The sequence below is a fragment of the Chrysoperla carnea genome, chromosome 2 (assembly GCF_905475395.1).
Source record: "Chrysoperla carnea chromosome 2, inChrCarn1.1, whole genome shotgun sequence".
Taxonomy (NCBI): Eukaryota; Metazoa; Arthropoda; class Insecta; order Neuroptera; family Chrysopidae; genus Chrysoperla; species Chrysoperla carnea.
The window spans coordinates 69,744,081-69,888,259 of record NC_058338.1 but is presented as its reverse complement, the minus strand read 5'-3'; the positions used below and the strand labels follow the sequence as shown (position 1 = coordinate 69,888,259).

The window sequence follows — 144,179 nt, the reverse complement described above, 5'->3', positions numbered from 1 at the left end:
ACTCAAAATTTGTTTGAAGGTAGTCTTTTACTCAAAGAATATGTTGTTAAAATTTCAGCTTAGGTATCCGTGCAAATTTTTAAGAAAAAAGTCATTAAAAATCGATATAAAATACATTGGCTCTTATGGAGGAATCTCAAAAAACGACATATTTTAGAAGTTTTTGATAATTTTCATTTGGAATGAATGAAAACAAATTAAAAAAAACTTTTTAATAGAAAGTAAACATATTAGCAATGAATTAGAAAAGAAAAAAACTAAGTGTCACCGTCCATATAAGGGATGTAAGAGCAGAGTAGATTAAGGGTTGAAATTATTTTTATCTTATTTTCAACTTTGATGATGAATTTTGTTATAACTTCATGAATGTAGACGAAAAATAAGAATAAAATTTTTCGATATGTGTCTTGGTTTTCGAAATATCGAAAGCTAAATAATTAAACAAAATTTTCAATTTTCGATATTTTGAAAATTAAGCCAGATATCGAAAAATTTTATTCTTACTTTTCGTCTTATATCGTCAAGTAATAATATAAATTTATCATCAAAATTGAAAATATATATTTTTAAATTTGTGCCCCCACTACCATGCTCATACATCCTTAAAGAATTGATGGAAAATCATTTTTTGATATTGTTTTGCAAATTATTTAGCTTATGTTAAAAAGATTTCGATAAAGGTGGAAGACCCTCTTCCGAAGATGTTATAATTTTTTTGTCGAAATAATTTGACATTTTTTTGAAAATTGTAAATCCCTGGAATATTATACATATTTAGGATGATTTAAAGTGTTGTAAATGTGACTACAATAGCTACAAACATTTTATATAATTAATGAAAATAAATGATTCAACACGACTTTATGATTTTAGAAAACTTCAACGTCTCACATGACGCCATAAATATATGGCGTCATGTTATCCGTTAATAGCTTTTGAATTATGAACCAATCAATACAATTTTCAGAAAAAGTTTTTTTATTAAGTTGTTTAAACAAGAAACATGTATAAAATTTAAAAATCTACCTACCTCTAAAACAGCAAATTTCTAACTATTGGTAAAATCATTTAGCCATTTACGACAATCGGTGTCTTCAAATAGAATTACGATAATAGGCTTTATTCGACTTGCATAAACATTTAATCAAAATGAACCACAATTTCTAGTTCACGTGATTTTCAAAACTATAATATCATTTACAGTTAATATTAAATAATATAATTTTAATAAAATGTAATCAATATTAATTTAGTTTCAAATTAGTTTTACTATATTAATAAAAATTTGGATCAGGGAGCAGAACATTGGATTCATTCATCACTTGTATGCATTACTTATTCACCCATGTCACCCTAGCCCCCCCACCATCGCAAACCAAATTGGCTCAACCCAAAAAATTTTGTGCTATTTATGTGCTAATTAGTTGCTCTATTCCCGATTTTTGTGCTCCAGCCGTTTGGCAGGAATCGACGATTGAAATTGGGGGGGCTAGGTTGACGTCACGCTAGCCCCCCCAAATCGTAATGACGACACAAATTGAAAAAGTGAATACATGAGAATTTTGTGCTATTTATGTGCTAATTAGTTGCTCTATTCCCGATTTTTGTGCTCCAGCCGTTTGGCAGGAATCGAGGATTGAAATTGGGGGGGCTAGGTTGACGTCACGCTAGCCCCCCCAAATCGTAACGACAGCACAAAACCAAAAAGTGAATAACATATATGGGAATTAGTTGCTATTTATGTGCTTTAAGAAACCGGTAAAACATTTACGAAAATGTCTACCGTTTACAGTGAAACCTATACATGCCCTTCCCCTACTACCACAAAAAAAATTCGTTCTATCCAAAAAATTTAGTGCTATTTATGTGCTAATTAGTTGCTCTATTCCCGATTTTATTGCTCCAGCCGTTTAGCAGGAATCAACGATTAAATGTGGGGAGGCTAGGTTAACGTTACGTTAACTCTGCCAAATCGTAATGAAGGCACAAATTCAAAAAGTGAATATATGAGAATTTTGTGCTATTTATGTGCTAATTAGTTGCTCTATTCCCGAATTTTGTGCTCCAGCCGTTTGGCAGGAATCGACGTGTGAAATTGGGGGGGCTAGGTTGACGTCACGCTAGCCCCCCCAAATCGTAATGGCGACACAAATTGAAAAAGTGAATATATGAGAATTTTGTGCTATTTATGTGCTAATTAGTTGCTCTATTCCCGATTTTGTTGCTCCAGCCGTTTAGCAGGAATCGACGATTGAAATTGGGGGGGGCTAGGTTGACGTCACGCTAGCCCCCCCAAATCGTAACGACAGCACAAAACCAAAAAGTGAATATATGGGAATTAGTTGCTATTTATGTGCTTTAAGAAACCGGTAAAACATTTACGAAAATGTCTACCGTTTACAGTGAAACCTATACATGCCCTTCCCCTACTACCACAAAACAAATTCGTTCTACCCAAAAAATTTAGTGCTATTTATGTGCTAATTAGTTGCTCTATTCCCGATTTTGTTGCTCAAGCCGTTTAGCAGAATACGACCATAACTTAACACGATGGGACCAGGTAAACGTTAAGCTAGCTTCATCACCATGTTAAATACAATACAAATTCAATTAATAAATTTTTGTGATTTTGTTGATTTTTCGTTGCTCCGAGTATCCACTGTAACATTTTCTCAATGGCACTACTTTTTACAGTGAAACATTTACATACCTTAAAACTAACGACACAAACTCTACATAGGTTACTCGTATAATCGAGTTGTATAGAATGAATTTAAATATCTGTCTATCTAAATTAATTATATAGAAAATCCAACAAGTTTAGATAATGTACCCGTGTACTCAAATTAATTTGATTTTTATAATTTGTTTTGAAATCTACCACTAGAAGTGTTGTCATCAAAGGGTATGTGAGCAACGGCTGTGGTTACGCAATTATTCACGAATATCTGTATTGCTGTGATCCGAGTACCCGTAAAATTGATATTATTTTTATTTAAAATTGTATCGATTTGCAATAGAAAAATCCTCTCGAGCTATGTTTCAGCACCCGACACATTTTTAATTTTAACTGGTTCGAAAAATATAAATTTATTCAATAAAACATAAAAATTTTACATATATACATATATTTTTTTATAAAATGTAACAGTTATGAACTTATACCCACAAAATTTGGGAATGTACGAAATTATCGTGCGGATTCAATTTTAAAAGAATAAAGTTATATAGGAACGCGCAAATTGGGTTTGCACGTGGTACATGCAAATGCGGGTCATTAATAAAATGTTATATCGATAACAATGAAAATATAATTACCAAAATAAAATGTAAATTTATTAAAGGTGCAGGGAATCTTTGCGGAAAACGCTACCTTAGAAATCCAGTTAGGGAAGCGGTTGCACAAAAATTAGATGAAATGAGCGTTGCAAAATTAATGGTCGATATGGCAGAAAATTTAATGGAATGCGGTGATAAAATTGAGCCTCCGCATTTGTTTAAATCAAATGTTTTACGAAATGCAAAAAACAAATCAAAGCAACAAAAATATTATCATAAAGATCCGGTTAGTTCAATAGAAATAATGAAAATGGGACCAATGAAAAATGTAATTCATAACATAGGATTAAATCCATTTTTTGTGCATTATTGGTCGAATTTTCAATTAGATGTGTATCGTTCATATGCATCAAATGAAACTGTGTCTATTTACATCGATGCTACAGGAAGCATAATAAAAAAAATTAAAAAGGCTGATAAAACAAAAACAGGCGAAATATTTTTGTACAATTGTGTGGTGAAGAAATGGACTATTTCCTGTCACACAGATGATATCTGAAAGGCATCATACGGGAATGAAGCAACTAATTAGCACATAAATAGCACAAAATTCTCATATATTCACTTTTTGAATTTGTGCCTTCATTACGATTTGGCAGAGTTAACGTAACGTTAACCTAGCCTCCCCACATTTAATCGTTGATTCCTGCCAAACGGCTGGAGCACAAAAATCGGGAATAGAGCAACTAATTAGCACATAAATAGCACAAAATTCTCATATATTCACTTTTTCAATTTGTGTCGCCATTACGATTTGGGGGGGCTAGCGTGACGTCAACCTAGCCCCCCCAATTTCAATCGTCGATTCCTGCTAAACGGCTGGAGCAACAAAATCGGGAATAGAGCAACTAATTAGCACATAAATAGCACAAAATTCTCATATATTCACTTTTTGAATTTGTGCCTTCATTACGATTTGGCAGAGTTAACGTAACGTTAACCTAGCCTCCCCACATTTAATCGTTGATTCCTGCTAAACGGCTGGAGCAATAAAATCGGGAATAGAGCAACTAATTAGCACATAAATAGCACTAAATTTTTTGGACAGAACGAATTTTTTTTGTGGTAGTAGGGGAAGGGCATGTATAGGTTTCACTGTAAACGGTAGACATTTTCGTTCGTAAATGTTTTACCGGTTTCTTAAAGCACATAAATAGCAACTAATTCCCATATATTCACTTTTTGGTTTTGTGCTGTCGTTACGATTTGGGGGGGCTAGCGTGACGTCAACCTAGCCCCCCCACTTTCAATCGTTGATTCCTGCTAAACGGCTGGAGCAACAAAATTGGGAATAGAGCAACTAATTAGCACATAAATAGCACAAAATTCTCATATATTCACTTTTTGAATTTGTGCCTTCATTACGATTTGGGGGGGCTAGCGTGACGTCAACCTAGCCCCCCCAATTTCAATCGTCGATTCCTGCTAAACGGCTGGAGCAACAAAATCGGGAATAGAGCAACTAATTAGCACATAAATAGCACAAAATTCTCATATATTCACTTTTTCAATTTGTGTCTCCATTACGATTTGGGGGGGCTAGCGTGACGTCAACCTAGCCCCCCCAATTTCAATCGTCGATTCCTGCCAAACGGCTGGAGCAACAAAATCGGGAATAGAGCAACTAATTAGCACATAAATAGCACAAAATTCTCATATATTCACTTTTTCAATTTGTGTCTCCATTACGATTTGGGGGGGCTAGCGTGACGTCAACCTAGCCCCCCCAATTTCAATCGTCGATTCCTGCCAAACGGCTGGAGCACAAAAATCGGGAATAGAGCAACTAATTAGCACATAAATAGCACAAAATTTTTTGGGTTGAGCCAATTTGGTTTGCGATGGTGGGGGGGCTAGGGTGACATGGGTTACTTATTCATTGTATCATCAGTACATGTTATAATAAAAGTATAACATATGTCTATTCACATGCTGGCAGAATTATAATTTTTATATATTTATCTCACGTGAATATCTCATCTTTTTATAATTTCAAAAATCAAAATTGATAAAAACAGCTTTTTTTTCGCACTGTATTCACACTGTGATGAATACTACACTAATCACATTTTCTCAAGGTGGTTCGGAATTACTTGGAATCACAGGGTATCAGACAAAGTGGAGCATACGGTATCACACAAGTTTCGTCATCGGACATAGTTTCATCCTTTGCCCTCTTTTTTGTCATCTCTGCATCTTGACACCTTTCTAATCCTTTTTAGAGGCGACCTGTATTCCTATCCCAAAAATGCACTTCGGACATCTGTTAATAATTTCCATCGCTTTTTACCTATTTGGTTGTTATTCCATGTCTAACAACCATAATGGAAAACAGTTTTGACATTTTTTTGACCCGCATTTTGAAGTCGTGCTTATTTAGTTGTATTTCCATGCCTCTTGAATGCACCTTTGACTTCTTTTTTTTCGGGATCTTCTATATTCGTCGTTTTTCCGTCTGTAGTAATCATACTCCCCAAGGAACAGAGCTAGCAAACTAGATCAAACCTTAAATTGTTCCTGTTACTCCTGTGAGAAAATTATTGTCTTTACCTTAAAAGTTTGGCCATCAAGCACAATCAACATCTTCTAGATACATTTTTTTGTAACCATCTTCGATGATATTGTTTTTTTCATGACCAAGGTTAATATAATGAGAAACAAATTAGACACAAAAGCTCCTTTTACTTTGCACTCCTTTATCTAAGGCAAACTGTTCAACTAGCATAGTTCATCGGAAAAGTCAAGGCCTTTTTGGCGATCCTGATAAATTTGATTGCATCTTTGATTGTTCATTATTTTTTTCATAATCAGGAAAAGCTCATTAATAATAAGGACAAGTGGACACGTACAATGATAAATAATTCGCTGGCAGATGAATAGACCGATAAAATAGTCAGCAATATGACTTGTTGTTTAACATATGTAATAATAAAAATCAGATCGGTATAATATTAAAGGGATTGTTTTTGGAGGTGAATGAATATTCAACCCCTAACTCAGCCAGCTCATAATATCACAAACAAGATGTTTTATTAAATTTATTAACTAAGGGGTTCATTATACCCATGAATATTATATTGTTTGAATAGTTTTTGGTGTATTGTTTAGTTTGTGTTTAGGGTGTAAAAAATTTGTATTTATGTTTTTATTCATAAGGGTGGAAAAACTTTATGGTATACAGATAGATATAGATACTGTATTTAATTTTCTGATCGAAATTTAATTTTTTCAACCGAAAAATAGAATTTGAAAATTTTATTAAAATATTATATTTTTTTGAAAAAATTATCGCCAATTTAATGTTAAGATCATATTAATTTATAAATTATAGAAAGAAAATGTAAAGAGACCACACTGAGAATCGAACCACGAACCTTTCACTATCAATATGCCTGCCTTACAATTCCGTGGGAAAATCGATTTTGCTCTTATCAATCTACAATAAATGAAAACTAAATATGAAATAGCTAAAGTTTCTCAATAACTTAAAATAATAAACTCAAAAAATCTGACTACGTTAAAATAATGAAACTGAAAACAAAAAACAAAAAACAAAAAACAAGTCCAGTAGTTTTCATAGTAGTTTCCAAGAATGGGCCCCAATTGTTAAAGTCACGCTCTAAACAACCGAAATTTTTCCTTCCAGTTTTTTAAACGCAGTCGGGTTTTTTTTATACCTATTTTTAATTGTTTATTTTACAGTTTTATTATAAACAACCTATTCAATTTAATTTCTTATTAAATTTAATAACCTTTCCTTGGCTGTCTGGTAAACATATAACTAAAATATATATTTTTGTAATCCCCTATTTCTTTTATTTTGAGGCACTATTGGAAAGATTTGGTTATTTTTTTTTTTAAATTGCGTAGTACTATTTCGCAAACATCTATCTAAGGGCGGGATGTTAAGACGAATGTAACGATATCTTATCAGTTTAATAATAAAAAGTTTTGCAAAAAATTAAAAACTTCGATTCTTCTATTTACAAGCTGACAATTGCATATTATTTTATAAATCATACTCAACGTAAGTCATTGGTTATTGGTAAATTATTGTACCGTATTTCAGTATTAAACATTCCATGAAATAACGTTAAATTCGTGTTGTCCCTTGAATCTAACAAGATAATGTACCAATGATATGTGAATATATGTACACATTAAGAACACTTAAATTCTTTTTATGGTTTTCCAAGCAAAGAGAAGCAAATATAAACAAAAAGCGAATGTAAACAAAAGAATTTCCATCCAACCTCAGTCATTTAAAATGTTGAAGTTGAAGTTGAGTGAACTGTAAGAATTGCAAGTTAAAGAGAAAATCGGTACAATTGGTGATGATTCTAGGTACATTAGAGTGTAAACCATGGTACCTTATTATATTGCATCCAAAGTTATTATCCTGCCCTCTAAAGGTCGACCTCAACATTTACTTGCATTACACTGTTTTTCTCTTCTTTTGTGCTGGGTGATGATGATCATGCCATCCATGCTAGTAGTAAGCTCGCTAAACGTTATAAAAACATCATAACCTAACTTTAATATATGTAAATGTGTTAAATTGTGTATATTATTATATCTATATAATATACGTTTTAAAATAAACCTACTAAGTGGATTAACTTAAATAACAATTTGATTTTCCAATAACGTATTTATATATGTGTACAGTGTACCGATGTACAATGTGATGTTATTATTTAGTTGAGGAAATAACGCATTTGACCCAGGGATCGATTCCTCGATTATTGCTTTTAATGGAAACTGTTGGAAAATGTTTGTCTGAATATTACTTCTATTCAAAATAGTTTTTTACTATTTAAATGTATTTTAGTTGCAATTATTTTTCAAACTTGTACATTTTCGCGTTTTTCATTCTTTTTTTTAACGAAATCGAAAAATTAATTATTTACTTTGTTCTTAATTTCAAGAAAATTGGAACTAACAGTTCTCTTTGGATTTTTGAAAAATTAAAATAAACCAAAGATACTCAACTCAATTTCCTCGATTAATTGTAATGTTCTTCAATAGTTTTGAACTTTATTAAAAATCTTTTTTTTTAATTTTTTACGCCTTAACTGTTTTTATTTTTTTATTCATCCATATCTAGAGTCTGACATTTTAATTATTAAATTATAAAAGTTATGAGATATGAATGAATCTTATGCGTTTATGACGTCACCGGATACGGAAATTGACGCTGACTTCAATATAAAGTGCACTCTCCTATGGAACAGCATTGTAGCTTTATATATATAATGTATTATGTATAAAAAATATTTAAATAAAGAGAATGTGGTGTCCGTTAGTAGGGTACTTCTGTCCCACTATATGGTCGTAAATCGAAAAAGTGCATAAATATGAAAAGCTTCCATGAATATGATTTTGTTGAGTACTCTCGGACAAAAATTTTCCAACTCAACTGACGAGAAGGTGATTCCTGGGTTCGAATGTTTTTTCGGTTTTATTTCCTCGATTAATTGTAATGTTCTTCAATAGTTTTGAACTTTATTAAAAATCTTTTTTTGTAATTTATCACGCCTTACATCTTTATTAATATTATTTAAATTTTTATGACATAAATCAAAAACTGTATGCGTTGGGCAAGGTTGAGCTTAAAGGATTGATTTACCCTACAGTTTTTTTTACTCGAAGATCTGTACAATTATAATAGCCAAATTGTTTCGAGAACACATAGCTTCTTTTATAGTAATTCGATTGGGAAAATTTTAGAGGAAGTGTTTAATTATCTGGTTTTCCTCGTTAAACTGATAAGAGTTATTCTATATTATATGATCTTCCATTTCCTAATCTTGATTAATTTATCTCTATAAATATTATAAGTTTGATTAAAATAGCTATCAATAAGAGTTTAATTAATATCGTAGACTTTCAATACTGAGCTCCTAATACATATATTCATTACGAAATTATTGGTCAGCAAAATGAAAAGGTGAGTGAAGCAAGTTCTCGATCAGTCTGTAACTTCCAATCTCTATCTCACTGACTGCACAGAAGTATTCAGGACAAATTTAAGTTAAGGATCAGCTAAATAATTGTAGTCCACATTATTACAATTTCCTATAATTTGAGTTTTGAACAATTGAGAAATAAATTTTAAACAATTACTCAGTAATTTTTGAAATTATTACTTTTGTAAGAAAATTCAGCCACAGTTATTAATAATCTTCTTACTTCTTCAAACCATACTTTTTCAAATGATTTGAGTTTCCATAAATTCCATAGATTAACGTTTTCGAAATATTGTCAGAATTCAAAAACGCATTATCTCGAAAGAATTTCAAACGAACTGTAGTTGTTGAGTTTCTTTGATTTATTTTAATTTTCCAAAAATCCAGAGAGGACTGTAAGTACCAATTTTCTTGAAATTCAGTACAAAGTAAATAATTTGTTTTTCGATTTCGTTAAAAAAAAAGAATGAAAAAATGTACAAGTTTGAAAAATAATATCCAACTAAAATACAGTTAAATAGTAAAAAACTATTTTGAATTGAAGTAATATTACATCCCAGTTATATTTAAATGTTCATCTTATCGTTTTTAAAACCCATAAATATACAATACAATATGTATATTGGTTTGTGGACGGACACCCAAAACTATTCATATACATTTAGAAAGGTAAGTTTTAGTGTTAGTATTTATTTTTTTGTTAAACACTATCTATTGGAGTGAAATTGACCGTGAGATAGTTGAATCCACCTTTTTTAATATTTAAAGAATAGGATATTTTTATGAGGATTTACGGATATTTACAAATAGGATACCGGAAATATATAGTTTAAAAAAAACTTAATATATACAATTTGTCACATTTAAAAGTTGTATAAGATTTTTAAATAATCTCCCTTTTGTGTGAATAATTTAAGTTATTTGTAAAAACACTTAATTTTAGAGTTTATATAGAAAATTTTATGGTCCAAGAGTTGACCACATGATTATACCAAGAGCCAAACCAGCTAAATTTTGATGACGATCGCAGAATTAATATTGACTGAATATTTTATAATTCTTTATAGGATCTTCTTCCTAGATTCCAGAAGTAGGATTGGAATTTATTTAAAAAAAATATTTCTACACTTCTTAGAATAATGTGACTAATGATATTTTGGAGACACAAACAGTTCGGGAAACAATAAAATTTCTTAAAACAATAATAGTGCAGTCCTTAAAGGCAAACTTGACCAATTCCATGTAAGATAGGTTTTCAATCAAAATAGACAGATTTGGCTCTGGGTATATAAATCCTCTGTAATAATTCAAATAAGTCTGCAGCATTCATAATCTTCACGATAGTCCCTTAAATTATATTTTTTTAAATTTATATCTTTTATGGCTCCATAAAATGGACCAGAACTCTGATCACTTCCAACAAAAAATGTTTGGACAATTCCAGAGAAACGAATAAAATTATTAATCATCGTTTGTGTACATTAATATGAATTTGAACGTCCTGGCAATGGTTTATATTTAGACATCACAAATTTTTAATAATTATGCACATTTAATGAGTCATTCAAATTTTCTCTTTCCACATCAATCGGCCTACTTACAAATATAATTCATTCACCTTGACTTGTATTTTTTTTTATTCGAAGTGTCACATTTAGCTTTCGTTATAAATGAATTTTATATCAACAAAATTTTACTTAATTTATGAATCATAATAATTCAAAAAACAGAAGGGAAGGTTCTTTAAGAGTCCTTTAAGAGTGCTCTAATTTGAGGGGATATGTACAACACAACTGCCATCTTCAAATCTCGAATTGCAGATTAACAAATCAACGATTCTTCGAAGTATTTTTGGATACGGTATACCCTTATAATATAATGTTAATTGTCTGATAATAGTATATTTACATTGGCAGTGGAATAATTATGCCAGAATATAAACAAGCAAAAGTGTTATATTTTGAAGGGTAAGTGGGTGTTAATGGTTGTATTTTTGTTCTAACATTAATATAGTCATTATTAGTATAGTTGTAATGACTTGCATAATATAAAAATAGTTCATACTTACAGTAAAAGTCAAAAATAACGTCTTTGCATGTAATATTTATTTATTATACATATGTTACATGCATTTATTATACATATGGATTCCGCAATATTAGATAGGAAAAAGGCTTTCTGTGCTACTTTTTCTAATCCACTCTTAAATGTTCTTTGGATTCATCAAAATATCTCACGGTCACAAAAATTTTTAACGAGTAATTTTCGAGCGACGGGCTATCATAGCTACGAATATATATTATAGTATTATTATATGACTATGAAAATGGCTTTCTGTAAATCTTTTAAAAACCACTTCCAAAATGTTCTTCAAATTCTCACGGCCACAAAGCTTTTTAACGTTTAGCTTTCGAGCTAATCTGTGAAACTATTTTAAACCGTTCACAAAATGTTCTTCGGATTATTTTGATCAAAAGCTATGACGGCCACGAAATTTTTTAACGGGTAGTTTTTGAGCTACGGACTATGTAATTATAATGTATGTGTAGAAAAAGTTTCAAAGAAAGCCATTTTCCTATCTAACATTACGGGGTCTTTTCGATTTTAAGCGCAATATCCTAGATCAATTTTGTATTGTATAAATGCCGTATTTCGACTACCATGTAGTCATCATCAGTTTGAATTTGCTAATCGTAATTACTCTTACAAATAGTGTATTTTTGTCATTTCTAATTTGGCAATGGTGTAGACCTGATGAATTTATACTGATGCCAACTACGTGGTAGTCGAAATACGTATTTATATAATACAAAAGTGATCTAGAAAATTGGGAAAAAAATCAAAATTAAATTTGATATATCCTAAAGTTCTCATATACTATCTTTGATAAATGGGCATACCTTAACGAATGACAAAATTTTAAAAATATAAACATAGGTTAATACGTAAATAAAGATGTTTTATTTTCCTTAAATATGTATTTTTGGAAAATAAACGACCCAATCTCTTTTATATGAACCAAACATTAATAAAATGAAAGTTTCATATTAGTCGTTTCAGTATATAACAAGTTTTTAGTGTCAAAGTTGAACTTTGAGTTCTATTTGATAAAAAAAGAAGATTTATCGAATTTATAGAATATATTTAGAAAGCCTAAAAGAGCATACTGAAAGGAATATTAACTTCTTAAACTGACTAAAAATATAAGAAAAATATGGTTAAATCGCAGTAAAGATGTTTTACCACTTTTAGAAATTGGTTCATATGGTACCTTTTTTGGAAATATTGTTACATATCTTTGTTTTCCTTTCCTTTTCCTTACTTTTTCATGATATTATTCGCTCATCTTATTCAGATTATGTTCAAAGCATACTTCTGGTTTTATTTTATTTTTTTTCTATTTCTTTTAAAAACGATATATACAACTTTAACTGTTTTTATTTTTTTATTCATCCATATCTAGAGTCTGACATTTTAATTATTATATTATAAAAGTTATGAGATATGAATGAAACTTATGCGTTTATGACGTCACCGGATACGGAAATTGACGCTGACTTCAATATAAAGTGCACTCTCCTATGGAACAGCATTGCAGCTTTATATATAATGTATTATGTATAAAAAATATTTAGCAAAGTTATATAACTTTTAATTGAAACAATAAAGGGGTCGAAAAAATGATGTTTGTTTACATTGGTTTGGTAGGATTTTATCTTGAGGGGTAAATCTAAAATAGCACAGTAGTCTCACGTAGTGTTACTAGCCTTCTTGTTCTAACCGTAGACGCAAAACAATTTCTTTTTAAATTAATCAAAAGTTTTGTTTTGTTAAAGAGAGAATTCGAAAGAGCTAAAAATCGACCATTGCACTTTCAATCAAGTAAAATAGACATTTATATTCTGGCTCGCCACTATTCAACGTAGTATTTTGTGAATGTTCTATTATCGTTAATTTAAAAAAAAAAATGTCGTTTCTTTGCGTATAAAAAGTCTGCAATTCTGTAATAGGATTTAAAGTTGTTTTATAATTTACTTAAAATATTATTAGTTTAAACTGTGATGCAAAAGAAAGACGTTTTTAAAACTGACCTTTTGATTTTACCGCTTAAATAAAAATTAATCTCTCCCATACAAACTTAAGGATTATAAATATTTTAACATCTACATTAAACAGGATTTAAGAATATTACAATTGACATAGGTGTTGGAATTTAACTTTAACAACAGCAAAAGAAGTTTTTTAAACAATTTATTTTAAATTGCAAATCATTTAGGCAAGAAGGATTTAAGAACGATAGTTTTCGATTGAATTTCGATGGTTCTAAAATTCTTTTACCGAAGAAACTAAATGGCAAAAGCACTACAGAGATGCAATTGAGGCAATTCTCTACTCTATAAAGTAAGCAAATACTTAATGTTCTTGGAGAGCTTAAAACTTAAATGAAATATATCATATTTAATGAAGGTTTCGTCTCATTTAACGATCAGATGAGTATTTTTCAGATGAGTTAAAAGTTAAATTATTTTTCAGTCTTGTGTTAAAATTTCTCAATTTCCGATTGGGATAAAAATCCTTTTCTGTAGTAATTTTGACCCAAATAAGCTTCTTTGACGATTAGAGGAGCAGTATTTGAGAAATCGGCCAAAATCTTAGGTGATATATCTCGGATCAATTTCAGTCAATATTTCAGAATGATACCGCAAAATGTACCAGATTTCAAAAATTTTTTCAGGGTCTAGTGTCAGTAGGCCACAAAAAACTAAAAAGTAACAACATGAAGAAAAAAAAAATTATTAATTTTTTTTTTAAATGACCATATTACTCACATTAAAAATTTCTCTAACCATGCTTAAAATGGACCAAAATTATAGTATCCAGAAATATTCTTTTTCAGTGATTTCATACCAGAGCTACCTCACCAGGATCCATAAATGTCAGCTCAGAATTTTGGCTAGAAGGTAAATTATTTCTTGGGATTGAGGCAATAGAAAGTTCAAAATTTCCAATCCGTAAATGTTGTAAAATCTCAATACATTTTATGAAAATCCGTATGTATCTTTGCGGTACACCCTGTAAAACGGCTATCATCTTGTTTAAAAGTAGCTGTTAAATTACTGTCATGCCTTTAAAAATGCACAAGCTACAAGAAACTTTAATCATTGTTAATAATTTATTAGTAAACGATTTTTGGTAATCAAATATTGACAAAGAATAAATAAATTTTTATAATGATTTTTCTTTAAAAATATCCAAAAACGCCTTCTTGAAATGAGTATTGAAAGAATAAAACTGCAGTTACAGATGGTGTTATAAGGCGTTTTTAAAATATTATATAATAGGATTTATATATAAAATTAAAAATTTCTTTACCTGTCACACCATAAAATCAATATTTGCGGTATTCGTTACACTGTTACTATACAGCTGTATATATACCAAATTCATTCATTGAAACGCATTGACATAAAGAAGGAGGAATATACACTCAATTATGATCAATTTTATTTCTTATAATAAAAGAAATTCCATAATTATGTTTAGATGTACAATTGTTATACAATATTGGAGCATGGTTCCTTTTGGTTCTATTTTGACCGCCTACAAAACTAAATCTGACACACGTTTACTAAGAACTCGCGTTTTTTTTTATATAGTGAATTACTATTGTGTTCGTCATGAAAATCGAAATAAATGGATTCACTCATTAGGAAGCGAAATTTCTGTGAGTCACTGCCTTTTGAAGGATTAATAAATAAGATAAACCTTGAAAAATCCCGGGTTTTTTTTTTAAACTTTTCTCTACGATTTTTTTCGAAAAGGTTGCGTTTTCAAATGAGAATGATCTATCGTTTAGAAAAAACGCAGCAGGGAATATATCGGACACTATGACCACTTGATAACATTAATAATTAATAAGCAATAAAATATTTTATCCGCCAAAAATAATGAGCTTGTATTCCACCTCGAACATCCCGTACTCAAGTATTTTCATTTTTGAATATATGCATGGTTCACTTTTGCTGAATTGATTAATAATTATTATTAATGTTATGAAGTGGTTATATTGCCCGAGAAATTCCTTGCTAGGTTTTTTCAAAACGATAACTCAAATAAGACGACATATACTTATTTGAAAACGCAGACTTTTCTCAGAAATTTATTAATTTGTAACTGAATCTATTATATTTGTGTCATTGGTCTGGCCTCTAAAAGTTGACTCCAGCACGGATTTTTTATTATGTTTGTAAATGTTTTCGTATTGAGGGAGTGACAACGGCAGGCGAGTTTTGTTAAAATGTGGCTTAGTATGAAAGGTGGATGTTTTATCAAAAAGTTACACAAGCTTGATAGAAAAAGTGAAAGATAACTGGTTTGAATAATTGCAAATAACGAATAAATGGTTATCATATTAGCTAAATAAAAGACTCTTTCTTTGTGGTACGAAGCATTTGTGAAAGAAGCTGGAAAAAATTACAATTAAAGTTTATTTCTAATCATTATGATTCTTTTTAACTACCTTCTGGAAAATATATTAGTGACGCAAATGGTATAAAAATGGAAAATAGTTATTCAATTTTCATAATTTGTGATGAATTTTTTTATCTGTCTGTCACTACAAACTTTCTACAATCTTCATTTTTGCTATTTTAATCTTTTTGTGTCGCCAATAAATTTCTTCAAAAGACACAGTAGTGAATTTATAAAATAAAATAGCCGCGTAAAACCGCGAAAATCGATAAAGAACTCAAAAAATTTCATTTCAAATTCGAATAACAGTAAAAATTCAATTTTGATTATCTTACTGAACTGCAATATAACCTTCAAAATATTTGGAAATTTGATTCACGATTAAAAAATTTAAAAAAATTAAAGTTGGGATTTTTGGGACTTCCTAGATGCCTTCGGAATTGATTTAAATAAAATTATCATTTCTAAATTTTACAACTGACTGTGCGACTATACCCTGTTCTATTTATTATTCTATGCAAAATGAATAAAAAATAATCCAAGGAATAAAGAAAGACATTCCACTTCGGAAAAATTCGCGGAAAGCTGAATTTTTGCATGAACCTTCTATTTGTGGTTCCTAAAAAAACCCCCAACTCCCCATCGATCCGTATGCCGCTACAAAAGTTACTCGGGGTCACAAAGGTCACGAAATTCGATTTATTGCAAATATTTCGGAAAGATTAAAAAATATTAAAAATAATTATTTCGGAGATTAAAAACTTTCTTACAAAAAACATTTTTTAAGTTTTTTTTTGTCAGACAAACGGCTTTTATGAAAATTCCAATTCAAAAAAATGTAACATACAGTATGCACTCCTTAACGGTGTCGTGTTTAATAAAAAGTGAAGGTGTGGTTTGGTAACGAGCTTGATCCTTTAGACTGGGAGTGGACATTGCCAGATCAAATTTCGTTCTTGAGTTAGTTCAAACTCTTCTTCTCTTTTTAGTTAGTTCAAACTCTTTTTGTAATTATACCGAGGAATGTACTTTTAAATGTAGTTGCAGAAGTTGGGCTATACTGTCGAGCAGTTTGCTATAAATTATCACTATGGAAATACAGGCGACGGAAGAAGAAGGTGTTGAAGAGTTCGACATAGTCATTGAAATAGAGTCAGAAAAAGAACTTAAATAATTCGTCTGTTCAATAGAAACTTAATGATTTAACTTTCTTATAATGATTTTTGATATTTTAGTAAAGGGATTTATGTTTTTTGTAATAAATTTACTTATCTACAACGAAATAATCGCGAAAAATATTATTTTGTGACCTTTGACCCGAGTAACTTTTGTAGCGGCCTACGGATTGATGAGGATTTTGGGTATTGTTTTAGAAGCACAAAGAGAAAGTTCATGTAAAAATCCAACTTTCCGAGAATTTTTCCGAAGTTCGATCTTTATTTATTCTTTATTCCCTGTATTAAAATGTAAAACTGCACAAATATGATTGCATTGCAAGAACTTGTATAAAAAGTTAATTAAACTTATTATTATAAAGTTTTTTTCTTTTTTTTTGTAACATAAAAAAGAACAGTTCTCTAAGCACATTGTTTGTTTTCAATCATAAAGTAATAAAATTTAAACATAATTGTTTGTGGATTATAAAGTGACGTGGTTGTGCTTTGTGCTTCTGTACTTCTGGCTCGTTCGTGCTGAGGCTTTTAAAACAACAACCAAACATATGCAATAATTCCCACATCGACATTCTATATAATTTGATTTACATTCAAGATATCATTTATATGTATAACTTTTTCTTTTAGTTTTCTTTTTTCATTTTTTTTTACTACAAGTCTTGCAATACAACTTGTCTTGTTATTGACTATACACATTGAAGCAGAGATGGACCTAAAGAGAAATTTTACAATAGTTTCTCCACATAAAATGCCTATTCTTTAAGTGAATATTTAAGTGAAAGTAAGAAAAAGACACAAAATTAAAGCGTATTTTAGATTTTAATCGGAAAATTTTAAGAGATAAGTTCATAAAATCCTCAAAATTTTGTTAAATTTAATAAAAACAAGTTAAAACAAATAATTGACTGAGTCAACTGTTGAAATACTCTGTATAGAAAGAGTTGAATGTGAGTGCTTGCATTTTTTTTAATAAATTAGAAAAGTTAAAAAAAACCAACACAGTTATGCCGGACCAAACCGTGACGCTTCCCTTTGCATTAAACAATATAATATTCACGAATTGTAGACTCAGTTTCGTATAACACTGTTAATATGTGTGTACAACAATTCGTATATCTATCTCACTCGCACTCATCATCAACGTTTTGTCCTAATATGCGCCCTCAGAGGCAAACAGTGATGTACGAAATAATGTTTCAAACAAAAGTTGTTTCTTTTTTTATAAGCAACATTATTATTTACATTTTGTTCTATCTCTAACGGTTTACAAAATGAACCCAAGAGCTTGACCTATTTTGCTCGTTTACGAACTTAATCCACTTTTTACGTCCTGAGCACGCTAAAAAATTTTCAGGTTTATATATATATATATATATTTTATTTTTTTTTTTTTGAGTTACGGTGCTCACAGATAAACAGGCAGACAGACAGGCAACAGAAAATGAACTCCTTAGGTAATTTAGTTCGTAGCATCAATATTTTAAGCGTTACAAACTTGGGACTAGGCTTGGTATACCTTGATATATATTACATATTTACAGGGTACAAAAACTTTATTTTTAAATACATAGCAGACAATTCTACAGTAGAAAATTGCAATTTTCAAGACTTTGGAAAATACACATCCTTTTTTATCAAATTTCAGCGTGCCATACAAAAAGATTTGTGCATTTATTATTTATTAGCTTCTTGTTAAGCTACGGCCAACCAACAGCGAAAAAAGGCAAGTAACAAAAACATAAAACATCACAAAGTGAATACAATTCATTTATTATGCGGTGTTATACACCCATTTCATATTTGCCTATTTTCAGTTATATTTCGTGTTTCGTTTTCAGTCTTGGCCTCAGAATTAGAGTGAGAAAAACAGCTTAAATAAAAATCAATTTCAACAAGCCGGGTTCAATGAAATCAAACATCTCAGTAACATAAAGGTGACCAGTATATAATCTTTATCTATTTTCAACTATCGTGTAATTTGGTTTAACTCTTTTTTTTAAGTACAGACCTGGATAAATATGATATAAATATTATTATTATGATATCGATAAAAGCAGCACTTAATATTTACATGGAAAGTAGTTTTTTTTATAATATTTTTGTATTATTGACTAAACAAAAGAGTAATGTCACGCAATCCATATAAATTGTCTTTATAGGTTCTTCTTTACCATAACTTTATTCCAATTTTATTCCATTATCCGTAAAAAGCTTATGTATAGTTAAAAAGGAAATCCATAATAAATGTAAAATGTTGGTTCAACAGTTTTCTTTTCACTCATTTTCTAAGTTTTTAAGATCTTCTTTATATTGGTGGGAGCGCAGATAAATACATTAAACATATCTGTTTGTTACCAAATTTATAGTTCTTAGCGCTTCCACCATATTTTAACATATTAAATTGGGTTTTATACGGTAGTTGCCTGATGTCGAATTTGCCATATTACGCACAAAAATGTAAAACTAGACCTAATACCATGACAAAATTTGAAAGTAAAATTAAAATTGATTAAAAAACAAGAAGTTATAAGCATTTAAAGATTGTTGCCCATCTCCTTTTTATAAAACAAAGTTTTATATGTATTTTGTATGTACTGTATATATCTATCTCTATGGTACATACAAGAGGGCTGTTTAGTTAAGAATTTTAAACGTTCATATTTTGCGTTCTTCTAAAGATTTTCAAATACCTACTTCACTTTTCTGCCCATGCAGTGAGAATTCTAAGAAATCCGTGAACTCATAAGGAAGAGAAATTTAATTGATTCCTTTTTGGTCTGCTTTTTCGAGATTGATAAATCTAAATTTGATAACAAAGAAACTTGAGGTGTTAACTCAATCTCTTTTTCATTTATTGATGATTTTCATTAAACCAGTTTTGCTCTTAGAGGCACGGGAGTGGTATTTCTTACTTATAGAGGTTTAAGACAACATCAATGCTAGCTAGTTCCACGAAATTGAAGAATGGGTCAAAAATAGCATAATTTAATTACGTTTGTCACTTGTAGAGGTACAAGCAACTAGCAGCCTCAGTTATAGAGGTCAACGAAACAAAGAGGAAAACGGTTTTCTCTTATAAAAGTTCCTGTTTCTTACTTTTTGAGGTTCAGGTTTTCCCCACCCAGGTAGGTCTGTGTTTCCCTTATTTCATATAAAATTAATTACATTGCATTTGTAAGTTTGGACACGATTTATGGATTGAAAATTGAATTGCATAATATTATACTTGAATTATATATACACATGTACTTGAAAAATAGAAGATGTTTACATTATAGTTCGTAATCAAGTATGGCGCCAACACTCACTGACCTAATTTCTATCATATAATATGTTATGTTTTCAGGTTTCTTTTTAAAACATCTATATTTCTGACTACAACTTAAAATTAATGATTTTAGAAAATTGTGATTTTTTATGATTTATATGGCTCCCTACAGGTTGCAAAAGTAAATCAAAATTATCGAAGATTTGTTTCGTTAATGGTACTTCGGGTCAAAATACTTCTTTTAATATCCCATATATATGACATACCAAATACCAAAGTATAGTAAATTTAGACCAAAATTAGTAACGCTTAGATGATTGAATATAGACGAGCAAAATTTTAATACAGTTGCTCATAAAATCCCTCAGTCCAAACATACCAGTTATCGAAAATTGTTCGGAAGTTTTGCACTAATTAGCAAACTGAAACTGAAACAAATGGTTATCGACCGCCAAAAATAGGTTGATTTTTTCAACTTTTGGAATTTATTGAAAATAATGCTGACACTGATATTCAGAACTGTGTTTACCAGGTATTTCAACAGTTAACTCAATCAATTGTTTATTTTCACTTGTTTTTTCTTCTTGTAATTGCATTTTTTTGAACGATGTAATGATACAGACTTTTTTATAACAAGTAACAACGAAAAGTACTAGGCTCATTTTGGAAACTTTCTCTAATTGCCCTTTATGCCCTGTTAGACAACTTGTTAGATAGAAAAATTTGAGATAACAGGACGCTTCTGTTCATGTTAAAAAGAAAATTGTATACAGCATCCGTACAAGCAAAGAGAAAGATCATTAATTATGAACTTCCAAAATTATTTCGTCCAATATTTGATAAAACAGGGATTTAATATTATAAATTTAAAAAAATATTTTATAATTTTCGTTTAATTAATATATTCAGTATTATATTATTGTGTTGAATAATTATATTTGTAACGAATTGAAAAATTGAAGTGTGTTGGAATGTGTAACATTCTATTTATCAAGGTGAGTAACAGTTAAAAATAAAATGGGTGCTCTACTTCTACATAAATATTAACTAACTATAAGTAAGCTTTTATTTTACGTAGAGTAAAATGGATTTATGTTCGAAATTATTTTTTGTTTTTAAAAAAATCGTGAAAATATTCTGAAACGAAATAAATTAATAGGATGCTGTGCTCAGTATCGGTTATATTGAACATGCCCCGAATAAATTATTGCAAGATAGCGCTTTAAAAAGTACGCAATTAATTATGAAATGTACCTGAAAAATTTAATTTTTTAACCCCAGAACAAAAAATGGGGGTGTTGAAAGTTTGAACACTATGTATGTCTGTCTGTGGCGCCTAAACGGGTGAACCGATTTAGATTTTTTTGTTTCACTTAAAAGGTAATATTATGGGAAGTGAGCTATGTTTCAAGTGCGAGGTTAGGTTTCCGTACTCGAAGTAACTAAAAAATAAGCGATGATCCTTAAAATCGGTTTAGTTTGGAGAAGGCAATAAGGAATTTTTCCAATTTAATACAAATTCCCTGATAATTCCCGTCTTTCTAATATCTTTCAATTATACGTCATATTTTTAGGAAGTGATTTTTTATATTAATCGGTAAACAAAAAATTTGCACAAAATAATATTACTTATTTTTGGTTTTTAAAGTTTATTCAAGCCTCAAAATTAACGAATTTCCAATTATATGAATGAATTTCCAATTATTTTGGGATTTGGATAATAGATATCTCAGAAACGATGCTTTCAAAAACAAAAAAAATATATTCCCTATTTTTTTGTCAAAATTACATTATTCGAGTCTTGGCGAAATTGAGGATAAAGAATGTTGAATGTTTTACAAAGTAAAAAAATTGTTAATATTTGTTTTACTTACTAAGGATATAATAATACAATTACCATAAAAATTTGAAATCGTCTCACCGTCTCTAGAAGAAGTTGTTTGTTTTTAAACAAGTTTTTTTAATTCTAGAAAAAAACTAATCGAAATTTTAGTTTAAAAAAAAACGAGCAGAACATTGGTGTATTTGTTATGAGTTGAAAATAAAAACTAAAATTATTTACTGTTTGATTGTTGAGATATTAAAACGCTAGTTTATCAATTTTATTCTTGAACAGAAACGATTATAGTTAGAGTATTGTGGTTGAAGAGAGATTACCATGTTATCTGAATTTTAAAGAAATCTTTGTATACTAAATTGTATGATTTATAGTTGAGGGGTATCGTATAGATAAAAATGACACATTATTATATTACAAGCATATATACTTTTACCAGTTCATATGATCCAGACAAGTCTGTAAGGAATATCCTTTTGAACAACACAAAAATTGGATTGATTTCATGAAGGAATCCTTTTGCAAGTGTAAGTGTTAGATTTTGTAATTTTATTCACCTTCATGAATTTAGAAATAATGAAAGATTTGGACGAAGAAAATTTTTATGTTTACAAACTAAATTTTCGACGATTTCCTCTACATATTGTTAGTTAAGCTTATTAATACACACGAACATCTGTAGATACCTCCGCTACAACAGTGACCGAAATATTTTTAATAAAACATATAAATTCTAAACAGTAAATATATGTTTTTTACATCTATTGAAATTTATTTTAATCAAAAAAATTTTTATAACATTTATATAAATTTTAATTTAAAACAAATAGAATTAAATAATATTTGTTACTGTATTTTCTTTGAGACATTATTCAATTAAACAATTTAAATATTTATAAAAAATTTTGATGGTTATTTTTTATTTTATTTATTTGTAATTAACGAACGACGTTTCATAAATTTCTTTACATTATCAAATTATAAAATTTGAAGAAAAATAAAGAAAATGAATAAAAAAATTTTACCTTGTTCATCATTTAGGTAAAATTGTTAAATCTCTAACTCTTTTCTCTATTTATATAATAAATGCGAAAATAATCATGTTTGTTTGTTTGTTTGTTACGCTTTCACGCTAAAACTAGCGAATGGTTTTTAATGAAACTGTACAGCAATATAGCTGATATATCAGAATAACACATGACATAACCATAAATTACAAATTTCTGTAAAAGTAGTCATTTGACATTACCATAAACAGATTTATGTAAAAACAAGTGAAAACAAACAATTGACTGAATTAATTGTTGAAATACCATGCATAGTCAGTGTTGATTTCTTTATCACATAGCACATACATACATGTGACACATACATAACTGATATTCAAGTATGGTACATACTACAAAATTTCCACCCAATTGGCGCCCTCACGGGTAAACAGTGATGTATACGAAAAAATGTTTCAAGCAAAAGTTGTTTATTTTTGCATTTAAACTTTTGTTCTATCTCTAACGGTTTACAAGATGGATCCTACGGGCCCAAGACCCAATTGACCTCGATATCTTTTTTCATTTTTGAGTTATCGTGTCCACAGACGGACGGACAACCGGAAATGGATTTATTAGGTGATTCTATGAACACCTATAGCAAAATTTTGTGCGTGGCATCAATATTTTTAAGCGTTACAAACTTGGGACTAAACTTAGTATACCTTGCATATTACATATATGCATGGTATAATAAAATAGTCAATATAAAATATTTCACGGCTATCTTTTCTGATCTGAATCTTTATTAATCTTTAATTTTAAACCCAGTGAAGCGGGTGGGTATCATTCTAGTAAATAAATAATATCCACTGAAATATTAAAATTTTTGGTCGTGATAAAAGTACAGATATAAACAAAATTAAAAATTGTTTGAATCTATTAAAATAAAAGTTTCAAATTTAAAAAAAATTGTATGATTATTTTATGGAAAATGAAAGGTGGTTTTATACCATTTTGGTACGGAAGTTTTTATGGATACGTATCAAAAATAATGCCATTCAAATATCAACAGTTTCTTCTCTGTTTTACAGATTTTGATTTGGTTTACCCTAAGACACAACTTCTTCATCGCTTCGAGGTCAACTAAAAATGAGTGAATTATAAAGTTATTTTTTTTAATTTCTCTAATCAAGAAATTAAAATATTCATACATCAATTTCCTACTAGAGAAATTGCAAATTTATGATCATTAACGAATTGGAATTCCATTAAAGAAGTGTCAAGAAATCATTATCTGTTACAATTTGAAATCAAATCATTTTATCGTCATTTATCACTTCCCAATAATTTGAAATACAGATACCGGTAAACAGACATACACACAAACACGAATCCTTTTTGAAAAATCCTTTTTTTTTCTTGTCCCTCAAATACATGTAGCAGTTTATCAAATCCAATACCACACTTTTATATTCAAACATTTTCTTACAAGACAGAATTCAATAAATGAAAAATTAGGTATAATTTGGCAAACAGTAGATATAATAACTCACATTTTCAGAACATAATTTATAGTTTAAATAACTGTTGAATGATAACCCTCATGTTTCATTAAGAAAAATCATTAAGGCGTTTAAATAAATGCTCTATATTTTATTTATAAAATTATTTTAGATTAGATAGCCATCAATATTGAATTATTACTTAGACATAACAGTCTTATTGGCATTGGCAGTACATATAATTTGTAAAATATGTCATTTTTCTAGATGTACTGTTTGATATCGATACTGATAAAATTTCCAGAGATCGAGAATACAAAAATTACTCCAAAAAGTTCTCAAATTATAATGAGTTTTTTTAAGTATAGTATGCACCATCAACTATCTCAAGCTCTTTGCTGTAAATTATAGTAGAAAAGCAAGTCTCATATATAACAGAGAGTTTGTAATTTTCAATAAGTACCTAAGTAATTTTAGCAAATTTTTCACTCAAACACTCGACAAAGACTTCTTCCAACTTACAAAAACAGTTAAAGATCCAAGGTTTCCTTGAATTAACCAAGTTTCATTTTCTTTAAGTATATGTTCAATGTTGAGATATATTTCGTCCGAAAATATTATTTAGCAAGAATATTTTCGGACGAATTATTTTCATGGATTCTCCCCACCAGAATTAAATAATGTTTCATATCATTTTTTATTTATAATAAATATTTTTATATAAATATAGGAAAGGGTGAAAAAAATTGATATAATATTTCATTATCAATTAGTTGAAGCCACCATAAACACGTGTCACTTTCCCCCGATAACAAAGGAAGTCGTCAAACACGTGACATATTTACCTGTGGCGTTTGCACATTTATTCTTTTATCAATTATGACTTCCTAAATACAAAAATGCATCAATGTTTTTACCCATATAATTAAAAAAGTTTTTTAAAAAAATTACCCATCGATTCTACCTATTCAAAAATATCATATTTTAAATCTATATGATTGAAATTTGGTATATATTGGTTTTTGGTGTTTATAAGACTTCGAACTGGCCAAATTTGGATTTAAAGAGATGTAGTAGCACAAAATTTGCGATTTATTGATTGGCATAAGTAAAATGAAAATATTTATCATAGGTAAAGTTATAGGAAAAAAAAATTTACGATATGAAATTTATCATCTTATTACTTGACTAATTTTAGAAGTCATTTATTACCGAAAGGAAACCATTGATTTTAGTATCTTGAAAATTAAAAATCGAATTCTTTATAAATTTTCCATAAATCTATCCCAGAACTAATTTTGTATCCCTAGTTTTGATTCTTGGCTGAACTGAACAAAATGGAAACAATTATCAAGTTTTCCCAAGCTAGAATTTTCGATCAAAACTTAACTATTTGGATTCAGATTTATCGAGCATTTAAGGTGGCAATTCACAAACTCATGCTGCGACCGATGCTTAGTTTAATTAACTTTAACACTATTTCACCAAGAAGCTTCCACGAAATAAATTCATTGATATTAAAAAACACATAAGGTTTAATTAAAAATATGTCACCCTTAAGTTCATTTTATTTGAAACTGAGATCATTTGAAAATTTAAGCTTAGAAGATTTTAATCCAACTAAATAAATATTTTAAAATATTTATAAAATATTAAAAAAATACAATTTTTTTCGAACTGTTTATTTTACAACACATTACAAAAAAAAATATACATAAAAAGCTCTATTGTATATTATTTGTTATATCTCCCACAGGACGTTTTTGTAAAGTATAAAGCTCCTGTCTACTTTCTATATTATATATGAAACAAGCTTTCATGCATATTGCTGCTGACATATTCGGATTAGTGTGTTGTGTGGTAATATTACTATAGCATAATACAATTCCCAATTTACTCGTTTACCTACCTTCCTGACTTCTCTGTGTGTGTTCTTCTTCTATGCTTAAAGCTCAAAGCTCCAATATATATGGTACGCTTGTATTATTATTATATAATATATAATACCTTTTAACCGATGTAGAGAATAACAAAAAGTGTAACATCAGATCATATAATACTATCAACCGACTATATGTAGTATTTTTCGGTTCGTTGCCTTGGCAACACTGTTGTTATTGGATAGCGGAAGTGCCGCCCATAGGGTTGAAAGACAGACGTCTTTATAACCTGTGTGCCTCGCCTGTTATAAACCTATTATTCTCTTGGTATGTATACGAGCTACTTACAAGCTCTTTATATTATATGAACAAATCGATTAAGTGTGAACACTTTTCAAGGGTTTTGTAGTTATGCAGTACATTTATCTAGGAGGATTATTCCAGAAAATTTTGCGAATTACTTCGTGGTACGGCCTTCCAAAGAACGCACAAAAAATAAATAACTCCTTTTGCACCAACCGATAAAAGAAGCTCGTATATTCATTCCTTCTAGGTTGGACTATCTTTTCTATATGCAATATCTTCGAAGAGATATTTGACTAACTATTTCAACACTTCCAAAAATCAAGCGAAGCTCTACATACTATTTTACCAAAGATTTACCAGATTCTTTACTGTTGATTGATTAATTTACCATTTAAAAAAAAAAAACTGCTGTGATTCTAAAAGAACCGTGCGAAAAATCATCGTATTGGTCGAAATTCAAGCGAGTTAATACTAACTAAATATATTGAAGGATCGATATAATCACTCTTATAACTTGTGGATTTTAATCGATTTGTCATAATATGAGAATTGGGTGAAAAAACAATTTTTTTTTTTTACAAAAATAGAAAGATCGCATATATTATTTTTACACATTACATTACAAAATTGTTTTTATTTTTTCATTTTCAATAACTTTTTAAAAGAAAAACGAAAACGCCCGAACAAAAATTTTCGTAAAACATCGTTGTGACGAAATAATGTTAATTGAATAGTATACACTGTGTACAATTATTAATTTACATTATGACGTTACACTTTTATAACAAATTTTTTTCTTCGGGCGTTTTTATTTCTCTTTTGAAAAGTTCTTTTCAAACTTTCTGTAACTTTAAAATTATTATGAAAAATAAAAAATATAAACAGTTTTCTTATAAAACTTTTTTCAACAACAAAGCTCCCCATTCATAGCCAAGTTGGCCAGGAAAGCGAAAGGTTATGGGTTTGATGTCTATTTTAGAATTGACGAAAAAAAATACCTATAGATATCTTTGGAATAATTTGTTCCTGGTTGGATTCGAGCTAGACTCGAATAATCAACCCGAAATGTAACAAGAACAAACAAAACTCCGAGTGAGTTTATCTCTTTCACTTTGATTCTTCTGGGAAATTTTTATTAGGAATATCGAAAACTCATACATTTTCTAAAGTCTTAAAATTTTAGTATTTGTTTGTAGTCTTAACTGATGTTACTTGTGTTTTTTTTGTACATTGCTACCCTATCCTAAACTTATCACTCCACATATACTCTTACTACTACTGTACCATAGTAACTTTTTATTAAACAGTTTATTAAGTTATTCTATTGTTTCGTTGCCTTGTTCAAAAGAAGTGGCTATTGACAAAACAAGGATAGCAACACATAAAACTGGTTATGTTTGAAAATGATATGTTGAGAAAAGTACAGGTATACAGATTATTGGAAAAGCAATAATGTTAAATGAGTTCTTCAAATAAAATGTGTGGGTATATCCATCTACCTACCTTATAATAGGTTTAAGGTAGATACACATATACCTACCTATACATAGGTATCTTCTTATCCAAGGTTTTCTTATACTATTTTAAAACGATATACATCTTCTGAAATAATCACATCATTACCGTTAATCGAATAGTTATTAATTTTATTTTGTAGTTACAAACTTGTTAATTAAATTCTCTGAGACTTTTTAACTTAATTGTAATTTAATCTTTATATGAAATCCTTAGGCGATGATGGAAGGACGTCATCAAGAGGGGGGTAGGGAATTGCTGGATTTATCTAAGGACTCGAAAAAATTTATCAAATTTCAGTAATTTATGATCCGATTTATACTTTTTGTCCCAAAGGTCGAATTTATAAGTTTTATCTGTTCATCATCCTGCACCATCTGGTCAACTTGCGGGTGTCGCCCTTGAGATGATGTCACAGTTCACTTCAAAATTTAAATTTAAAGAGTTAAAGTGTTAAGTTCTTTCCTAAGTCTTAAGGGGTATCGATTCACCGAAAAAATTGAGTAAATATAACAAAGTTGTTATTTAATCAGTATATCTGAACATTTAAAACGAAACTGAAAACGAAAGTCAAGAAGAAGAAAAAGAGCAGGCGGAATATAAATTCAATCATTTTTGGGAAAATTCTGTATAGTTATTGAAATAAATACCACGATACTCGAAATGAAATAGTATTTTAAGAAATTCTATTTAAATTACAATTAAAAAACATACAACAGACTTACATGTCGCTAAGTATCGATATTTCGATTGCAACGTAATCATCGTCAGTAGCTAAATTTATTCATATAACACATTACAAACATTTTACACAAGATAAAAAAATTAAAAATAAATATGCAAAATTTAACCAACAATTACAGTAACGATTTACAAAATAAAAATATAAAAATTATCACAAATTTGAAGAACGAATTTCTGCAGACCACCAACCTTTTTGTAAACATTTCACAACAAAATTTTGTTAACGGGAATTAGTGAAGTAACGTCGGTATATTTTAAAAATATTCGATCCATAAAGCTCCTGTAGAAGAAAACATTTGAAGGAAATAATATCCACACCAAACTGACTGCAGAAGAATCACCTGATGGAAGGTAATATTTTTATCCGGATAATTTTTGTAATATAATTTTTTATATCTTGTTATTCCGAAAAATGTAATTTTAAACAATTAAAATATTTATAAAATACTTTTTAAGAGATTAATTCAAGGATTTTTGTAAAATTTCTTGGCAAACAAATATTACTTACAGACAATGTTGAAGATCACGTTTTATGAATTTAATTCACATGAAAAACGTTTATTAGAAAAAAAATCATTACCAGTGTAAATCATAAATTATATTAAATATAACATTGGTAGGAAACATTTAGTTATAATGACATGTAATATCTATTGTAAATACTACGTATTAGCGGAGGATAAACTGGGAGATTTAATATGGCAATGAAAATATTGGCGTCGACCTAATATTACATACAATTGAAAATTTTTGGATTTTATTATTATTGTGAATAGAAAACAAGGATTTAATATCTTAAAACTATTCATAAATATGTGTTTATTCAATTATTTCTTATAATATTATGATCTCCTGTTACGTGAATACAGATAGCTTTTCTTCTATGCCCATCGTGTGAAATACCACTCCACTTAGACTCTATAGTTTTGTGTTCAGAGACAAAATTTTCATTGCAAATCAGAGACAAAAAGATAGCAATTTCTATTAAGAACAAGTGAAAACAAACAATTGAATTGATTGAGTTAATTATTGAAATACCATGTATAGACTGTGTTGATTACTCTGTCACATTAAACATGCATACATGTCATACATATATGTATAACTGATATACCCAAATAATACATACTATACAATTTGCGCATAATTTGCACTCACACGGGTAAACAGTCATGTTTACCAAAAAATGTTTCAAACAAAAGTTGTTTTTTTTTTTAAGAAACATTTTTTACATGTAAACTTTTGTTCTATTTCTAACGCTTTACAAGATAGGTCCAACGGACCCAAGACCCTATTGATCAATGTTACTCATTTACGAACTTGACTTCACCTTTTACGTCCTCAGCACGCTATAAATATTTCAGGCTGATATCTCTTTTCGTTTTTGAGTAATCGTGATGACAGACGAACAGACAGACGACAGACAGACAACCAGAAATGGACTAATTAGGTGATTCTACGAACACCAATGCCAAAATTTTTTTCGTACCATCATAATTTTAGGCGTTACAAACTTGGGACTAAACTTAATATACTATGTATATTTCATATATACATGGTATAAAAACGCAGCAGTTGACTTTCAAATAACTATGAAAATTGAGGCTTCAATAAAAGAAATTTCCAAATAGAAAATCGTAATTTCTTGAAAATCTCGTAATATATATATTTGACGTAATCTCGTGAAATATAGAGATAATGATGTCTAGAAAAATGTGCCGGAAAATTTTTTTATCATTTTTAAAATTGCAAAAGTTATAAACAATTAAAGATTAAAAAATAGCGCCAATATTTCATAAACTATCTATTATATATATGATGTTATGTCACTTATCTCCACTGCCGAAGACTAAGCATAGTATAGGTATTAATGAATTGGAGCTACATATCCGATCTGAGTGATATATAAGAAGTATTTATATGATCTTAGAAATATATAAGAAGTATGTATATAAGAAGGGCTTCACTAAGCCAAAAAATTTTAAACCAATTATTTAAACATTTTTTTTTAAGTTTACAATGAAAATGATAAGTTGGGAAAGTTTTGTACTGTAGACATTCTCCGTTTAGGCGTAACTTTACGCTTCGGTCTAGTCTATATGCGTAGACTACGTAAGATTCATTTCACATGTGACTTGATTAAAACGATCCACCTACAATTAGAGCAACAATTTAATATCCGAAAATCATCCTCTGGTCAACAAATTCGTGAGAGTCACTGTATTTAGTATGTAACCTTAAACGATGGCCCTTTTTTGTTGATATACGCAATAAAGACAATATTGATTGTACTAACTAATAAAAACATAAATTATCCACCAAAAAGGTAAATACACATATGTATACTTACTTACTAAGCAGTAGGTAATGCGTATGTTTGGAAACGTGTGTGCCTACAAACAAAGTGAATCAAACGACGTTGGTCGTCTGACATTTAACACCCCTAAAGGAGCGTGTGATATATATTGGTTACTGTCTCTCGTCACCTTTAGTGATGAACTACTTTCCGGTAATGATTGCTAATTACATGAAAAATATATTAACTGTAAAATTTATTCCCATAGTTTGATGTGCATCGCTTGTTGAACATTACTTACTTTTATTTTACTAATTTGAATTCAATATTTATTTTATACAATTTATGTACTTTGTGACTTTGACTTTCTAATGCTTCGTTACCCTAAATTACTTATCAGAAATTTACGCATCATGTTCTAAGTAAAAATAAACTTTTAATACAATTTTTCCAGAACATCCAGAGGTTTCACATTGTTCCCAGAAATAATTTGTACACGTGAAACTTGTACAAAGCAAAAACAAGTTGTGCTACCTTCGTAATCCATGAAAAACTTCAAAATTTTCGAACTTCTTTCAGTTTTTGCAGTTCAATTCCAAAACTATGAGCTTTTGACATTAGTTGCTACTATCATTTTATAGTATATTAAATTAGAAACAATTGAAGCTTACCCAAAACACTTTTTAAAATATGATACCATAGACACAAACTTCCGTCTTCCTTCTCTATCTTCTCTTGCGAGGCATTTGTCATTCTAGGATGCCTTAAATTAATCGAACAACTCAACATTGAAAATGCAGCCATATTCTCAGACTCAAAATCGGTGATAGAAGCGATGAAAAACTGTAGTTCAACAGACTCTATCATCCAGAACTGTCAATCCAGAATAAAAAATTTAAATAAAACTACTTTAAACTTTAAACTACAAAATTGTAAAAATAGTTTGGGTCCCCTCTCATCAAGGTATAAGAGGAAATGAATTAGCAAACAAAGAAGCTAAAGACGCTACGATCACAGGTACAGATCACCAACGAATGGAACACTCGCAGTTAATCTCACCTCCACAAAAGCAGAAAAAATGTATCTGAATCAAGACCATACACTCAAAGAGGGGAGGACCAGTGCTATTACACAAGACTGAGAATTGGACACACAGCATTCTCTCATGGACATCTTCTGAGTAAGACCCCCCCCCCCTCCCCCAAAACATGCCCAGCATGCAAAGAACCATGAGTCTCCGTAAGCCACATCATCGAGACATGCCCAGGATTCGCTCAACTCAGAAGTCAACACGGAATTCCAAACGAAGTTTCAACTACACTCAACGATGAACGCCATTGTCTCCAAACGATCAAATTGTTAAAATCTAGGAAACTAATCTGCTAATATATAAACAGTAACTTAGATATATCTGTAAAACCAAATGTTCTCGCCTGTAAAGGACCTGGGTTGTCAGAGCGACTTTAAATAAACACAATTAAAAAAAAAATATATATATATATATAAAATAATTTATGAACTATTTTTTAATCAATTCGAACCGAACTAATAATGTTCTGGAATAATTCAATACTTTTAAACAGTTCGCGAACTAAATAAATTTTTTATAGTTTTATTTATTTATTATGATAAGACGACATTTATTAAAATATTAAAATTCATAAAACATGGACACAAACATGAAAATTAATGTAAATAAATATATTTTATATTATGCGAACCATTTTATAGTGTTTTTCATGTAAAATTAACATTTTTCTATAAAAGAAAAAAAAAGATGTATACTTACGTTAAGTAATCTGTAAAAATATAACATCACCATAATAACATTTTCTTTACATAAATAATTATAAATCCTTCAAAAATCCTTTAAAATGTTATAGAAGAAATAGAAATGGACAGAGTCATATTTCAGCTTTGCGAGATGGTGAAAATAATAGTACTCGAACTTTACGGTGATGTTAATAACTTATTATACCCGTAGTAGACTTGGTCATTTCGATGTCTATCTTAAGTACTGTTGAGAAATTAAGATATATTTTCGGGATTAAGGTATATTCTAATAAGAAGTTTACATAGCGACTTTAACAGTCAGGACCCTTTATTGGGAAAGTTTGAGCTGGTCTAGATTTTAATGGACCCCGAAATTAAAAAATCATATCCAACAAAATATAAAATAGAAAGAAGAAAACACGCACTTATGAATCCCGAATAATTATCTTGAAAATTTGCAATCCAAGACTTACATGCATTTCTAAATCCGAACGAATAGATTGAAAGTTTTCGATTACATGTTATAATCTATAACACTCATAAGAACTTGCTTTCATCTTTTCACAATATATTTTTTTATTTATTATTAAGTTTCTTATTCGCTTGGCATACAGACAAAATAATTTTTGAAATAGACTTCAATAATTAATATTCCTTATTGAACAGAAAATATTAATTTAAAAAAAAATAAGTTGTTGTTTATATTTGGAAATGACAATATTTTGATCAAACTCTAGTGTTTTTGGCATTTAGCCATTATAAACATCTGTCAATTTTCTGAACATTTATGCTAAATTCTCATTATTTTTTATGCTGTTCATTGAAAACTAGTAAAATTACACGAATGACGTACACGATCCTAATACTAATGCTAATGTCACATTCCATTAATATTCTAGTGTATTTAAAATATTAAAATCAATTTCTAGAGTGAGAGAATGTTCGTTCGTATGCTCTAAATTTAAGGAAACTGGTTGAATCACAACAAGTGCAATTCCAATTCCTCATTCCGGGAAAAGCTTCTTTGCTCGGTTGCACACCTACACTCTAGCAATGCTTGCTTTTTGTGGCATGTTACCACGAAAGTCGTTTTTCACAGAATTATGAGTATGACTTCTAAAAAACCTATTGTAGTAGTTCACTGAAATATCACAGCCGTTGAAATTTCCTATATTCCTCTAAGACAAAAGCTCGAAGCTTTAAATCATTAATGCAAAAGAAGAACAGCTTATTGATTTCGTTAGGTAAGTGGGCTTACTGTTTGTTGATTAATTGTATCTTCCAAATATGCGCTTTGATGTTTTAAAACTATATACTTTAGAATAAAATGCTCTAGGGTCTCGTTTTCTCTGGCATTACAGATCTTACGTTCTTATTGAGTGTTTCATTTCTAAAATATTCCCATTCCCGGAGTTAAATACAACCGAGAACACTATACTTGTGGCTAAGGGATCAAGAAAAATAGTTTACATCCCAAGGCTAGAATTTTGAATGCCCTGGCGTATGTGATATAGAGCTACGACCTTTATATCACATACGCCTAGCAATTCAATTTTCTTGTGTTATAATATACTATTTAGGTGCCTACTTCACATCGTATTATATGACTACTAGCTGGGAACTACCCGCTTTGCTGGGCAACATCCCCACTTGCACCCCTCCCTCCACATTTCCTTGCGTTGGATAACAGTTTTGTAATGTACACGTCATGCTCTTTTATTTGATACCCCACTTAGGTATATTTGTAAATATTCGATATTTCCTTCCCACTTTCTCGCTACACCTTTCTACCCTCCGAAGGTTAAAAAAATTTCTAAATGTAATTTAAAACATTCTCTAAAAGCCATAATTGAAAAATATGAATTTTTTATTCATGAACACCCCCGCAACCCCCCTTGTGGGTGGAATTTCGTAAAATCCGTTCTTAGCTGACCTCTACTTGGCAAAAGGAATATTCCTGCCAAATTTCGAGTCTCTAGGTCTTATAGTTCCAGGGATATCGTGATGAGTGACTATCTATATCTATAGAAAGTCTCCTATATATTTATAGAAGATAAATCCATGTTTCGAGTTCAGCGGTAAAATAGATATCTTCAGTGATCATCTCCGACTTATCCTCGTTTGTATGCTTCAGGCTCCAGATTTGGCTCTACATTGTAGACTATGATCACCTACTTCCTCCATTACCAACAGTCTTACTGAAAATATTTCTTATATCTTTATGACATCAAACGTTGATCATTGGACCAATATACATTACAATTTTATTAGAAAATAAATCTATTTAATTTTGTTTATAAATATATTTCCTGTTGTAAACATTAAACTTTACTAATACTTATTAAATTATAAACTTTTTAATATTTTATTGAAAAATCATCTGACGCTCATTGAATTATGGGCGGAAATACGTGCAAAGTTTAAGATCTCATTTTTGTTAAAAAGATCGGTTTAATCAAAGTTTTCATTACCTATAGTGTTTTCGAAATTATGTGAATTTATTTTAACGCATACGTGGTATAAACAGTTTTCTCGACCATGCTAGTCTTATCACATGTTGTGATAACGTTAAAAAATACTAATCCAATCAATAAAGATAACGCACCCATATGCCAATTTAAAATATTTTACAAAACGCTCCAACAGATTTACACAAAAGTTTATTTTACATCAAACTAAATGCTTGCTCCCCACTTCATGTTTCTTTCAGTCCTGAAATAAGGATAGCTAATACATTTTATGACCCAGATGTTTGAAATATAAAAACTACAGTTTCTTCGAAAGGAAGAATTTCGAAAAAAGCTAAGAATTACCGAAAAATTTATGTGACATACAATAAGACATATCCTTGCTTATTGCGTTGATGTCTGGAACACACAAATGTTAAAACTATCAATGATAGAAGCGGTATATGAAGAAAAATGGCGAATACTGAAGAGCGAAATCGTACGCTTTTCGAAATATGTTTATTATATAAACAGATTAAGTAGTATACTAAGTTCGAAACTCATCTTAGTTTATCATACCAAATTAATGTTTAAAATAGTAAAATAATATTCTACAATGTTTTTGATGTTTCAAATGGGCCATTTTAGAAATAGGGTAGACTGGGGCTAGTTTAAATGGTTTTGTCATTTACGGTTGCAGCTCCTTAACAGCTAATCATGTTTATTTAATGGATATATCAAGAGTTAGCTCTGTTCCCTAAAAATAAATATTTTAGACCAATTCCGATATCTTCAATTTAAGAGACAACTAGTTTCAAGTGACGAGGGTCGTAGCTGCCCCACTAGTGAGGTAAATTGAGGTGAAGTCTAATTAAAGTCATACGTATGACTTCCAATTCTTTGGCTGCACTCTTTAGTCTTTTATGATTTTCGATTACAACTTTTACAGAATTTTTTAACTGTTGAGCAGTGCTAGTACTCCTATAGTTGTTTTTATCTAGTTGTTTTAAAATCTCACATATAAAATGAAAAATGAACCCCGGCAAAAAATATACGTGTCTTTTTAACGCCTTGTGTCATGTACTTGTTTTCGAAAGACAACGCCTTGTGTCATGTACTTGTCCTCGGCTTTTCCAAATGTATATGGTATTGGGGATTAGGTCATCCGTTCATTATTACCGCTTGAGAGTTGAATTGGTATTATCTATTATTAGTACATTAAAATTATTAACACATTTCAACAGAAAAGGAGCAATGTCTTCGCCACAACCAGATTACAATAGTTTATTTATTATATTTTTTTATACGAAAAAATGTAATAATAGACTAAAAATCCTGCAAAAATTAGTAAGACACACATTGTCTATTCGGTTGACCCGCGCCACGCGTAGACTTCTCGTATGATATTACACAAATTTATAAATACACGCAACGCCAGTACATATAAAATAATGCCTACTCAAAGAATTTCTGTATGATATCATATGTTTAAATTTAAAATGAACATTAAAGTTTCAAATGAATCTTATTCATTCAAAAAAACCAATCTGTAATAATATTTAATTTTAAAATATATTATAATTTTATTTATTTATTCTCAAAGCTTCTTTCAAACATGCGTAATATTACAAATTACATTTTTATCTAAGAGTTTTATTTCTAACGCAAGATCGTGTAGACATTACAGAGATTCAAAATGGAAGATCAATTAGATTTAATCTTAACCGATATATTAGATACAAAAACGGAAATGGAAAATTTAAAGAAATCATTAGATAATCTAAATACAAAAATGAATATATTACAAGATGAAATCATACAAGTGAAAAAACAAAAAAATCATTTTACAAAGATTTTAGCGGAAGAAAAACAAGAATTAACAAAATTATGTGATGAAAAACAAGCTAATAAAATTGTGATAAGTGGTGTAAATTGTGATGAAAATTCAGATGATACAGAAATGATAAAAAATATTATTTTTATATTTAATAATTTATTAAAATTAAATTGTAATGTTAATGATATTGATTATATACGAAAAATAAATAATCAATCAGATGATTGTAAAATAGTTGTTAAATTTTTTGATTTAAATAAACGTAATAATGTTTTTACAAATAAAAAACAATTACGAGGACAAAATATTTTTATTAATAATTATGCAAATAATAATGAGCGTAAAAATACGTTAAAATATAAACCGATTGAAATTGTTAAAGGTAAAATTGCATTTTTACATTTAAATAAAATTTTAATCGATGGTAAATGGTATACAATCGATGAAGTTCAAGCAATTATACGTAAATCGATTAAAAATAATATTAATAATAATTATAATAATAATGAAAATAATTCAAAAATTTATAATAATACTAATAATAAAATGTTCTTTGGAAAACGTAAACGTCGTGTTAAAAAAATTTTAAAACCAATGATTGCTTTATGAGTAAGTGCTAAATACGTCATTTTTATAAATTAAAAGTGGGGATTTATAAGACTGATGAAAATTTGTATTTGTACGCAATGATTGTGCCATAAAAAAATAATGTTTTTAAATATTTTTTTATGATTTAGTGTAGAATTTTATATGTAACACTTAAGAAGGTATATTATACACTTTATATCAGTCTGAAATTTTGATGATTTCGTAAGACAACGCAACGCCTTGTGTCATGTACTTGTCCTCGGCTTTTCAAAATGTATAGTATTGGGGTTATACACGATCCGCACTCAATACATTTTTTAATACATCGGCGGTTAGGTCATCCATTCAATATTACCGCTTGAAAGTTGAATTATCTTTTGATTTTAAGATTAGTCCAAAATTAAATTTGGTCAAGTTAATATTATTCGATTTGCCGTTTAATTTTTACTTAAACATTTTTGATATTGAGTTCCACATGAATTTTAGCGAAGGTAAATTTTTCTCGGATTTATATATTTGCATTACTCTCATGTCAGATGCAATATAGTATACCTACCTACGTTATAATCTCAAAACTAACAGAACGCGGTATAACTTTTTCATTTTTTTCTTTTATCGAGAAACCTTTAATTAAATATTTTGACCTTTTTAGTGACTTATTTAGTGCGGTTTATGTATACAACTATACTATTTTCAATGGAATATAGATTCGACTTTGAAGATATTTGCCAAAAACTTCCTCTATACAGCATTTTTTCTTAATTGTCTCAAACACTAAACTCAAACTTTCCAGATTTAAATTTTAATATATCAAAATTTTTAAGGTCTTATTTTTAAAAGCTATCTGTTTATAATTTAATTATTATTGACAGATATTTGCGAATTAATAAATCTTCGAACCGTCAAAACAACTCAGATTTTCTGGAATATTTTCAATTTGTTAAAAATTTTCTTTGAATATCAAATGACGGGATAGAACAGAAGAAAATAAAAAAAAATTGGAAAGTTTGAGTTTAGCATTTTATACCAAAAATAGTTTGAATGGAGATTCAATTTGATCAATGCATTTAAAAAACCCATTATTTAAAAAAGTAAGGAGTAAGTAGGGCTAAAATTTCAAATTCAACAGTTTCAAAATTATTCCACAGATGAAAAATTCTGGAACAATAAGAAAACTTATTCTTTATAAAAGTCACAAAATCGTATGCATTGTAGATTTGGTTCAACAACTTTGCAATGTAAATTTGGTATCTTGTTTCCAAAATAAAATGCTAAATCGTAAATATTGTGAAAATAGACTCATTCTTTTAGATTAATTTTCCCAGATTCAACACCATCTTTTAGCTAACGATATTCTGACATTTTGTGCCTATATTTACTAAATGATGTTTTTAATCAAAAATTTGTATAAACTTATTTAAATGATGACAGTTTGGATGTTTTTTTAACACCAAACATATGGTGTCATGGTATAGTTACTTAATTAAGACGTAATAAATCATACAGGCCATGTGACTTTGTTCCACTTTTACTTTTGAAAGAAGACAAAATAAACTAAAAAATTAATTTATAATCTGCTCAACACAAAACACAAACAACATGCACATACTTTGAGATTCATATAAATTTTATGGCAAATAAAATCTGTCCAATTTTTTTGTAATTGATTGTAAATTTTGTGTCATACATTGTAATGAAATTGTTATTTTATACACTGTAACGAAATAATTTTGATGGAAGAGTTTTGTATTTTATGGAAAAATATTTTGTGATATAAATTATTGAATACATTTTTAAGATTTTTTTTTTAAACCTTTTTTCCCAGATTCAATTTTAGCCAATCGACTCAAAAAGGATACTATAAAGTGGTAGGTTTATTTTTGGGGATAAAATAGCTTAGCTCCTGCTCTAGGAATGGTTAATTATCTCTCTATTGAATTATTTTTTCTCAATTCAGGCTGTATTTGACAAATTTTCTCTCGCTTCAATTCGATGACCAAACCACAAGTATCGGAGAAATCAAGGAGCATAACTTTTCCAATAGCTTTTCTCACCTCTTTGTGTCTTACATTTTATAGCACTTCTACTCTATTTTTAGTGATTTGACAAACAAAACTCCGTCTAGCAAGGGAACATCGAGGTGCTCGTCGGAATTGTACCTATTCGAATATTTTCTATTTTGTAGTACAACTTGGACATTGAAACGCCTTTCTCCATCGCCTTTTGATATTGACATTAATTAATGACATTGGCGGCTCTCAAATCTACTGAATGGGTATTTTGTGACTGGCAGCATAAAACTGCGTAAATTAGTTTCCACACTTTTTACTATCTTAATAAATACTATCTTAAGGATGTATGAGCGCTAGGACAATTTTGGATAAAAGATTTGATTTTTTTTATATGAAGTTTGACTAAGTCTAAATCAAGTCTGAATATTTCAGGGTGGTTGCCTGATTATCGAAATAAATAAATGACTCCAAAAGTATGCATATTTAATATTGGTCTCATGGGAAAACATTAGATGGATGATATGTTTTCAAAGAGATCTCCAAAACTAGTCGGTGAGAATTAAAAGAAAAAACTATTTAAATTATTAAGTTAAAACCTTAATAAATTATTAAAAATAAAATAAAAACCATTGTGCCTGACTAATTAAGGATGTATGAGCACGTTAATGGGGACACAAATTTAAAAATATATTCTTTCCATTTGGATGGTGAATTATGTTATAAATTGACAATATAAGACGAAAAGTAAGAATAAAATTTTTCGATATCTGGAGTAATTTTCAAATAACGAAAATTAAAAATTGTATTCTTATTTTTCGTCTACATTCATGAAGTTATAACAAAATTCATCATAAAAGTTGAAAATATGGTACAAATAATTTCGACCACACTTCTAAACTTGCCTTGGAGCTCGTACTACCGTAATAGGTACACTATCTTAATACATCCCCTAATTAGGTTGCTCTCTGGTTTGCTTCAATCTAGCTCTGGGTTTAGAAGAAAATGGCAAACATACATACATAATGCCTAAAGAAATATGACAACGCAATCAAACGATTTTTGGAAAATCGTATCTTAATTAAGTGATTATATTTTTCTCTAAAAATATTTTAGTATTGACATTTTGTTCTTGAAGCAAGAAAACGTTAACGAAAAGATAACGTAATTTAAAAATATTAACGAAACACCTGATATTCAGACTGAGGCAGTACAAAGTGGTAGGCCGTTGATATTATCTAGTACAGTAGGTTATGACATATTTTAGTTTTAAAATAAATTATGTATAAAAATATAAAATCAGAAAAAATGGAAATAACTTTTTAAAATACTCACTTTACATTCATGTAAGATGGAACTTTTTGAAGTATAACATGATTAAAGTAAGATAAAGATATTCTTCTAAAATACTTGTTACAAGGCAATACAGAATAAACAAAGAGAAAATATGTTCTGATTGTTATGAATTTTCTGTTTCTGACTGTGGTGTTTGGAATTCTTCAATTCCAAAAGCTTTGGCGACCTTCTATCAACGGTTTACTGACGTAAATTTTGAAATTGTGTGAGTCATTCAAGTGCTTTCTCGACTATTCATTATCTCTAAATATGGAAAATTGTAATCAGAAGTAATCAAAGCTCAGAATCACTTAGTGAATAATTAACTGTAATTATTATTACATAGGTGTTTTTTTTCAATTGAAAAAAGTTATAGATTCCTAGGTTACGATGTTATATCTGTAGCTATATACATAGCTTCTGGATAACGCGAAACCATAAAATTTTTCCCTGCCAAATATTTTTTATTATACATATATTACACATCGTATAACGCGTCTATAGAAGTTTTCACTTCAAAAATTATTTGATGTGTACAAGATAAAACTTTTAAGTTTTATTTAACTCTCTACAAAATGGAGTTCGGACTGGCGGATATTGGAATATGGTGGAATAAACGTGTAGAAGACTGCGGATAAGTTTATTTTCGCATCATAAGGAACTAATTTAAGGAAAAAATACATTTTAAAGGCGAGAATTTAATTAATATAACGAGTTGTAAGCAAATTAATTCACTTTAAAGGGAGCAAGTTTCTAGCACACAATTTCTTTCACTGTAAGATTCATTTATGTGTTTCTTAAAATTTACTTTTTAGTCCAATGTGTAAAATAGAAGCTTGTTTTTTTTAAATATTTTTAAATAAATTTTAACAGGTTGCATTTTACAAAGCAAGTTTATTTATCAAGGGAAACAATTCTTGAAGTTTTTTTTTTTTAAATAAAATTAGAAAGACACTATATTTTTAACAAAATTAAAACAATAAAAATTTTTTTTTTCAATTTTCAAGGTTTACAGGTCATCTAAAATAAAATAAAAATATATTAACCGTTTCTATTATGATAATACCACCTATAATTACAAAATACCTATTTTTAAATATGTTTCTAATGACTGCCAACATTATTATTATAAAAATACACCAACGTTTCCATCATACCACTATAAAGATGACTGAAAAAATACTTTTTTAAATAGTTTTTTACTATTATTATAATACATATCCGTTAAGCTTACAAAGATTGGAATGGCTATATTTAAAATTTATACGATAAAAGAATCCTTGGAGTTGGAAAAAAACAGCAACTGATATTTTTTCTGAAAACCTGCAAAAAAGTTTAAAACAGTCTTCTATTCACACAGCCCTATACGAAATAATAGATCACAAAGGGTAACTTTAAGAATAACGCTATTTAACCAGTTCAGTAGTTCAGTTGTTTAGAAACGTCTTGTATCTACCAAATATTATTGGTCACACTATCCTAACCTATTGCAACCTTTGTACTCCGATTTTGTATTGTGGCCAGATTTCAATCTAATTTTTGGGAAATCGTACCCATGGAAAGTTTTTGGACATCGTGCTTTTTATTTTATGACCAATTATATTTCAAAGACAGAAATATTTCTTGAGCCAATTGCTCATTAAAACGAAAAATTAATTCGCAAAGCTACCCTTGCGATGTAATAATCTCGTGTAAAGTAAATAGTATCTTACCTTTCTATTTTGCAACACAGAAAGTTGGGGGAATTTAATTGCAGCAGGTAGCTAGGCAAACGGTAGCTTCTGCATTTGATTTTTCTAACCCGAATTTCAATTGTTTTAAGGGTTTAAAGAAGAAGCTTTTAATATCTTGGAGAGAACTTTTCTTTCCAAAAAGTTATATTAGAGTCTATTTTGTTTTATTATCATGTTACGAATAATAATGTAGATATTTATTTGAAACCATGTATAAAATATTTAGATCTAAAATACGGGAATCGTCCATAAGAAATAAACTCCGATAGTGAATTTAGCACTGCAAGAGAGAATATTTGCATCCTATAGAATAATTCTAAGAATCGGAGATGATTTACTGGGAATCTGGATCATCTTCTATGCTTATTATTAAAAATATAACTCTTCATTGCTAACTTGCTAACTAAGATAGACTAATTAAGTATTATCTTATGATAGTAATTATCAAAATAATACAAAAATAATAGCCAAAATCTATATTTAATTATATAAATATTAAACGATGAAATATTGATAATATTTGGCTATGCTTTGTATTTTCAATCATTCAATCAAATATTTAATTTGTTATTGGAATAAAACAGTGTTAACAATATAGACCAAGCGATTTTAACAGAAATAATGGAATGGCACTCTTACAGATTGCTATTTTCAAAATACAGATAGTTATCGAATCCGAAATTTTATGTAAAAGTATCGTCGTATTTTAAAAATGTTTTTCCACAATAAATAAAAATATTTAAAATGCCACCGTAAATTTTTAGTTTATCGAAAATAATTGATATTTTAGTTACCTTTAATACAAATAAATAATTTTATAATTAGAGAGAGTAAAAACCCCGTGAACCGCGGTGTTTGCAGCTAATAAAGAATAGCTTTCCTTAAATTTGTATCTTTTTCCTACCAGTAAATCAATAAAAGCTAAATTACGAACATAGCATGTTTTTTCGTCCTCTTCCCTGTGTTGTGTAACAACTATATCCCCGTCAAACTTCGTATTCCTCAATAACCAAAAGTAACTCTATATATTTGGAATATTGAAAAGAGCAGAATGTTTTCTGCTCTTATAATTTTTCTGTTAAAATCGATCGGTCTATTCTAGTAATGAAAGTATTCGATATTATTCTATGTATAAACTGTTATTGCCAAGCAATCTTTGTCATTTTCAATTGTTTACAATCATATGAAAATTATGCATAACATTTTAAGATAGTTGTCTTTCTATGGGCATAATGTCAGAATTTGTATACTTAATAAGAATATTATAATACAACTACCACCAAAATTTGAAGTCGATTTACCTTCTCTAATTCAAGATAAACTTAATTAAAGTTCGGATCATTAACACGGAGAGCATTGGAGAGGTTGTATTTTTAACTTAATTCTAGAAAAAAAAAACTAATTCAGACAAAAATTATTGCTCATTTCACTACAAGTTCATCTATTCTTACGGCGCATATAATCCATAATTTGTTGACAATATTATGGCAAGACTACTACCTTAAAATATTCATGTCGTTTTAGAATAAAAAATAACACCTGCTTAATTAATTTAATTGGGATCACATCTACGACATAAATATTGACACGAGAATTTGAATGTGCATGTAACTTTCCTAATACGAAGTTGTATTTCTTATTGACTTTGATACATTGAATCCAAATATGACCTTAGAATAAAAGTAATAGACCTAAAATTCATTCTATACTTTAATTTTAGATACGAATTTAATTTAAAAATAAAATTGAATGTATTTCGTTATACGTGGGACTGTTTTGCCTCATTATTATTTCGAATTTTTTTTCTACACAGTAGATAAAATCCAGTCGATATTTAAAAAAAATAGGGGGAATAGCTGGAAAGTATTCCGAACTTAATAAAATTTTTACAGGCTATTTGGGGTTACTCTAGGTTGTATATCATAAGCTTTCGACCTCGAAGACCATGTGCTAAGTTGAGTAGGAGGGAGGGGGAAAAGTTTTTAATATACTCCCTTTCTTTGTCAATCAAGTTTACCATCACGTAATTAAACAATTGACTGACTCAAAATGTAGTAGGTCTGAGGTCATAGTTTTACTAAACTGTTGATATTGATGTGCAATTAACATAATTAACATGGAAATGATGGTAATAAATAGTTATAGGGCCAAAGCTTACATTTTGCGGCTACTTCTTTACATTTCGAGGAACTTTCTAGAAATTCGTTTTACCTATACCAAATTTTAACAAATTTAATGTTCTACAGTTTTTTAATGAACTATAGGGTACAAAATGTGCTTAAGTAACGAGATATAAGCGAATTACTGAAAAAAGTCCGAAAATTTTGGGGTTTTTGGCCCCCCCCCCTCAAGTTTGCTCAGGGTCCTTGGAGCCGAAAACTTAGCCAGCAAAAATTGCATTAAAAATCTACTTGATTATTACCATTGCAAACCAATTTTTACCAGTTCTTTTTAATGTTTTGTGGTGGAAAATACATATGAATATATAAACTCTTTCACCAGCTCTGAATCAAAAGTAGAAAGAAAACTTTGACCTGATATTTAACTATGGTTTTGTTTATTCTTTTAACCAAAATGTAATAAATTGAACGAGAATTTATGAAATTTAAACAAAGTGTTAATTTTTTACCATAAGTCGTTCAAATTTCCAATTTATTGTCCCATATTGATAATTTACTTGAATACAGAGCCTTGTTTACTTTATTTAAAAACTTACTTAAATAAAAAGCCTTAGCCTTTATCTTAAATTTTTGATATAATTATGATAATTATCATTGTAATTGCGAGGAAAAAAGTTTTGTATAAAATTCAAAGCACTAGAGGATTCATAAACAACAAAGCATGTTAAAAAAAAGCATAAAGTTTAAACATGAAGATTCAATTTTTTTGCAAAGAAAACATTTTAATAATATATGGTAATATAGATTTTTTCACTATGGAATCTTATGCTCTGTGTATCTCTGAATTTAATTTTAGAATTTATACGTCAAGGTTCGTTTCGTTTACAGTTTAATATTACATGAAAATTTTTATTTTTATAACACTGTGGTTGAAGAAAATATCGGTTGTCATTCCAGATTTTAGAATAACATAGAAAATTGCTTTTAATAAATTTTATTTTTATATTTAATTTTATATAATGTTAAGGTGAATCGGACATTAAGCATACGTACCTATAAAGTTATTTTTAGAAAAAAATCTGACATGAAGGGTTTTTATGTAAATAATCATAGCAAATTGGAATTTGAAGATGTTGTGAATAGCAAGAGTTGAATTGATGCATAGAATTTCGATAATGTTCTATACATTAAAAAGTAAAAAACTTTTATAAATTAAAACTACTTTTATAAATTTCATTATCGTACATAAATATCTTAATTAAAAAACTTATCTGTAAAAACCAAGTTTTTATTATACTCCCTGTTTAAATTTTTTTAACGAAGGGTTAAAAATCAATCCAAAGTTTTTTCGGCAGACAATCAGACCAGCAGATGGGCAGACGCTACGATTTAAAAGAAAGAGAGTAAAAAGATAAAAAAATTCACATCAGCCAGGACAGACAGAACCAAAAAACGATTGTTTATTATTTTTAGGAATTTATTAAATCTAGAGTGTAGTACTCTCCGATCAACCTTAAAAGTATGTATCTCTATATTTCTTACCTGTTGTGACTTGCCATAAATTGGCTTTGAAATGATCCTGGAAATCAAAATAAAATTTACAGTCACCAAATGATATCATTCTCCGAATCGCATGCAACTGCAACAACAGGTACATAACTTGTTTCTAGATAATACTTTCTAGATAAAAAGTTATTTCCGTGGTTATTGGGAAAATCACTGATAATATCAAGCATTCGATATGGCAGCCACAAAGCAGACTAATATATTAGAAAATCAACAACTAACTATAGAATGGAAAAATAGGTGTTTTATGAATGACTAAGTTCATTCGTATAATTGAACAGTTTTGTTGCAAATTACCAAGATTTCTTAATATCCATCTATTTATACAACGTTTGCTGAACTCCAATTTATTCGATTATCGGATGGCAAAACGATTTACCCATTAACAAATTCTTCGATAACAAGAAGTTGTAGCGCTACTAAGCCTACGTTACTTTTTTAGCTTCATTATCAGTATTTTTGTCTATAATGTACTAGCTCCCGCGAGAACGAAGCGATTTAAATAGGTTTCTTTTATTTGAAAGCTAGTTTAATCATGCTCACTCATATTTAGCCATATTTAATGAAAATCTGTTCCACTATTTAAAGATGCTCGACACTTTTGCAAGAGAAAAAGTCAAAAATTGATATTATACGCGATATTCATATCAAAAATGCAAATCCTCGTACTTAAGGGCCACCCTATATTTATAAAATAGAATTTAGTTCAAAGAAATATAATAATCATAATTATTATAAAAATGTAAATGAAAAATACTTTTATTAAAAATACAAAGTACAAATAAAATATATAATTTTTTAATGTGGATTAATGTTACTGACAACAGAAAACAAAAAATATATGGATTTTATATTTAGATTGGTCACTTTTTTTATGTCATAATTAATGTATTTAGTTAATGGATTTGAAATAAATATTATGTGTTTTATTATTATTAATTAGAATTCTCTAATTCACGGTTCTAGAGCGTGATATTCCTACAACTCTCTTCGCTACGATTCAGACCATAATAAAAGTGACTTAGTGAAATTTTTATATTTGCTTGGCTTTCTGAAAATCTAATATTTAAAGACACATTTCATATATAAATTTTGATAACTTATCTTTTTCTTTCAACGAAATAATCTGGTTTTTTAGAAATATATATGTTTGGATTAACGATAATAAGGGATAGGACTTTTTTTCACACTTTAGATAAAGAATTCTCACTTCACGAATAGAAAAGTGAAGTTGGTTTTTTAAAATCTTTACTAGTATGCAAGATATGAATGTTTAAAATTCCTAATTAAACAAAAAGGAAGACACCCACGTGGGTATCGCCATAGGTATTATACATATGAAACTTTATTTTGCTAAAAGGAGTTGGGCAACCTTTGAATGTAATCTTTGATTGATTATAACTTCTTCGTATTTTAATCAATTTTAATTTCACTGTAAAATTTTGTCATACTATCAAGTCTAGTTTTATATTTTTATGGGTAATATGGGCAATTCGGCATCATTGTCCCTTATTGTTATAAAAACTCTGGTTGTTTCTCTGCAAAACACCAACTAACATTATTTCTGCCAACTTCCCAAGAAAAAAAAGCAATTAGTCCAAAATTCTGGTAACGAAACCATCAAAAAGATTCCATAAAATCGGTTTAAAATTGTGATAAGCATAAGACAAAGTATAAGCAAAGGTAAGTAAGCGTTTGAATCATAATGTCACTTATCAAAATGCTAAATTATAAACTGAATACTTAAAAAATTAGCCAAATAGTAACATTTCGTTTGATTTGTTAAACCTCGAGATATAACTCTATGCTTACCTCGAGGTATAAAGCATAATCGATTATTTTTTGTATACCGTAGTATTACATAAACAAAAAATAAATTAATTCGATGACACCAATGACATTCAAAAACTTATTTTCAGATATTTATTGTTTTATTAAAAACTTATTATTTGTATATATGAATGAAAATTCAATGTAGAAAATATAATTTTCTTACACATCAAATGCGTCATAGAAATGTGTGGTATAATGTGGGTGCAGTTCTAGACGTAATAAGACTTTTCAATTGCATAAACAAATAATATTATTTATTATGAAAAACATATTTTCAATTTAAATAAAAGTTTATCAGTTTATATTTTATTTTACAAGATTAAATAATTTTCAGTTTTTATTTAGCGCAAATTTTTATTATCCATCAATATTCTTCAATGGAAATGGAAACGTACGAAAGATAAGTCACATACGAAATCATAGTATTGATTGTTTTTCGTTAATTTTTCGTCGAATCAAAAAGCTTTTACTTAGAATAAAGTATAAAGTATAGTTCTAGGATACGTTATCAAACAGTAAATAACGCACCGAAGCATTATCTATATGATCTGAATAGAAATGGTTTCCTAAAAATTTTCATCATTTGCATAATTTCCATCATAACTTTTACAAACAAATAACCGCTTTATATAACATTTTTTTTATGGCTAGAACAATTTTTAAACAACTAATTTCATATATGTCATGTATAATTAATTCCAAGTAAGATCGATTACCGTCTTTCGAATCAGTTCTTACAATCAACTAGGCGATTCCATTTAGTTAATTAAATCCTTTCAAACCGTACATTTTCGTACAATATGATCAAATTTTTGTAAATAATATATATCGGACACCGTTTTTTTTTAATATTCACTTGTATAGTATAATCACCTTAATAGATACATAGTGTAGTTTAATCATAGAGGCTATATTACATAGAGGCTTAAAAGCATATGAAACTTTGTCTCTCAGCCTAATAAAGCGCGAATATTAATATTTTAAATTATTGTATAAACACATGCATGGCTGTGTATATCATAGCGGTAATCTAAGAAAAACGAAGACAGCCATGCGCTTACTTTTTTTAGGTCTCTCTCAGATGATCAACCGTTTGGGTGGCCACATTACGGTTCTATGTTATTACTTCTATGAGTTTAATACACTACATATTTTTCCTATCTCACTGAAGCCCATATGAGTATCTTTGTCTGCTAAATATGATATTATACTTAGTATTTAATTAAATAATCTCATTCTTATATCTTTAAAAGAACTTACTATGATAATGATTATACCATGTTAGTGCTTTGGATTTATTTGCGCTCCCACCATATTTACCATCATCATTTCTTTAAAAAAAAGAGACAATTATTCAGCAATTTAGAAATGCTTTCTATTTCAACTAAAATACTAATTTCAAGCAACAAATATTCTAACACAATCTTAGTAAGATAATAATAATATTGTCAGCCACAATTCCAACATTGTTTTAAATTGGCACGCATAAAAAAAATAAAAGACGCTTTCAATTTCATATGAGAGGTGATTAATTATAAAAATTTATCATTCATAAATTACAATTTTTATCATCAAAACATAAAATAAAGATTCAGTGTTGTTTTATTTTGTAAACATTTATATATTAAAAATCACATATAAGAATGTTTGTTGTGTTTTTACTCTTTACATCGACCCAAATTAAGAATGGGAACACTTCAATCTATAAATAAATTTAAAAAACTGATTCCATTATATATGTTTTATAATCAAGATTTTTATTATTTCTTTAAGTACAAATGCACAATTTTTTTACCAATAAAATATAGAATTTGGTATATTTTAATTATAAACTGTGTCAATATCCATCGAATTTCCAGAAAATGTATGTTACATTATAAAAAATAAATAAAAAGTTCAAATATAAAAGTCTTTTTAAAAAAAAAAACTTTTTCAGTATATACCGTTTCAGTTTATTTTCTGTCCATCGTATGGTGACTGCCTTGTTTCAAAAATTTACTTTCTTGACACAACTGCCAAAATTATTTTTACATTTTGGCAGCAAAAATTTTGATTTACAGTCGTGGCAGCAACATTTTTGTTTATCCATAGTAAAAATGTTCGAAATCAAGATTTCAAGTTTATATGGGATATATTGAAATATAATAATTTTATCCTTTTCCACTTTATCTTCTACCAATATTCTTTAAAGACTCTAAGACTTAGAGGTGTGATTACATAATACAGCTAAGCTGAATTGTTTTAAACTTTCTAATCTCTGCACATTAATGATGTAACGCAAAATTAGTCTTGGTTTTAGTCTCACAACAACTTCAAGAGCAAGACTTCACCCATGATAGCAAAACCAAAACCAGACTACGTTATTATGTATTCCGAATCCGTATCGCAGTATCACATGCATGAACTTTTCTTCAACTTTGATTGGATTTTTTATTGCTCTTTGACTCTACAATACCTCTGAATATTTGTATTGGCCGATAAATCGACCCAGCTCTGACCTACAAATTGATGCCAAATATCCGGGTTATTGAAGAGGTAGGCTCGAATGGACAGGAATAGGAAGTGGAAAAATAAAGATCTGTGCCAAATTTTTCAAAGCGAAGGATTAAGATGGGCCAAAAGGATTAAGATAGGCAAAAAAAGATGCAGTACTTTAAAGTTAGACCTACCTGTGGACATAGCTGACCAAGCTATTCAACTTAATCTTACCCATTTACTTCCTATTACTATCGTCCTGCAATGGGAATGTTGACAATGGGAAATGTTGAATTTTTTTATCATTTCAGATGAAGAATTCTCACTTCACGAATAGAAAAGTGAAGTTGGTTTTTGAAAATCTTTAGATATACGCAAAATAAGAACGTTTAAAACTCCCAATTAAACTAAAAGGAAAATATCGACTAGTGCGACATTGCACGGTATCGTTATAGATATTACATATAAAACTGTGTTTTTTAAACAAAAAAAGACACTAAACAATCTTTGAATGTTTAGGTATAACTTCTTCATTTTTTGATCAATTTTAATTTAACTTTCCAATTTTATTATGGTATCAAGTCTACTTTTACAATTTTATGGGTAATTTTGCAAATTTGACATCAGGAAACTACCCTATTATAGTAGTTGACCCTACTCTATGATGTCGAAATTTAAATTGAGAACCAAAACAAATAAATAGTGGAATTTTAATGAAAATTAAAATGAAAATCTTTTAAACTGAATTTTCATTGTAAGCTAAGAAGCATAAAAAAAGACACAATATTAACATCGCATGGCTCAATTTGTTATTTGAAATTTGTGTGCCTCTTTCCATAATATATTAGCATGTTCTTTTTGTACAATGGTGTGTACACTATTTACACTAAAAATAAGTAGAAAAAGAAATCTTATAATACTGTAATATGATTTTTCTACTTAAACGTAATGCACTACACCGAGTCAAAAAAAGAACAAACAAGCACACTGTTTGTCTTAATGTCCATCTATCATAAATATTATTATATACATAGACACTACTATACTACTTGAGTCTATATTTGCACAGCATGGTCGAGGTGGTGGTAGCCCGGTGGTTTCCTAGGGCGGTAATGATTCGCGGTCCCCGCAGTCAGTGCCGCATCCGAATACAGAAAGGAGTAGCCTAATATAACAGTGCTACACACTTTGTAATATATCATTATATATACGTATTTTTCAATAGGTAGGATACGATCTCAAATCTCTCATATATTTTTTTTTCGTAACAATTAGTGAGCTTTTAACAATACAAAAAATTTTATTATTATTATTATTTTTAATTTAAACATTTCATTTGCAATTATATTTTATGTGTGCTTTTTAATTTTGTGAAATGCTGTAAATATTTTTATAAAATTTAAATATTGTGAATTATTGATTATTATTGGTGATATTTTTCTGGAAAAGTGTTTTCTTGGTAATATTCGTCAAAAAAAATTGTGTTATCCACATCGGGGAACAGAAATTCTTTTTATATTATTGGATTTGTGAATTACGCAATACAAATAAAAGATATACAGTGAAAATCGTTTAGTACGATATAGAATGAATCGTGATGTAATCGCACTTTTTTATAAAATGGATTAAAAAGAATCTAGTATCAGCATTTACTAAGAAATTAGTTTCAGTAATGAAACCAATAAATTAACGGATTAATGAAATTAATAATATATTTTAAATTTTCGGGATTGTAAATACAAAAGTAGATTAAAATATTTCACTCCTAGAGCGAAATCCGTTAAAGGAAGACTATCATATTGTTTCAAATTATTTCAATAGAACTTGTTACCAGACAAAGTCTTTCCTAAAAAGATGGCAAACTTAGTGATTTAGTTTTAATAGATCTTTATTGGAAGCCAATAGGGGATCGGAGTAAATTTTTTTTATCACTTCAGATGAAGAATTCTCACTTCACAATTAGAAATTGAAGTTGGTTTTTAAAAATCTTTACTATAATGCAAGATATGAACGTTTAAAATTCTTAACTAAACAAAGAGGAAGATACCTACAAGTGACGTCATACGTGGCTATCGCGATAGAGCTTACATATAAAACTTTGTTTTGCTAAAAAAAGGTGGGAAACCTTTAACGGCAACCAAAATTTTGTAATGGTAATCAAGTCTAGTTTAACATTTTTATGGGTTATATGATCAATGCGACATCAGGGTTATCCCCTTTTATGCGGGGGGATACTTTAGCAATAAGTGAAAGAGCAACAGCCATGATTGATTTGAGGGTCACATCGGTTATTGTTGACATGGTAACTCCACGAGAGCTTTTATCTTATAGAACCTTGATTAAAGCTACCATATTGCTAGACAAAGTGCATTGAAGCGCTCTTGCCTCTAAGTATTCGAATTTGCAGACTCTAATTCATCCAATTATAATTTTCAATAAACGATGCGAGCTCGTATTTTTGTCACTAAAAATATAACCAAAGAATGCCTTCTTAAATAACGCACCGTAGTTAGTTTAAAATATCCAGTCCTACGGTCTAATCTGAGAAAATTCATTCGTCTGAGAAAAGCCAGAAAGAACAAATGGAAGCTAAAGAACTTCAGTACAACTGATCATTAACGAATCTTGTTTTTTTTATATTGTTCTTATTGAAATTTACACTTCTTGCTTCTTATATATAAAATGGTTTTTATTCGATAAAAGCAATAAATAGCCTAAATGCTAATGACCTGTAGGAGTATTTGCATTTTTGATCCTTTTAAATCAGGATTTCCATATTTTATAGTTTCAAACGATTTTTATTGTATATCATAAACCATTAATTAACTAACATTATGTAAAACAATGACATGGGTGACCTTTGTAACTTTGTAAGATCTAATTATAAATCAAAAATTATTTTTGCTCCGTGTATTTCCTAAAGAATTTCAATAAGGAAATTAGTTTTCGATTGCAAATGATTCAGTAAATAATTATTTAATCTACAACGAACGATCTACGTGTATATACGTTTTAATTTTATTTTTAATGATTATATGAGCTAATTTTAAGCTATTAGCGCGCGCAAACGATACTCTTAATGTTCGCACGTATACTTTTATATCGCACACACACTGTGTTTGGACGTGCAGATAGATGATGTGATGACGTTGAACGATGTTTGCGTTTTAAATGACTATTTTTAGAATGAACCTCGCGAATTTTCCCGGATCCCACTGTCGAATCAGAAATACTAAACTGACTGACTAAAGTTTGTATGAAGTACGTTTTTTTAATGAGTTATTTTTATCAAAAATTATATAAATATATTTTTTGTAATGTATATTTTGTAATCATTTATTTTTGAATATAGTATTTCGACGACGTTCATTTTAGAAAGCGTTTTTAATTTTTATTTCTCAAAAATGAAATTTGTGTATTGAAAAATTAGTTTTTTGACATTTAAGTCAGATTTGGATTTATCATTAGGATCATGGTCAAATTCTTCACTGCTTTGTTTTTTTAGGACATTAGACAATAAACTTAAATAAAAAATATTTACTAAACTAAAACGTTTCAGCTATTTACTCTTATCTTAAAAAAGTTTTGGAAAAACAAGTAACATAGTAGAGATTTAGTTAATTAAATAATTCAAATTTTTAAACAAATGATAGATATTAAAGTTTTAATTATGACCGGTGAATCCATCCAATTTGATTACAAATAAATTTAATCACTTCACTCTACTGCACTCCTGGTCTTACGATCTTCGCTGAAATGAATCGACATTATTAAACTAGCTCTCAAAATAACTCGATCTAGCCGTTTCAGAGCTACGGAGATATGTACAGACACCAATAAGCAAAAGGCTCAAACCTCCTTTTTTCCGAAGATTAAAAATAGTATAGAAATGATTATCTCAAAGTCAAAAATAAGGATATTATCAAAATCTTCTTGTTTTTATCGTACTTTAACGAGATACAATGTAAAAATGTTGCACTTTCCTCACAAGAATATGCATCACCTAGGCTCAGTTCAGTGATGAATTTACGGGTGAGACAATTATCAAAAGTTATTTTATATAGTTTATTTTCAAAACAAATGGTTAAAAAACTCAAAAATCTAAAAAAGAAAGAGGAAAGTGATAAAATGACCCCCTCCCTCTGGACGAAATCCTAGATCCGCCACTGCTACAGTTGTTCGTTAGTTGTACCTTGGAAACGGAATAAAAATTTCTTAATGTAGATAATTAAATATTAATTCTTATTCATTATTTTTCATCAAATAACATCAAAATTTCCAATTTGATAATATTAGAGAATATACTTCTGAAAACAAATGTTAACAAATTTTCCTTCCTTCTGAAAATATACACATTGTAAGATTTTTTTCTTGCCAGGTGAAACACAGAAACAAACATTTTTTTATACCAGAATAAAAATTGAATAATTTAATTTTTAAAAAGACTCGTGAACATTATATCATATGAAATTTTGGACGAAAGTTGTAACAAAAATTTAATATAAACAATTTGGGTGCCAACTACATTTATTATTTTTGAAACTTGTGAAAAACAGCAATACAATACCTGTGAACGGTGTCGCTATACGTGCATACGTAACATAACTATAACGATACAAGAAATATCAAGTTTACAATTTTTGTGTATATTTATAAATAGATTTGTTGATAATAACCAGAGGCCAGGCTAACGATTGAGAATACATTTAATTTTAATTGAAAATTTTAAGTAACAGATATTAAAATTAATTATATAAGTTCATATTTAAAATATTGATATTTAATTTAGTTAGAATATAAATATTATTATTAAAATACAATTATTTTATTGATTGATTTTATGCTACAAAACAGCCAAATGTTTTTATTGATAGTAATTTGGAATATGCAATTAAATTTATATCTAAATAATAATGGAACATTAAAGAACAAACTTATACATTAAATAATTAGCAAGTTCATGAAAACAATTTTGCTTTATCCGTCCATAACAATGATACATTTATAACATATGAACTGTGAATTTCAGGAAAATAATTTTTTGTCCACCCATAACAGAGATATAGTTATAATATATGAACTGCTAAATGCCAAAATTTTAGAAGAATAAAGATTTTTAGAAAAAGTTAGAAAAAAAAATTTAATTTAATGCAAGAAATATGTAACTTGTCCTATAGCTCAATTGGTTAGGGTTTAATCAATTCCGTCCGCGGTATGCTTAGGGTAGCGGGCTCGATTCCCGTCGTCGCAACAAAATTAATTTAATTAATAGTGCATTCAGCCTCTGAAATTGAGGAGTTGATAAATGAAATTATCAGCGGAAAGGTGGTAAAACACATATATGGTATTACAATGGCTCTATAGGCTCTATAGCCTAATATGCGCTCTGTGTCCTTCGTGAACAGTCAATATAACCTAACCTATAGCCGTACAGGTAGCGTATATTTTTTTGAAATTACTAGAAAATTTAGCAGCAAGCTAGTTTATAAACGTATATGTTTCAGTAATATCTTTTTGAAGCTTGTTAATCACTTTGAATTGTTTAGTAGCATGAATGTAGGTTTAAAATTGTATAAGATTTTTCGAACCATTTGTTATACCATGCATATATGAAATATGCAAGGTATACTAAGTTTAGTCTCAAGTTTGTAACGCTTAAAAATATTGATGCTACCAACAAAATTTTGGTATAGGTGTTCATAAAATCACCTAATTAGTCCATTTCCGGTTGTCAGTCCGTCCGTCCGTCCGTCTGTGGACACGATAACTCAAAAACGAAAAAAGATATCAAGCTGAAATTTTTACAGCGTACTTAGGACGTAAAAAGTGAGCACGAGATTTCGTAAATGAGCAACATAGGTCAATTGGGTCTTGACCTATAGGTCCGTAGGACCTATCTTGTAAACCGTTAGAGATAGAACAAAAGTTTAAACGTAAAATATGTTCCTTATCAAAAAATAAACAACTTTTGTTTCAAATATTTTTTCATAAACATCACTGTTTACCCGTGAGGGCGCAAATTAGGCGTAAATTGTATAGTATGTATTATATAAATTGTATATGTATGTGCAATGTAATAGAGTAATCAACACTATTTATGCATGGTATTTCAACAATTAACTCAGTCAATTGTTTGTTTTCACTTGTTTTTAATTTCTTCTCTGCGCCAACACCAAAAAACACAAAATTTATCAGGAATTTTTTTCAAGCATTAATATGTACATATACAGACCAAAGAAAAGCATTTGAATCTATTTTCGAAAAAGAATCATACACATTGATTACTAGGAAATCAAATCAGATAAGTGAATGAACAAATAAAGAAAAAAACTATTCATGAAGTGAAAGTTTCTCCAAGAATTGAGAGCTTTTACGTTCCTCACAAACTATACAAATCATTTTTATGATTTTAAAAGATGTCATTCAATTGTAGTGTACATTTTAAAATTTTCGTCAAATCAAAGCAAAAACTGGCTTATTAATTAGGAAAAATTAAAAATTAGCCAAAAATTTTAATATCTACCAGCTTCTCGATCATTTAAAAATTTAATTCAAAAACAAATAGAAATATCGATAAAATTGAATATTAAATATCTATGTAAAAAACTCAAAATCAGAAATAAAATGTTCTAAAATCATTCGGAATGATCCGATCAGAGAGAGATTTCTAAGTATTTCAAAGTTTTAATCTAAAAAGTGGTTAGTTTCAGAAACAAAAATGTTGAAAGCAAAAAATATCTTAACGTGATTTTTGTGTTGTGTTATGCTATAACCGAATAACGGACTGTTTATCATCGTTCTTTAGTTTTAACGATTTGTGTTCGAAACCTTAACGTACCGATAATCAAAAATTCTTATCTTATTGAAATCGACTAAAATAATTGATTGGAAATATATTTTTTAAGTTTGTAAGTTTGTAATTTTTAACTTCCAAATTAATTAATTCTTAAATAAAAGTTTAATATTAAACTTGATAATATTCACACAGGAAATTTTTTTTTTCGTGTGCAAATATTACATACTCCAACGCGTACAATTAAATACAAATATAAAATTAGTGGGTGTTTTAAAATATTGAATATTAAAAGTTAAATTATTATCCACACGACAATGTAATATCAAAAAATTCCGAAATTTTCAATATAACTTTAAACGAAAAATTGAGAAACTTTTTAACGTAGGTGTTAAGTCCATAAAAAATCCCCCTCTCTTGCATATAAAGAAAAGCCAATATAGAAAATGATGACGATAAAGAAACGTACATAGGACTAAAAAATTTATATTTTCATATAAACAGAATTGCAGCAATTTTCATACAACCATATCTGTATGTGTCGCGCATTAAAATCAAACTGTTCGGTGTAAAGCTACGCGTGTGGAATAAAACACAAAATCCATACTTTTACAAAAAAATTTTTATTATTATTATTTAATACATATAGTGCAAAAATAAAATATTTATAAAAATAGAATTAAATTTTGGCACAAAAACTGAAATTTTTTTTAAAAATATTGGTGTGTGTATTATTTTTTTAAAATTATTTCTAAGAAAAACAAAACGAATACGTAGAGGAATTTATGGGTGGTGATATGACGTGGGTGGGTTCACATCAGTGTGGAATTTTAAAAAGTTTTCAAACGAATACACAATTAATATTTGTTGTGTCTTTTTATTTTCTTGGTATTGTAATTACTGTATTCTATTTGTTAATGATTATTTAAATTTTTAATTAATCTGAAGTGAATTTTAATTGGAATAGTTTTCATAAGAAGTATGTAAAAAACGGTTTCAAATATTGAGTTATGCTTTGATGTTTAACGCACACTAATTTAATGCACATTTACTTTGATAGCGCCACTGAAATTAATCTTAATCAATATAAATCAAAAGAAAACCTAATGTTAAGCTAACATCGAAAGAAATGATTAATCTAGTAATATTGACTTTTTTTCAAATCTTTATTTGACAAATTTACTTTTCAAATTTTTGTAAAAATACATAACATAGTTTTTTTTTATAATTTTATGATATTGGATACAGATATTTGCGCCAAAGATAGCAAATTACAAATAGTAATACATAACAGATAGAAAATACTTGATTTATTTCTTGTGAGATATAATAAAAATATATTATAACTATTGGTAAAAAGTTTTGCAATCATTATTTAAATAACAAACTTGTAATTAATCAAAAAAGAAGTGAATATCCAAAAAGACTAATAATTTCGCACGATATTAATTTAACTATACTTATATGAACTGTTTAAAGAACAATTTAATAACCATTTATAATAAAATGATTGATATAATGAAATTTTTCAATTTGCTTATACCAGCTAATACTTGAAATCAACGTCAATCGTTTGATAATAATGTTTTTCCGAAATTTAGTTTTTGCTTTTGAAATGTGGACATTTTTAATTTCGTTGTGTATTTCGGAGTTATGTAAGAATAGTTTCCAAAAACAATATTCTAATACATTTTGTGTATTTCGCAAACTTCAAACTTCCCAAGAAAACTTTTCATAAATATTCAACTAAATTAATCCAATCGATTTGAAATTCCTTAGTGGTTTTCTACGAGATAATTTGGTAGAAACAAGATTTGTTGTAATCGGCTAAGAATTTCGCCCTATAGAGCGTAATCACACGTTCCACGTGTAATTGCACGTTACACGACGCCAACAAAATTAAGGTAGTACGAGCGCCAAGGCAAGTGTGGTTGAAATGATTTGTATACCTACCTAATTTTTAACTTTGATCATGAATTCTGGTATAACTTCATGAATGTAGAAGAAAAAGAAAATTTTCGATATCTGCCTTGGTTTTTGAAATATCGAAATATGTAATTAAACAAAATTTTCAATTTTCAATATTTTGAAAATTACTCCAGATATTGAAAAATTATATTCATACTTTTCGTCTTATACTGCCAAGTTATAACATAATCCACCATAAAAATTGAAAATATCCTTTTTTTTAATTTTTTCCCCTCTAAAGTGTTCACACATACTTAATTTAGTCGGACACAACCGGTTTTTTTTTTTTTTTTCAATAATTTATTAAGGTTTTAACTTTTATTTAAATAGTTTTTTTCAATTTCTATAAACTAGTTTTTCAGTAATCTATGAAAACATATCATCCATCTACTGTTTTCCCATAAGACCAATCTTAAATTTACCTACTTTTAAAGTCATTTATTTATTTAAATAATCGGGCCACCCCCTCCCCCCTTAAATTTTCAAAAATTTTTTAGACTAAGTCAAACTTCATATAATAAAAATCCAAGCCTTTTATCGCAATAACGGCTTCCTTAAATTAAAGCTTATTATCATAAAGCACATAAGAGGATGATTTTGTAATAATGTATTGGTAAAATTATTAAAAATTTCTATCTTTCACTATACAATTGGGACTTATGAAAGTTATACTTCAAACTGGATATAAAAACAAGTGAAAACTAACAATTGACTGAGTTAATTGTTGAAATACCATGCATAGTCAGTGTTGATTTCTTTATCACATTACACATACATAACTGATAATCAAGTATAGTACATATTATAAAATTTCCGCCTAATTAGGGCCCTCACGGGTAAACAGTGATGTTTACGAAAAAAATTTTCAAACAAAAGTTGTTTAATTTTTGATAAGGAACATTTTTTACATTTAAACTTTTGTTCTATCTCTAACAGTTTACCAGATGGGTCCTACGGACCCAAGACCCAATTGACCTATGATGCTCATTTACGAACCTGGCCTCACTTTTTACGTCCTGAGTACGCTGTAAAAATTTCAGCTCGATATCTTTTTTCGTTTTTGAGTTATCGTGTCCACAGACGGACGGATGGACGGACGGACAACCGGAAATGGACTAATTAGGTGATTTTATGAACACCTATGACAAAATTTTTATACTAACATCATTATTTTTAAGCGTTACAAACTTGGGACTAATATTTCATATATACATGGTATAAAAACATAATCAACTGTAACAAATTATTAACAATAATTCACAATTTTAAAATTTAATTGTATAAAAGTTTATGCCAAACATAATATTTGCTACCAGTCAAGGGCAGAATTACATAAAGCTGCATGCATGTATATTACATCAACACTTTAAAAATACATTTATTATATATATACACAATATAACAGAATAAATAATTATATTACATTTTACATCTAATGAAATGTACACTGTAATTAAAGTTAATGGCATTTTGGCATACCAAAATAGTCGAATACACCTGTGATCCTACAAATAATTCAATAAATTTAATTTTACATCATTTTCAACTTTGAATTTGTTCTCATTTTATTAATTACATTACAAAACACAAGACTGAACTTATACTCACGTTATAGATACTGACATCAAATTTGTAAAATGTAAATAATCATGTCGTAATTGACATTTTTGTTATGTTTGAAATGTTTTTCACGATTTCACCTTGGCATCAATTATACTTTTTATGTTTTTTTCCTAACTTTTAATTATACTATTTCTAATTTAAACTCTACTTGGAAAATTATCATAAAGAAAATTTAAAGCTGATACAAAAACTAATCTTAAATCTAATCCGGAAAATAAAACCTTATCAGTTTCTTGAATTATTTCGTTAATTATTTTTTTAAAGAACAATTTTTAATTTTTAAAATATGCATCGCTTACTTACCAATATTCTAAGTATAAACACGGGGATAATTTTTTAAGAATTATTTACAATATGTCAAAAATTTGTGTTAAAATTATCTGTTCCAGATAAGTTAATATTTTTGACCCTGGATAAAAAAAAGAGTATTAGAAGGCTTGAAGCCTATGTGATTGTCTAGAGCTTCGAAGCTCACCCAAAGGGTTAATTTATATTTTGTGGGAACGAGCTCTATAAAAATATAAAACGTACCATACTTAATTGAGAACGATAATTTTTTCTATGAAAATATAGATTTCTACAAATTCTTAGATTGAATACTTCCCGAAGGTTTCTGAAAGTATAATAAATCAAATGTAACGAAAACAGTTTTCTTAACAAATACAGATCTCAAACCACATTTAGATTACGGCGTAATTCTTTCCGGTGAACTGGTAGACCTGCGGATGAAACTGTATTGATATTTTTTCTTACCTGGCATTAAAATTTATTTTTTAGTTCAGAATAACATTATAAAAATGATAGAATCTTGAGTGTAGATATTTTAAATTACTTCTCTGCGCCTCCACCATTTAATTAAATACTCAAAGTTAATTTCTTTTTTTACAGCGAACGAGCGAAAATAAAAATCAGCCAAAATGTTTAAAAGTCATTTAGATATGATAGGCAGGAACGAGCCTGTCTCCAAAAAAGCAAAATTCTGGCAGTCCTATGTCCGATCTTTAAAAGGTATTTAAAAAAAATGTAAACTTTTACCGAAACACCTTTCTATTAAACAACCATTTGAAAAATTTAGGATCTGACGATATTCGGGCACCAGAAAGCGCTCGTACACCACGTAGCATTTTCCGGCCATTGTCTGAATTCCCTGAATTACACTCAACAACATGGCCCTATGGAAAATCCATTTACGATGATCCAATTCACGCTGCTGAACGCATCAACGTCCCTGGTTACCGTTATTTGCCAATTCATCGTGAAACTTATGGCTACTCCCCACGGGCTATTTACCCACATCAATATAGCTCATCATACCGACCAAGTAAGTATACCAAGTACTAAACCAGAGTAATGCGCATGTCTGTATGATGCGGCACTGATGCCCTAGTACAATTCTATAACAGATTGTTACTAGAGAAAAGAAACACATCAATGCAGTTCGGACCTAAATTAAATTCATTATTCGAAAACGGATATTTGAAATAATTTAGGTCCAATTTTAATGTACTATTGAAAAATTAATTTTATGTTTTTTTTTTAAATTTTGGAACTTGAAGCTAATTTTGAGCTAAAACTGATGAACTCGAAAAAAAAAACATAGAATTATTTTAAATGGAATGTAACTTGTTATGTAATTTCTATATTTTGTTTGCAAATTATTAGCTGGGCACTTATAAAAGTAGGATAAAAAGATATGTCAAGATAATTTATTTTTGAGTTTATAATAATTTGATTTTGAAATGCTCCACTCATGCGGTTCACTTTAAAAAAACGCTTAGTACGGATTGTTTGTAAATTATATCATATTATTTTTCAACTCAAAATATTGAGTGAAGTATTACAAACAAAAGTTTTGTAATTGTGAGTATATTGTTATGAGGATGCCAATTTCTCCGTTACGGAACTCCCCTGTCAAATTCAATAAATTCAATAATAAATTATCTTCACAAAAAACTTAAAAATCAAAACAACAAAAAATGTACACGCTTTTCGATTTGGGTATGGATAATAATTCATTGATACACACAGAATGTAATGGTATGTGATATTGGTAGGGCTTAATTCGAAAGAACATGCCTCTCCAACATCAAATGGTGTTACACTCAGTAGATTGCTTAGTATTTGAATGTGGTAAAAGGCTCATGTTTCAAATAACTGTTGTTTTTAGATTGCGTATAAGCATGATGATTTTTAGGTAGAGCGCCCTAATCGGAAATGCTGTGATTTGATTGAGAATGTCCTGGATTTAACAGCACCAGGAGACGTGTTATTACCCTGGGACATGTGTTGTTTCACAATTAACCAATTATTATTATATTTATCTATATATTTATTAGAATTTAATATGTTTTTCGTAACTAATTTACAATTTTATTTATTAATGTTTCAGCGTAATAACACTTTACGAAATCTAAAGATCTAAAAAAAATTTGTCAACATTTTTTTTGTAAACCAAAAAAAAGTGAATCAATCAAATTTTTAATTTTTTTTTATTATTTAAAATACGTAAAATTTCTGCACTTAAAATTTCGACTTATTTTACAAACATAATATTGTTTAAAATTTATTTTTAATAAAGTGTAAAATAGGTGAATTTAGTAAATTATTTGAGTGCCGCTTTCAAATATTTATTATATATATATATATATCTCAGCAGCTTACTTCCCAAATCGATTTTTAAAAAAATATTATTTTATTGAAATATTTAATTTTAATTAATGTTTTGTTTAGTAATTATTTAAAAAAAAATCAATTTTATTTTAATTTTAATTTATATAATTTGAATGTATTGCCATCATAATATGTTAAATTTAATGTACATCAAAAAAAGTATACCAAGGAAAAAAATAACATCCAGAAAATAAACACATGGGACGTGATATATATACTTGTTATCCACTCCCTGAAAGCAAACGCTCGAAGGCGAACCACTAAGAAATTGTTTTTCTTTGACAATTATTAATAATATTCATATACATACTAATTTCACTTTAATTAATTTTCAATTAGATCTAGGGTCAAATGAAAATGGCTTATCTTCATCAAGAATCGAGTAGATCCCATAATTTTGGATATGTTTTAACTGGAAGAAAATTACCATTAAACGTTCTATGCGGTACCAGGTGGTATAAAAAAAATCTTCGTCTTATAGCCAAACCTGAAAGAATTCGTATTATCGTTTTCATTCTCTATTTTTTTTCTGTTGAATAATTTTATATCTAAGCAATTTTCTGAACTCAGGAAGGAATTATTACTTCTCGCCTAGCTCTTACCTCGCTTAGTTTCTTTATGCCATTCTTAGTATGTATTACATTCACGCGACGCGAGTTATGATTTATTTTTAAAAATAAATATTTTTTTATGGATGAGTGTGCAAATATTAGCCGAACGGGAATGGAAGTACCCAGCTTCTTATTCAATATATGGCAAATTAGAAATTTTTACAGATTCTCTTTGTTTACAGAGCATTCAGGAAATTTCAAGCTCAAACTATTTTTCGTTTAAGCTAGTACGCATTTCTTATAATCTGAACTAATTTTGGAAATTTTCATTAAAACCTTTAAACATATTCAAAATTCAGAGCCACTCGATTTTTTTGTAAGGTACAATGCCTTTATAACTGATCTATTGTGTTTACTCGATCCTTTATTTTCATTTCAAGTATGGTTAATGTCATTTGTATCAGGTATTGAGTTATGGAGACATACACTAAATGATTCGCTCAAATTTTATGTTTTTCATTTGTTTATGTTCAAAATTTTTCTCATTTTCTCATCTGGTTGAGTTTTTTCTACTACATTCATTTCCAGCTTTTAACATCTAAATGATTGTGCAAAACGGAATATGTCAGTAATTAGTAATTTAATATGCGGAAATCTCAAACTTCCGTAACTTGTGCTATTTACATGTTTTTGCAGAAATTTCTTACGCTTCCCAAACCTAATAATTACTATTTTTATGGATTTTGAGGGTGGAAAAAATTATATAAATTAGTTTTAAACACCATCGAAAATTTGCAAGGAATTTGGAGCAATCATCTCAAATTATTCAATATTCCAAAAGATTCAAAATACATCCCCAGAAATTAATTTATTAATTATATTAATTACTTTGATAATAATTACTCATAAACTACGCCAAAACCCCAAAACCGATTGGTGAACTCTCATAACTTATCGATGAACTTATTCGATTCTAAGGTAATCAATCGATTTTAAGGTAAGAATTCATTGCAATATAAATTACAAAGCACAATATTTCAAAACAAAAATATTAATAAATATTCTAAAGGCTTTTAAATGTAATACAATGCTTTCATTTACCTAAAGCTATCTATTAAAAAATGGCAATCATATTTACTTATGAAAAACTCACCAATTATTTTCATTTTCTTCATAATATAATTCTTATTTTGAGAATTTCATTTCAATTTAACTTCGACATTATAGTATAAATAAAAAAATTACAAAATTTCATTTAAATTTCAAAACATTTTACTACTTTTCTCAAAAAAATTGAGAGAAAAATAGTCCAATGTGCCAACAAATAGGATGAATTGAATTTCATTATGAAAATTGGATTATATTTATTAGAATTTTGTAAAGTAGAAAAACTTAAAATGTTTTAAAGATTAACAGTGATAAAAAAGATAGATAATTCAAAGTTAGAAAACAAGAAAATTAATTAATTTGAAATTTCCTTTCCTCTGAAAGAACTTTCTGCTAATGACAAGTCGAAAGCAAAAGCCTAATTCTTTTTGTAAGGCTTGCGTTTATCAAATACATTATTTGACTTTTATTCGAAAAATTCATCATTTTTCTGTTAATCTTTTTATATATCTTTAAGAACTTTACGAATATTTTGTAAATTTTAATATGATCCAAATTTGTATATATCAGAAAATGAGAAAAATACTAAATTGCATGTGTTCATTTTCATGCAATAAGTTAATTTGATCTCTATACAGCAATGATACCTCATTTGTCAAATAAATCAAATTCAAAAAAGAAGTAAAAAAAAACTATTTAATCTCCATGACTGAATATCATTGTTGTGAATTACTATAATAAAATATCTAACGAGCCTGTCTTGCGCGCCTGCAGCCTCTAAATAATCAAGCATTTTATCGCATTCAAGCATTTGCCAGGGAATGGATGGTTTTTATTCATAAAACCCCTTATTCATCAAATCCAAATCCATAATTTATCAGACTCTCTTTTTCATCCTTTCATGAAATAAAAAAGAATACTTTTTTTTTCTTACAATTTTTGAGTCAATATTTTTTTCCGGCGTTAATAATTTTTTGAAAACGTCGTATTTTTTTTATAGATTTTTTTTATACAATATTTTTATTGTAGTTTTTTTTAGACTATTTTTTGTAGCATAATTTTTTTAGGTAGCCGATTCTTATTTTTTTGAATGGATAATGTAATATGTATCAGAGGTAGGTAAAACAACATTTCATAATATTTTGAACATCTTCATTCCCTGGATTTTTTGGATGATAGTAGCTTGTAGCTTTTACATGAAATGTGATAAAAAGAATTATTCATTTTCAGAAATACGCATGAATGAAAATCAATGGTTGGTAATTTTAACAAGGTCAATGTTCTAACAAAACATGTCACTTAAAACTAAAAATTTATTGTAAATATCCAATCTTCATTGGCTTATGTGATGTTATTAAATTTATAATCTAGCCATACACGAATATTCTTTTTTGCGAGTAAGAATGTGGCGAAATCGATCAACAGGAAACCTTGAAGGCGTTTGGCATCATTACATGAAAAAATTTGTAACGAGAATGAATATAGCGTACCAAACCTTCTGGGAAGCGTTTTGGTAAAACATGCACAAGATACTAAGATCAATGTTTACAATTGCGCCTCGCGAAACTGGATTATGCAGTACTCCCCACATTAGTCGCCAAATGCATGGCTTTTAATCTTATACAAGATCACATTCACTTTTTGTCATTCTTTCTTGTAGATAAGATTATTTGTTAATGGCTAGCAAAGGCCGGAGTCACTAACGTCAAAATGATGGATGTTAATTTTAACAACGCCCGTTTTAGCAATCTAAGTCATTTTGAACGCTCATTTTCTTACCTATTCTAATAACTAGGCGTCTAATTTCCATTAGGAATTTTAGGGATCCCTGAGTATAAAAATATCGACTACAAACAGCGTCCGTTAAAATCATTTATTATTTTTTTAAATTACTTTTTATTATTGTGAAAGGTTTATTAGTAAAGAACCGTTCTAAATCGATAAAACCTTGCATCGCTAAAGTGGTGCCCCACTTTTTGTTGTTTCATATTGTAATACCAATTCTTTACTGCTAACAATCGTAAATTTGATTTAATAGCAAATGCAATTATTGATCAAGAATTTCTTCATCTTAACTCTCTAAAGAAAACAGATTTAAAAACTATAGGCTCAATTTAGTCAGGCTAGAATATTCCTACTGAAAATTTTGCGTTTTTGTTCATTTATCATCGTCAAATTTAAATTTGAAAAAAATTTGAATACAATATACAATAGCATGAAATTAAATTTTCACCGAACAATGAAAATACTCACAATCATACTCGTAAATCATGCCGTTAGGCAAATGGCATCTCAAATATGTAATACAAGTGGTCTAACTTACAAAATGTTTAACAAAGAATTAAATCAAAAAAATAAAGTATTCAATTTATATTTTTAATAAAAGAATTTTTTTAATTTTTCATGAAATGCAATATTATGAGGAAGAGTAGCACCTCTGTAGTCTGGCGATTTTTAAATTATATGTTTAGAGAATTTTATTGAAATTAAAAAAGTGAAAGGAATTCGAATAATTTTTTAACTATATCACTATTACCGAAACTTCTTTTCACATAAGTTTGTCGTTGGTAAAAAAAATTGGTTTTGTTTTCAAAAACCAAGTGATTTCAGTTAAAAGCTTATAAACGATCTACAAAAGTGTTACTCTTTAGGTTTATATTTGTTCAAATATCTAACGAAAATTTTTTGCAGTCTATCGTGTTCCACTACGTAACCGTTCACCTTTCGAATCCGAGAAGGCATGGCAAGAACATTTGGATCGTATAAGTTTGAACCATTACTATCCAAGCCGTTATCCATTATACTTAGTATACCGTTCCCCACATCCCGTTTCCAGCGCCTTAAGCGGCAATTCATACGATCCAAATCGTGCATGGCAAGATCATCTTGATAGACTTGCAGAAATTGACAAGTTATATCCATCACACGAACCCCTTTCATGGAGACACCGTTCACCAACACCAATTAAACCAAGTACTTTACTTCCACGAGCCAGTGAAATTGCTTACAACTATGCCGGTAAGCAAAATTTAATTTTGTTCTCAGACATTTTCTTGGGTAGTTTAGCAGAAGATTTGATACCAATTTTTTTAATCCATTGAATTTTGAGGTGCGTTCCCCGAATTTAAATAATATTTCTTGATTTTTATGTTTTTCAAATTTTTGCAATAAAAAAGAGGACACGAATAAATTAAAGGCAAAATTCGGAAACGGATCCATCTAAAAAAATTGTAAATTCTTCAAACTTCAGCAAAACTGCACAAGCAAAATTAACAAAGTATTGACGTTAATTTAAACAATTTTCCAGGTTTGCCAATCTATTCACGTGGTGGATTACCAACAAAATTATGGGATCTATTAAACCCATCACCACATCTACCAAAATCAGCTATTACACGTGATCCATGGTGGTGGGATTTACCAAGCTTAAAACCATTTGACCCTACATACGATAGTTGGGGTAAATCACCTTCCTTTTTGCGTGATTCATACTTGTCCCCAGTGAAGCGCACTTACTTATGGGATAAACATCCCATCCGACCCTTTGGTATGTATCCTATACTAACATAACATTCTCTTTATTATAATTTTCAAACAAGACTGAATAATTATTATTGAATTCTACCCCAAAAAACTAGAGTTAGCCAAAAGCACAGTGTGGCTTTTTACCTTAAAGCGCTAGGTTAACGATTAGTTTTTAATTATCAAGTTTATTTTTTAATAAAAGATCAAATTTCAGACGAGCCAAAAATTCACGGCTGTGAATATGTTAGACTAGGACGTTAAACCGTTTAACTAGTCAACTAAAACACATTCTTGTGCAACAATTAGGTAATTTATCAGCGGCATTGTTGCAACCAATGCATGCAACAAACAACAAAACAAGTAGAAGAATTACAATCTTGAATGGGTGATATCTAAAAAAACCTGTAGCTTCTTTTAGTTATTGTTGACACTAAAAAAACCAAAACTATCTCATTTCCAAAAACTCCTTATGTTTTAACTATTTATTTAGTATATGTATATTTTTTCGTATATGCTATAGAAATATTTTCCCGCAGAATTTAATGACTTTATATTTTTCAAATTAAAAACGGTTTTTGATTCATCAATGATGTGCCAATGTAAAAATCGCAGATGGTTAGAATTGGGTAAATTTTTTCTTTTTTTTTTTACAAAAATGGACAGATTGCATATAAGTTTTATAACAAAACTGTTTTTATTTTTTCATGATAATTTTAAAACAATTGACTGAGTTAATTGTTGAAATACCATGTATAGGCAGTGTTGATTACTCTATCACATTTCGCATATACCTATACATGTCACACATACATAACTGATAATCCCATATTAATACATACTATAAAATTTGCATCTAATGTGTGCCCTCGTGAGTAAACAGTGCTATTTACAAAAAAATGTTTCAAACAAAAGTTGTTTATTTTTTTATAAGAAACATTTTTTACATTTAAACTTTTGTTCTATCTCTAACGGTTTACAAGATGGGTCCTACAGACCCAAGACCCAATTGACTTATGTTGCTCATTTACGAACCCGACCTCACTATTTACGTCCTGAGTGCGCTGTAAAAGTTTCAGCTTCATATATTTTTTCGTTTTGGAGTTATCAAGATGACAGACGGACGGACGGAAAACCGAAAATGGACTAATAAGATGATTCTATGAACACCTATTCCAAAATTTTGTTCGTAGCATCAATATTTTTAAGCGTTACAAACTTGGGACTAAACTTAATATACTATGTATATTTTATATATACATGGTATAATTACAGACGGTTTTAAAAAAACTAGACAAAAGTGTTATTGTAAAACAATGTCTTTTTTTCTTAAATCCAAAATCAAGAGCTCTTCATAATTTCAAACTGGGATCAAATGTGATCGATTTTTGATCAAATTAGATCAAACAGTATAAATTTTTATGTACAAAAACCGATTTTGATATATAGCATTGATTCTAAAACAAAAATATTTCTATAACGTATACAATTAAAAATGCTAAATAGAATAATTTTTAATACTTGTAATATATGCTTAGCGCTAAAATTTAATAGAAAAGGGCCATTCTAAGTTTTTCCATTCCAAATAACTAACTACGTTTGGAAAATAATTTCTAATTGCGGCTCTCTAAAAACAAGTAGTAAAGTTTAACAGTTTTTAGTAACTTTAATTCAACTAAAAATCACTAACTTCCATTTTCAGCCGATTTTTCACAATAAATTTAAATTTTATTTGAGAAACCAGGCATTGGTATTACAAATATAATAAGTAAGAATATTCAGAAAAAATAAATAGTTGTTTTCATTAATTCAACTTTTCAACGTTTCGTTTATTTTATTTTCACTTCCTCAGGAGTTTACAGAATGTATAGAATATATCGTAGATGTATGAAGAAGTCAAAACAAAAAACGAAACGTAACAATATTGAATAAATAAAAAACTAATTTATTTTTTGGTCTGAATAATCACTTAATCACTTAAATCACTTTTGGTTAGAATATATATTTGTAAGAAAAAATGGACATTAATAATTAATTCTATTTAGTATTTTTTTAAATTAATGTTTAGAAAATATTAGTTGTAATATATGTGTTTTTCGTACCAATCAAATTTTTGTTTTTTGTATAATTTTTTTTTTTTTTGTATGTATAATTATTCCCTTAATTTTATGCCCTAATCATTTTTTTCTAAAATTTTTTATTTTTCTTTATAGTATAAAAAAATCTATAATTTTAACGGTAGAAATAATTTTCTATTTTTTCCACAGCTTTTTATATTTTTTAATAGAAATATTTTTTTATTTTTGTATAAAAAAGAACCAATTGTATTTTTCTTTTTTGTAGAATTTTTTAATTGCTTAAATTAATTTTGACTAAGCAATTATTTTATTCATTCATTTTGCGTATCGTAAGTCCGATAGCCAAACGGAAGTATTTCATTATTCAGTTTCTTTATTTTTTATAACTTTGATTCGAAAAATAACTTTGTATCTTTACGAAATACGAAAAAACAGGCTTTTCTCGGTAATTAAATAAATTTTTTATTCGATTACTCGGTTCATTTTTATTAAATATTAAAATCTCAATTTACTGTACTTCCCATTAAACCATCAGCAAAATTCTGTAAATTCATTAAAGTTTCGGTGAATTTAAATGATAGGGATCAGAGAACAGGGTGGAAATAATTTCTGCCAAAATTGTAGCTATTCAGCGAAACAAAAAAATTAAGACATCACACAAAAACAATTGAAAATATTGAGATACAAGTCTGTATAAATTTGTTTTGTAGCAAATGCCTTGATATTTTGAACTAAATTTTTGAAGACTAAGAGAGCCTGATTTTTTAAATTCAATATTAATTCAATGATAATTTTAATATGTATTTAATGGATGCATGACCAAGGGACGAAAGACGAAATAAAAACACTTTGTGTCCAAAAGATCCAGAGGGTTCAGTTTCTCAAAAGGGACAATATTTACTCGATATTTCTAGATTCCATAAATCATGGAAAAACTGAATAAATCAAAAAAAGGTTCCCTAGTGGCTGTCGGACTAAATTTTCTTTTTTTCTTTTTTCTTCAAATATTAATTGATATATTTTTCTGTTTTAGCACACACTGTCTAATTTAAACGACGAAAATAATCGAAAAAATAAAAACATAATTTACACATACAAATATCACATTAAAATTCAAAATTACAAATTCACACCGTTTGGAAACAAAAGAAATTATTTGAAAATGGATTGAAATTAAATTATATCACCATTCACATTATTTATTTTCATAATTTATTTAAAAATTTCAACAAAACAAAAATATTATTTAAAAAAATTTTTTTTTAATATATCAAAAAAAATTATTTATTTTGTTGTTTTTGACTGATTTTGTAAATGATATTTGCTAAATTTATTTTTATATTGTTATTTACATAAAAACGAAAACGTGTCTCGTGGTTCGATCTCAACGCATTCATTTAGGCTGTAAATATTAATGTCACTATTACATAATAGCAAATTATTTATAATCAGTCAAAAGTTTTTTGAAAAAATTAGAGACCATTGTATTTTATTTTAAAATAAATTAAAAAATGTACCAAAAAAATTAATAAAAACAGCTTAAAAAACGAATATATATATTTTATTATTTAATACTATACAAACATCACTTACTTATAGATTTGATATTGAAAATGGAATTCATACCATCCATCTTCTGTGTAGTCTATCTCGTAAGCCGATCGATCGATTTCATCTTTTTTATCACGGATGGAGAGTGAATTTGATGCCCTTTCAAAAATAGTATCACAAGGTAGGAGGTGCAATTTGAAATTTCAAAGTTGGGGTGGTTGGAGAAAAAGGAATTCGCAAGGTACCATTTTTGAACTACCCCGTCGATATCTAAATCGACGTGTTTTCCGAATATAACTTACCTACGCCCTCTTCACAGACGTGCAAACTCCACCGCAGCCGCAGCGACATTAAATAGAATTGCTTATACCCAAAGACGTCAACTACCGCAGCTGTTTATTTTTTTGTTATTAGGGTTTTAAAAACCTTCTAATATTAGAGACCCGACAATAATGACGCCGGGTAAAGATGGCTTGTACTGAAATGGTCCAAACGCATGTGTACAACGATAAACAGCTTAATAATTTCAATAAAAATCGCTGCATACTTTCATTGTAATATGACTTAAACAAAGTAGAATTCCTAGAAATAAACGAACTAGCACAATAGAATTTGTCACCAAAATTTCATTTTGATCTCAGAATAAGTGTCTACTTAAAATAGAAATTGAGTCTGAAAAAATAAGAAAGATCCTGAAACTTCAGATGAAGCACTTTGTATCAATGTTTAAAATGTTTTGTTGAAGTACCATGTCAATTCATACTAGGTCTGCCAAGTGTAGTTTCAGTGAGTCATTTCAGAAAGACTGAAAATCTTCTGCCAAATTCGTAGAAACATGTACATTCTGAAATCAGTTTCCTGATGAAGAACAATCGACGTGTGGACGGGTAATAGACATGTTTCTACGTAAATTGGGTACTAAACGAATACAAATCCAAGCTTTCTGGATTGAGTCTTACAAGCGGAATAAGACTTACAATTGAGAACGCAGTGCTAGCTAACGCCTTTGAAATTTTCAGCCTGTCTAAAATGACTCACTAACTCTACGCTTGGCCGCAGATCTCCATTAAGTTTCAAAATATCACAAAAATGATTTTCTGTGTATTGAAAATTTATAAACGTCTATTTCTATCATAACTCCAGTCCTTTCGTAATTTTCCAACAAATTCTTCATTTAAGGAGGAATTATAAAAAAGTTAAAAAAATGGATCATTTAAATAATTTTAATTTATTAATTAAGTGTGAGCCAAGTAATGAGTAAATAAAATATTAAATAAAATTATATACACACACTTGGTGTTTATCCCCTTTTTTGGGAACTTAAACGGCTGTAATTCAGTCAAATGATTTGATATCTCAAGGAATATTATGTGTTGTAAAATAGGGAAAACTGAAACAAGTTATTAATTCTTGTGAAAAATCTAGCAGGTTTAAATGCAATAGAATAATAATACTAAACGTTAAAAGGGCACAAGGTTTTAGAGAAGCAAACATTTATTTTTAATCGAATGAGCGATTCACATAGAAAATACTTCTAAGTAAAAAAGCACCTATTAAATATTTTTTTTTAATATTTACCTTACCCAAATTTTCCTGCTAAAGCATAGTTTTATAAAGCAAATATTTCCTTACTTTTATTTCACCATAAGTATTTTCACAAATAAATCCCAAATAAATTAAGATTGAGTTTATAGTACAGTAAAAGATGTAACTTACTTTTAACAAAAAGTAAGCGATTTATTTAGTTTTCCTTAATCTGTTACATCTTTGACTGGACTATTTAATAAATGATAACAATGCGTATAATGTATGAATTTTTTTTATTAATTAATGACAATGAAAGTAATATTTTAAAGTTGTCCCACTTTCTGTGACTCACCAGTAGCAACAGAAATTGAATGTTGTACAAATTGATAAAAACCTGTGTGTATATAATTTTACTATTTTAGTAACATAAAATTTAAAAAATAATTAATAATTGTAAATTTTAATTGTAATTTAAGTATTCATAATAATTATTTACAAAAATATAATTTCAAATAATAATATTCTCCTCTAAATCAAGAAGAATTAAAATAGAAAATGAATATAGTAATAACAATAAATAATAATATCGATTATAAATAAGTTAATTGAACAAATGATATTTTTTTAATTAATTATAATAATCATTCTAATTGAAAAATGAAAACATTTGTATGTATTTTTTTTACAACACTCTTTAATATTTATAGTATCTCTAATGTCTATATAATACATTTAATTTTAAAATCATTTCACTGATTCATTTTTATAGAATTTATCATCGCAGTCATATGAGACGCAGTTTGTGTTAATATCCAAACGTTTTGGGTACAAATACACCTTCATGAACTTAAATAGGGAGGCTAAGCTAATGTAAAAAATAAACGATCACAATAACGTCAAGTAAACTAATTGTACTTTTATAACATTTCTTGTAAATATTGGGCGCATTCAAATGAAATTCTTCACTTGAAGTGAAAAAAAATGTAGCCAATGAGTGATCAAATAATAAATCGTACACCAATCTTATGTTATTGTTTATAAATAGTGATAATATTTCGATTTTAAAGATTGGATTGTCTTTAACACAAAAAAAAGTCTCATATAGTAAATTCTATTAAAATAACGAATTGTATATTCCTATTTATATATATTCATAAAATATAATTCACTAGAAACCAAAAAAGAATTGTCTTATTTTTACCAAAATAATTTTTTTTAAATTTATTTTATACACAGATTGGTAATTAAAAAAACAAAATCATGAATTATATTATTAATTCTTTTTTTTTATAAACAGAGAATTTGTTATCAAATTTTATTTCATTTTTGTACATGTTTGAAATATGAATAAAAACGTTTTTAAACGTATTCGAAAATAATTTGTTATTTAACTAATGAAGATATTGTTATTAGTTTGCCTACAAATAGCATTTTCTTGGAAGCGGTTTTCAAAAATGTTAAGAAAAATATTCCGATTAAAATAAAATTCATGCAAAGTTTGTGTGGTCTCACGATTGTGTACTCAACTGTGCAAAGATGTAAATACATAAATCAGCAGTGATCACATATTATAAAAATATAAACGCACATTACTTATTATATACTTGTTTCTTAAAATTTGTTAATTATTTCTAATTCTTACAGTGGATAATTTTAAAATTAGTTCTTATGCATGGTTCGCATCAAACTATTACGGTTTTAATTATTTTAAAGATAATCGAAACGCTCGAAGTCGATTCTAAAGATAACTTTATCGAAACTTTAAAATTTAAATATTTATATCTTAAATTATGAAATTATGGATCTTATTTTTAGGGAGCTACAGATGAGATACTAAACTACGAATATACGCAACGAGTGACAGTGATTCACGCTACGCCAGTCGCTTCCATAAAATAAATTAAAGAAAATCTTGTTTAGTGATTTATCAACTACGTTTTACTAGCATTACTTAGACACCGTAGCAGGATATTTATAACTAGAGCGCGGTCCACGTTTGGCCTTCCACATTTCAACATAAGAAAACAAGGTAATTATTTTTCTTTAAATAATTATAATGAATTTGCTTTTCGTAAATATTCCTTGTAATTTCCAAATTTAAAAATGGTATAGATAAAAATAAGCTCCGTATAAAATTGATGACGTGGTTTAACCCGGAGTCATTATTGCCGGGTATCTAATACCCGACGATTTTTAAAACTCTAATAACGTTAAAACAAAATATGCGCGTTAGTTGCCGCTCACAGTAGTTATGGTCGTTGACCTTTTGAGCGTATAAGCTATTGTATTTAGTGTCGCTGCGGCTACGGTAGAGTGTGTACGTATGAGAAAAGCACGCGGGTAAGTTATACTCGGCCACAATGTCCACGTAACATTTATATATACAATTTAGATTTTTGAATTTTTGATGATGTTATGCTCATTTATTTAAATGTCTAACTTAAGTCAAAATAAATGCAAACTTAAACCATTCTGTGTTATTACTATAGCATTACATGTGATTCACATATAATTTTATAGTTATTTAAGATTGATTTGATGTCAAATAATGTATATTGCGGACTCGCGAAAAAATGCGACTAAGCTGTATATCAGATATATTTGGTAGCATTAAAACAAAACACATATTAATTAATATGTATTTTTCAACCACCAAATATTTCTGATATACAGCTTTGTCGCATTTTTAAAGTACGCAAATATATATAGGTAAAATACCCGATCGCAACGGGTATGTTCTATTTGGTCGCCACAATGACACCGGATTAAGAAACAAAACTGACGAGTACATACATTTATTGAAAAGAAGGAATACGGATGAAAAACCAAACATGCTACAGAAACTAGATATGCAATATTGCCATAGAAGCTTTTTAAATAACATATAAGCTGAATATGCAACATATAACCATGGAAGTTATTGAGTTAAATAAAATTGTTGTGTAGAAAAAGTATGTGTTTTTCATTAATGTGGAAGCAAAATTGGATCACCTTTAGAAATAAATCTAAGTATTTTGACAACCTTTACTTTTCTAACTACAACGAACCTTGATATAAATATTTCATAAAAATATATTTTGGTTCTTTAATTATACATATTAAACAAATTCTCTGTATATTAAAATAATTTTTCGATTATAAAAATTCAAGAACAAAATAAGATTAGCATTGATAAATATTTTTGAAACGAGGATGAAACAAAATTTTTAATAATAAATAAACTTTTTTAAATTGACTAGAAAACACAACACAACAAAAGTTAGTACCATATAAAAAAATTGATTTTTTTAAAATAAATTAAATGAAGAAAGAGGATGAAATGATTAATTGATAATGATCGATTAATTTTTTGTAACTTTGCAACGTGTATGGTCTAGCTAGTCAAAAACACAACATTTAAAACAAATCAAACAAACGTAACGAAAATTTAAACAAATTTATTAAATGTCATTAAATTAAAATAAACAATTCACGAGCCCAGGTTAATAAAAGCCAACTTTCCATCGTTTTAGGTTTAATTTTCTTATATTATGTATGGAAGGTGGAACTAAATTCACTCTATCGTAGGCTAGCTCGGAAAAGTTTATGGGCGTTGAAATATTATGAAAATTACTAAGACCTAAAAATGTCACTGCAAGTTGTTTGAAAATTTCGATATAATTGTTTATTTTAGTAAAATGTCAAATAAAAGGAATCTGCACAAAACAAATGAATAAGGAATTTTAATTAAAGCGATAAATATTTTATATTGTTTTAAATTCAACTGGTCATATAAAAAGGCTGTATTAAGGAATTTGAGAGTTTCGGTCAATGAAGACAATAAATAATTCAGATCAGATTTCATAACCGCTTTCTAAATACAAGAGTTGGTACTACCCATAAACTCCAAAATACCTCAACAAGGAATTACAAAAAAATCAATCAAGTATTTTAGTAATTCTCTTACAAAAGCAGAGGAGTTAAGCCGTTATTGAACACATCTACTTTTGTACAATATATACCAAAAAATATATGAATTTGGCTTAAATAACATTCATTTGTTCTATGCAGATTCCAGCTTTTAGTTTTTAGATTCACGATATAAAAAATATTTTGGAAAAAACCGCATTAAAAAAATTTATTTACTATTTTGATTTAAAATGATTAAAAATATATATTTTTTTGACCATTTTATTTTTAAATTTATCTATTTATTTTAATAAACGTTTTTTATTTTATTTCTTTTTATTTTTAGGAAAATAGTCTTTATGAAAAATATGATACATTTCTAGTCAAAGATTTATCAATAAATGCAAGTATTGCGTCTGCGCGTCCACGTTCGCATCGTTAATGTACGTAGTAATTAGTTTATCATTCATTTTTTTTTTTTAAATTAAATTAATTTGTTGAAATTATTGGCCATGAACAACTAATTATCAAGACACAAAACATTTAATAAATACACATTTTCTCTAATTATATTAATTAATTATTATTAAAAATACAATTTAAATTTTTTTTAATTTTCTTTTTCTTTTTAATTTTAATATTTTTTTTTAATGAGTGATTAGATTCAATCAAAAAGCAAGTCAAATAAATTTACCGACCGCATTCAGAAACCAAGTATACGATCGTTCATTGCGTACATATTCGAAACTCTAAGCCTCGATCTACACTTCAAACTCAATCCCGATACATTTTAAAAAATAATTTATATTTTCGTTTTAATTCATGCATGTATGTATGTTTATAGCACAGTTTAATTTAGTCGATGTGTGACAAAGAATTCCTTAAAATCTGAGTGTGATTGATACATATTCATGGTATATTAAACGATCAGCGTATCTGAATGCGAACGTTTACTGTTCGGTCTTTTCATTTTTAAGTTTTCATAAAATAAAAACTACCCACATTTTATATTACTTAATAGTCATAAACTTAGGCTCTGCTGTTAAGTAAATTTTCAGTCTTTTCATTATATTTGTAAGATTTGAAAATAATAATAACCACATTAAATGGAGAATGGTATAAAACGGCGGTAACGTATAACTTCATATTACGCAGCAATGTAAGAATTCAAAGGCTTGCTACAGTAAGATTTTAGTAACTAAGCACAATAGTAAAACATTCCTGAGCTCTCTTAACGAAAGTAATCGACTTAGCCTATACAATTCCATAAAATCTTGTATTAATTAAGTGGCAGGTTTCAGTTTTTGGCAACTCAATCATGCTTACCTACTTGAGTGAAAATATGTTAACTAATTACTTCTGTGGCTGAGATGCCAGAAATTCATACCATCGCAATTTGGATAGAAAACAGCCGTTGTTCAAAATAAACCTCTCAATTGAACTAATTTCTTTTATTCAAACTGAAAGATATATTTTAGGATGCAATTAGTTAAAATTTAATAACTTGTGGATAGTTATACCGCGAATATCATTAATAAAAATTATATCTTTGGTTACATTCGACTTAAAAATAAAAAAATCGATAATTAAACATTAAAATTGAATTAACAAAATTAAATTAATTATTTTCAATTAATAATTAAATCACTTTTGTTTTAATACTGAAAATGGCGAAAAATATTAAATTTTAAACTGTATTTTCATAGCTAATTTTTTTTTCTTAGTTTACAAGTTTCATTCAATTGGTGTTACGATTAGTTTATGTTTGTGTTTGTGTAATATGAGGATGATATTCCAGATGTTAACGAAAAGGACACATCTGAAAGAGTTATTTCTTCTTAGGAGGATTACGTTGAGGTGTGGACGGACGACCAGAATTCATTCCACTATACTGGTATTTAGCTTTCTTTTCCGAAGGTTTTAAAATCTAAAATTAGAAATTGTATTTAATATAGATGTTAAACTTATTCTTGGCCACATTTTGCTCTTCTATATAGTTTGTCTAGTACATACCTGAAAAGAACACATTAATGTTTCATCGACTGACATCATACCACCAGCATTATCAAATTCCCCACAATAATTAGGTGCTGAAAACAATGTAACTAACTGCCGCTTTGCAAAGAATTCGTAACCATCTTCCACGACTTGATGAGCACGACAAATTAAATCCAAATCATGTCGATTAAGAAACTTTCCAACAACGTCAGCACCAAATGTAAATGAGACACCACGATCATTTTCACCCCATCCTTGAACATCTTTGTCAGGATCAGACCATAATAAATCACATAGCAATCCTAAAATGGCAATGTTCATAAAATTAAGTCATTGAATTATTATAATTTTCGTGTTTGTACGAATCGCCTTTAATATTAATTTACATTCAAATCGAAAACAAAATTTTTGTAATTTTTAATTGTGTTTTGATTTTTGTGTTTTAAAAAAAAATTGTGTTTAGATTTTCTAAAGTAATTATGGCCCAAAAGTCACGAAATCCAGTTTATTTAACTATTAGTCAAAAATCGATTCGACAAGTTGATCTTATAAGGGATTATGGATATTTATCAGAAACTATGCATCCTATCATCAAATGAACACTATTTTTGTATTTTTTAGGTTAATATTACGTCATGTACTGGATTTTATCGAAATACGAGTATTAGGCAAAAATTGTTTCTCGAGTTTTAGAAATTTTCTTAAGAGTGAAATAAAACTCGGATAAAAATAGAGTAATTTTGATCCAAAAAAATACAAAAGTAAGGCTCATATGATAATTACTCATGTATTTTCAAAAGTATCGCCTGAAGTTCTATCTGGACTCATTTTTTTTTTTTTTTTCAAATGATTTTTGACGGTATCTCGAGGACTATTCGACTGGTCTTCAATTACCTAGCTCCTTATCATCTAATATCAAAGTTAGCGAATCTATGTGGAAAAAAAAATAAGCCCAACCTGTATCAGGTACATCTGTTGGTCTCATAATTCGACGTATTTGTTCCATTCCTTGTAGATCAGGACTCAATCCACCATGACAACAGAATATTTTTTCATCAATAATTGCTGCAATTGGTAAGCAATTGAAGCAGTCTGTGAACGTTTTCCATAACTTAATATTGTATCGTCGTTTACCTTTAACCAAAGATTAAATATCAGTTAATAATCACTTTCGAACTTTCTAGACGATTGATGAAACATTTACTTACATTCATCGTAAAATCCGTATATTCTATTTATAGAAGCACATTCGTGATTACCACGTAGCAAAAAGAAATTTTCTGGATATTTTATTTTATATGCCAATAGTAAACAGATTGTCTCTAGCGATTGTTTTCCACGGTCGACATAGTCACCCAAAAATAAATAGTTAGCTTCTGGAGGAAATCCACCATATTCAAATAGACGAAGTAGATCAGTATATTGACCATGTATATCACCTAAAAAAAAACAAATTTGTATTGTAACGATCTTTTTTAAATATTATGGAACAAGACTCTCGCTCGAATTACCTGAACTTCTAATTTCTCAAGAGGCAGTTTAAGGACACAAAATTAAAACTACAAAGGGCACAAAGCTCTAATATGACTATTTTAGTATTCTGTTTCTTAGTTTTCTGTTTCTGATAACTTCAAATTTTATTCTGAAATTCGGAATATTTTTTCATGAAGTATGAGGAAACGCATTTTGAATTTAACGTTAAGAGAATATTTTGAAGAAATTTTAAGATAATTAAAAGTACGACTTTACCCAAAAACAAATTTCAATTACAAATGAGATTCGACCAGTAAATTAAAAGGAATGATTAAAGTTTAGGCAGTGAAAAAATTGAACCTTAGTCTGTGAAATGAAAAAGATTTTAGTTCGAAGAAAAAGTTTCATAATTGGCCATGTATTTCAGATCGAATTATTTATCCCTAACTCGATTATACAAAAAATAAAATAAATACATTACCGCAAATTTTAAGTGGTGCTTCAAGTTCCAATAGTATAGGTTGTTGCAGAAATATTTCTCGTGACTTTAAACAAAGTCCACGAACTTCTGCTTCAGTCATTTGCACAGATTTTCCAGGCCGACATCCCCTAACTAATTAAATAGAAATAATATTAGATTTAGTACTCTAAACAGTAATTTAGAAAAGTCTATCGTATCGATTTCTCTTATTCGTGATAAAATGAATACATATTCAATTCAATAGATCATTCGTAATTTTCCGTCTGCAATTATTTATTGAAAATCGATACCACAGCCTTTATAATAATTATATAATAATTAGAAATAAACAAAAAAATCAATTATGTGGAAAAAATTATGGTGAAGAAATCTCTCCAAAACTTTTTTTAGTGATATAATATTTTGTCGATGAAATTATGATATATCTTTATTATTTTAGAATCTGCGATTATCACTAAATCATCGAGAAAAGAAGCCGAGAAAATAAAACTTCACTTATCTTCGAAGTTAGAATTAGAGGCAATGTCGAAAAAATGAAGATATTACAGAATTAAGATAATTGAATCATAGATTGAAAAGAGACTGTCAATTGTACTGATAATTCTATTTGATGGACCAATGGACCAACGGAAGATAATGACAGTCTGTCGAGCTATACGACTGTCAAATTGTAATATATCACGAAATCAAGACGATTTTCTCTACAATAATCATACACTTGTGAATTGTGTATTGCCTATAATCGATTTACATTAAATATAGATCAATTTTCTCGACCTCGTAAAAAATGTATTTTGACTTTCGATACAATACAGTAAAATATTTATCATACTAATAAAGAAAGATTTCTTCTCCAAGATTTTTGACAAAGATAAATCCTAAAGAAATTTAAGGATTATTAATAAAAAGTAAATTTTTTAAATGTTAAATTTTAATTTTTTTTTTTTTTTTTTTTAAACGTAAATTTTTAATTTTTTTTTAAGCTGCCTAGTCATTTTTTAATAAAATTGATATTTTTATTTCAAGTTCATTTGAAACATTATCGCATTGTTTCTTAATGTAGCCACTAATTACTTTTAATGTTTTTAAAATTATTTTATATTTAAATTTCTTTAAAAGATTAGAAAATTTATTTTTATAATAATCGCGTATTCAATATTTTCAAGTGTCTGTTTATAATATTATTATTTATTATTTCTGTTTTTTGAAGATAGTCATTTGGTGTTCTCGTGGAAATTTACCAAGAATTTTAAAAATTCTTTGAACAAATAAACCAAACTAAATCCCATTGAATGAAGGAAGGTAAATAATCCCAAAAAATTTAGTACCCCCAAAATCACGCTTGTCTACCAAACAGTTTCATTCTGTACATCAAAACTTAGCTAAGGTACTACTTTTTTGGAACTTCGAAACATTAAACTTCACTTGAGTCGGATTTTCGAATTATTTAACACCACCTTGACACTGAATTTCCTAGCTCTCCGCCGTGTTTAGAATACATTCGAATGATTCTCTATAAATACGATTTCAAAAACAACTAGGTCTAACGCCAAGCATAATATTTGGCTGTAGTTTCGGAACGCCTGGAAACGCGAGGTCGTACTCAACCAAGGTCATGTCTAACAACTTTTTTCTACTACGAAATTTGTATAGCCAGAGATTTTGTTTCTGGTGGCCTAAAAAATTGTTAATTGCACGATGAATTAAAACTGATGAATTCATTGAGAACGTTATTCAAGAAAATAATTCAGTTAAAAATGTAAAAATCATTTTTTTAGTACTCATGTCTTCCTTTTGTTTGGCGGACATAATTATTTAAATTTTACAATTTTTATTCAATTATTTTGTCACACGTTAAGGGTAGGGTCAACGAAATGTTGTATTGTGTGTTATTGAGCAAGGGTAAAGCTTTTATGACGTCACATGTCAAAGTCTAAAATATTACAAACTGGATGTATTTTAAAAAGGTTTATGTAAGTTTAAGTCAAAAATAAAAAAAGTTAAATGAAAATTTAAAAAAATTTTAAAATTACTGTTTTAATTTAATTATTTCTAAACATAAAGAGAAATTATTGCACGGGGATTTCACAAATGTGACAACCTGTGACAAAGATGGGAGGAGTGGGTTAAAAAATCGTATTAAAAATTGTATAGGGTCTAAAAAAAGAAGTTTTCGGCTATACATTAATTTTCGCAGAGGAAAAGGTTATTAAGCACAATTGAAGTTTTGTTAAATCCCGCATTTCGATAGCTTTTACTAGTTTAAATAGATTATTTCATTTGATATTTATGTCTCAAAAGACGGTGGGTCTAAAAGAATTCAAATTTTTGTTGTTTTTCTTAATCCCTTTCTGCCACAATAATATGCGTTTCATTCCAGTTTTTTATACAACTTGCACCTAATATATTCTAAATAATCTAAGTTCGTGTAAAAAACTGTGCTAGAATTAAGTCTAATTTACTAGATTCTATATTTTTTAATATTTAATTTTTTGTTTTAATATTTTCTATGAATATATTAATAAAAATGTTTATTACAATTTTAACACACATAAATGTAATATTTTAGTATATTTATTTATATTAATATTAATAGTTAATTTTAAAGCAAATAAGAATATATAATAAAAAGCCATGCTTATCATATAAAAAGCCGATTGAAAAATGTATATAAAAAGCGTAAAATTATATATATTGTGTAAAAAAATGTGTATTTTTATGTTCATGCAATTATGGTTTTGATTTAGATGCCATTTTTGATATAAATAATTCTGGTTCAATTATGCTGAATTGAGAAAATTATTTTTAAATTTTTATCTACGCTCGAGATATATAAGAACTACTTTTCTCACTCATTTTGCGTGCGAAAAATAGTCAATTACCGCACTCATTTTCATTACCACACTCATTTTAAACCAATCAAACAAGCTTAAGAAGTAGTTACATCATTTTCAACTAATCAAATTAGCCAAATTACTGTCAAAATGTAAATTAATAGTGCAATCAATCAAAGGGCTGCAATATGGCGGCAATTTTTGACCAGAACCACAAAAAAAATCATTATTTTTGTCAATAACGAATTTTTGACACGGACCAAACCCCGTACATTTTGTCCAAACGAGCATATATTGAAAACGGTGAGATTTAGTAAAAACTGAAAAGAGCCAAAATATGCTTAGAATTGGCTTTAATGGCTTTCAAATTAAGTTTTTAATCGTAACCACAAAATAATATTTATTTTCGTCAATAACGAGTTTTCGGTGAAAATCCGAATTTTTTTCGAATGCTTATCCCTCGAAAAAGGTAAGTTAGGTGAAAAATATCAAAGAGCAAAATATGCTTAAAATCGTCCAAAATATTAAATAGATTTTTTTAATTTCCTATATATTATAAATGTGAAAGTAAGGATGTTTGTTTGTTTGTTTGTTTGTTACGCTTTCACGCAAAAACTAAAGAATGGATTTGAATGAAACTGAACAATAATGTAGCTCATACATCAGAATAACACATGAGCTGTAAATAAATAATAAATTAAAGATTTCTGCAAAAATTTAAAAGAGTAAATGCCAAACAATTCATGGCCATCTTTTCTGATTTACTTAATAAATTAAAATTAAACTGCATATATTTTAGCTGTGTAAAACAATCCCTTTGAGTGTTATGGGGGGTAAGTGAGATCAAGAGAGGTGGAGGCTATAAAGCGGTGGGTTTTACTTTTAAGCCCAGTAAAGCAGGCGGGTATCAAGCTAGTGTTTAATAAAGAGAATTTGGTGCCTGGAAGTATTTCAATTTTGTCCCACTTAATAGGCATAAATAAAAAAAGCACTCATGAATGTGATTTTGTTGAGTGCACTCAAACTCTCATAAAAACTAACTGGCGAGGAGTCGATTCCTGAAAACTATTCTCCATATATAGATCAATTATTATGTTTGCGACCACCGGTTGAATCAAATTGTGAGTTTTGAGCCATCAAAAAATTATTCAACGAATCCAAAAACATAGAGGATGAATATTTCTTTTTTTTTTAATATTTAAAAGTGTGCATAGCCCCTGCAGTAAAAGGGTGAATTTAAGTACTTAAAATGTTTTCTTATTTAGTACATCGTCCTTTCTATTTTTAATTATGAATATATTATTAAGATAATAAAATAATTATAAAATGTGTCTAGACACTTAGACAGAACAAAATAATTAAACATAAACAAAATTACTAATAAATAATTTTAATCGTTGTCAATAATATTAAATCTCAAAATTGAGACTTTGTGTATAAAATTTTTTTTAATTGAAGAAAATCATGCATTTTATTAAAACGGACAAAGTTCGGCACCTTCCTATTGATAAATGTCAATAAACAGAAAAAATGAAAATTTCAAAATACAGAGTCCGGTATTATAAATGTATATAAGGTGTTAAATGAAATATGGGCTAGAGATTATTCAGAAAGATCTCACAATTTTAAAATACCTGAAAAATTGATTAGTCTATTCTTATATATTATTTCTAAAATCGTAGATCATTTTTTCAGCAAAAATAAACAAAATGTAGTATTTTAGGAAAAAATAAACAAAGTAGTTTTATAAAAACCGCGAGTCTTTAATTGAGCTCGTTCCAGAAAATCAAGCAGCCAATAAAAAATACTAACCACATTCGAGAATTGGAATGAGTTAATCTATCAGAATAGCTAGAATGAAATATGTGACTGATAAAGAATTTGCCACTTTACTAGACTTGACAACATAACAAAATTTATTCAAAGATTTAAAATATTCAAAGTTTTTTTTCCCGTCTCTTTCTTGCAAAACAGAGTTTTATATGTAATCTATATGGTGATACTGAGCACTTCTAGAAATTTTAAATGACCAATTTCACTTTTCTGTTCGTGCAGTAAGAATTCTTCATCTGAAGTGATAAAAAAATTTTACTCATCATCCCCATTGTTAAGACTAGAAACGCGACAGCTAACTTCTATCAATCACCGTATTCACACCGTATTATCCCTTGTACCTACTCAAAATTTCAGAAAATCCGGAGGTTATTGGTTTTTTTATACCATGTATATGAAATATACATAGTATATTAAGTTTAGTCCCAAGTTTGTAATGCCTAAAAATATTGATGCTACGAAAAAAATTTTTGTTTGGGTGTTCATAGAATCACCTAATTAGTCCATTTCCGTATGTCTGTCTGTCTGTCGTCTGTCATCACGATTACTCAAAAACGAAAACAGATATCAAGCTGAAATTTTTATAGTGTGCTTAAGTCGTAAAAAGTGAGGTCGAGTTCGTAAATGAGCAACATAGGTCAATTGGGTCTTGGGTCCGTAGGATCCATCTTGTAAGCCGTTAGAGATAGAACAAATGTTTAAATGAAAATATGTCCTTATAAAAAAATAAACAACTTTTGTTTGAAACATTTTCTTGTTAACATCACTGTTTACCCACGAGGGCGTTAATTAGGTGAAAATTTTGTAGTATGGATTAATATGGGAATATTAGTTATGTGTGTGTGGCTATTTAAGAGTGGAAATCTTTCTTTATTTACGTGACGTCAAAAAACAAACGATTGCGTGATCAACACAGTCAATACATGGTATTTCAACAATTAACTCAGTCAATTGATTGTTTTCACTTGTTTAACTTAAATACCTGAATCTTTTTGTCGTATCAAATTTGTAAATTTGATTAAATTGCGGTGGTAAATCATAAATATACTAACATTTAAATAATAAATTTATAATTATTGGCTTGACACTTAAACATAATACATTTTGGCTACCGGTAGAATAAATATTACTAATTCCACCAATTTTTGTTTATGTTTACTGATCAGACTAAATTGTGATATAAAATATCAGTAGATATAGCGCAAACGCAAACTGTTTTAGAATAACATGAGTATCCATGTAATGGTGTGGATATTATAAATATTTATTTTTATTTATAAAGAATTTTATAAAAAAGAAAAAAATCCGGAAATTATTCTCCAAATAACATGGGCAGGACACAATTCGAAAACCGTAGACTCCGGTTCAAAACCGAAGAGTTTGGTAGCCCTAATTTGAGTCAAACGAGCCTATAAAATAAAATTCATTAATGCTTCATTCTACATTAGAAAGCAGCTGTAAAAAGTTGAATAAACCGTTGGGTGTTATATCAAATGAAATCAATCTTGAATTTCGAAATATATATAATATTCGAAAAGACAGGGTAACAGCAAGTTAATGAAAAAACATTTTTACTAAACATTAAACGATTTTTCAGTAGCATCCTGTAGAAATATTTTAATAAATTTATCAGTAGAACTAGTTAAAAATACTATTAATTATAATCACATGTGAGAGTAGTGTGAAAATATAGTATCATAAAACAAATATCTACGAATATTTAATTTAAATTAATGTGAAAACTTGCCAATAAATAAAATATTAAGTCATTAAAATTACAGAATGCCCTACAAGAGCGGAAAATGTAAATTTTAAACAAAAATTTAATGGTTGTGGATGAATTTCATTAATAGAACGTTTTATCCACTTTTTCAAAATCTAAGTGATCATGGGTTCATTAACATAAGCTTACAGCTTTACAAATTTTCAGAGGATGACATAGACATTATAATATGTTAAATTTTTGAAGATAAAATCCAAGTCGTACGACAATTATCGTTTTATATTTTGTGCTGAACGAGACATCAGTTTTTCCCACTAATGTCTACGAAGAAAAATCTTAAATCGTTACCGAGTAATTAATTTAAGGTTATCAAATGTTAACTTCACTTCATTGGCTTCAATTTTCGAAGAATAATAGTTAAGGTAGCATAACAGTATCTGAATCACGGTCTATACTATTTTTTTTAAAAATTTATTCAAAAGATCATATTTTCCTTAAGTTAAGAGAAAAAAATCATATTGTTTTTACATGGACTCAATGAGTGTCTCTGTTCAATTGGCACAGTTTATCTCAAAAAAAAGAGGTTTTATTTTATTTATAATCAAAATAATATATAACTTAAAATCACGTAGCCTTTTGTAAAAAAACAAAGAGGGAAATTTCAGGTTATGTTTATGAATTTAAACAACAGAGCTGATCATTGATTTTGATAGTTAAATAGTCAACTATTGTGTTATTTTAATTTATTATAAATTTTTTTGTTTCGTTAGTTGCAAATATACAATCTTATATAAAAATATTACCTAGAATATAAATATGTTATTGTATCTAATGCCGTTGCAGAGTTGCTAGTATAGTATCCTCAAGTGGCGAAAAAACGATAAGGTGGTATGGACTTTTTAGGAAAGGCTCGAATATAAAAAAAATTGTTTGTTCTATTCGCACCGTGCGCGTGCGTGAGTTTTAAAGGAGGCGTTTCCATGGTAACGGTACACTACTTTAATTATAGAATTGTATGGATGCATATATAATTGTATGGATTACATTTAAGACTTACATTGAAAATTTAATATTATCGTCTCACAAATTTAAATAAATAATTATGATAATTTACATTTGAAAAATAATATTTGTGCAATTTGACTTCTTATTTTCACAATTTTTAATGCATTAAGTTTAATTAACAAGTGTTTTTCAATAATTTTAATTTGATATTTTCTATAAGATTAACATGTAAAGAACTGCAAATTAGCATAACAGCCTCCTTTATCTCCAAAATTTTCACTGGAAGCGCTAGCATCGATTTTATTGTCCCTACCATGACTACGCACACAACGAATACTCAAATATGTTTATTTTTTAGTAAAAAAAATGAATTCTTGGTATAGTACTGGCTTAACTGGAGGGTTTTGAGTTTAAATACTCGGAATGGACAAAATTCAAATCCTGTTGCTGTGTAGTATATGAAGTATTCATTTTCAATTGCTAGGTTAAGGACTTTCTCTCTTGTTAGGCACCCAATATCAATGACATTTAACTTTAAAAAAATTATTAAAACCTTATTTTAAAAAAAAGAGTAATATTTGCAATTTAATAAAATATTTATAATGAAGGTAAACTGTACAAGGTGTTCAGAAATCGTACAGAACAACGCAATAAATATTTATTGTACTAAAAATATAATGTATTTAGCTGTTCACATTATGGTCATTTAGAGAGTTATAACCAAAAATTCTAGGTAGATTTTTCTGTAATGCAAAACGACCTTAAAACGTTAAAATTCTACGAGCAAAAACTGAACAACGAAAACAACTCTGAATTATAGAGTATATAGAGATAAAAAGTTTGAAAACATTAATCTTATTTTGTCAACCTGACTAATAAATACAGTTCATTTGTTTACTTGGAAAATTTGATAAATTTTGCACGTTTTGTACAACATGTGCTGAATGGAATATTTCGACATTTAAAAAAACACTTCAATATGTTTTAAAATTTATTTAATGTAGAATGTCCGTGAGCCCATTATTTTACAAATAAAATTTTGAGTAAATGTTAATAATAATCGTCCTCTTATGAGTTGCTAAATAAAAATTTTTTTGCCCGACAATTATATTAGTTATTCGGTGTCATAGTTTGAACTTTTTGCATGAGTTAACTGTACCAGTTGACTAAAACTGACACATTTTAAATTATATCTTAAAAATTTTTCTACAGATCTTATTCAAAAACAACTTCTTAATACCTTATTTTATGGCGAATTTTTTTGGTATCTAGAAAATGGTTTTTGACTGTCTTGTTAAAAAGATATATACAAAAATTTATAAATATAAATATGCAGTTGTGTGTGTACTGAACTTGACTAAATCGAACACTATACCTTAAATTTAATCAACTAAAATATGTATCGTCGCATTCGCCTGGTGCGTGCAAACAGGGAATTTTTAAGGAGCAAGCTCTAAAAAAATTTTTATTTTTCTAAAAATTTATCATGTTTTAAGAGAATTTATAATTAAAATTTATTTTATCTCACAATTGATTATTTATGGAGGAATATTTCTGAACTCAAGTTGAAGAAAATTGTTTCATCATAGAATGGTTAAGTTTGGCCGATGAGGGCACTATTAAGCACAATGGCATTCCCTCAGTAAAGTATTATTTTATGTTTCCAGAGCTAATAAACGCGTCTTGGCCAATTAATTACTGCCAAAAGCGCTTCTATTGCCAAAAGATAGTCAATATTTACAACATTCACACAAAGCAGTGTATACAAATTTCCAGCCTATATCCAGTTTGTTTCAATGTTAAATGTCTAAATAGTTGGATTAATTTGTTTTTATGATTCATCAGAAATATTTGTAAGTAAACACACAAATTATAATTTGTAACTTTACATATAAATTATTTTATTTTGTAAATAATTAAAATTCAAAACATCAAATATTATTACATTTGACGGATGTTTTGATATTTATAAATCATAACAAACTATTGCAAAAACTCGAATTGCACAGGTTTTAACTCTGCAAACGTTATTTTTGAAAATCTACTTACACAAAGTGCCCCAAAATTTCTTTCTTTGCAATTTTTCTCAAAGTTGATATTCAAAAATAGATACACGAAAAAAAAATCGAGCAGAGTACGCTTTTTATATGAGTTTCCGTAGGGACATGTTGGATACGTATCTTAATCACAAATCCGCTAGTCAAAAGAGCAAAAGGAATGAATTTGGAAGTGCAATGAAATACAGATATAAACAGCTGACCTTTAAAATTAAATATGTTGGCAAAAATTGTCATACGGGTGCGGGAAATTATTCGGTTACAAATCTCATTGCTTGGCATAGTAAACCTTTTCAAGAGGGGGAGTCTTTGAAAGAAACCTGGTTAGTATACACACCCTAACTCTTTGATAAATTTGATAATAACGGTAAGAAAATTAAACGAATCAGAGATACTTCTTTGTCTAGAGACATAATAAAAGAAAGAATCTTAAAACTGGCCATAAATATAATAAATCAACAAAAAAATTGATATTAATTCCACTGCTTTTATATCGCTATGTCTTGAAGAATGCACTGAAGTCGATTAAATCTGCACGTTAGCTGTTTTTGCTCGAAGTCAAAATAATTTGACGGCACGCCAATACCTCATTGAACATTTTGATAGAAAAATTGGGACGTTCATACATAAAGGTTTGCCACCCCTGTTATAGAGAATTAAGACAAATTGATATTTTTTTTAAATCGATTTTGAGGGTCTCATTGTTTCAATGTTTTAGTGATTTTCATTCTTTTTACTTAAATAAACGCACACGACCCCAAACACTCTCATGTCATCCATCCATCCACACATAATAGTGTTAAAATAACTATTCGATGAACATTATATCAAAATTGGCATCGATAGCTGTTTTTATTTTATTTTTTTTAATTAAAAAAAAACGAAATGAATTGCATCTAAATAAATTTGCAAATTAATAAGTTTTAGATTAATAAATTTGAAAAAAATATTATTGATTTGCTTCGCTTTAATTTTGTTCTTATCAAATTCAATTTTGATTGAATAGTGTAGTATTTGGTACTGGTTGATCTTTAGTTCTATTTTATTGTATGGGTTTGCTAAAACAGTTTAAAAATACTAAAACAAATTGACAAAATTTAAAAGTAAAATTATAGATATTACAACTGATAAATTTAAATGCCCTGTAAATACCATCGATTAAATAAATGAAACGAAGTTTCAAAGTAAAATTGTTTGTTTTTACAAAAGAAATATTTTTTGTTTTTACTTCGGACGGTTTTAAAGGGAAGACTTTAGTGTCTAAATTTAATACAGTTAAAGCTTCGACACAATACCTATGTGTATAAAAAATTAATTATTTTGTGTTAATCCTTCAAAATAAGGGGTAACAAGCACGGCTTTATACTTATAATACTAATTTTGTGTCCTATTTATCTTGGATAATTTTTGATGGTTTTTGAGATTTTTTTGCCTTTACAGACATCGAAAACTTTTGACTTTATTACTCTTTTATTACTCAATATGTTTTAAATTAAAATAATTTAACAGAAAATAACACAATGCAATAATAATTTATAAATAAAAATTATGTCACGGGCTCGTCCGGGAATTGAACCCGGGACCTCTCGCACCCGAAGCGAGAATCATACCCCTAGACCAACGAGCCACGATATTCAAATTGTTTTTCGAAAATATTATTGAAATCTAAAAAAAAAAAAAAAGAAGATAAATTTTTTTGCATTTGTATTTTATTTAAAAAGTCAAAAAATATCCATAATTTGTTAAAATAAAAAAAAAAAATAAATCTCTCATAATCTCACAGCTAATTGTACACCGGTAGTTGTGATCAAGTTATGTAAGTAAACTACCATCAAGTTAATCAAAAGGCATCCCAAAAAAACATATCGAGGCTGAACTGTGGTTTTTCTTATACAGGCTAATATTGTTAAGCCCGATGTTCTTCAATGACAAAATTACTAAAATCTTCTATGTATAATATATTAAGGGATGATTTAATCTATTAAAAGTTTTCCTTTTTCTCTTCAGAAATAAATATAATAGCGTTTTCGATATCTGTTAAATCCTTGGTTCTGTTAAGACCGATTTTATTTTTCTGGGTGTCTTTTTTAATTTAACATATACGTGAAACTCGAAAAAAAAATTTAATCGAGAAAAATTCTTCACGAAAAATAGTAGTTTCATATGCACACATGTTATACCGGCATTGAATTCGATCTGAGTTTTAGGGCTCAATTAAACTCACTCTGATTCGTAACTGACAAACATTAGACGAACGATTTAAATTAAAAAGTTGTTCTTTATAAAAACGCAAACATTTTTTTGCAAAGCGAATAGTTTAGACAGTAATTTATAATAAAAATCTAGCTTTTTGTGCGTATGTTCGTTCAATTTGAACAAAAAAGGCCTTTATAGAAAACCAAACCACTTTACTGGATCAATTGGAAATTTTTTTTTCGAAGAGTGTCTAGATTCCGCAGAAAAAATTTAACCAAATAATAATTTTGATACGAAAAAACAATTTTGAGTACTTTTCAATCCATTTTTGCCTAAACTATACGGTTTTTGGAAAAGTGTTTCGAACAAAAAATGTTACTTTTTTAATCAATAACAACTTTCTAATTTAAAGTGTTCACCTATCGATTACCAGTTATGGAATAGAGTGAGCTTTTCATTAAGCTTGAAAATCTAGGTCAAGTTTAATGTCTGCGTAAGATGTGCGCCTATACATACAACATTTTTCGCTTGAAGCATTTTTATCGATAAAATTAATTTTTCGAGTTTCAAGCATATGTCAACTTAAAAAAACACCCTGTATAAACACGATGCAAAACATCGTGTTTTTTGCACACGATGTGTTAGATCACTTGTCCTCACACCTAGTGCAAAAATCTCATATATTTTGCAACTAGTTATATAGGGTGTCTCGTGATTAGACGTCCATAGTTTAAGAGCGTATTTTTTTGACAATTTCAAGTCGAAAGTATCTTATGTACTTTTGTTCAAAACCATTGAGTTAAGGAGCTATGGGCACTATTAAATTTAATCAATAAAGTAAAGACTATGTTGAGTAAAATAGTTTAACACATTATTGCTCTTTTAATAATTGAAGACTATCTAAAGAGTATCTGGGTCGTCTCGTATGGATTCAACTGCAATCATAGCATTTTGAATTAGCTCATCTCCGATGTAATATTACTACAGCTGCACCGATAAGAAATGACCCAGGCGACTTTTAGACCCAAAACTTTAATTACATTTCTGTTAGCAATACAAAAATGTTCCTATTAAAAACTAAACAACTTTTGTCTACCCGTGTGGGCGCAAATTGTATAGTATGTATTATATGGAAATATCAGTTATGTATGTGTGACATGTATGTATGTGAAATGTGACAGTATAATCAACACTGTCTATACATGGTATTTCAACAATTAACTCAGTCAATTGTTTATTTTACTTGCTTCATATATTTTTGAAATAATCATGAGTATTCCAGAACACTCTTGCTACCGGAAAGTATTTAGCACAAACCGAACACGCCAACGTTCCAATTTAAATCGAGGACTAGCTAATTTTTGTCGTAAAATTTGTATCCATCGTTTTTCTTTAACTTTATTGTAGATTTAAAGGACACAGCCTTTTCTTCATCTCTGCGCACCCATGGAACACTTTCATATACAATTCCTCCTTAATTTTTTCTAGCCTGTTGTTCACGTGGGGTTTCCTCCCCTAGCTACAAGCGTAAATAAATTGCCAACGACAATTTGAATAAAACTAAAAGATCAACCAGCGTATACACAGATTCTCAAAATCAAATATAGTTTTACCCTAAAATGCTAAAAATATTATTAAAATTTAGTAACAATTAAAGTTTGTTTGTCAATGATTAGAATATTTTTTAAAAAATACACAAATAAAATAATTTTTATAATAATAAAATAAAAAATAATGATGATTCGATAAATAAGAATACCCATAAAATCAGATGAGAAGTAATCTTTGAATTTAGTTTTTTTCTTTACTTCCTCCTTCTGCAAAGTGTATACTTTACCCATTCCCATCAATGCACAATCAAAAGCAGCATTAACAAACCAAATACAATATTTCAAACAATGTCAAATAACATCTAAGAATTTTCTATGTATTTTTTGTCAAACAGTATGATTTCGATTTCTTTTTTTATTCCACTAATTCGATAGTTTACAATTACGCGAAATTAATTCGATTACAAAGGTGATACATTTTTTTATAGCAAAAATAATTTGTAAATAAATCCAAATATAATAAATAAATTCTATTAATAATAAAGTAAGAAAAATCTCTTTCAAAATTCGCGCTAAAATACCAAGTCACATGATATGATGTCACTGCAACGATTTCAATGTAGGATAATCCAATTGAATCTGTGAGCTGGTATTACTTCATTACGGTTGAAACGCTTTAAATTTTATAGTATTGGATCGTTCTCAATTTCATAGCATAATTTGTCATATTTTGCCCTGATTTTTAAAAACCCATGTAGGGTTGCAGAATTTCAGATAGGGTTGGCACCTCTCCTGTTTTGGACCGGAAACTCCGATTATTAAAATTTTTCTCCGTTCTAAAATTTTTTTAAATAAAATTTTCGGTATTTTAAAATCGATTTACATTTGCTTATTTAGAATTTCTAGGTAACACTTGTGTCTTTTATTAAATTATTATATAGGTACATTTATATAAATCTAAAAAATAGCGCGCATGCGCAATTTATATTAGTTAAGTATGTATTCATATTTTTAATACCCTAAAAGGATACAACTGGTACTACCATCATATAGAGGTTATTATTTATCATTTTAAATAAAAATTTCTTTGCATTTAACTTTCATTTTAATATAATGGAAATGTATAAATTGTAGTCTCCGGTTTAAAAATTTTAAAAGTCGGAGATTTGCTTAATCTCCAATTTTGTAATTTTTCAAGGGTGGCAACCCTATTTTCAGGTGATATCTCGTTAACAGTCAAATGATAGTGTTTTTTCAGCACTACTTACTTTTAATCAGCAATAATAACTTTTCAAAAGACGAATGAAAACCGATATTTTATTGGGAAAAATACACAAAAAATATTTAAGTTTTTTTGGTAATTCCATAGATTTGTTGTTGTTTTAATTATGTGCAGTTATATTATTTTTGGAGAAAAGTTGATAAGTTAATTCATTCAACGAATAAGAATAATCATTCGATCATTTTATTCACCATTCACGAATAATTTGGTTATTCTTATACTTTATTTGAATAAATTTTTCCCATCTTTGCTCTTAATATTGATTTTTATCCAACCCGAAAAAATTTTTGTGTTATTTACGATTTTATTGCACCCAGTTATTTTGTAATTAGTTTCTCAATTTTTGCTACGAATTTTTATGGGACTTTTAACTATAGCTCAGAAATTATGCATTTAATCATCAAATGAATCCGATTTTTGTATTTTTTGGGTCGAAATTACCTCAATTACTAAGTTTTATCGAAACTAAAGTAAAAAAAATTTCGATTTTTTGTAATTTTTTAAGACGTATTATTTGTAATTTTCTTAAGGCGTATTTTCTTTTTAAAAAATCGTTTATTCTCGTATTAGATAAAACTCAGTATATATATGACAACTTTATTCAAAAAAATACAAAAGTCGTTTATATTTGTCGATGATTTTATATTTTATGGGTTAAAATTACCGATATCTAAATGAAAATTATATTTTACAAATACTTAAACAATATTAATTCGAGTGTTGTGGTATTTGGTTTGTTATTTGAAAAACTAATGTATCAACTCAAACTTAACAAAAATTCATTTTAATATGTATTTCAAATTCGTATTTGTTTAGTTTTGAAAAGGGAAGCAAAAAAATTTGCTCGCAATCGACGCAAAACTGGTGTTCATAAAAGCTATAAGAAACTAACATTTCGGTCCAATTTTGCATCTGCAGAGAAACATTTCGACCACCATTTATACATAGAATGCAAAATATTTGAGAAAGAGAAGTATATAAACTTCCCCGAATTATTTCTTAACTTTCCCGTTACCGTTTTTATTTACTAATAAAAGAGTCTATTCTTTGACTAGCCTCTGCTTTCTTCGGCCAGCTGAAAGTCTATACGATTCTCAGACGTTTCTTTCTCGAGCCAACCTTGTCTTTTGACATTACAGGGGAATATAACATCGAAGATATTTGCTTTGGTGAAATAAAATACCGCTACTATGAAGGCTAAGCCCGATTTGCTAGTCCATACACCCGGTCAATTGTCAAATTGTGGGGCCATGGAAACAATGATCTCACGTTCACCTCAATCAAATATCGCTACCAGTTACGGCAAATCACCACCTGTGTGACCCAACCTCATAAATTAAAAGTCGTTTTTTCTACAAACTAAGTACATAACTATTTAACATCTTGTCTACGCTTATAATAAAAATTAAAAAAAAAAACACTTTCAAAATTAATGACAACTATACTATTGACTATTTTCAAACACATAATATACCAAAAACAAAACTAAATCATCTAGAATTGTCATTGATGATTGATAAAAACTTAAATTTTTTAGAATTTTCCTTATTTAGAAATTTAACTAAAATAATTATATTATGAACTCAATAAAAATTATGTGAAGGATACTCCCATTTTCGTAAAATAAAAAACATCACCTTTGACACATCACATAGAAAAACTTTTAATCGAATACAAAAAGTGACACATTAATCACAATACATGAGGAAAATTGAAAATTTATCGACCTTGTAAGTATCACGTAACACGTATTGTACTCACTTAAGAATATAACAATAACACATTTTATATAATAATTTTGTTGGAAAAATGAGAAACATATAAATCAATAAGATACAAAATTTGTCCTCATTTCGGAAAAAAATACTACCCATCAAATTATTGGAATAAAAAAAAAATGGTTAATCATACTGCCTTAAATACACTAATTATAAAAGCAATTAATAAAATATTAATTGTATTGTGTTTTGATTACATAAAAATAAGAAGTAGAAATGAAAAAATGGTTTTTACATACAAAAATTCATGCAGATTTTGTTGTTCGAAAAGTTTTATAAGTAACATTGATTTTGTAACTAATAGTTTTGATTATGATATTTTTTTAAATGCACTAGATGTGGTACTATTATTATGATTACCTTCTAATAATCTTTGTATCAGATTATCGACGTTTAATTCAAAATCTGCCATATTTTTAATAACAAATGAACAAATTCAAATTATTAACTACAAATACAAATTACACGATCACCAGCTACCATTCCATAATATTATGTCAAGATCTACTACGGTACATTTATTTACGAACACTTCAAAACCGAAATATCTCTACTTGTATGAATCACTAACAGTAACGAGTATACTAATACATAGTCTTTGACTAATACTAACTGTCTTGTATTGTATACGGTTCTACTGTACGGGGTACTTCACTTTTTAACACTTGGTGGGGTTTATTCACCATTCAATTCTATTTATATCCACAGGGAGTACTTATCACAGAACAATGTTTTTTTTTCTTTCATAGAAAACAGTATTTTTTTTTATATCAGGGAAATTTTTCTAAGTCGCAAGAAATTCAAACTGAAATAGGAAGGCCCCTGAATTTTTCTTATAGAAATTGACTTTCAGAAATAAGGGTGCATTTTTTTAATAGAAAAATCAATGCCAGTATATCAATTTTTACAAGCATAGAGTCCTAGAAATTCGAGTTTTAGAGATGTTAAAATTTCAAATATAAGCAATAATTCTGGCTTTTGAGAGCTTATATATCTGGTGTGATTCGCTTGAAGAAATATCAAAAGACCCAATATTTTATAGAAAATGACTTTCGGGTGGCTTTCCTTCTCGCATGAAGAAAAAATTGGATTTTTGTTTAAAGGTCTACCCGAAAATACCGCAAACAATGGGGAAAGTGGAAAGATTCATATTTCAGTTTTATTCATAAGAGGATTATATACGGAAAATTTTTAAATTTCATGCTCTAATTTATACTTTTAAAAGCAAAGGGTTTTCCAGTATTTTTGAAAAAGTACTTCAAAATGTTGATTTTGTTAATAAAAAACCACCAAAAATTTATTTCGAAAAATACACACGCTTTCTTGCCAAAAACTTAAATTAAATTTTAAACCTTTTTTAAATTGTCAAAAACGCGGGCATCCAATTTGATGGCGTAATATGGGTATCACTATACGAAATAACACAAATAAAGACAGATATGTTCATAGACATGTGGTTATATTAATATAAATACGTAATATCTATGTATATATTATAAAGCTCTCTACAGTGAACTAACTGATGGTCTATGATTCATACCGCTATGATATCACAGCAAGGCTTACCCGCGTTTTAGATCACGTGATATACAGTTTAAAAATTACGATTTTTACTTTTAATATTTTAAAAGAAAAATGTGTGGTTAAGACTCGTAATCAGAATATTTAAGTATATTTTGACATAAATTTCAACTTTTTTCAAATTTCATGATTTATTTTTGACAATAATACCCAAATGTTCACGTTTTTTTATTTGTGAGGCCACCCTGCATACACGATTTTTTACCATAGACTAGATGAAACTAGAATATTATGTAAATGCATCACTTTTGTAGCTGTTAAAAGTTTAATTTATGTTTAAAAATACACAATTTTTAATAAATTTAAAAGCTATTTTTAGCATTACGCCTGGAGTTTCAGTATGACCCTCAATCTACTCATGTTTTCATCAAACATAAATATTTGTGTTGCACAAATTTTTTTCTCTTCCTTAATAGCTAATATATTTTACGTATATAAAAACTATCTAAAATGATAAAATTTTATTGGGTGTCTCAATAATTGCTTTTTAATTTTATGTTTCCATAGAAGTTACTTACAGTCTTAATAATGAAAGAAAAAATTACTAATGGGTTTTTGTATCACTTACCTATAATATTAATATCATCTGTTATATCATTTGTAGAAAGTATAAAGCTTTAAATTAAGCTAAAAATATAGTCTTATACAAAAAATTAAGCTTAAAAAATAGCTTTAAATTAAAATGGTATTGTTTTACAAACATATATCTATAGTTCAATGCAGATCATATCCTCCGCTACTCGAGTCAAACAGCCGAGTCAGTTGAGATTATGAGACTTTCTTACCTCTTCAATCCATAATAGCAAGTTTTAATTTTAAAGTCGTAGTGAAACTAGAGACAATAATTCGAGTTTGATCAATTCGAGGTAGCAAATTGTGATAACAAAAATTAATAAATATCATACACAAAAGCTCTAGTTACATTTCGTATTTCTTTTTAATTCTTTCCTAACAATTTGTGAAAAATAATGACTAATTCTAAAAAAATTATCACAAAATATTTGTAATTAATCCTTTATCCCTACCAATAGCTTGTTATTCCTCATCAAAAATACTGAGGGTCCCCATTTGTTGACAGCCTATAACATGTGTGGAACATTTTCTTGTCATAGCAGTGTCGGCCCATATTAATATGTAATAAAAATTCATCTTTGATTTTTGTTAAAATTTTCATTCCAATTTCAAAATAAATTTTATACACTGAAGCGCTGAGAAAAAGCATAGCATAAGGTAGTGGGAACATTATTGGATAATTAAAGTATTTTTCAGTTTTAAATTTTAAAAAAAATTGTAATCTTTTACATCATTTTATATACGAAACGTATTTTAAAATTGTTTATACAATGTACACACCAGAGAAGATTAAGTAGATAATTGGTGACAAGCGAATCACTTAGTGGGTCACCCAAGAAAACGAGTATAAAAAGTCACCACACTGCCACCTTGCACAGCAGTGTGTTCAGTGTGGAACAAACTTTAGTCATCTTAATTAAGAGCCATTCAATTAACCATATTACAGCTTCAAGTAACTAAGTAAACCGATTGTCTCTAAGTATCTAACTAAGCTCCTACGATGTGGGCTTAGCTTAATTTTTTCACAGTACTATCTTATCTTATCATTTACGATTGCAAAGCTTGCTTTTCAATTTTGCCAGCTTCTAAATTTTGTAATTGTTCGAATGTAAGTAATGATACTCCCAATTGATCTTCACGTGGAAACGGTTGTGCCATTTGACGTAACCATTTTTTAGCAATCTATTAAAAGAAAAAAAGTTTTAATTTTATTATTACTTAAGAAAAAAAGTTACATACTTGAACAGCTTCTTCCGTGGAAAGATTACAAAATGAGTCTTTCAATTGTTCTTGAATCCATTTTGGGAGTTTTGATCGTTTATCTGATCTTGAAAATCTTTTATCAGCAAAAATCATAATACCATAATCAGTTTTTCCCCGAATAGCTCTGCCAACACATTGAGCTGCATGTCGCATTGCATCAAACGTTAAAAAGTCACTTTCCTTTATCTATAAAAATATAATTTTCTATTATTTTAACAATTATAAGTTCTGGAAAAATTTTTTCACGATGTTTGTCTTACTTATAAAAAGGCTAAATTCTTTACAAATTAACTGACCTGAAATTGATCTCGTAAATATTCAAGTCTAGCCCTTAAAATTCTGGATTGTGTATACACATAAGGTATACCAAACATAAGTACTGCTCTACCTAAATGATGATCAAAGTCAACACCTTCTGAAACTTTACCTCTGGCTACTGATAACAACAATCCACCACGACCTAAATCACAAGCCTAAAATCAAATTAAGTATTTAGATTTTCGCGAATTTTAGCAATCGATGAAAGATTTAAGCGATACCTTTTTGTAATACGTTAAAACTAAACTAGTTTCAGCTGCATCTTGAGTTTCAATAAAAAGTAATTTATACCGTTGTAAATTATCAATAATTCCCATATCATACCAACTAGCTACAACTGATTCTAAATACAAGTACGATGTGAAAAAACATACAACACCATCTGGTACACATTTTACAATCTAAAACAAATATAATCACTGATTAAGTTTGAAATTAATTAATAAAATCACAAATGTATTAAAAAATAGACTGATACCTACACCGTTATGAGCTATTATTATATCGGGGACCGTAGTTATTACGAAAACTTTTTCAATTAAGTAACAAGGGCTCTGGAAGTTAGACGGCCATAAAACATTTAACAGTTATAGATTTATTCGAAAGATTATACTTAAATTTATCCTTAGAAAATAAATCAGATTTTTTTTACCGCATAGTTCACGAGATATAACAATCGAGATATAAGGGAAATCGTAGATTTCTAAACAATCGGCAAACTTGAGGTTTCAAATAAACTTTATAATAGATAGAACGCAGTCTCAAACGTATATTTAAAAAAAATTCAAAACGACTTATCGTATCCTTTCTGTTTAATTAATTTTTTATATTACTATCTTACTATCCAGCTTCTATCTCTGTTGTTTATCGGAAACATTAAAACGCAATGTACACGCAAATTTGAATTGTAAAAATTCCTTAGGTTATATATATAATGCGTTTATAAATAATTATATGCCAACAAGTATTAATAATATATAACAAAAGTTTTATTTTATTTATAATACGTTGCCTTTTGTAAAAAAAGGGAAATTATGTTTATGAATTTAAACAACAGCTGATAATTGAATTTGACTGTTAATTTTAGTAAACTCTGTTAATTTTAGTCAAAATTGTTTTTACGATTTTTAATTGTTGTTAATACGTATTAAAGTTGATCAACACAATATATTATATTGTGTTATTTTATTAGTTTTTTTTTGTATCATTAGTTTTAGATAGCAATTCAAAAATGATTTCTAATTTGGTTAAAATGTTTCCCGCCACGACACTACTAAACTCCCTTTTAAATTATTTAAAATTAAAAATCTCGGTGATTCGTCGTTATTCATCAAAATAATATGGATAATAGTTTTAATGTCAGTTTTCGTAAAAATAAATTTGAAAAAAGACACTTACCTCTAGTAAGAGTTGACCGTAATTTCTTATGACAGAAATGTCTTCTCTGGTTTCGAATCTGGAAGATATAGCAACTTGATCATTTCCTTTGGATACAATCTTTAAAAAAAAAATAAATTTTAATTGAATGGAATTTAATATTGCATTTTAACTCATTGCATTGCATTGCATTTAACTGCATTTATTGTGAGGATAACGCTTTGTGATCAGAATTTCATATATACTTCGAATACGAATTTATATAACTTACCATTGGTAGAAGACACGGTCTGGCTAGAGTCATTGTAAACGATGTCATAACAACTGGTTGAAAATTCAATATTTTTGGATACATATCTAACGGTGATAATGTACCTGATGTAATTACAACTGTTTGGAAACGTTCGAATATTGGTTTCATGGCAATGGATGAATCTAAACAACTTCATAAAAAAACACAATTGGATTTTGAAATTAAAATTTGGCAAGAATTCCATCGAAAAAAAAAACGTTAACTCACCTAAAATGTAGAATCGGGTTTGAAACTGTCGGTGTTTTTTCATCAAACGGTTCAACAATAATCGTAAAGCCTTTCGTATACGTCGATACTAACGTAGCTAAATGTGTGATCAATATTAAAGCACTAAAATCAGTCATATCGGCGATTTCTAATGTTCGTAATAAAGATGCTAAACGTTGAGCACAAAACCGCAATGGTTTACGTTCTATACAAATTTTCGATTGTATATCTCGTAAAAAACCAACTGGCGTCTCTTGTACAACATGCTGAACACGTAAACGTGTTTTTATATATTCAATAAATCGTTTTAAAAATCCTACAAAATGTTCAGCATTACGTATATTTCCAGGTACAGCTTCTGCAAATTAAATAAAACTAGTTATAGTCTAAGAACCAGTGGTCGGCAGACTTAGGACATTTTCATAAACTCTATATTATTGATTTAGATCAAAACCATTTTCCATGGAAGTATTGAATGGTAATTTAGAACGATTGGAATAGAATTTTTCGAGATATTGCCTTATGCCACTTTTCGATATACTCTTTCTATGGAATTTTACGTAATATTTCAGAAAGTAATTCTTTAATCGGCAAATATATGCGATTTTTGTATTCTCTGGGGAAAAATAACCTAAACAATAAAATTCATCAACATCGAGGAATTTATGAGTATGATTTTTCCAATTTTTCTATAAATCCCTTAAAAAACATACATAGTTATATAATTTTGACCCATAAAATAAAAAAATTGAGTTCATTTAACGATTGGGTGGGTAGTTTTCGAAATATTGCCTCATGCCCTACCGCGATATCAACTCAATTTTTGTATTTTTTGGGTAAAAATTACCTTATACTTAAGAAAAGTCTTAAGAAAACTGCTAAAAATCGAATAACATTTTTAGAGTAATTTTAATCAAACCTTGTAAGACTTCATCGGGTAAGATAGGATTTGCTAAAACGACATCAGTTTCTCTCTGTATACTAGCGTCTCTTAACCCATCAACTAATCTTTGATATTCATCTCTTAATCTTGAATTATCGTCTTCACGCATTCTAAAACAAGCGACAAAAATTTAATAATCGGATAAACTGCAAATCGAAAACATTTTTTTGTTTAATAAACCCACTTACTGTGCAATAGTTTTTTCTAACGAGTTAGCAGCATTCGATGCTTTATCAACTGTTTTTCGTGTAATTTTAACACTCATTGAATCGATGCAAACATTATCGATATTGTGAGCCTCATCAAAGACAACAACCGCCTCACGATTTAATTCTTTTGAAACTACTTCAGCTATTTTTGGGTCTAATAAATAATGATAACTGTATACTATTATATTTGCATTTATAATCTAAAACACAAAATTTAATAAATATTAGAAATATAGGATTAACAAAGTAAACAAAGGAACATAGTAAAAAATTCAATGAGTTGAAAAAATTGCACTCTGTGTCTAGAACTCAAATAGCCTCGCTTGACATGAATCCAAGTAGTCCGGGTTCGAGTGTATTTTTTTCAATTCTCTTTAATTAAGATTACTAGACAAGATATTTGTCAATATTTAGTTTACGCCTGTATGTATCATATTAAAAACATCAATTATAATCGAGAGACCATGATGTAAATAAATATCGTATGCATGATTAAAAGCAAACAAAAACAAAAAGTAATAATATAAGATTATGTTAAGGTGTAAAATTAGTAATACAAAATTTAGACCTGTCCAACGATATACTACACAATAGTTTGTGTGAAAGTTGCATTCCTCACTTTTATTCACAGAAATTGACTTTCTATCCATAAACAATAATAGATCTGATTTATACTCACAGCAAATCTTGCTAAAAAGTACGGACACCAATTTCTGTCACGACCATATTGTTTTAAGTCATCAATACTATATACTCCATAGGGTATTGTTGATTCACGTCCTTCCAAATCAAAACCTTCGTAATATTGACAAATAGGAGTGTTTTCATCGGCACGATAACGTTCTCTCACATAGCTGGCAGTTAATGAATGGCACTTTCCATCCACAAATCTACCTTCTTTTAACGATGTTACCTTAAGAAAAAGAAAGTATCAGAACATGTAGTATAGCAAGCTGACAGTTGGTTTAATGATGAACCTTTGTTTAACTTTTAATAGTGAATGAATTGTTCAAATTTTTTAACTGTTTTTGACATAAATTGTTCAAAGGTATTTCATAGGTTTTTACACTTACATCTGGATGTATACACATGTTTTTTCTTGAGGATAAAACCAAGCCTGTTAATTTTGGTTTTTCAAAATTATGCTTTTCAATATAATCAAATATTCTGCGCAATTCTTCAATAACTTTCTCAATTTCAGGTACTGTACGAGAACAGTATATAAATTTTCTTACATCGAATGGATTTTCTAACATATAGGCAACAATAAGCGAAAGTAATGTTACTGTCTTGCCGGTACCTGAAGGCATTTCCAGCAAACAATGTCCCTAACAAAATAAGGATAAAATATTAGAAAAATATGATTAATTTTTGTATGCTTAATCTTTTTGTGACATACTTTGGCATCCAATACTCTTTTAAGTTCGCACATATATGCATATTGTTCTGGATATATGTACTCATAAGGGAAATAAACTAACAAACCGTCCACAGAAATCCTAAAATTAAATTTTTAAATTAGTCTCTAAATAAAAAGGATAGTTATGTTATAAAATTATACTTCATATTTAAAATAATGTGTTCAATTTTAATACATAAAAAGCATATTTTTTTAATAGCTTTTAAAATACATAAAACTTGAGACAAAATTTATTAGCGCTTTCAGCAATTGAAATTAATTGTGGTTATGTATAATTCTCGTAGATTTAAAATCTGCGTAAATCCATAGATGTATTGATGTAAACATACTTAAGCTCATTTCCATCATTTCTGACATAAATCAAATCATAGATGTTATAGACCTCATAGATCATAGGAATCATAGCACACTATAAAAATTGAGGTTTAATAAAAAAACAAAAAGATACAAGAGGACATTATCGTGTGTTTAGCATGAGTCCCACGTTAAGATAATTTGGAGTAGTTAATTAGCGTGGCCAGTATATTAACTAAGTTTTTTGAAGAAAAATTAATATTTTTTAGGAATGCCACCTCCAATTAGTTCCGGGAAGTCGGAAGATAGGGAAATTAATATAATTATACCACCGAATTATTCAGTAAGTTATAATACGATGTTTTTGATGTTTTGCGATATCTGCATAGTTATATTTCCATAATTAAATATTTAAATAAATATTCTTCAAGTAATTTAAAATAAAAGCTGCTCAAAATTGTCAAATTTACCTGAATATAAAACAAATAATCAAAAAATGGCTTTTTTTACTGAATTCAGGAGAATTATTATGTTGATATACATCGTGGGAGTCGGGAGAGACTACACGATTTCGAGAGTCTCTCAATCAAGTCCTGAAAGGTGGCAACCCTAATAGTTTTTCCTGCGATTGCGTTCATTTACTGATCCTCAGAACATCCGAGAAAAGATTAACCTAATGATTTTTCAAATTGGGACAAAAATGCTATGTTTGTGATCTGCATTGATCACTATAAATTTGAAAATTTGGAGTGATTCAATATTCGGAAATCCAGCCAAAAATTCTCGGTTTATATTAAACTTATATTATAAGCAAACTTAAAAATTTAACTTCAAATATTTAACTATAACTTTTTTTGTAATGTTATCATTTTAATCTGTATCTTTTCGTAATACCTCAATGGAATTTAATTATAAACAAGAAGTAGCTACTGCCATCTAGTGATCGGTTATTTAGTTTTTCATAAAAATATTAAACATCCATTAAAAGCAATGTCAAGCTATTAAAATCAAGAATTAAAAGTGAATTTAACAACAAAATTTCCAAATTTTGATATTTAAAAAACATCTGATAAATTTCAAACTTGTCTAAATTGAATGGTTACACGAAATGGAATTTCATTATGATGGTCCGGTTGAGACTTTGGATAATTCTGCCGAAATGTTGTCTAGTAAGTTCAATTATAAATAATATGAAATTCATAATAAATCCAATAATATTTAATATTTCCTTCATTTAGTTTACAGACAAATAGATCCCAATGCTGAATATTTGGAAACTCAATGCATATTGGCAGACGGGGGAGATAGATTTGGGGTTGCAGCTGTAACATTTGATCCACATGAAGAATTACTATGGATGGGAAATCAAGGAGTAATTATTTGTTTACTTATATAATTTGTATTGGAAATAATAAATTTTTTTTTTGTATAATTTAAAGGGTCACGTAACTTCTTATTATGGTTCGGGCATGCAAAAGTATACATCCTTCCAAGTTCATGCTACACAAGATATCAGGCATTTAACAATGATCGATGAAGGTATTCTAGCGTTGACCGCAACATCTTTGCGATATCAAATGAGAAGAGGAATTCCAATTTTTACGTATAGGTAAATAACAATTAAAGTAGAAGTAGTGATCTTGTTTCATTAAATGTGTCAGGATAAAGGCTTACAGATTTTGGGTGATAAAGTGACTGTCCCATCAGTTTTTGCATAAGCTAACAGCCTACACTTTTAATACAGCTTTTTAATTTCCTGTATCATCACATTTAATGATCGATTGAAATACTATTAAAACTGGTATTAAAAAAATTATATTTGTATGTAATTTTAAAGTTCTAGTAATTTGGTGGAAATGCAATGTATGTTACAACTTTCACCAACAAGATTATTGATGGCAGGCCATCAAGATAAAATGATTGATTTTAATTTAACAATTGGCAAAGAGACCGAATTGGTAAGAATTAATTTATTATTAGTTCTTTTAGAGCATTAATTTAATGGGATTTCACGAATCCTAAAACGGAATCGTTTACGGAAATCAGTGAGAATAGTAATTTGAACCCATTTTATATACTAGTAATAGAAATACAAAAAAACACTTAGCGAAGCCTTTTTTCGTTACTTACATATCGGATCAAATTTGACTACAAAAATAATTTTTTTGTTCTGACGTCATCAAAATTCAAAAAAGTACTTTATGCTCTATCTCCTATAAATAACAAAATTTTCAGGGGTGGATCGTAAATTTGTGGGGCAATGGCCTAATACTATTTAGAGGCCTGCCTAATTACTCCATTAATTGACATTTTGTCAAAAACTGTTTTCTTTAGTGGTATAGGTATACGGTATAGGAAAAAAATAGAACAATAAAATATTTAAATAATATGACTCATTAAAAACAGCAACAAATGCCTTTATTTGCTCATAATATTTTATATGGAGGGTAAAGGTAAGGAGAACCATCTTAGTGTATTGAAAAGTGTTCATCGAATAGCAGCAAATAAGGATGGCGCTGTTGTCGCTGAAGTGTGTGTTTTAAAAGAAGTGCTCAAAGTAATAAGAGTAGGATAGAGATCTAAACAAGTTATTAGAGTGGGAAACAGTAAGTTTACATCAATCACCTTTATGCTACGCAAGCACCATCCTCCATAACATTTTAACCCCTTTGTAAATTGGAGTTCGACATTGTTATCCTATATTTGATTTCTATATACGACAGGAAAAGGAGGGGAAAAAGAGAAAGAGCGCCTCGCTTCACAGTTAGTGATTGACAACATCTTTCATAATGACAAAACGAGGCGACGAGTATAGGAATGCGATTTATTTCAGGTTTTCCAACCAGATTGATCATAGATTTGCCAACTTTAAAAGGTTTTTTTTATCTACAGATTCGTGGGCTGCAGCCCCAAAAGCCCTTAAGTAGATTCGCTTTTTGCAATTTTAGCCAACCAAGTATGCAATTTTACTAAATTTGAGTAATAAGCCTCGGCCTATGGGCCTAATACTTTGTTATTCTAACAAGAAGATCATAGAATAACAAATAGAAAAATTATTTTATCCGACATTCAATAAAACGCAAATATCTGTTGACCGACACTTAGAAAATTGCAATTTAAAAAAGTGCTGTAAGGTCTTCGTGAAATTTCTTTATATGACGTCTTCTAAACTACTAGTAATTTTAATTAACTATTTCTAATATTTAAATTTTCATTTGAAATAGATACCTGCTGGTGAATCTGGTTGCGCCTTACTACGTATGCATAATCGTTTCGTATGTGCTGGTGATCCATTAGGTCGTATTACACTGCGTGATCCAAATTCATTATCAATTGAGCATTCATTGGAAACACATTCCGGATCATTAAGTGATTTTGATGTACAAGGCAATCTATTAATCACATGTGGTTTTAGTAGTCGACAAGGTGGTGTCACATGTGACCGTTTCTTAATGGTCTACGATCTACGTATGTTACGTGTTATATCACCCATACAAGTTGTCGTTGATCCATTATATTTACGATTTTTACCATCGGTCACATCACGATTAGCTGTTATTACAGCTTTAGGGCAGATACAACTTGTCGATACAGTATCGCTATCAGAACCACGTATGTGCTTGTATCAAATGAATAATACGGGTGCTATGTGTATGGCATTTGATGTGGCATCAACAAGTCAAGCAATGGTTTTGGGTGATTCGGCTGGCAACATACACTTGTTTACCGCTGCAAATACAAGCTCACATGATGTTGTATTCAATACATATTCTAGACCCACGGAACATGCAGATCCGGTTGATATGTCTATGCCAACAATTGCCTATGATGATTTCCGCACACCATTGTCGGTGGTACCTTTGCCTGTCATATCGAATGGGACACCATTAGCCTCTGATTGGCCATCACAGTTTATGAAACGAGTATACAGGTATGTTCAAGTTGTATAAATTTTTGCCTTATCTTTAGTATCTACCACAACTACAAACAGAAGACGGTTGCAATGGAAGAATCTGAGATATAAACAAGTGAAAACAAACAATTGACTGAGTTAATTGTTGAAATACCATGCATAGTCAGTGTTGATTTCTTGATCACATTACACATACAAACATGTGACACATACATAACTGATAATCAACTATAGTACATATTATAAAATTTCCGCCTAATTGGCGCCCTCGCGGGTAAACAGTGATGTTTACGAAAAAATGTTTCAAACAAAAGTTGTTTATTTTTTGATAAGGAACATTTTTTACATTTAAATTTTTGTTCTATCTCTAACGGTTTACAAGATGGGTCCTACAGACCCAAGACCCAATTGACCTATGATGCTCATTTACGAACTTGACCTCACTTTTTACGGCCTGAGTACGCTGTAAAAATTTCAGCTCGATATCTTTTTTCGTTTTTGAGTTATCGTGTCCACAGACGGACGGACGGACGGACAGCCGGAAATGGACTAATTACGTGATTTTATGAACACCTATGACAAAATTTTTTTCCTAGCAACATTATTTTTAGGCATTACAAACTTTGGACTAAACTTAAGGTAGTTCCTCCGCGACCGTCCAGTCAAAAAGTTTTGGACTAATACTATCATTCAGTGCATTAACTGTGCTATGACTATTATACATATACCATATATTATTTTCACAAGACTGTAGTTCCTCACTAACAAATCTTCTATACGTATACACACACATACTATGATATATAACTTTACCATTAGTTATTATATCCTCTCCATAAAAAAATATCGCTAAAACGAGTTATTTATTTAAGTTTTTTATCGAAACTATATGGTAAATAATTTTTATTTTTATTTATATATTTTCTAAATATAGTATTCTACATTATATTAGTTTTTCATAGAGATGGTGGACGTCATTCATTGGTAAATAAATATAATATTTGTAAATTTGTGTATTTTTATACACTTCTCCCATGTACACGTACAAATTGCGTCACTTTTAATTGCTAATATCTCATGTATGGCATGGTAAATCATCTTCTAATTTTAACAGCAAGTGTATTATGAATTAAATATTTTATATTCTGAGTTTTGAGAAATTCTTGGAATATCACTTTCGTGTAGGTACTACCTTAATATACTATGTATATTTCATATATACATGGTATAAAAATCACTTGTGAAGAATGTTTGGGAACGTACATCGGATAGACTGCGAGGTCTTTTAAGATTCGTAAAGAAGAGTATATCAAATTCTATAAACGCCGAAAAACGGACTCACCCTTTACGAAACATTTAATAGAACTTGACCATAAACTGAACTTCAAAGATTTACCCCACACAACACAAAGGGGGAAAATGGCACTTTTAAAATCGTCAGAGGTTCACAAACATAAAAATGGTTAAAATTGATTTAAAATGCAATTTCACAAAATATAGCTCGACACGAATCAATTTCATCAAATACACCGGCTGTTCTTTCCAAAGTTCTTAGTTAAAAATTCGCATATTCATGCTCTATTTTATAAGAGTATGCTCTATTCCATATCCAACATTCGACTGAAATTGTAAAATAAACTTTAAACGAATGTGACGTCAACACACTGGTTCAAAAAAGCGACAAACTCGTAATGTTTTTGTAATTTCGATTCTATTCTCAATTAAAATCAAAGTGGTTGAAATCTAGTTTATGAAAAATACTTTTAATAACTGTTTCTTTCTAAAATTGGAATTTCTATGAGATCATAGAAACTGTAGTTGCGCGATCAGAGTCACACTAGTCGTTTTGTTCACTTATTAGCGATTTTTGGTTTAAGCAGAACAAATATTTAAAACATTATGCAGAAATAAACAAAAACAATCCCAAATGCGCGACTGACAAGGCTAGATTGTACGCAGGAAATTAAGATTTCATTCTTTTACTTTAAAGAAGTTGACATTTTTAGAGGCTCATTTGCATATGAAAACTTTATCGAAATAATATAAGACGAATAAAAATATTTTTTTAATTTTTACAGACGTCCACCGGGCATTGATCCAGAAATATTACGTACAATGAAAATGCAAGGACCAATTGGATATGCGCCAAATCCAAAATCAACTCGCAGAAATCAAGTGAGAAATAATAATTTGCCTTCTACTATATATTACATTTAGGCTTATCTTTAACGCAATAATGTTTTTTTTAAAACAAACTTGTTGCTCTGACATTAACAGATATATAATAAGCCTTTCTAGAAAATAATAAACTTATTTACCTAGTCATTACATAAATAATCTTACATAATTATTACATAAGTGTATATTTGTTAACTGACATGAAAAACTGTGATGCGAAAAGTTTTTAGATTTAGTTTAGGTTTTGACCCATCGATAATTTTTACTTTCAAAACAATTTAATTGTTAATATGTAAATTTTTAATTTGCATAATGGAATTGAATTTCTCTCGACTAGAATAAATAAGTTTCGAGTCTAGTGACTATTTTAGGAGAGAAACGGGGAAGTACACCTACGCTGGCTTTGTTTATTACATAATTTTATTCAATATATTTGAAAAAAATATCAATATAGTTTTGGATGGGAGTAATTGAATTAAGTAGCTTATTCAACATTGCAAAGCCCTCGGCATGATTTTTCCCAAATCTGGTTTTGCATCTACCTGATAGTTGTATTACGATTTTATTGCTTTAAGTTTTTTGAAACTAAAAAATCTCTATTCGATGTAAAATGCAATCACATATATAAAACCTCTGTATTGCTAGTTTTGCGTTTTCTCCTGTATTTGACGCCGGAGTTAACATTTAATACAGGTGATATATCAGGCGCGAACTCTGTCGATTCAGAGCATCCACCAGTTTTGCCCGCCACAACATACACATGAAAATGAAATGTTTCCGAAGTGGTAATGTGACAATAAAGGTGTAAGTAAATCGGGGTGAAACAAGAGGACAAGAAATCGATTTTTTTTTCATTCAGAAGTTTAGCTTCAAAGTGACGGAAACCGGAATTGATCTCACTCATAGAGTTTTTAGGCTTTTCTAGGTTTGACTGTATTATATTTTTGCTTGCAATGTTGTATAAGCTACCGTTTTTATACATAAAAATCCTCTACTCAGCCTTTTATCAAACCGCATACCATTTTACTGGTCAGTTATATTGTGGAAATTTTTTTAAACTATAATTGCACTCACTTGATACTTATCGTAAGATTTTAAGGAGTTTGTCTTTTCCATTTGGAGACATAAAATATCACAGTTTTATATTTACAAAACGATAAAATTATTGCCATAATTATTTATTTTATAAGAATTAAGACATATTTACGCTTATGCAGTTAAATCAGTCATGCATAATTTGTTGACTATTCGTAATAATAACTAGTTTTGATAAATTTACCAGTGATGAATTCTCAGTTAAATGTTGTGTGTGAGTGAATTTTCTTTTTTTCTCTTTTTTTTTTCCATTTTGAATTATGATGGTTTTCACCATAAAAGTATTTATTATTGATAGTTTATTCAATGCATATCAATGTCAAATTTTCTAAAATAATATTCAGTCTTTCTCTAACTGCATGAGATCTTGTGATCTTGATGTCTGCGTGGAGATCTTAATACCAGTAGACAGTCGTGTCTTCCGTTTTTCACTAGAACTCGATCTGATAATCTCAATCACGCGGGAAATGTAAAGTTGCATACCAAAACATAAACAAATAGGTAGTGGTGTACCAATCACCCGCTTTGGACCAAATTTCGCCCATCTACGTTCATAAAATCCATGTTTTTTGGAAAAACTTTGAGGATATATATCTCTCCTCTGATTGGTAGGTGGCCAAAATTTGGTGCAAAGTGGGAGGTAGATAGAGCTATCTCTATCTATACGTGTTTCACAATGGATTCATGCCGAGGAATAGTTTCAATTTTGGAGGTTATTTCTCTATAGATAGGACGACATCTTTGAGTGATATTAAAATTTTCACGCAGTCATGTCACACGGATTTTTCCCGTGCATTTCCCGGACCGTTGTTGGCCAAATTTGTTCATCCTCCTGCACTAAGTTGAAAGGAATCAGTAACCGTGTTAAGCTGAAACTCTTCGGTTTGCGTTTATCTACTGGCGAAAGCAGATGGTTCCGAAAAAATGACGCTAAAAATAACATTAGTATTTGACATTCAATAACAAATGAATTTCTTGTACGGAGATCACCTTAAGGTGTACAATTTGCGCATGATATGCATTGCTTTAGCTAAGCCAATATTTATATTTAATTTTCCCAATATGTGATTATAAATACTAGTATTTGTCATTATCCTTAACTGATACAGTATGATATTATTTAATGACTTGATTTAGGGGCTAATATTATCAAAGACTGAGCCAATTTTTGTATTAGTTTATCAGATAATAGTTAGCCTTTAATATAAACATATGCCAAATGTATTTATTAGCCCTTATTATTTAATATTTTAATTAATATTTTATTTTGAAATTGTAATGAAATGAAATGTTGTATAAATTATTTAATCTAAGATCGATTTTATGCTTTGTGCGTTACGTAGAAATTGTAGAAATTCGTAATTTTTGCTCATGTACGAACTTATTTTTTCAATTTTTCACACAATTATTTTAGTATTTTTAACGCAGGCTTAAATGAGAGTTAGGTATACAAAAATTAATTGCATACTATCGTGTAAAACTGTAAATGACTAAGTTATTGACTACATAAAGAAAGCCTTTTAGGTTCCTAAGTTTTCATTTGTTTCTTATTTTCACTTACAAAATAATAGAAGCATTAAGAAATGTATTTTGAAGCTTGGAAACACTTCAAAACTAAGATTTAAAACTTTGCTTGTGAGGTAAGACTGTAGATCTTAGACTTTCGCGTTTAACTACCATGAAGTCAATGCAGTTTAGTCTACTAAGATGGATGGGGAAAATTTTACAACATTCAAAAAGCAAAAATACGTCTGGCTGGTTTATCATACTTTTATTTTTGCTTTGGACAATCAATGGACTTCTGTACAATTGTGCATGGATATAGTAAGACCCTAAATAATACATTTCGCAATTAAAAACCTTGCACTTAAAAATAAAAAACGTCCATAAATACTAAATTAGAGTTTTTTTTTTTTTGAATCGGAATTATTATTATTTTATTTATTTATTTATTTTTTTTTTATGATAACATACAAGCTTCGTACATTTACCAATTATAAAATTCTCATTTTATCGCTCTACAGTAATGTACTCCGATTAACTTAAGCATACCGTTACGGATTGAATACCACTGTTTCAAAGACCGAGTATAGTTCAACTAAATAATTTGAACTCAATATTTTAAAATCATAGTTAATTAAATCATAATAACATAACAATAATGTTCACGATTTCGATCTTAGGTTGAGTACATTTATACATAGAAAATCGGATGTATAAAATAATGAGCAATTAGTCAAAAAAATGAGTTTAATTCTGTGATAATCTAATTTATATGAAATGTTAATTCAAATGTACTTTTTTGGTATGTTATTTATTATAACAAATAAATTTTAAAAAAAACATCCATTTGTGTTTCATTTCATTCATTCGAAATTGTTTTTAGTCCCCCTTTTTTGGCCACTATTCAGTTTTTAAACCATCAAATTATTTATTCATTTAAGTATTCGATGTTTCTTTCCGTCTTTCGTCAGTATTTAACTTTCTTAGCCGTCGGCAGAATTGTCTTTATACAACAATTTTAAGTCGGTAGATCTAGATTTCAAGTCAAATTATTTTCACTCTGCCCTCAGTCTAATGACCCTTTATGGCCTTATACACTGTTAAAATATTTTTGACAGATGACCTTTGCGCCATTTCGTGTTTTATTTTTTGTAGACAGTGGTTTAGCAGAAATAGTAGGAAAGCAAAGCATCTTGCAGCGTTAAAATCCCTCGTAAATAGCCTGGCTTGTTTATTTTCTTCATTTTTCAATATTTAAGTTTACCTTTTACAAAATTTCAAGTTGCCTCAAAGATATTTTTTGCAAAAAAATTTTTTATATGCTTAATAATATAGGGGTTCTGAAGATACCGCTATCCTCCAGCCAGATCTGCATTTTTGTATTAGGATATTATGAGAGAGGTATTTGTCGAATTTCCAGAATGTTTCAAACTTTCAAACATTTACCAAAAAATGTCTACCAGCTCTCGGACTAAAACGTTTTTTTACAAATGAATTTAATTAGTGATTTAATATTCAATATAATGAGTAAAAAACGATCGAATCGAAAGAGTTGTAGTGTTAATTGTGAAAACACACCCAGTAATAATCCAGAATTGCAATTTTACCGTTTTCCTGGATATTCTTATAAATTAGAGAGAAACTAAACCACTGTTTACAAAATAAAACACGAGATGGCGTTCTACTTTACTAGCGTTCTGCTGTAGATATCTGAGGGTTTATAAAAGCATCACGAAACGTTGCTTAATTAAATGAATAAATTGTTTGAATGAAGACTTTTTCTATGTAAAGTTCATAAGTTGGTCTATCATCAACGCCGTATAGTTTTTTTCTTTTTAAATATATAAACAAATAAACACTCTGTTCGTCATATGTACGGTTTGTAAAACAAAAAATATCACTAAGTTCAAATACCTAGTTCTGTATCGTAAACAAGATATACGTTAAATACATTGAGATTAAATTCTGCCAGAGTAAATTATAAATTCCCAAAGATTGTGGTGGCTAAAATGCCAAAAAAAAAATAATACAGGCAGACACTAAACTCCGTCTCTAGACGGCTATTGAAATCATATTTTTCTAGCAACTCTTTCCTGTATTAAACATACCTGATTTAATAACAAATATATTATTGCCTTAGGTTGTCTATCCCTTGGATAAATATGGTAGTCGTGCTCAATCTAAATTATTTCCATCAGATTTACGAAACAACAAAAATGGAACAAATGAAGAATCAGGTTTTATTGCCATACCAAAACGATACAGGAAAATTGATGTTAAATATAGTAAGCTGGGCATTGAAGATTTTGAACAATTTAATAAAACTGGTTTACCTGGCTTGGAAGCAACATTACCCAATTCTTATTGTAATCCAATGATTCAGGTAAACATTATGGAAGTTGATTAACCTAACTTATCAAACTGACCAAAATTCTGCATCATGCAATGATCTTCAATGTTATCTTTAAATATTATATCATTTTGTAAGTAGATTTTGCTTTAAGGTTTTATATTACATTGAACCAGTTCGAGTTGCATTATTAACGCATACGTGTAATAAAGAATTTTGTTTATCCTGCGAATTGGGATTTTTATTTCATATGCTTGATACGTCAGCTGGTACTCCGTGTCAACCAGGAAACTTTCTACGAGCATTTCGTACAGTTCCTGAAGCATCTGCATTGGGTTTAATACTTAGTGATATGCATCCAGAAGCAAAATTAAAAACCGATTTAGTACGATTAATTCAGGTAATTATGAAAAATTTTGTGTTGAAATTGAAGGATGATGAATCAGTAAATTCAGACATTATTTTATTATTAGAGTTGGAATCGTTTTATACTGCATCAAATGCATTATGAATTATTAGAAACACGAAAACGTAAAATAGAAGAACAACAAAGACTTGCAGCGCGTGAAACAAAACCATTTGTTTATAAAGAAACTGATTTTCCTAGTATATTGGGTGTACAAACTTCACGACGATTACGTAATCATGGTCATGCTAGTGCAAAAACAAATGAGGATGATGGTAAATATATGTGGATCACCAGAGGCAAAGGTAACGATGCATGTGTTTTGTGAAAACATAATGCACGTAACCCGCCTGTGTTTTTTTATTTTTTAGTTTTAGATTTTTAGTCTCAGAGCACATGGTAAGTTTACTTTCTTCTAAGTTATATCACATTGGCGCTAGTAAAGTAAGTGAATTGTGACTAAAAATTTTATATAAATTAATAGTTAAACAATCTAAAAAATATAATTCGTTGATCACTTGAAATAATATTAGGGTATTAATTAATATTTGGACACTCCCAAATAGCTAGTCAATGAAAAGATTGTGAATATACGAGCTTCTCTAAAGCTTGGAGGGTATTAATAGAAGTAAACTTTCCACAGGCCTTAAAAGTTTTTGTATCAATGTTTAAACAATAATTATAATTGTAAATTTCGAATCATAAACTTAGAACGTAGATGAGCGCCAATTCGTATTTGAGCCTTTGTAATCGCACCACGTTTCTTTGCTGAATGGCTTGATAGATTATGTTCTATTTAAAAATTTATGGAATGATTGTGCTATGTGGTATCTCTTTCCAAAATACAATTAGTAGGAGTCAATTTTTTTAATTTTGTCTGAAATGAATATAAATAGAACGATTCGCTAGACATTCATCATTTTGTTTTCAGTTGTATAATTCATTTTGATTTTAGTTACAAATATTCCATCATTTTACAAAAAAAAAAAAAAAAAAATTATGAAGTATTTAAATTTTTGTTTTGTATTATAACGTATGTTTTTTTTTTTATTGTTTTGTAGTAAAATCGTTGCGTGTGCTTTGTATGATACGAGTATATATGATATGTGTATAATGATTGTTAATCGCATTCCCCTTTGAGTTGATATGGCATGATCAATAATATTTCGAATTGTTTTTGTATTGCATACTTTTTGTAGTACAGGAGACGGTATAAGATCGTCCCTCACCCATCTGATGACCAGATGAGACATATTTTTGATGAAATTTTATTGATTGATACACACCTATGATGATAGCTTGTTTATCAAAAAGTGCTTTTGCTAATTTTAATTAAATTAATTTTATTCAATTTTTTTCAGTACAGTGTTTTATAAGCAAGTCTAAACCATTAATTTCGTAAATAAATTATTTTTTCTTCGGATACCAAGTTCGATTGGTTACCAAACCGATTTAGTTACCCTACATTGACTTATCTATTAATTTGATATGAACAGATCATTATCAAAATGTTAACCAATCGAAATTGTTATCAAAAGAATAGTATATTATACATCTAGAGAGCAAAAGTAAAGAATGTCTCAGATCTCATGGTCAAACATGAGATCTGAGACTTTTTTACTTGCACCCGTGGTGTGTATACTATCCCTGACGGAGGCAGAAAGCCGCACAGAGGTGAAAAAAGATAATTTAATAACGAAAATAAAACTGTTATAAAAAAATTGATTAAGATTAATTTAATCAAAAAATTGCCATGAACACTTTTCGATAGACAAGCTATCATAGACGTGCTTCAATCAATAAAATTTCATAAAAAAAAGGTCTCATTTAGTTATCAAAAGTGTGAAGGTTGACCTTATACTGTATTTTAGACTATTAAATTTATTAATTATTTTAATTTCCAGTTTTAACAAAGTTTTATTTTCCTCTAAAATTTATCGTTTTCCCTTTCTTATAATGTGGAAGCTATAAATTTATCACCCATTATATGTTGACAATATCTTAAAATTGACAATTTTTGAAAACAAAAGTGAAACGTATTTTCCCTGCAATACGAATAATGTTTTTATAATTTAATATAATTTTATAGATACAGCAGATGATTCAAAAGACTCGGATAATTGTTCAGGTAGTAAACGTGATGAAGAAACAGCAATCAGCCAATTATTTGGCACAAAACAATTACATATAAACCGTTGCTTAAAATGTGATCACGAGCTAACCAAAGAATCAATATTACTTGTATGTAATTTAATATATCCGATAGCATCTGAAATTAATGAAAATAACGCATCATTCATCGATCTGCTATCACGTTCATTGACACCAGAACAAACTACCCCAGCATGGTGTGATAAATGTGCACGATTCACACCAACAAATCAATCGCGTCATTTACAAAGTCTACCTCAAGTGTTGTCATTGAATTGTGGATTAGAGAATCCATCGGATAAACAATTTTGGCAACAACAAATTGACCAAGTTGTTGCAAAATCAGTGACAACAACAAATAATAAAACAACAAATTCGACTTTAGTTAATCCGAAACCTTGTCGATATGGTATACATTGTGCGCGACCTGGTTGTCGATTTAAACATTCAAGTGATACTAATAAAGCGGTAATTATTACTTTTTTTGTATTTCTATATATTTGGGAGGTTTTATTTTTAGCATTGGTATCAACTAATAATTTGTTGATCTTGCATATATATTATAATTTTCCCAGCTGAATATTTATTCAGCAAAGCGTTTTTAGAAAAAACTTTTGCAGTGAGTTCTCTCTGCGACTTTTTTCTGCATTTTCAAGTGAGCATGATAACATCATATATAGGCTATTGGTCTGAAAAAACTCTCTCTATGTTCACTTGATAACATTAATAATTATTAAACAATTCAGAAAAAGTCAACCTTGTATGTATTGAAAAACAAACATACTTAAGTGCGGCATGTTCGAGGAAGTAGACAAGCTCATCGGTGCAGTATTTTTGTTGGACAAAATATTTTATTGTTTAATCTTGTATATTAAACCAGATTAAACGATTAAAAGAGCAATTCTTGTTTATATGTATATTTATATATATCAGCAATTTCGGAAATGGTTCCAACATGGAAATTACTCTACAGAGGCTTTTTGGAGCGAAAATCGATCTAGCTAGGTTTCATTTTTAGAAAACGTCTTTTCATCGGTTTTTTCAGGGAAAACTGAAACATTGACTCAAAATATGACTCTTCCTGACATCTATTGGCGACAAAATAAAGTACATCACCGGGACATTCAAATTGGTATTTGTGTGGAGACATTTTAAATGGTGCTTATATTAGTGATAAAATTTGTGCCTTTTTAACTCAAAAAATACCGAGGAAAGCTCGGCCATCCATGTACTAATTATTAATGTTATCAAGTGGTCATAGTGTCCGACAAATGAAAGTCGTAGAGAGAAAGTTTTTTAGACTCGCCAAAAGGAAGGCACTTACAAAGCTTCAAGTATATATTAATCATTTAACAAAAAGGGCCCTGTCCCGCAGATTAAGCAGGACACCTTGGCTTTCAGGATTGTTGATAATTCATGAAGCTTGTAAATATGTTTTTCTAAAAACGGCATCTGGATGCGCCAAGAGTAAATGTTTCTGAGGCCAGTGAAGGAACACGGTTTTTTTTAGAAAAGCTTTAAGATGAGAATTTTTACTATCTAGTTATTGTATTTTTAATTAGCTTCCTGAATGATTTAGGATTAACTTTTTGATTTTGATAAATCTTTTTCGATATAGACACTAACATCTCCATCAGTAAATCATTTATATTATTCGAATTCATGGTTACCCCATCAAATAGAAATCAAAATAAGTGAACGTAAAGAATTAGAAATTCGTAAAATCAATCCTGAATCTGATTTAGAGGAGAATAAAGAGAATAAAATAATGGATGATGACGATGAATCTAAAAGTGAAGGAACTTTAGAATCGAATTCACACTTACAAGTTGTTCGATATACACTCAGTTCCGTTGTTTGTTATATACACGACGAGAAACGTAATCTGGTATCGTTGCTACGAATCCCACGCAGTCACCGCACAGGGCATGAAGGTGGTGACACCAGCCAATGGTACTTATTTAATGACTTTAGTGTGACTGCAGTACCTGCACAAGAAGCTGTTTGGTTCAGTTTAGATTGGAAAGTACCATGTGTTTTATATTATGTGGCGAATGATCTCGATATGACTAAAACTGATGTCTCAAATCCATTGACACAAGATGTTTTTGGTCAAGATAAATGTTTGGCGAGAAGTGATAATAGTAAGAGTATTACATTTACACCGTTATCTGCTGCCGAAATGCCTCAACCAGGTAAGCTTCTTTTCAGTCCTGTTTACGTGATGTGTGGATAGCTTTGAAGGTTGATTCTAAGTAGTTCAAAGTTTTGACAGAGAATGAATTTTTTTTAGGTGAACTAATAGCTATGGATGCAGAGTTTGTAACATTAAATCAAGAAGAAGCTGAATTACGTAGTGATGGAAAGCTATCAACTATTAAACCATCCCATATGTCTGTAGCTCGCATTACATGCATTCGAGGGTATGTAATACATTAAAGAGTAAAGCTTTGTTCCCACGTGGGAGGTTCGGTAAGCTATGAATAAGGCTCGTTATCCATTTAGAGTCTTTTCGAGTTCATACAAAACTGTAAGGGACTTATTGAGCCACGCACTGTGGGAAACAAGAAGCCGTGAGATTTACAAATTGTTATGAATGAACTGCTTATTATTTTTAGGCAAGGTCCTTTGGAGGGTACACCATTTATTGATGATTATATTTCCACACAAGAGCAAGTTGTTGATTATTTAACAAAATTTTCTGGTATACAACCAGGCGATTTAGATGCAAATTTCAGTTCGAAACATTTGACAACATTAAAAGCAACATATCAAAAGTTACGATTTCTTCTTGATAAAGGTGTTGTCTTTGTGGGTCATGGCTTACAAAATGATTTCAGGTAATGAATTATGTTAAAAATTTAAAAGCTATCCTTGTCAAGTGACGTTCCTTTAACTTTTAAAAGTCTATAAAACAATGAAGATTAGAGAGGCTTCCAAAAGCAAAAATATGCTCTCAATTTTTTGTAGTTTTGCGCCCAATTTTTTAATTTTCTGCGTCAAAATTACGTAATATATAAATTTTAATCCAAACAGGTAAGAAATATTTTGAAATTCGATCGTTTCGATTTGTTCTTACCTTTTCTACTCAATTATACCGACTCATTCTATGTATGACATAATAATCGATTTTTTTTTCAGGGTAATAAATTTAGTAGTTCCACCAGAACAAGTTGTAGATACCGTTGAATTATTTCACTTACCTCATCAGCGTATGGTTTCGCTACGATTTTTAGCTTGGCACTTTTTAGGAACAAAAATACAATCAGTTACACATGATTCAGCTGAAGATGCTCGAACCGCTCTACAATTATATCAAAAGTATAATGAACTTCAAGCTGAGAATAAATTTTCACAAGCTTTAGCACATTTATATGAGGTTGGAAAACAACTTCAATGGCGTGTACCGGACGACTAAAAACCGTATTTTATTTATTAAAAAATCTTTTAAAAGTTCTATTAAAAAATTTAAATATTTTCTGATGAAAAAAATACAAAAATATTTTCATAAAAAAAATTACAATTTTCATCAATAAATATTGAAATTTTTTGAGAATAATATTTTTGAAATTCTTTTTTTTGCAATCTCAAAGTTTCATTTTTTGGTTTTTTCAAATTTTATTTATTTGGCAACATTTTTTTAGGATGTCAATAATTTAAATTGCATTTACAACGCACACACAAGCACACAATTAATTATGTATTTTTTAATTTAATTTATTTTTTCTTTTAATTATATTTAATCAATGAGATAAATTAATTACAAAATTTTTTTTACATGTTTGTACAACTGGATTCATTTATGATTGTTGAATATATTTTTTAAATAAATTGTTTGTAATAAAAATTTTTAAAATGAAAAAAGTAAAATTGAAAATTATGTAACATTCCACATTCTTTGCTCATAAAAATGTAGATAAAATTTTGTAAAAAAAATTATAAAATAAAAAACGATTATTTTAATTTATATAATTAGTTTTTTAATTAACCCGTAACTCTTTCTTTTTGACGGTTAAAGCCAAAAAAATTGAAGGTTTTTGATAAAAACTCCCCAAAAATGCCCCTAAAGTATTTTGAAAAAAGCCTTTGGGGGCATATATCATTCATTCTTCCGCTTGAATGTAGGTAGGAACGAAATTTGGAGCAAAGTGATGGAGAGGCCTGGAGTTTTTTAAACTTAAGAGGTTTTTATCTCCTCTGATTGGGTTTATGTTGTCATATCTTAATGCAAAATGGCAGATTGGTGTTAAAATATCTTTCAACAAGAACAGTTTGGAAAGCTTTGATGATTCAAAAGAATTTAACAATCTTACACAAATTTAATTAAAATTCTTTATTAATAGAATATAAAAGATTAACAAATCACTAGAATTTGGGAAATATGTAAACTAAACATATGTTTACAACAAAATATTTGATCTTAACAAAAGACCACAACAATAAACAAACTCTGCTTAAAAAAATACTTATTATACAATAAAAAGGAAAATTCACCCAAAATGCTATTTGCTCCATGTAGATTGATAAAAACCTGTTGTAATTTTTAAAGTATTTTTTAAACAAACAACTCTTAATATTGAGTTATGTAGAGTTTTACATTGTGGACTCTCTTGTATTAACAATCAATTACGTCTAAATCAGAACTAGAGATGAAAAGTCTTTCAGACATATTTTGTGAGTATTTACTGACTATCAGGATAAATCGTTAATTCTCTCACTAAGAGTTCGAATAAGGGTATTATATAGAAAATATAGGTCATCGTGAATCCTTGAAAATATTTATAAATAATGTTAAGTTGGACAAAAAGAGCGCGCATATGGTGAAAAGTCGAAAGTGATAATTCATTAGTCATGTCTTAATAAGCAGCTTATTGTAAGCAGCATATTGACATTGATCGATCATCATTTTGCTCTTAGGGGTTCTTTTTGACCAAACACACACATATTATTTATGGGATAATCATATTATTAAAGAGGGGTCAACCGAACCGGATGAGTAATTTTTGTACTAGAAGTAGTAATAAATCTAAACTTGAATAATCACAGCCAAAATAAGGTATTTTTAAACTAAAAGAGTTGGTGGAATTAATGTAGACATAATATCGCTTTTTGCAAAGCTGAGTATTAAAACTTATAGCAAATTTTCTTTATATACTTTTTTTGCAGTTGCAAAGGATTCTTAAGGTCTTTCAGTAAAAATTTGATATAGAAGAATTTTTAAATGTTTTTATAAATTTTTATAAAAATTATATGGAATTATTATTTATAATTTAATTTAAATATCTCAATTTGTGAATATAAGTTACTTATATTAAAAAATCTAATTTCGACATTTACTACCTAGATATACCTTAGTGTTCGTTAGTTTCTTTATCCATTGATTTCAGACGCAGTCTCTCTGATTTTTAAGGAAAAATCCTGGCAATGAAAATTATCAAAACGCAATGTGTTTTAAGCATAGAATAGTTAATAATGCGTTATCACACGCATATCGTACAAAACTTTATCTACGACTCTAAAATATGAAAATAAACGGTAATTATTATTTAAAATTTGTCATGGCTTACTGAGGAAAATAGAAAATAAAAAAAGTTACTATAGTAACTGAATTCATTGCCGCCTTAGTGTGGGAATGAATTCATTATCACACTAGGGCGGTAATGCACTATTTTTCCCACGCATACTGAGTGAAAAAATTACTTCTTTTCTCAGGATGGTAGATAAAGAAATATATTATCTTAATGTTTGAGATTCAATTCTATATAATTATTGTTGGGCTAAAATCTTTTCTATTTTATCAAATAAACAATTTAGTACAATGATCTCCCACGGAGCATGTCTAGATGTAAACGTCGATATCTAACACAATACAAACTGTATTAAAATTTGAAATTTGCAAAACTTGAAAATTCGTTAGGCAATTATATAAATATCATAAAATTTGTATTAAATTTAAGAACATTGAATAATTTATACATTATTATTGATTTAGAATCTTCTAATTAATCGAATTCGTCTATGGAGACGATCTGGTGAAGCTGATAACTCTTCTTCACTATCGCCAATATTACCAAATGCTTCTTTTTGTATAGCGATCATAATATCACTTGTACTTCCACTTGGAGATGAACTTCGTTGCCAAATTGAGTCTCTTCGTCCTTTTTTTTAGCAAAAGAAAATGTCTTTATATAGTTAGAACTTGAATTTATTTAGTCACATTAATTATTTTAGAGATGGGTGACTTTGTTTTTCATTTAAGACTTTTATAATTAAATATCACCCCCCCCCCCCCAATATTATGTGATTGTCCAAAATAAAGTTAGATTTCAAAACTGGACTGCTTTTTTTGCTTACATTTTTTATTGTCAGAAAGTGTTACGCATATCGAATCCCATGGGCATACAAGATTTCTCAAGGTTCTTGTAGGAAAGGATCTCAATGTATAACCAGCCTAGCTTATTTATTTTCGAAGTCACTCATCTCTATTTGATAATTATAACTAAAAAAAACGTTTATTCTGTGAATAAATGTGCTTAAAAATTTGTGAGCAAAAATAAAAGTAATATCTACAAAGCATAAAATTATTAAAAGGACAAAAAAACAAAGTTATTGCAATAGTTCTTCCTCTTTAGTAATAAGTTATGATTTAAGCTGACTCTTTCAACGTCATAAGAAAATAAAATCTAAAAAATAATAATCCAAAAATTTTAGGGGGTTATTAATACTCAGTTTTAAATATTTTACATTAATGTTTTGTTTATTTGCATATTTAATTGTCTTTTACAAATTTTAAATCCAATATTTTTGATACATTTAGGTGGGTATTCATGAAATTTTGGTCATATAACGAATTGTTAAAATATTCTTGCAGCCAATTGATGGATTTTCACACACTTCCCTGTTCTACAAGAGAATGGTATAATCAATTTAAACGTCGATATTATAATCTTAGACATTCATGGATTAAAAGATCCAAATCATCGCCAATGAAGATTTAACGTTGCTTTATCTTAAAACACTCAACGTGTTTTTGTTCCACTCTTTATAGCTTGCAGACATGAACATAAACATCTAGGAGATATTTTAGGTCCAAGAACGATGGTTAGTAAAGGTGTAACTGAACTTGTCCTGAAGTAGTGAAATGCAATTTATCTGAAGAATGCCTTTCTGCGGGGTTTGCCATTGCCTTTAAACATATTACGAATAAGTGATTATTTTTTGGACGAAGATTTAGATCAAAATTATTTAAGAAAATAATAGTGAAGAAGTGAAAAAATTACACAATCCCCGGGAATCGAACGCCGGATTTTTGAGACGATCAGCGTCTTTACAACTAGATCACGGTAGTTTATGTGACTTAATGTGCAATTTAGTCAGTTGATCACTTCATACTGTACAAATTCAGTTGTTTATATATACAATTCATCAGAAATGACTTGATTAAAAATCCGAAATCGCACAAGGATCAATTTCTATGTACATACATATGACTGATTTCTCGAATTTTAAAAACTGATTACATTTGATGGGAACGATTACAAAAACGCCACTTTAAACCAAATCACACTCACAAAACATCACTTTTTGCAATCAAAGTTAAAATATTAGAAAACCTTGCATGCAGTACAACTATGTACATGATATCAGAGACTGGTTATGAGATTTATTTTCTTCGTCTCAATCTAAGACAATCTTCTTCGTCTCAATCTAAGACAAACCTTCTTCGGTCTCAATAATGTTAACACGGGATGTTTCTATAAAAAAATTTTTAGGCACTCGAGAGAACTGTTTGTCAAATTTTTGTTTGGGTGTTTACTGTACATTGGGTACTGTTGTGGCGGAAATTTTTAATGTTTGATTTTTAGCTATTACCTAAGCATTATAGTTGATAAAAAAAACTTTTATTTTGATTGGTAAACATTTTGTCTATTTTAGCTTCACTAAAACACGCCAAGTTGTCTGTGCTTACTTGAAAAAGAAGAAATTGTCTCTGGAAAAATTGAAAATTACCGGTAAAAAATCGAAATTGGTGAAAATCATATTTAAAATATAAATAAACGGGCAATGTGTACAGCCTTTTTTTGAAATACTAGCACTTATTTTAACGAGTGCTCAGTAAGTTAACTAAGCGCTCATAAATACACTGAAACCTGGTTAAGTGAGACATCAAGGGACTTGCAAATTTGTCTCCCTTATATTCCTCTAACATACTATCTCAGACATCCAGATATAAATAAATATCGGTCTCATTTACAGAGGGTTTCATTAATAGAGGTCGGAATACAGGTTATTCCGTATTTCAGTTATATGTTAGAGGTGCAATTATTAAATAAAATAAATTCAATTCATTGGCTATATTTGTTAACATCAACAGCTTTACTTTTTTAACAAATGGTTTTGAAAACTATATAGCATTTCTTTTTTTAAACCTTTCTGCCAACCATTACTGGCTGGCTTACCGGAACGTTTTTGTTACGAAATTGCTTGATCCATGTTAGCAAACACTGTTCAAGTTTAAGATATTCTGATATACTTACATTTTTCAATTTTCCCTGCCCTTCAGAACATTGTGATTGAATTTTTCTTTATTCTGAATTATCCTACAAAGAGTAGATTTTGGTACATTAAATTCGACACAGACTTTATCGCGTGTCGCCTTTTCATAAACGGATATTAACTTCAGTTTTTCACGTACTGATAACGATTTGAACCTTCGTTTCGACATTTTTCAAAAAAACATCCGTAGGATAGTAAAGCAAAACTACAACTAAAATTCACTCGCTCTTCTCTCTCAGTTATAGAGGTAACTATGACGATAAAATCGAAAGAAAATTATTTCGTCCGACTATCAGAGTTAATTTAGCGCCAAACTGTTGGGACCTCAGCAGGAGTTCCAGTTATGGAGGTTTCTCACTTATCCAGGTCCCACTTAACCAAGTTCCACTGTATAATATATATAAAAGCAATGTTCTCTAATTATGTGTAATAACTGTAGATTCCAATTTTTTTTGGGGAAATCCAAATGCTTCTCCGTATAGGTCGCAATTCTTCCGATTTCTATGAGTTCTATCGATTCAAATGACCTAAATAGATTTGCACCTTCAAGATTTGCACGGCTACTGTTTAATTTTTTCTTGTGGGTCTTATTGTGTTGGCACAGGGCAGTACCTAAACAAAATTTGTTCAATTGCTTCATTTAAAATTTAAACTATTTTTAATTTTTGACATTAATTTTTCGTGATTTTCAATTTGAATAGTAGTGTTTTATATTGTTTTAAACTAATTTTATTAAGATTTCAAGTTTGGTATAGTTGGTCGGTGTATTATTTTATCGTATCCTGCCTTGATATAAGAGTCATGAAATACATTTAAAAAAATAAACGAAATAGTGTTATGTACATATTAGAAACATGCATTAATGCGGGTGCGTTTTTAATGCTGAAATAAAACTTGCAAAAAGTATTGCCATATTTTTAAATTCTTTTCTTTGTAAAAACTCACCTTATTATGCATAAAAATCTTTAAAAAACTGTTTTAAAAATGTAAAAAAATAAAATTTTGGTTTGATTGTTTTTTTTGTTTAAATTAAAATAGATATAAAACACAGGCTGTAAAATGTATGGAGAAGAATTATATAAAAAACATGAAGTATACATTTAATTACATTAATCGAATTTCGCTCGGAGCATAGGCATACCGGCAGCCTGCTGTTGTGCGGCCGTTGTTGTCTTTGGTGATGATTCCGCAATGCTGGATGGTCGTTTCGTTCCATATAGTTGACGCCGTGTATGTCGTGAAACAGTCAATGATGCCAAAGAACAACGCCTTGGAGCTGCTCCTGGTTTGCCAGCAATATCAAAACTGTTCGCCTGTCGAAAATTAGTTAAAATGAATATAATCATAAAAAAATTGTTTTATTTACTAGCATTATTTGCGACTTTTCGTGCTGTTGTAAAGACAAATCATGGAATTTTTTTCAGAAAATAATAATGTATAACCATTTTCAATATCTAACAAAAGCTTTTATGTTCGAAAAGGAAAAAGATGTTTAAATATGAACTAAATTATAATATTCAATTTGACTACCCAGAAATTTATTAAGTTTTAAAATTGAATTTGGATTTTGGAATATTTTTAAATGACGTTATTAAAAGTTATTTTGTGAAGCGATATAGGCAACTGTCATAGCATTTAAAAAAAAATGTTTGCTTGTTTTAAATTACATTCAACAAAACTATTTACAGCCGTTTAGGGAAACTTGATAGAATAGAAAAGTTATATGTTTTGAGTTTCAGTTTGCGTCTCAGTTTTTTAGGAATTCTTGTTATTATTTTTAAATCTACGTTTTGAACAAAAAGCAATATTTTTCTTTGCTGAATTTTACATGAAGTTTCTTGAGTAGGTATGAAAACTATTTGTTTTGGGTAAATATTCATTTTGAAAGAAATGTTTTGTCTTTTGATGTCGAATTCCATTGGCGTCAAAGTTCAAAAGAAAATTATAAATATATTTATTTGCATTATTTTTAATATCAAAGCCTAATAGGTAGGTTATTCCTAGTTATTATAGGGGAAAATCTTCCACCAGATATTTTAATTTTAATAGATTATCAGAATAAATTGAAATTCTATTTTGCTCAATCTACCTACATTTTCCACTATAGCAACTTCTGACCAGCAAACCATTTTTTTTTTCAGGTGCCCTTAAAATTTTCGAATCCAATTTTTATTATTCTAATAAGAAGAGAAGTGTGCAAAAATGTAAAAATTATTTTGTTCGACACCCGAAAAACGTTTTGGAGCATTTAAATGACAATATTTTTGCGTTGATTATTCATTTATTTTCTACTGAAAATAAACAATAAATTTAAGCCTTCTATTAAACGGAAAATTTTTCTGGGTCATTATAAAAGAACGCTTTTCTTAAAAGATTTTCTTAGAGGAAAAAGTTAGCCGACTAAGTAATAATAGTTACCAGTTTGATGTTTTATGTCGGTTTTTTTTTAATTTTATATGAACTGAGATCTAAAAATTTACTTTTCCAAAAATAATATGAAATATTTTTTTTGAAAAACACACATATAGACCGTGGGACACCACAATTTTTTTTAAAATGATAAATACATACCGTAACTTCGTAGGAGGCTTCCTTTTGACGAGTCTACGACGATGTTTATTCGAAAAGGTTGAGTTTTCATATGAGTTATCGTTCTGAAAAAACGCAGCAGGAAATTTGTGTGACACTATGACCACTTGATTACATTAATAATTATTAAACAATAAAATATTTCGTCCGGCAAAAATACTGCACCGATGAGCTAGCTGTATATCACCTCGAACATGCCGTACTTAAGTATTTTTGTTTTTAAATACGTACATGGTTCACTTTTGGTGAATTTGTTCAATAATTATTAATATTATTAAGTGGTTAAAGTGTCCAACAAATTCCCTGCTGAGTTTTTTCAAAACGATAGCTCAAATATGACGTCATCATACTCATTTGAAAACGCAGCCTTTTCGAAAAAAAATTGTAGAGGAAAGTTTGGTAGACTCTTCAAAAGGAAACCACTCACAAAGTTTCAATTATGTATTCATCATTTAAAAAAACTGTGATCTCGCGAACTAAGCAGGACACCTTCACTTTCAGGAATGTTTAAAATTTGTGTAGCTTGTAAATATATTTTTACTGAAAACGATCTAATACCACTTTTGATTATTTTAGCGTGGCTTTTTAGCAAGGCAAAGATATAAAACCAGTACTAATATTACTAAGAAAACACTAAAAAAGTAAAAACCTTTCTAAATCCTGGTTTTTTCGCATTAAACACATCAATAATGGATGCAATCATGGATACAATTAATAATCCCACAACACACCAAACAACACCTGTACCACGTGATTCATTTTCCAAAATAAAATCATTTTCTTTTAATTTTTGTTGTTGCTTAAAATTAACATCAAATTTATACTTTTCCGAAGCAGCTTTAGCTAACCATAATTTTTCATAATATAATTTTTGTTGAAATGTACATTGCGTTTGTTTCAATTGAATTTCATCCAAAATTTCAATAATTTTTTGTTGTTCGTGTTCATATTTTGTACAAACAGGTTGTGGTGGTAGAATATGAAGAATTGGTCGTTTTCGAATTATTTTTTGAGTATTATTCAGAATTGTTGTTGAGTTATTTTCAGTAATATCTGTTTCAGTGGTTATTACTTCATTTTCAGATGATAATATACAAAATTGTACGATGTAAAAAATTAAAAATGTTGAAAATATTATTCCAAAAGTGATTAAGATTTTATTTATATTTATAGTATCAGTCATAATTTTTTGATTTTGGTACAGAAATACGTTAAGATTTTTTGTTTGTTTTGAGAAAGGCACAACAAGTTTTTAAGAAAATTTTGGATTTTATAATTAATTGAATATTAAAAACACTATAAATAAATATTATTTTATTGGACACAGTAAAATGAGTTTAATTACGTTTAATGTTTGTATTATTTTCAAATTTTAAATATTTCGATATATTTATGTTTAATGAGCGTCATAACTAAATGTATAATAACGTCGCGACGGTTTTAGTTTCGCCTACATCATCGCACATCGGATCAGTACGGTAGGTTTAACAGTGAAAACTTTTATGTAATAGATGGATGCGGTGATGTATTTGATGAGTTGGTTTGGTTTTCCAAATCGAACGACTATCTTTACATGTTTGTTTGTTTACGTTTATGTTAGAAACAATAATGAAATGGAAAAATTAAACATGGCCCCTGGAAATCGAGATTCAGGTCTTTCATAGCTAGTGCCTTAAAAATAGTCCAAGGCAGAGAGTTGTGTTTGGTTTTTAAGTAATCTGTTAATAACGCTCTTTTACATTTTCACGAACCCAAATACTACTAACTATAATAACTTCAATATCTAATTTGTATTATATAAAGTTTTAGAGGTCTAGAAGCCTCGGATTCTGACTTATTTTTGCAAAAATGGATATATTTGATTTAAAAAAATGTTCTTTCCGTGTTTGTATTATTTATGCTTATTTTAAAAATAATACCAAAATAAAAAATTTTCATTGGAAATCTATCTAACAGTGGACCTTTTGCAGGTCATAAGAAGAAGATCACGGATGAGAGTGATGATTGAAGTGTAAGCTAATTTATTTTTATTTCTTGCTATATAGTTTTGAAGCTAAAACTAAAAGGGATGTCACGAGCTCAAACAAAAGTCATTTTGCGGAAACCAGTGGGATTTTATTCTAGATAGACCACTTTCAAAGAAGAGCTCAAATAATGGTCTCAAACTGATTCAGAAATTCAGTTTTGAGCAGGTATGGTAAGTAGAAAGTTATGAAAATATGTTATGTTATTGCATGATGAATTTTCACATCATTTGCCATCACTTATGCCCGCTAATTTCTACCTCTTTTTAACCCCGTAAGGCGATGAGTTTCAATAAAATACGAAAGACGCCTTCTATCAATTTTGTTAAAGAATGTTTATGAAAAATTTGAAGTAGATTACTCCAAGGAATCACGTTGCCCATCCAAACTTCAAAACTTCAAACTTCTCCCCCCGTTTTTCACTTCTTAGCCTACGTCATACAAAGAATACACCCTTCAAATTTCAGGTCTCTACGGTCAATGACTTAGGCCGTGCGTTTATCCGTCACTCAGCCGTTCAGGATTAAGTATTTTATATGTATAGATAATTTTGTAGCTAAAACATGAAAAATAGCTATTTTTTCGAACTCGAACCCATTTTCTCGTTTTTGGGTGTTTTTTTATGTTTGTTTTGAAATTTTCTTATTATTCCCTAAGATAAATTTAATTTTGCGAATAACTCATTTTAGAACTTGTATTTTTTCCGGCATTGAGTTAAGTTTCCTTAAATACCTCTACAAAAATGATATTATAAAAATTAAGTCCCCCCGAAACTGGGTCTGAATGATTCTCGGGATAGATCTATGCATTTGGCAGTACCTTATATATTTACGAAATTGTTCAATAATAATAGCCCTCGGCTCTTATCGGAGGGTATTAAAACATGTAGTATACAAATCTGTAATCACAAGATGTCTAGGTGATCTAGTGGTATCTCGATCATTCAATTTTTGGGATATTTTTCTTGCGTCACGGTAAAGAATGCAATCGTTTGTACACTGATGTTGCTTATTCGCTATATTTATTTGAACAATATTGTACCTAATGGAATTATATAGGTTTATAGGTTTAATCAATAGGATTGCACAGTCGCACTGTACAAGTTATGATAATAATTGCATATATTATTGATAATGAAATGTTTATTGTGATATAACTGACTAATTGTGTTTATATTTGATGTAAAAACTACCTTCAATTTAATAGTTCAATTATTATTATATGAATTTATTGGTATTTTGTAAATACATATACCAACAATTTTAACTGACATTAGATTGGGTGTGGTTTCCTGAATTTTCCACCCTTTTTAAAAATACGCAAGCAATCTAGAGTCGGGGAATATTTAATTTCCTGAAATATTTCAATGGTTACTTTTTAAAAAAATTAATTAATAAGTAGCGCAGAAAAGAATTTTATCATATAATTGGGGTCAAAAGTAAAAAAATATGTACTTAGACATTTCTCTCTAAATCCTCTAGTTTTCGAGTAAAAAATTCGTAAAATTTGAAAAAACGCGATTGTTACGATTTTGATCCCTCAAAAAGTCTATTTAAAAATCAGATTTTTAATATGTATAAAATTTTTATTTGTAGTGTAAAGCTTACTCAACAAAATCCCGTATAATTTTTGGGCGAATTTTTAAGTGCTTGACTTTTAATTGTTAAAAGAGCGCGCGATTTTCTGTTCAATACATGTTAGAAAGATGGGATTTTCGCCAATCGACTCGCAATAAAGTCAAATTAACAGAAAAATTCGAAAAATTTAATTTGCCACAACGCAACCCTCGGAAAGTTGGAAACCGTTTTTCCGCCTCTCCGGGGGACTGCGTTCCGGGAAAATTAATCATGCTCAATGATGGATTTTGCCGTATCTATACGTACTCTTTCAAATAGTAACTTTTTGTTATTGATATCTCATTTATGAATTTTTTAATTTAAGTTTAAATTTCTATCAATTTTAATGGGAAACTCTTTATTTTGTCATAATTGAGCGATAGGTACTGATGGACATCCTTTATTCATATAAGAACATAACAAATAATTATTAATTAGTATAATAATTTCTATTTGAAATTTATTGATAAAAATTACAACAAAAATGGAAACACAAATATATTTCTGTACATTTTTAAATAATTCTCTGATAATCTTATCAGTGTAAATAAAGTATTTAAATATATACATATTACTCCAAGCAAATAAGACATTTGGTTATTTAAATTATGAAACGAGCGATTTCTCATCGTAAAGTTGTAGATTTTTAAATTTTCAAAAAGAATCTCCGGGAAAATGTAATTATGAAATGTAAATAATAAAAATAACAAGTGAAAACAAACAATTGACTGAGTTAATTGTTGAAATACCATGCATAAATAGTGTTGAATACTCTATCACATTGCACATACATATACAATTTATATAATACATACTAAACAATTTACGCCTAATTTACGCCCTCACGAGTAAACAGTGATGTTTACGAAAAAATGTTTCAAACAAAAGTTGTTATTAAACTTTTGTTCTATCTCTAACGGTTTACAAGATGGGTCCTACGGACCCACAGGTCAAGACCCAATTGACCTATTATGCTCATTTACGAACTCGACCTCACTTTTTGCGTCCTGAGTACGCTGTAAAAATTTCAGCTTGATATCTTTTCTCGTTTTTGAGTCATCGTGCCCACAGACGGACGGACAACCGGAAATGGACTAATTAGGTGATTTTATGAACACCTATACCAAAATTTTGTTCATAGCATCAATTTTTTTAACAGTTACAAACTTGGGACTAAACTTAGTATACCTTGCATATTACATATATGCATGGTATAAAACTGTAGCTCAAGTATTATTTTAACCACAAAATGCCACTGAAATCCTCAACTGGGCCTATAAATTTTATTATATTTCACAGACATAGAGAATGGACTAAGCAATATCATTAAGAAATTGTCCACTCCCAATACCTGTCTCTCTCTCTCTGTAGTACAGACATAGAGAACAATCAACTGGCTGCACATAGATTTATCTCTCTTATAAATTTCTGTTTTTAGTTACTGTATAGTTAAATAGGAACGTTCAGTCCATTCTCTATGTCGATGGTACACATAGAGAAGTTTTTTCACCCAAAAAGTTTTAAATATAGGCAATTTTTTATAGTTTACACAAATATGCTAAATTTTCAATTTTGAGTTTTGATAGACCTCAGGGCCAATAGCCACGTTTTTGACACAATTTTCAAAAATTCTTTATTTTCAACGATTAAATTTTTGATAAAAATGTAAATGGACATATTAATAAAAACGCAATCAAATTGGGCAACTATATTAGTATATTCCTAACATTAACCCATCTCTTCTTTTTTATGCCATGTATATGAAATATATACAAGGTATATTAAGTTTAGTCCCAAGTTTGAAACGCTTAAAAATATTGATACTACCAACATAATTTTGGTACAAGTGTTCATAAAATCACATAATTAGTCCGTTTTCGGTTTTCTGTCCGTCTGTCTGTCTGTCCGTCCGTCTGTATGTCCGTTTGTCTGCCCGTCTGCCTATCCGTCTGTCTGTCAACACGATAACTCAAAAACGAAAATAGATATCAAGTTAAAGTTTTTCTAGCGTGTTCAGGACATAAAAAGATAGGTCGAGTTCGTAAATGAGCAACATAGGTCAATTGGAAAGATAGAACAAAAGTTTAAACGTAAAAACTATTTCTTATAAAAAAATAAACAACTTTTGTTTGAAACATTTTTTCGTAAGCATCATTGTTTACCCGCGAGGGTGCAAATTAGATACAAATTAGGTGTGGCTATCTAAAAGTGGATGATATCTTTTTTTAATTACATGACGTAAAAAACAAACAATTGGGTCATCAATACTGTCTATACATGGTATTTCAATAGTTAATTTAGTCAATTGTTTAATTTAGTTTTTTTAATTCTAGAACAATTTAAATATGACAAGTTTATAAAATTTGTATAGGCATGAATGGGTAATAGTTTACTCATGACAGTTTTTTGAAAAAAAATTTAATTTGGAGAATTTATGGCGTTCCGAATTTAAGTGAGCCTTAAATGGTTCCAGAACCTTAACTGGAAGAATCGTTTCAGAATTTAAGCAAAATACACTATATTCAATTACCAATTTGCTTGGACTAAAATATTTTATAATTAATCTTTGTTGTGTAAATTATGTGATAACAACTCAAGCTACAGGTAATAATAATATGCCTTTTGACCTAAATCAATCAGGGTCGTACAAATTCAATTTTTACCTATACTTATCTACTTTTATTTCAGTTTTTGTATTTATTTGTTAGTTGGCCTCCAAAATATCATTGCGATAATAAGTTTATTGTTTTGTAACACGAAAACGAGGTTAAAAATTTATAAATATTGTGGAAGCCAAGAAACAAGTGATAAAATTTTGTACTTGAAGGTTTATTATTATTTGCCGAAAGACTCTGTGAGATAAAGGAATAAAAATAATAATAGACTGTGAACTTATAATAAAGCGAAATTTTCATAATTAATTTTTGAGAGCTTTAGGTTGTGAAATCCCATATTATATTTGTAAATAATGAGAAAAATAATTTTTGTTTTGCAATGTCTACTTTTATTTAATACGTATTGTGAAAAAATAATGTAAAAATCGAAACAACGGTCACAATACGTATTAAATAAAAGTGGAACTTAAATATAATATCTCAAGCAAGTTAAAATTTGAGGTTTTTAATCATCCGCATAAATGGGAACATAACCGTGCAGGAAAACATTATGGTCATTTACATGGTCATATACAATTGACTGGAAGATCGGGTTTATTAAATTATTGTCGTCTTATAGACTATTAGCCCATAATGAACCGAAATCTCCATAATTCTTTTTGTTTGCCTTTTTGAGAGTTAGATGAGATAAAGATGAAATTTTGAAGATAGGAGTTAACTACGAACAATTTTCCTAATCAACCTAATGAGGTTACAGACTTTTGAAGTGTGCTTCAAAAAGCCAAGGAAACATAGTCATGGAAACTTATGTGTAATTAATTAAAAACAAATTTTTGTTTTGCAATGTCCACTTATGTTTATCAGAATCTCAAATTTTAACTTGCTCACGATATTAAAGTTAGAGTTTTCCCCAGATCATAGAAGTAAACGTCAGAAGCCGTTATCGCTCATGCTTGGGTGCCTTGATTGGGTTCGGAACTACAGATCCATGGTCAAATAACACTTAAATCGAAATATAAATACAAAAAACTCTCTATTTGGCCAAAAAAGGCTATTGTTTCTTAAAAGAATATTTGGACATGTTAAATTAATACGTTCGCCGTACGAAAAAACAAATTTTAACACCCACTAAGAACACTAAGCAATCCTGGTGGTATTTTCAAAGAATATATTTACAAGAAATACTAGCGAGGAAAGTTAGAAATACTAGCGACTAAAGTAACGTTATCAGATTATAGACCATGTACGGCAAGCGTGGATTAATGGATACATACTTATGCGACTTATGTCCAAATTTGGGAGGCGGATATAATATTTTTCGATTAATAATCGTTAGTAATGATTTTTGACTTATGAACTAAAATTAGTTTAAAAAATAAATATATACCAGCTAAATAAAAATATATTTCCGGTTCATGTATTGTAAATACAGACTTATATGTAGTTCTTCAACATATGCGCAAGCGACATGAAACTCGTTTATTGCCAAAATGTCTAGAGTTAGCTTGTGGCCTGAATATCATAGGCAGGCACCGGCACTTCAATGTTCTAAGTTGGGAATCTGCATGTCACAGATTCCCAAATTGGAACATTCCGCACCTGGGTTTCATCGGATATAAATATACTTTTGCCAGCATTAAATTATGTTACAAAACCTGTTCACATAATGTAATGCTGGTACAAACAAGTTTAAATCGACGTCTGTTGTTCGTGCATGTTCATTTTTAGATATAAAAAGGAACCAGCTGTAGAAGAAATCCAGCGCATATTTCTCTGTCTTCTAACTAAGATAATTCTAGAGAAAGCAAATTTTCAGAAAGAAACAAAATTTTCATTTTTATAACCGGAAAAATTGAGATTTTATTCATATGGAAATTATATTCATGGAGAATGATTGATTGGAATTTTAATCTGTGGATTAAAAGATTCTAGATAAATAGATTTTTTGTATAGATTATTTTTGTCTGTCTTATGGAGCAACGTTAAGATTGGGTAATAAAATTGAGCCGTGGTCGGGGTCTCTAATTTATGGAAAGTAAGTTTTGCGATTTTCGCTTAGAAACATACGAAGAACACAGATATGAGATAGACAATAAAAATGTCTACCCATTTCTAGCATAATTGAATGGTACTTAGATCTGCCACGAGAGTTTTGTCAAGTAGTATATATCTTCATTTGTGATGTAGCTCCTTTAATTTGAAGATTCTAAAAAATTAAAGAAATAAAATAATAAAATGTTTTAACAGTTTTGTTGTTTTGCATCAAGGTATTTTAGGTTTTAAATATTTAAGAAAAAGTGAAAGTAGTTTAAATTTAAATATAATTCTAAAATTAAGCAGTTATCGAACTGATTGAGCTGAAATTTTGCATACACGCTTAGTTTAGATGACAAAACGTGGTTAGCTATGTGACGTCTTTCTAAATTCAAAAAACAGATGATAATCGGATGACAACATATTTGTATGGTAAGCATGACCTGATTTTCCCATCGCTTCCACCATATTTTATATATACTTTTTTCTAGTTTTACCTATATACTGCTATTATTAAGTTTGCTGAATGCTAGACATTTCCGAATTTGTCGAATTATAATCAGCCGAATATTGTAAATTTATATACAATTTTATATGTGCGACATTTCGCCGCCGAGCACAGGCCATATTAAATTATTTGTTTATATGATAGATGTATGTATGTGTAATGTATATGTATATAAATGTGTTGTGTTATATTTTGAACTGCGAGACATTTTTAGAAGTGGAGGTCGCAGGCTGGGTCACGCACTTGGTGCTCCACAGGGCATGGCCCGTCGAACTAACTAATACTGTAACACTGACAACGGCACAACGCGCTCCGCTTCGCTCACTGGGTAACACAAAACTTTTTAATAATAATAATACATTTTAATAATATAACAAAACACACATATGATGCAGTCCAATGTACTGTAATGTGTACGTAACGACGCAACGATCATATCATTTATATGGAGTGAGATAATTCGCCGCGTCGATCCAAAACTACAGTGAGATATTATACACTTTTAAATTTTGAGGAAGAGCTATTGTCAAGAAACCGAAAATATAAATCGCAAAATTTTAAAGCTGAAACCCAGCTTCTTAAACAGAATATATTTAAATTATCTATTATTTATTGCAAGCAGGAAGTAAATACACAACTTCTCGTTCAGAAGCCCGACTATTTGTTGCTCTAGCGTCAAAAATAAATTCACACTCTGTTAAAATTGCCGCTGTCCGACTATTGGGGTTTATGAGATACAACCCGTTTACACAAAGGCGGACAGTGAAGTCTTAGTGTAGGGTTTCGTTAGTTACCCTTCAGGTACGGAACCATAAAAATGAAAAAGTGTCGATTATTTCACTGTAGCTTCAGACTGACAATTTAGTTTTTCAATATAAGAACATGTTAGTAATGAAATTTTAAAAATTTTAGGCCCTTTTAATTACTAACAGGAACAAGGGGAGTACCTACCTATCGCTAATGGGTATCACCAATCACCAAGACCTAAAAGTTCTTTGTGTCCTTTTCGTTCCGTGGGCCAGATGGAAAGCGCTACTTTAAGAAAATACAGCTATAGAATTTTATCAAGACCAGAGGTAGCACAGAAATCCAACTGTTTTTTCTTCGGGGATTTTCGCAGGATTGTTGAGTTCAAAGTTTTCGAACTAAATATTATATTTCAACTCTTTGCAGGTTTCTAAAGGTGTAGGTAAGAAATTTGTAATAAAAAATCATAAAAATTATCGTAAAAATTTCAGTGAAATTCAAAGAGCCTTGTTTACTTTCGAATGAGATACAGTTAGCATTAAAGAAAATTAAAATTTATATTCATGTTCAATTTCTCGTAAGTATTTTCTTGAAAATTCAAAAATTCTTCAGCGTTTAAATATTTATTTTCTTTACTTGAACTATTGAGATCGTTGACTCAAGAAATATTAACTTGTTATAACATGAATTGCAAACAGACAAGTAAACGTGCTTACTTCAAACCAGGAATTTTCTTTACTGTTTAGACTGAATCAATTTTATCAGCTTATTCGAATCGATTTTAAAACTATCTCTATGAATCTTTAAAAATAGTATCCGTAAGGGTTGGCGTAGGTAAATAAAATTTACTTAAAACTTAAATGTTTTTTAAAACTGTTTTGTTTGAGTTTTGAAGTAAATTCAATTTGTGGTGTTAAGCTTTAGTTTTAACTACATATAATGGTTTTTGAATTTTTTTATTATAAAAAATTAATCCTGGATTCCCATATAAATCAATTTTGTTTGTTTTAATAATTGTGTAATCCAAATTTGATTACTCATTTTATAATAGATAGCATTTTTATCAAATTCGTGCGTCAAATTTTCGTTTTAGTTTACGAATTTACGCATGGAGCGATATAATTTTATCATTCATTTGAATTATTGATTGTTGCTGAAATTTGGCTTATGATTATTACTAGACCTAGAAATAAATAGCGAACATGGTATTTTGCAGAATCTTTTAATACAATTTATGTTGAAGATTTGAAGTCTAGCAAGGAATTAGTTTGAAATACTAGAATCTAAAATAGAATCTGAGTTAAATCGTTTTTAACGATCCCACCATGTATTCACACTTTTAACGTATTGAAAATATTACTATATGGTAAGTGGAACTAAATATCTATATAAACTAAATACAAAATATAAATACATACATACAAATGTTGGAAAAACGCCACACAGCCTCGATACACGGATTCATATTGGGAACAAACAGATTAAGAAAATTAAGAAAATTGATTAAGAAAAAAAAACTAGAAAAAAGATTGATGTCATATTGGAGCTAGAAAAGCCCATCTTTCTATAAATTTTCTTGAATAAAATTTTTGTTTTCGAGTTTGTAGTAAACCTTTTCTGTGTAGTAGGTAAAAAGGATGAATAAACGCATTCATTAAAATCCTTGAAGAATGTATAATATATTTTTATTCTATTTACATTTTTTATGGCTATTTGGCAAAATATTAATTAAATTATCAATATTAATAATTCACAATAATAATATTAAGGATCGATATCAATATCAATAATAAAACAAAACTTTAAAATAAATGTATAGTTTGTTGTGCCCGTCAGGCCATTGTCAGTTTCAAAAGATAGATGCTTTGTATGCACGTATACACACGTTTTACTAAAAAGTGAAAGGTGCGTACGATAGGTTGCGCACAAAAAACGTAACGTCATTAAATCACTAGATTTTTACTCGTACATGAAAATCGAAGGAGTAAACTCAAAAAATAGCAAAGAAATCAACATCATGATAACCATAAACAAAAAATTGGAGGAGGAGGAGACGATATCTCATCTTCTCTGTCACTGTCCAGCTCTTGCCATAAGGACATGAACTTACTTCAGCCAGTCTTTCTTAGACGACCTCTCCGGCTTTTCGTCCATTGATGTCAAAGCGCTTCTGCTGTTCCTAAACAACTCCCAATGATTCATGGAGTAGAGGGAAATGGGCCGACCCTTTTTTTAGTACCACAACGAATCCTACGATCTAAGTGTGTCCTACCGCAGGATAGCCACTCTAACTAACCTATTCTTCTCAGGACATTGGTATATTTTAACGGACAGGTTTAAAGTTGATGGATATTTGTTTTTATAGTTATTGCATAAGGAAAAACATTGAATAACAGAAAAACTATTTGTACGATACTTGATTAATCTGTGTATATCTTTTGAAACCTTATAAGATTATCTGTAATTTTCACCAATTATTATTTGATCATGTTCTCTACAGCTTCTATCTTGAAAAAATGTTTATTTAAATGCATCGATAAGAGATCGTAGTATTTTCAGGTCCTTTATCTTTTCTTGGCCATTATAGAACTTAAATATTTTTTTTGGGTACACACTTTCAAATTTTTCTTTGAAAATACTTTCCAATCGAAGAAAATTGCCTTGTTTGTTTAGAGAATCCTTTTTCCATTCTTTTACTATTTGCAATCCTTTTGTCGATTCGATATCCCTGCTATTTCTATCATAATACAATCAGTATGGCTTAGCATATAAATTTCGGTACTGTTGGTACCGAAAAATAGAAAAGGATTGTTTCTCTTTTTAGCCAAAACTGGTAAACTCTCTAGACTCTCTCAAGAAAATGGAGCACTTTGACCTGCCATTATCTTGTATATGGAGGTT

At 28.9% G+C, this 144,179-nt stretch overlaps 4 protein-coding genes and 1 non-coding gene across 8 annotated transcripts; 2 read left to right on the top strand and 3 right to left on the bottom strand.

Annotated features, from left to right (window-relative positions):
- The first annotated feature begins 52,083 nt into the window (after window positions 1–52,083).
- Window positions 52,084–72,441, top strand: LOC123293936. 2 transcript variants are annotated; one of them, XM_044874940.1, is made up of 7 exons: window positions 52,084–52,232; window positions 62,280–62,399; window positions 62,467–62,712; window positions 68,411–68,737; window positions 69,027–69,266; window positions 69,459–69,550; window positions 72,353–72,441. In XM_044874940.1, the coding sequence occupies exons 2-6, from the start codon at window positions 62,309–62,311 to the stop codon at window positions 69,503–69,505; spliced, it is 951 nt and encodes a 316-aa protein (XP_044730875.1). In that variant the 5' UTR covers window positions 52,084–52,232; window positions 62,280–62,308; the 3' UTR covers window positions 69,506–69,550; window positions 72,353–72,441. The 2 variants fall into 2 exon arrangements, with proteins under 2 accessions (XP_044730875.1, XP_044730876.1); XM_044874941.1 differs by lacking the exon at window positions 52,084–52,232 and adding an exon at window positions 58,756–58,779.
- A 7,569-nt stretch (window positions 72,442–80,010) lies between these two features.
- LOC123293926 (serine/threonine-protein phosphatase PP1-beta catalytic subunit) lies at window positions 80,011–99,072 on the bottom strand. Of its 2 annotated transcripts, none has more exons than XM_044874922.1 (6): window positions 98,856–99,072; window positions 82,238–82,369; window positions 81,492–81,722; window positions 81,241–81,417; window positions 80,299–80,585; window positions 80,011–80,212 (listed from the first exon to the last, which is right to left on the bottom strand). In XM_044874922.1, the coding sequence occupies exons 1-6, from the start codon at window positions 98,905–98,907 to the stop codon at window positions 80,114–80,116; spliced, it is 978 nt and encodes a 325-aa protein (XP_044730857.1). In that variant the 5' UTR covers window positions 98,908–99,072; the 3' UTR covers window positions 80,011–80,113. The 2 variants fall into 2 exon arrangements, with proteins under 2 accessions (XP_044730857.1, XP_044730858.1); XM_044874923.1 differs by lacking the exon at window positions 98,856–99,072 and adding an exon at window positions 95,645–95,698.
- Window positions 93,245–93,316, bottom strand: Trnap-cgg. The gene has a single exon. It is a non-coding gene; the product is annotated as a tRNA-Pro (tRNA).
- Window positions 99,073–101,347: 2,275 nt separating the features above from the next.
- Window positions 101,348–106,985, bottom strand: LOC123293955 (general transcription and DNA repair factor IIH helicase subunit XPD). Its single transcript, XM_044874966.1, has 13 exons — window positions 106,841–106,985; window positions 106,679–106,778; window positions 106,353–106,607; window positions 105,959–106,192; window positions 105,259–105,479; window positions 105,047–105,180; window positions 104,128–104,485; window positions 103,879–104,050; window positions 103,629–103,727; window positions 102,452–102,631; window positions 102,209–102,385; window positions 101,889–102,098; window positions 101,348–101,831 (listed from the first exon to the last, which is right to left on the bottom strand). The coding sequence occupies exons 1-13, from the start codon at window positions 106,843–106,845 to the stop codon at window positions 101,697–101,699; spliced, it is 2,280 nt and encodes a 759-aa protein (XP_044730901.1). The 5' UTR covers window positions 106,846–106,985; the 3' UTR covers window positions 101,348–101,696.
- A 985-nt stretch (window positions 106,986–107,970) lies between these two features.
- On the top strand, window positions 107,971–124,053 carry LOC123293954 (PAN2-PAN3 deadenylation complex catalytic subunit PAN2). Of its 2 annotated transcripts, none has more exons than XM_044874965.1 (14): window positions 107,971–108,162; window positions 108,232–108,365; window positions 108,433–108,602; window positions 108,831–108,951; window positions 110,218–110,924; window positions 112,985–113,081; window positions 117,823–118,065; window positions 118,187–118,432; window positions 118,506–118,713; window positions 120,528–121,057; window positions 122,208–122,784; window positions 122,883–123,012; window positions 123,208–123,429; window positions 123,731–124,053. In XM_044874965.1, the coding sequence occupies exons 1-14, from the start codon at window positions 108,102–108,104 to the stop codon at window positions 124,005–124,007; spliced, it is 3,723 nt and encodes a 1,240-aa protein (XP_044730900.1). In that variant the 5' UTR covers window positions 107,971–108,101; the 3' UTR covers window positions 124,008–124,053. The 2 variants fall into 2 exon arrangements, with proteins under 2 accessions (XP_044730900.1, XP_044730899.1); XM_044874964.1 differs by having other exon boundaries at window positions 118,506–118,743.
- Window positions 124,054–144,179: the final 20,126 nt, after the last annotated feature.

Bases quoted from the DNA above. Each gene is read 5' to 3' on its own strand.
- LOC123293936 (XM_044874940.1), top strand. From the start codon at position 62,309: ATGTTTAAAAGTCATTTAGATATGATAGGCAGGAACGAGCCTGTCTCC. The intron at 62,713-68,410 runs GTAAGTATACCA...AATTTTTTGCAG, and splicing joins TAGCTCATCATACCGACCAA to TCTATCGTGTTCCACTACGT. The intron at 69,267-69,458 runs GTATGTATCCTA...ATCAAATTTCAG, and splicing joins ACATCCCATCCGACCCTTTG to ACGAGCCAAAAATTCACGGC.
- LOC123293926 (XM_044874922.1), bottom strand. From the start codon at position 98,907: ATGGCAGATTTTGAATTAAACGTCGATAATCTGATACAAAGATTATTA. The intron at 81,723-82,237 runs GTAATGTATTTA...GTTTTTTTTTAG, and splicing joins AGCACCACTTAAAATTTGCG to GTGATATACATGGTCAATAT. The intron at 80,213-80,298 runs GTATGTACTAGA...TTCTAATTTTAG, and splicing joins CATTAATGTGTTCTTTTCAG to ATTTTAAAACCTTCGGAAAA.
- LOC123293955 (XM_044874966.1), bottom strand. The intron at 102,386-102,451 runs GTATCGCTTAAA...ATTTGATTTTAG, and splicing joins TTTTAACGTATTACAAAAAG to GCTTGTGATTTAGGTCGTGG. The intron at 101,832-101,888 runs GTATGTAACTTT...TTCTTTTAATAG, and splicing joins CCACGGAAGAAGCTGTTCAA to ATTGCTAAAAAATGGTTACG.
- LOC123293954 (XM_044874964.1), top strand. From the start codon at position 108,102: ATGGAATTTCATTATGATGGTCCGGTTGAGACTTTGGATAATTCTGCC. The intron at 108,366-108,432 runs GTAATTATTTGT...TATAATTTAAAG, and splicing joins TATGGATGGGAAATCAAGGA to GGTCACGTAACTTCTTATTA. The intron at 123,013-123,207 runs GTATGTAATACA...TATTATTTTTAG, and splicing joins CGCATTACATGCATTCGAGG to GCAAGGTCCTTTGGAGGGTA.